The sequence below is a fragment of the Ceratotherium simum genome, chromosome 33, assembly GCF_057802395.1.
Source record: "Ceratotherium simum simum isolate JZ-2026a chromosome 33, ASM5780239v1, whole genome shotgun sequence".
NCBI lineage: Eukaryota > Metazoa > Chordata > Mammalia > Perissodactyla > Rhinocerotidae > Ceratotherium > Ceratotherium simum.
The window spans coordinates 25,712,836-25,857,014 of NC_141932.1; the positions used below are offsets into that span (position 1 = coordinate 25,712,836).

General features: G+C 39.1%; 1 protein-coding gene, 1 long non-coding RNA gene and 3 pseudogenes across 2 annotated transcripts; 2 read left to right on the forward strand and 3 right to left on the reverse strand.

Annotated features, from left to right (window-relative positions):
- Positions 1 to 16,052: 16,052 nt before the first annotated feature.
- Positions 16,053 to 17,141, reverse strand: LOC101389746 (histo-blood group ABO system transferase pseudogene; annotated as a pseudogene).
- Positions 17,142 to 38,912: 21,771 nt separating this feature from the next.
- On the forward strand, positions 38,913 to 114,369 carry LOC147912907 (uncharacterized). The gene is made up of 4 exons (XR_015549606.1): positions 38,913 to 38,985; positions 40,974 to 41,012; positions 106,309 to 106,347; positions 114,253 to 114,369. It is a non-coding gene; the product is annotated as an uncharacterized LOC147912907 (long non-coding RNA).
- On the reverse strand, positions 65,575 to 66,642 carry LOC101390015 (histo-blood group ABO system transferase pseudogene; annotated as a pseudogene).
- LOC101388446 (kallikrein-10) lies at positions 89,690 to 90,569 on the reverse strand. The gene has a single exon (XM_087422229.1). The coding sequence runs from the start codon at positions 90,528 to 90,530 to the stop codon at positions 89,694 to 89,696; it is 837 nt and encodes a 278-aa protein (XP_087278355.1). The 5' UTR covers positions 90,531 to 90,569; the 3' UTR covers positions 89,690 to 89,693.
- Positions 114,370 to 123,138: 8,769 nt separating the features above from the next.
- On the forward strand, positions 123,139 to 125,441 carry LOC101390276 (histo-blood group ABO system transferase pseudogene; annotated as a pseudogene).
- Positions 125,442 to 144,179: the final 18,738 nt, after the last annotated feature.

Sequence of the window (144,179 nt, forward strand, 5' to 3'; positions counted from 1 at the left end):
ATTACATATACATAATGTAAAATTTACCCTTTTAACAATTTTTAAGTGTCATTAAGTACATTCACATTGTTGTACAACCATCACCACTATATGTCTTCAGAACTTTTTCATCATCCCAAACTGAAACTCTGTACCCATTAAACAATAACTCCCCATTACCCACTCCACCTAGCCCATGGTAACCATTCTACTTTCTGTCTCTATGGATTTGCCTATTCTAGGTACCTCATATAAGTGGAATCATACAGTATTTGTCCTTTTCTGTCTGGCTTATTTCAGTTGGCATAATGTTTTCAAGGTTTATTTATGATGTAACATGTATCAGAGTTTCTTTCTTTTGAAGGCAGAATAATATTCCATTGTATGTATATATCACATTTTGTTTACCCATCCATCTGTTGATGGACACTTGGGTTGCTTCCACTCTTTGGCTATTGTGGATAACGCCACTGTGAACATGGGTGTCAAATATCTGTTTGAGTCCCTGCTTTCAATTATTTTGAGTATATACCTAGGAATGGAATTGCTGAATCATAAGGTAATTCTATGTTTAAATTTTTGAGAAACTGCCATAATGTTTTCCAGCTGCAGCATTTTTCACTCCCACAAGCAACGCACAAGCATTCCAATTTCTCCACATCCTTGCCAACATTTGTTATTTTCTCTTTCATTGGTAACAGTCACCCTAATGGATATGAAATGGTATCTCGTTTAGGTTTTGGTTTGAATTTCCCTAATGGTAAGTGATGTTGAACATACTTTCCTGTGTTTATTTGTAATTTGTATATTATCTTTGGAGAAATGTCTATTCAAGTGCTTTGCCCATTTTTCAGTTGGGTTATTTTTTTTTTTTTATGGTTGAATTGTAAGCGTCCTTTATATATTTTGGATATTAATCTATTATCAGATATATGATTTGCAAATATTTTCTCCCACTCTAGAGTTGCCTTTTCATTCTCTTGGTAGTATATGTACAAAGGTTTTTAATTTTGATGTGAAGTCTAGTTTATCTATGTTTTTTCCTTTTGTTATTTGTACGTTTGGTGTCATATCCAATAAGCTATTCCCAAATCCAGCATCAGAGAGCTTTTCCCACATGTTCTTCTAAGAGCTTTATATTTTTAGCTTTTATGTTTAGGTTGTCGATGTATTTTGGGTTAATTTTTGTATATGGTATAAGAGTCCAACTTTATTTTTTGCAGGTGGGTATCTAGTTTTATCAGCACTATTTGTTGAAAAGGCCTTTTCCCCATTGAATGGTCTTGGCACTGTTGTCAGAGTTCACTTGACCATACAAGTCTGGGTTTATGTCTGGGCTCTCTCTTCTATTCCACTGGTCTGTCTGTCTGTCTTTATGCTGGTACCACACTGTTTTGATTAATTTCTCTTTGTAGTAAGTTTTGAAATCAGGAAGTATGACTCTCAAACTTTCTTCTTCTTTTTCAGGATTGTTTTGGCTCTTCAGGGTCCCTTGAGATTCCATATGAATTTTAGGATGGGTTTTTCTACTTCTGCAAAAATGTCATTGGGAATGTGTGAATGTGGTAGAATGCCTGGCCTAAGTCTAATTTAAAGAAAAAGATACAAAAGAGATATTCAAACATTTATAAAAGACTAAAATTGTCTTTGTGCACAGCAGGGATGATCTGGCCTACAGTGAGGTCAGACGGTGTGGGGGGAAGCACAGGGCAGAAGCAGGGGTGAGTCACCCTGTCTCTCCCTCCTGGGCCACCATCCCTTACACTCGAGACACACAGACCTCAGAAGTCAGGACGTAAAGTTGTGAAGTGTGGCTACTTACATATCCTATTTGCTGAGTCCTGAAAAACTTTGAAAAGTTAAGTCTGGCTCAACGTTTTGCCACTCATACAAGTCAGTTCTTCCATAGATCAGGGGATGAATTAACATGAAGAAGGCTTTATATATTTAATCTGGAAAAGAAAGTGAAAGGACCATGAAGACAAATGGGTAAGGGGAAAGGGGGCAGTTGTAGGCAGCAGGGGGAGGGGAGGTCCTACCAGTCCCAACACTAGAGGAAAACTGGCCCAGAGCTTGGGTCTTCCAGGCCAGTAGCCAAAACTAGAGCATGGCGTGGTTAATACTTACAGATCTCTCTCTTCTCTCCACAGTGGAACTTCTCAAGCCAGTGCATTGGCCTCTGACCAGCCTCATCTTAACCCGTATCCTATGGCATATACCAAAGGACCTTGAGGTGTCGGGCGTCCAGCTTATGATGGGAGGAACAAGAGGTTAAGTTTGCTTGACACAACTGGAATGGGCCAAGCCTCTTCCCAGCAGAGTGAGGTTCACTCATGGGAGACAGTGGCCATCTGCCACCATTTCCAGAGGGAGCTTTTGCCTCCTGGCTGTTGAGTTCCTGATTCTTTCACTAGAAGACAATGAATGGGTTGGTGATTCACCGCTTCCATCTGGGCAGGTGAGGAGAGTGCCTCAAAGACAAGGCTGCTGTTTGCTGTGCCCACCACAGGGGCACATTTACTCTAACCATAGGCAGGAACAAACGTGCCTGAATCACAGGTATTTTCTCGGTGGAGTTGGCTCCTACAAAGTCAGAAGGGGGTACTCTGGCTGGGTAGGCCCCAACTGTTCTGACTGAAGGCTAGAATAGAAGTATCTTCCTAAATGTGTATGGCATTCCCTCTGGCTGCCACAGAAGTGCTCTGGCTGTGAACACCCCAGGTGCTCTGAATGATGGTGGGAACAGAGGTATCCCCAAAGGCAGGTATGGTGCTGTCTCCTCCCACTGCACCTGGCGGTGCACTAGTGCCCTGGACTGGAAGGTCCCTCGTGCTCTGACTGGATTCACAGCTGTGGTGCCAGCCCCTCTGACAGTTGTAGCTGTGATCACCTAGGTGTCTGAGAGAAGGCTGCAATGGAAGTGTTTATTGGCTAAATGGGCCCCAAGTGCTCTATCCATATGCAGGAAGAGAACTAGGTGCCCCAGACATGGAATGGGTTTGGGGACAGACATAATGACTTCAAAGCTGCCACTACCCAAAGGGGCCTCGGTGCTGATGGTGCACTCCCGCTGCTGTGGGGGCCCCTTCCCTGAGAGTCCTGCCTTTGACCACTGTTTGATCATCCTCCATCACCATTATGGTGCTGTCCCTTCTCACTACATGTGTGCTTCGAACAAGTAGAACCCAGGTGCTCTGACTGTAGGTGGGAACAAGCACAGGTGTGGTGTTGGAACGTTCAATGCTGTAGACGCCCTCTGGTCAGGTGTGTCCCAGGTAGTCTCACTGTAGGCCGGAACAGAAGTATCTCCAGCACAGTTACGGGCTGGTTCCTCCCCCTGCAACTGATGGGCTGCAGCAGCAGGGCACCCATAGGATCTAAAAAGAAGTGCCTCCCAGCACATGTTTATTCTCAGTCATGCTCTCTCCTTCAATAGGAACAGATGTGCTTTGGCTGGGTGGGCCTCAGGTGCTCTGACTGTAGGCAGGAAGGAAAGGTCTCCTGGGACAGATTTCCACGCCATACAACTGGTCTCTCTAATTGTGACATGGGTACTGTAGGCCAACAGGACTCTGGTGCTCAGAGGGTCAAAGCCTCCCCAAACGTGACCTGTGGTGCTGGGTGTTCTCCTTAGCCTTTCTCCAAAGCTGGGTGCCCCAGACATGGAACTGGGGTTTAGGACAGACACAATGACCCCAAAGCTGCGCTACCCAAAGACGCCTAGATGCTGATGGTGCACTCCCACTGCTATGGGGGCCCCTGCTCTGAGATCCCTACCTTTGATCACTGTTTGATCCTCCTCCTTCTATACTATCCCTTTTCCTAGGGCCATCATCTCAATCTCCTTTAAGCAAGGATCTGGGAAGAGATTGGATGGCCCAGGCCTCTTATAGGCGACCATGTGCTCAGGGAGCAAAGGGAGGAGAGTCACTTTGACCCGGGAGAAGGGATGTTTGCTGTTCCTGAGTGACTGCACATCTTTGAGGTGCAAGTATGAGCATCACCATTCTGAGAGTCCTAGCAGGTCACGGAGGGAAGGACCTCAGGGCTGAGCACTAGGCCTGTCAGAATGGATAAAGCTCTTAGGAGTGATATAAAATTGAGGAGGGTAAAGGCTCTGGGTCTGGGTAGAGCCTTCTGGGGACAGGGTGGAGGAGAGACGCAGGCGCTGTCAGAAGGGGGAACACAGCAGGCACAGTGAACAGGGAGGGCGATGGCTGGGGCTGGCATGGGGGCCAGGCAGAGGAGACACTTGCTAAGGAAGTTGCCCATGAAGGGTGGTTTGTGCACTGTTGTGTCCTGGGAGTGTAGTACGCAATTTGGAGAGCTCTCCTACCTACCTGCTCCTCCAAGGTAAACCAGGCACACTGTTCAGCCTGATGCTTGTGACACAGCATGGGAACGCATGACAGAGAAAGGGGGCATGCCTGCAAACGGGAAGGAAAAATGCATGAAAGGGCAAAGGACAAAGCTGAGCTGCCCAGCCCCAGCAGAATTTTCTAGTGCTTAGAGACAGCCCTTTGCAATTGTTTGGCACCAGATGTGCCCCACCATATGGGGGACTATTCAGGGCTGCAGATTCCGGGAACCTGCATAACTGTCACCCCCCGGGTCGCCAGGTCTGCAGGTTCCTCAGAACCTGACCCAGGGACGGCAACCAGTGCCTATGAGTCCCCCAGCCATTTTCCCCGGGGTCATGGGAAGACAGAGGCTGCTCAAAGCCAGAGGCCAAAGTGCTAGAGCAACCTAGATCCTGCCAGCTGGGGGCTTGCTCGGGGGAGTCAGGGTAAGAGAGATGGGGCTTGGGGCAAGAGGAGTCAACTCTGTTTGTGCCATTACTAGTGTGCTCAGATGTCCTGGCATGGCTACAGGAGGACATGTGCTAAGGCAGGGAGGAGGGACAGAGCAGTGTGGGTGCGACTTACTCCAGACCCTTCCCTTAGGGCAGCCACCACAGATGGCATCAGTTTACCCCCATTTGCTCCCCCTCTCATGCTATTAGCTCAGGGCTGCCAGACACCACCTCCTCCAGGGACCTCTCTATCATAGCTCCAAGTCCAGGAGCAGGCGTGCCCTCTCCATGGACTCCCTGGAGAGGTGCAAGTCCCCAGTGTCACCAGAGTTTTCTGAGGTGGAGCTTTGGTGCCCTGACCTGCCCAGATGCTGCACCCTACAATATCCTTTCCAGGAAAGCAGTTTCCCTTCACTTCTTTTTACAAGTTTTACAAATTACAAACAGCATTTAACCCTTAGAACCTTCCTCAGGTCGCCCACATGGTGGTGGAGAGCCCAGGATTTGAACCCAGTCTGTCTAATTCCAGAGCTTATGCATTAACCACCTGACTCTGGAGCCCCATCATCATGCAGGCATCATGAATGACCATTTTAACGTTCCTTGGGGTACTTAGCACCATGGCACACCTACAATGAGCAGATGCACTGCCTACTAGGAGGTCTGGATTGGTTCAACTCATAAGGCACCCACAGGCCACACTGGGCTCCAGTATCCTCAGAATCTTCTGGGAGCTCCAGAAAGTAGGACAGAGAGCACCAATTGTCAACATTACCCCTTCAGGCATTTTTCTACTAAGTGAACCATGCAGCAAACCACACAGCTGTCTGTGAGCTGTCTTTTCCCAGGTACAGGACAGGAGATCACTTAGGTGCAGGATACACCCTGGCTGAAAAGGCTTATGCCCCAAGGACTCCAGCATATCTTGTAATAATTCCATGGACCGACTTTAAGAATCCTGATCGAAATTAACAACTTACCAATATTAAATTTTCCATTCCACCAAAATGGTACATATTTCTGTTACCATTGAACTCTCCCCAACTAGGGAGAGACTCAAGGAGGGCCTCTTGCCCTTCCTCTTGGGGTTCTTCCTCTATTCAGTGTCGCAACTTTGAGAGGAGACTGAAGCTGAGCGTTCAACAGCACAAGCTTTTATTCAATGGCCAAAGAATGGAGAAGTGGAAACTATGTTCACAAATCAACTTCTCCGCTCTTGGGGTGATTAAGCAGCTGTTAGAAGGGGTCAACGTAATGAAGGGGTGGAATATTCATAGTTATTCGGGGAACTGGGCAGGCTTTTCCAAGGAACAAGGGTGCCACCTCTTTTCTTACCTTATTTGGTTATATCCTGCTGTTGCCATGGCAGTAGTAAACTGTCATGGCACTGGTGGGTGTGTTATGTATCATGGTAATGTATTACAATGAGTGTATAATGAGCTATGGGGTCTATGTCAGGTCAAGTCAGACTGCCATGTTGCCTTCAACCAGTTTTAACCGGTTTTGACTCTATGTCTCAGCCGTCTCCTCTTTCCTCTCTTTGTGGTTTCCTGTAAGCTAAAGAGAATGTGTTAGGCTTGTTCCGAGCAGGGCTGCAGTTAATGTCTTATGGGATTGGGGGGCTAGGTAACATTTCCTTATATTTAGGACTTTTACATTTTCTCTCAGAAAATATTTTGTAGCAGGGGTTGACAAATTACAGCCCGTGGACCAAGATGGTTCCACAGCCTGTCTTTGTAATGCCGATGAGCTGAGAATGGTGGGTTAACAGTTTTTAAAGTCTGTTAAAAAAATGAAAAAAAGAAAAGGAAAAAGAAAGGAAGAAAAAGACAGACAGAGAAGAAAACGCAACAAGATCAGATGTAACCTGCAAAGCCTGACATATCTACTATCTGGCCTTTACAGAAGAATTTGCCACCACCTCTTTTGTAGTTTTGTAGTTGTAGTGGTCTTATACAACATTTGCTAATTTATTCCTAAGTATTTTATAAGTTTTTTGTATGCTATCATAAATGGTATCTTTTATTTTTTCATTTTTTTTTAATAAATTTTTTGTTTATTGCAGTAACATTGGTTTATAACATTGTAAAAATTTCAGGTGTACATCATTGTACTTCAATTTCTGCATGGACCACATCATGTTCACCACCAAAATACTAATTACAACCCATCACCACACATGTACCAAATTATCCCTTTCACCCTCCTCCCTCCCCCCTTCCCCTCTGGTAACCACCAATCCAATCTCTGTCCCTATGTGTTTGTTTATTGTTGTTATTATCTACTACTTAATGAAGGAAATCATACGGTATTTGACCTTCTCCCTCTGACTTATTTCACTTTACATTATACCCTCAATGTCCATCCATGTTGTCACAAATGGCTGGATTTCGTCGTTTCTTATGGCTGAGTAGTATTCCATTGTGTATATATACCACATCTTCTTTATCCATTCGTCCCTTGATGGGCACTTAGGTTGCTTCCAAGTCTTGGCTATTGTGAATAAGGCTGCAATGAACACAGGGGTGCATGTACCTTTGCAAATTGGTGTTTTCAAGTTCTTTGGATAAATACCCAACAGTGGAATAGCTGGATCATATGGTAGTTCTATCCTTGATTTTTTCAGGAATCTCCATACTGTTTTCCATAGTGGCTGCACCAGTTTGCACTCCCACCAGCACTGTATGAGAGTTCCCTTCTCTCAACATCCTCTCCAACACATATTGTTTCCTGTCTTGTTAATTATAGCCATTCTGACGGGCGTGAGGTGATATCTCATTGTAGTTTTGATTTGCATTTCCCTGATAGCTAGTGATTCTGAACATCTTTTCATGTGTCTGTTGGCCATCTGTATATCTTCTTTGGAGAAATGTCTGTTCAGGTCTTTTGCCCATTTTTTAATTGGGTTGTTAGTTTTTTTGTTGTTGAGATGCATGAGTTCTTTATATATTTTGGAGATTAAGCCCTTATCAGATGTATGGTTTGCAAATATCTTCTCCCAATTGTTAGGTTGTCTTTTCGTTTTGTTGATGGTTTCCTTTGCTGTGCAGAAGCTTTTTAGTTTGATGTAGTCCCATTTGTTTATTTTTTCTATTGTTTCTCTTGCCCGGTCAGACATGGTGCTTGAAAATATGTTGCTAAGACCGATGTCGAAGAGCGTACTGCCTATGTTTTCTTCTAGAAGTTTCATAGTTTCAGGTCTTACATTCAAGTCTTTAATCCATTTGGAGTTAATTTTTGTGTATGGTGTAAGGTAAGGGTCTACTTTCATTTTTTTGCATGTGGCTTTCCAGTTTTCCCAACACCATTTGTTGAAGAGACTTTCTTTTCCCCATTGTATGTTCTTGGCTCCTTTGTCAAAGATTAGCTGTCCATAGATGTGTGGGTTTATTTCTGGGCTTTCGATTCTATTCCATTGATCTGTGTGTCTGTTTTTGTGCCAGTACCATGCTGTTTTGGTTACTATAGCTTTGTAGTATATTTTGAAATCAGGGAGTGTGATACCTCCAGCTTTGTTCTTTTTTCTCAGGATTCCTTTAGCTATTCGGGGTCTTTTGTTGTTCCATATAAATTTTAGTATTCTTTGTTCTATTTCTGTGAAAAATGTTGTTGGAACTTTGATAGGGATTGCATTGAATCTATAGATGGCTTTAGGAAGTATGGACATCTTAACTATGTTAATTCTTCCAATCCAAGAGCACAGAATATCTTTCCATTTCTTTGTGTCTTCTTCAATTTCTTTCAGCAATGTTTTATAGTTTTCGGTGTACAGATCTTTCACCTCTTTGGTTAAGTTTATTCCTAGGTATTTTATTCTTTTTGTTGCAATTGTAAATGGGATGGTATTCTTAATTTCTCTTTCTGCTATTTCGTTGTTAGTGTACAGAAATGCAACTGATTTTTGTATGTTGATTTTGTATCCTGCAACTTTACCATATTCGTTTATTACTTCTAAAAGTTTTCTGGTGGATTCTTTAGGGTTTTCTATATATAAAATCATGTCATCTGCAAATAGTGAGAGTTTCACTTCTTCCTTTCCAATTTGGATCCCTTTTATTTCTTTCTCTTGCCTGATTGCTCTGGCTAGGACTTCCAGTACTATGTTAAATAGGAGTGGTGAGAGTGGGCATCCTTGTCTGGTTCCTGTTCTTAGAGGGATAGCTTTCAGTTTTTCACCATTGACGATGATATTAGCTGTGGGTTTCTCATATATGGTCTTTATTATGTTGAGGTACTTTCCTTCTATACCCATTTTATTCAGAGTTTTGATCATAAATGGATGCTGTATCTTGTCAAATGCTTTCTCTGCATCTATTGAGATGATCATGTGATTTTTGTTCTTCATTTTATTAATGTGGTGTATTATGTTGATTGATTTGCGAATGTTAAACCATCCCTGCATACCTGGAATAAATCCCAATTGATCATGGTGTATAATCTTTTTAACGTATTGTTGTATGCGATTTGCTAGTATTTTGTTGAGGATTTTCGCATCGATGTTCATCAGTGATATTGGCCTGTAGTTTTCTTTTTTTGTGTTGTCCTTTTCTGGTTTTGGTATCAGGGTAATGTCAGCTTCGTAGAATGAGTTAGAGAGCTTCCCCCCCTCTTCAATTTTCTGGAAGAGTTTGAGAAGGATAGGTATTAAGTCTTCTTTGAATGTTTGGTAGAATTCACCAGGGAAGCCGTCTGGTCCTGGACTTTTATTTTTGGGGATGTTTTTGATTACTGTTTCGATCTCCTTACTGGTGATTGGTCTATTCAAATTCTCTACCTCTTCTCGATCCAGTTTTGGAAGGTTGTCTGATTCTAAGAATTTATCCATTTCTTCCAGATTGTCGAATTGGTTGGCACATAGCTTTTCATAGTATTCTCTTATAATCTTTTGTGTTTCTGAGGTGTCTGTTGTAACCTCTCCTCTTTCATTTCTGATTTTACTTATTTGTGCCTTCTCTCTTTTTTTCTTGGTGAGTCTAGCTAAAGGTTTGTCTATTTTGTTGATCTTTTCAAAGAACCAGCTCTTGATTTTATTAATTTTTTCTATTGTTTTTTTGGTCTCTATTTCATTTATTTCTGCTCTGATTTTTATTATTTCCCTTCTTCTACTGATTTTGGGCTTTGTTTGTTCTTCTTTTTCCAGTTCCTTTAGGTGCATTGTTAGATTGTTTATTTGAGATTTTTCTTGTTTGTTGAGATAGGCCTGTATCGCTATAAACTTCCCTCTTAGAACCACTTTTGCTGTATCCCATAAATTCTGGCATGTCGTATTTTCATTTTCATTTGTCTCCAGGTATTTTTTGATTTCTTCTTTGATTTCTTCGTTGACCCCGTCGTTGTTCAGCAACATTTTGTTTAATCTCCATGTATTTGTGGCTTTTCTGATTTTCTTCCTATAGTTGATTTCTAGTTTCATACCGTTGTGGTCAGAAAAGATGCTTGGTATAATTTCAATCTTCTTAAATTTATGGAGACTTGTTTTGTGGCCTAATATGTGTTCAATCCCAGAGAATGTTCCATGTGCATTTGAAAAGAACATGTATTCTTTGGTTTTTGGATGGAATGCTCTGTGTATATCTACAAGGTCCATCTGTTTTAGTGTATCATTTAAGGCCAATGTTTCCTTATTGATCTTCTGTTTGGATGATCTACCCGTTGGTGTAAGGGGAGAGTTAAAGTCCCCTACTATTATTCTGTTACTGTCTATTTCTGTTTTCATGTCTGTTAATAATTGCTTTATATATTTAGGTGCACCTACATTGGGTGTGTAGATATTTACAAGTGTTATATCCTCTTGTTGGATTGTTCCCTTGATCATTATGTAATGCCCTTCTTTGTCTCTTTTTACAGTTTTTCTTTTAAAGTCTATTTTGTCTGATATGAGTACTGCTACCCCAGCTTTCTTTTCATTGCCATTTGCATGGAGTATCTTTTTCCATTCCTTCACTTTCAGTTTGTGAGTGTCTTTAGGATTGAAGTGTGTCTCTTGTATGCAGCATATATATGGGTCTTGTTTTTTTTCATCCAATCAGCCACCCTATGCCTTTTTGTTTGTTTGTTTGTTTTGTTTTTTTGTTTTTTTGTGAGGAGATCAGCCCTGTGCTAACATCCGCCAATCCTCCTCTTTTTTTGCTGAGGAAGACGGCCCTGGGCTAACATCTGTGCCCATCTTTCTCCACTTTATATGGGACGCCGCCACAGCATGGCTTGCCAAGCAGTGCGTCAGTGCGCGCCCGGGATCCGAACCAGCGAACCCCGGGCCGCCGCAGCGGAGCGCGCGCACTTAACCGCTTGCGCCACGGGGCCGGCCCCCACCCTATGCCTTTTAATTGGAGCATTTAGTCCATTGACGGTTAAAGTAGCTATTGATAAGTGTGTACTTACTGCCATTTTGAAACTTTTTTTTTTCAGTGTTTTATTAGTCCTTCTCTGTTCCTTCCTTCTTCTATACAGAATTGATGGTCTCTTTAGTTTGACCTCTGTCTGAAAGCTCTACTCTTTAACTCCCCTCCTCCCTTCTTTTATGTTTTTGATATCATATCTAACCTCTTTTTTGTGCATTTGTATCCATTACCCTCTTATCATGGAAATAGAAAATTTTTCCTATTTGTGGTCTTCTCTTTTCCCCTTAAATCAGTCCCTTTAACATTTCTTGTAGCACTGGTTTCTTGGTGACAAACTCCTTTAATTTTTGCTTGTCTGGGAGATTTTTGATCTCTCCTTCCATTTTGAATGATAACCTTGCTGGGTAGAGTATTCTTGGCTGTAAGTTTTTTCCTTTTAGCACTTTAAATATATCATGCAATTCTCTTCTAGCCTGTAAGGTTTCTGCTGAGACATCAGCTGATAGCCTCATGGGGTTTCCTTTGTATGTAACTTGACTTTCTCTTGCGGCTTGTAGGATTCTCTCTTTATCTTTAATTCTGGACATTTTGATTATGACGTGTCTTGGTGTGAGCCTCTTTGGGTTTATCTTGTTTGGTGCTCTCTGTGCTTCCTGTACCTGGATGTCTGTTTCCTTCCTTAGGTTAGGGAAGTTTTCATCTATTATTTCTTGAAATAGATTCTCTGCCACTTTGTCTCACTCTTCTCCTTCCGGGACACCTATAACATGGATGTTAGTGTGCTTGATGTTGTCCCAGAGGTCCCTTAGACTGTCCTCACTCTTTTTAACTCTTTTCTCTTTTACCTGTTTCGCTTGGGTAATTTCATCTAGTCTTTCATCCAGCTCGTAGATCCATTCTTCTGTATCCTCTACTCTGCTTTTGAGTCTCTCTAGTGAATTTTTCATTTCCAGTATTGTATTCTTCATTTCTGATTGGTTCCGTCTGGTCTTGTTCTGACTACCTCCCTTTCTGACCCACACAATCTTTTACTTCTTCCCAATGTAAATTACAGACATTATATTTTTTTAGCTGATTTTGAGCATTTCTTCTTTTGAATGAACTTAGATTGATCTTCATAGGAATAAAGATTACTTTAGATTAATTTTGGAATAGTTGACATTCCTACAATGTCCATTCTCCTCAAGACCATGATTCAGTCCTTCATCTGTTCAAATTTTATTTTCTACTCTCAATAAAATTTTATAAAGGTTAGTATGACTGTGCATTTAATGTTACATCTAGCAGAGGGACCAGCACTTGGTAGTTGTACAATCAAAGTTTAGGACGAACAAACAGGTGAAGTAAAATGCTCGATGGCCCAGAAGTTCAGAGAAGGACGAGGACTCAAACCCCAGGCCTCTGAGCTCCGAGCCTCAAGTCCAGCTCTCCGTATGTGACCTTACTATGCCAGCCTGGGAGAGAAAAATCAATGTTACTGGCTTCTCTACTTTTTTTGTGGGCTGTGCTCACTGGAGCCTGGCGCTGCTCTTGTTTCTAGGAAAGGGAGGTAAAATCCAGTTGTTCTATTTTAGCTAAAACTAGCGTAACCCAGTCACTGCCTTTTAGCCTCACAAATTGTCTAATCTGATCTGTACATTTAGCTGCATATCCTACTAGTAGACACAGTTATCCTGTTTGAAGCTTTTGGAAGTATGCTCAGAGGCTCAGGTAGCTTGCCCCAAGCAGCACACCCTGCCAGCAAGAATTCAGGGCCTGAGCTCTTTCCATGACACCAACATCCCTCAGGTGCACTTCGTCCACTCTATGCACTTCCTCCTTTCCTCCTGGGCCAGGACTGCATGGGGTATGGGGGGCCCCACGCCCAGTGGCAGAACCCAAGAGCAGCAGTGGTACTGAGCTTCCCTGTAGAAAGGTCAGCCTCCTAGGGAAATGGCGGAAAATGGCAAATACCACTGGCCGACTGAGAGAGCTTGTGATCTGCTGCCTAGGTCATCTCCAGAGCCCATCTCAATCGCTGGAGTGGCCTTTTGGAGGACGGAGACCCTGCAACTCTGATAAAGATCAGGACAGAGAAAGGCTGTCTGTGCTGATGACGCACTTTTTAACCTCCTGGGTTGGTGAAGATGGGGCTGATGTGTATGTTATTTAATTTAATCCTCAAAAAACTCCATTTTCCAGATGAGGAAACAGCCTCAGAAAGATGAAACAGCTTGCTTATGATTATACAGCTAGTCAGTGACAGGGCCTCAGTTTGTCCTGGTTCTATCTGACTCCCGTCCCCATTCTCTCAGTGACCACACACGTCCTTTCTCCTCACCTTGTCCCAAAATCCCCTGCCAGGTTGCCTGCCACACTCCCCCCACAGCACACAGACCTCGGACACACGGAGCTGAGCTGCTGTTTGATTACAATCAGTCTTTTACGACTAAATCAGGTGCAGTCAGGAGTCTGGATTCCAGCTTTAGGCAGGGAAAAGAAGGAAGATAGAGCTCAGGTCAGAAGCAAGGACATCAGAGGCAAAGATTCATCTCCACAAAGGGTTTAGCTTCCAAAGTACCTTTTGTTAACATGCAGCTTCAAAATACGCATTACTATGAAGGTGCTTTCCTTGCTGGTGGTGATGGTGTCCTGGAAGAGAGTAAGATGAGGAGGTCTGGAGGTGTCTCATGGATTGGTCCTGGGCCCACATCAGGGCCTCCCAATCCCCTCAGAGGAGCAACCATAACCTCTTGGCCGACCCCCTACTCTCCTGTTTCTGAAATTTTAATATGACTTTGGCATAATGAGACAACGGCATTGTACACAGAACGTTAGACCTGCTTTCTTCAAAAATTATAACATCTCCATGAGAAACATAGTGAAGGCAGATCGTTCCAGAGAGAGTCCACATCTGAAACAGCAAATGAGGATTTTCACACTCCATAATAACCACAGAAATGTCATGTTTAAAACCCAACACGAGAAACCAGAAACGACAGAGACAGCAGCCAAGTTCTTTTGCAGCCGAGTTGAGGGGTCAGAGATGGGCTGGGGGCCTCCTGCAGGAGACAGGGCTGAAAAGTTTGAGATGCCAGCTCTGGGACTCCCCAGAGTCTGGGACTGAGGCAATCAGCTAGGGAGTGGGGGAAAGAGCAGCGGGAACCTGCTTTGCTCCCACTGGACAGATGACAATGCTTTGGGATGAAGAAGCCAAGTGCCAGGACAGGGGACCTTGACTTGGCATCATGTTCTTGTCCTCCTGCCCTTTAGGTCCCACTAAAGGGACCTCTCAACTTGTTTTCCATTTCTGAAAAAGGAAGTAATTTGGCTTAAAGTTGAAGACTTTTACCTACTGATAGGGAAAAAATATTTGCAAATTATATATCTGATAAGAGGTTAATATCCAAAATATATAAAGAACTCATACAACTCAATAGCAAAAAAACCCAAGAAATCCAATTAAAAAATGGGCACAGGACCTGAGTAGACATTTTTCCAAAGAAGACACACAGATGGCCAACATAAAAAGACGCTCAACATCGCTAATCATCAGGGAAATGCAAATCAAAACCACAACAAGATATCACCTCACACCTGTTAGGATGGCTACTATCAAAAAGACAAGAAATAACAAGAGTTGGTGAGGCTGTGGAGAAAGGGAACACTTGTGCACTGTTGGTGGGAGTGTAAATTGGTGCAGTCAGTATGGAAATTTCTCAAAAAATTAAAAACAGAACTACCATATGACCCATCAATTCCACTCTGGGTATTTATCTGAAGAAAATGAAAACATGAATTCAAAAAGTTATATGCACCCCCATATTCATTGCAGAATTATTTACAGTAGCCAAGATATGGAAACAACCTAAGAGTCCATCAGTGGATGAATGGATAAAGAATTACAGTGAAATATTGTTTAGCCATAAAAAAAGAATGAAATCTTGCCGTTTGCAGCAACATGGACGGATCTTGAGGGCATTATGCTAAGTGAAATAAGTCAGAAAGAGAAAGACAAATACCATATGATATCTCTTATATGTGGAATCTAAAAAACAAACAAACGACAACCAAAAAAAAAAACCAAATTCCTATATACAGGGAGCAGATTGATGGTTGCTTGGGGTGGGGGAGGGGTGAGGGGGATGCGGAAGTGGGCAAACGGGTGAAGAGGGTCAAAAGTGCAAACTTCCAGCTATACAATATGTAAGTCCTGGGGATGTAATGTACAGCATGGTGACTATAGTTAATAATACTATATTGCATATTTGGAAGTTGATAAGAGAGTAGATCTTAAAAGTCCTCATCATAAGAAAAGAAAAATTCTGTTAATTACGTATAGTGAGGGATGTTAACTAGACTTATTGTGGTGATCAATGTCCCAATGTATACAAGTATCGAATCATTGTGTTATACACCAGAAACTAATATAATGTTACTTGTCAATTATACCTCAATAAAAATATACCAAAAAAATTAAAAAAGCTGAAGACTTTGGGCATCTGCTTGGCCAAGGACTGAGGCAGGCCCTTGGGTGCCTGTGTCACAGGAGGCAGGAGAATGTGTGTCCTGAGGCCTCCTTCCTTGTTCTGGAAAAGATCTTACCTCTGATCCCTTGTTTGTCAGGACAGGCTGAGACGGCCCGCCTTCTCCATCCTGAAGGGTGTTAGGAGCACACAGTGAGAAGCTAAAGGTGGTGGAAACTCTGGGAACTTGTGCCAGAACCCAGGAATCAGGCCAGCCTAAATGTGTGTGTGTTTGGTGTTGGCAGGAGGATGGGGGAGGGGAGGGTGCTAGGCCTGACTGAGTTTGGGGAGGCAGTGAGAGGGCTCAGCCAGACAGGAAAAGGAAGCAGTTATACTCTTTCTGCTAGAAATGGTTTTAATGAAGGCTGCATGCCAGGAGGAAGACTCAGCTAGCTGAGCATCGCCCTCTCTAAGCCCTTCCCGGAAGGTTTCTCATCAGTATCGCACTTGGTAAAGCTTCTCTAAGACCTTCAATCTAATCTGTTTTATGGTTTTGGACATGTTAATCCCGTGGTGTTCCCACATATAGTAGAGTAGCAGCTTATCCCACATGTACTCAGGAGAGAGGACCTTGGAGGGTTTGTGGTAGAGGAGATATTTGTTCAGGTGGCTCTCGTCATGCCTCACTGCCTCAATGTGATTGTGTTGGTCGACCATCATTGCCTCATGGCAGGCCTTGGCGAGCCTGTAAACCTCTGCCACTGAGCCCCCAAATAAGGCTCCTATATAATAAAAGTCCCCCTCATCTTCAGGAACACAGGCTTGTGACCGAGGCCGGTGTTCATAGGGGAAGTAGTGCCGACTGAGCCCATAGAAGCCAGGATGGAGGGTGCCGAACAAGGAGGAGAGGATCTCCACGCCCACGTGGTTGCTGAATATCACGTCCACATCTGCACACACAAGGTAATCCACCTCCTGGTGGAAGCGCTGCTCAGAAAAATTGCTGATCATCTCCATGCGGTGCATGGAGATGTCCTGCCAGTGGGAATAGCTCCGGACCTTGAGGATGACGATTTGCCTTCCTTTTTGGAGGCAAATGAGAGGAACGTGCTCTGGGCAGTCAGTGAAGACATAGTAGTTCACCTTGTGTCCCACCATGAAGTGCATCTCTGCGGTTTCCAGGAACCGCTTCAGGTAGACAATGTATTTTTCTACGGCAAACACGGTTAATCCAATGGTGGCATTCTGGAGCCGGAACTGCTCATTCAGGATGTGGATATTGAAAGTCTTGTCCCAGATGATGGGAGCCAGCCAAGGGGTCATGAGAAGAACATCTTCTCTAGAGAGTGTTAGCACATGTGGCTGGGGATACACCATCCTTGATAATTTTACATCTTGCAGGCCGTGGCGTTCTCTAACAGCCACACTTGCCCCAGCCCGGGTACCTTCCAGCTTCTGGCTTCTCGGATTCAGGTAACAATAGCCAAAGAAGGCCAAGGCAAGAGCTATTAGGAGAAGACAGGTCACTCGATGAAGTGAGCAACATCTTTGTGTCCCAGCCAATCTTTGCAGTAGCTGGGCCATGCCCGCACGACAGAAGGATGCCACCTCTTGTCTCCTCCGCAGAATGAGGGTACTCGTCTCTCCTGACTCCACCCTCACTGGTCTCCTCGAGGCAGGGTGAGGTTGAACCTCTGACCCTAAAGCATCCACGCTCCCACTCCCTGCTCACTACTCCAGCAGCCCAGGCTCCCCTGAGGCCTGACCCCAGTACAAGGGGGCACCTGGGCATGGGGGCATTCTGGGGTGCCCTGAAGAGAAAGACAGGATCCACGCAGACCTCGAGAAATTCAGCTTCTGTTTGACATGCTGTCAGAGTAACCAGGTGGCCGGACTTAGTCAACAGACAGCTAGAACTCAAGGGCCAGCGTGCAGGAGAGAAGTCAGGCCTCCTGAAACAGGCCCAGGGGACTGGCTCAAGGGAGGCCCCTGAGCAGTCAAGGACAGAGATTGTGATGAAAGCAGGCAGGGCAGCAGCCACCAGGGAGCCTGACCAGGGGGTCAGGGCTTGTGCTCTGGTCTTCCCTCGACACGTACTAGCTGTGAGCTAAGCACCTGGTTTCCTGAAAAATCCATGAAGTCAAGATCAGAATGTCTTCAAGATCACGTCCATACCAGCCAACAGGAGCCATCTTTCAGGAGACCTGATTTGGGAGCCAGGGTGGAGGGGACAGAAGGTCTACAGATCAATGTTTGTTTCCCTTATTTTCCTAACAATCACTTAAAATCAACTGAGCATTTACTTTGCAGGTACCAGGGCTGGTAAACTTTATGTGTGTTATATTGCTGACTCCTCACCACAAGACTGGGGAGTGGATTCTACATGATCTTCATGGTCTAGATGGGTAAACAAGCTCAGAGAGGTGGGCGACTGGCCCAGGACCACATGGCTAGCTGGTAAGTGCTGAAGCCAGCTAAGTAGTTTGCCCAGTTATGCATAAGGATGTTAGCATAGTACTGACAGGCCCCTGATCAATTTGCAAATGTAGTGGTAAATATCAGGAGTGGGCTCTTGGCCACCCTGTATCCTACCCTCTGCCTCACTTACGTATTCTTTGGGATTTCCTTTTCCTAGTCCCTTTCCCAATCAGCTACCTTCGATTCTCTCCCTTATGCTTCCCATGTCAGCGACCCTCAGACAAAGCCCTCCAGACAAGCAGGGAGGCTGAGCCAGTGCCCTTTGTCGACTTGAGGACTTCTGATCTTGCCAACACATATACGTCTTCTCTCTGCAGCCCCAGGTAATTCTAAACTCTGGAGGTGCCTCCTGGAAAAGGAGGCCTGAGTCACAGACCCTTCCTACCCCATTGTGGGACTGACAGCAGTTATAAAAAGGCCCCAGAGTGGGCAGGGAGCACTTACCACCTGCTCCATGCAGCAGGCTGGTGGTCCTGTGCTGCTCTGTGATGCTTTGTTCCTGCCCCCAGCATAAGTGGATGGGTCTCTGAGGGTTCTGAAATGTTCCCAGGTTCGGAGAATGTGGGCACGGGGAAGGGATAAGTGCATTTTGATGAGTGTCATTTAAGGGAGTGTCACCTTACCTTTATGGTCCAGATTGTGACATTTGCCCAGTTATGCACAAGGATGTTAGCATATTACTGACAGGTACTCCTTATTACTTTACAAATAGAGTTGTATAATACCAAGACAAACTTGCTATATTGCCATAGCCAGAAAACAGAAAAACTTTGTTAATGAGAAAATGACACCAGAAGATGAGGAGCATGCACTCAACTTCCTTGTGAGTATAACTGTGTGTGTCTATGCCTCTGGTACATGTCAGGGGAGCATGGGGCTGTCCATTCATCCCAGGGCAGTGGTGGCAGGGAGCTCATTGCTGTGCTCCCCATGGCCCTTGCCTGGAAATCCGGCAGGAAAAGGTATTCACACAATGAAGTGGTAGAGAGAATGGGGCAGACACCATTGATGTGGGGAAGGACCAGGCAGGAAGACTCAGTGAAGCCCTCAAGCTCTTGGGCTGGCCCTCACTGCTCAGCTTTGCTGGGACATCAGCCTGGGAACCTCCAGGCTCTCCTATCTCCACGGCATCACCTGTTCTCTGTGTCAGGCTCTCATATATGGCCTCCTTGACCCTAGCCTCTCAGCACATGAGACTGGATCTTCTTCAAGCCATCTGCATAGGGTCTTTCCATTGTCCAAATATTCTTTTTTTTTTTTTTTGTGAGGAAGATCAGCCCTGAGCTAACATCCATGCCAATCCTCCTCTTTTTGCTGAGGAACACTGGCCCTGGGCTAACATCCATGCCCTTCTTCCTCTAATTTATATGGGACGCCGCCACATCATGGCCTGACAAGCAGTGCATCCGTGTGTGCCTGGGATCCGAACCCGGGCTGCCAGCAGCGGAGCACATGCACTTAACCGCTACGCCACAGGGCCGGCCCCCAAATGTTCACTTTTTAATCCTAACACCCAAATCCTCCATACCATGCCTCCCCCAAACCCTGCTTTCTCCTCTTTCCCTGGAACTCAAGGGGCCGTTCTGTGACTCACATTCCAGGAGAGGAGGCAGGGTTCTCCAACCTCCCTAGACCTGGGAAGTCCCAAGATGATATTCAGAGTAAACCCTCTCTTGACTGCCTTCATAGCTGATGGAGACAATCCCTCACTTCATCTACAATTGTCTAAGGGGGAAGAAGTGGGAATCAGACTGGGAATAATTCATTCCTGCTGGCTCCTCACCCTTCCCTCGGCACCCACAGACACATCAGGAGCACTGGCAAGGCCTCCTCAGCAGTCTTGTTTTGTTCTTTCCCAGACTGTTCTCCACCCCAATCCCACCAGGATGACCTCTCCTCCACCTTTGCTCATTTGGAGGAAGCTTTCCAAGAAAGCTTCTTAGGCACAACTTGGGATACTCTCGTAATGCATGATTGTGATGGTTAATTTTATACATCCACTTGGCTAGGCCATGGTACCCATTTTTTTGTTAAACACCAGTCTGGATGTTGCTGTGAAGGTATATTTTAGATGCTATTAATATTTAAATCTGTAGACTTTGAGTAAAGCAGATTACCTTCCATAATGTGGGTGGGCTTCAGCCATCAGTTGAAAGCCTTAAGAGAAAAGAGTAATGTCCTCCAAAGAAGAGGAAATTATACCTCCAGACTGTCTTCAAACTTGAGACTTCAATGTCAACTTTTTCCTGGGTCTCCAGTATGCTGGTCTGCCTTGCAGATTTCGGACTTGCCAACCCCTACAATTACATGAGCCATTTCCTTAAACTCTCCCTCTCTCTCTATATATATATATACACATACACGTACACACACACACACACACACACATGCACACATATCCTACTGGTTCTGTTTCTCTGGAGAACCATGAATAATACAGATTTTGGTACAGAGAATGGTTCTAGAGGAACAGAATCTTAAGAATGAGTTTTCTGAATTGGTTCTGGGGTTTCTGGAATTGGTTTTTATTTGATTAGATTTAAAGGCACTAATGACTATTTCTAGTAGCAAAAAGAGCATTGATAGTTCTTGGTGTGATGTGGCAATAGAGATATACAAAACATCACCATTGGATACCCCTAATAAAGTACTTATCGGAGGCAAGGTTCTGGGTGGCCATATATTAGTTAACTTAAAACATTTCTGTCAAACTAACAAGTATGGACATTGGCTGCTTGCTCCTAAATGCACTGGACAAGGTGGGGAAAGAAAGGGATGAGTTTAAGGATTAAAATTTCCAGATCAAGAACCACATGAATAACATGAAAGTTCTATGTCTGCTCTGAAAGAAATCTTCATCTCCTGGAGCTGCAGAGCTGAGATTGCTGAAAATCAAACCCAGAGCCTCATCCTGCAAGTGGCTGGATCACAACACGAATTGAATTCCCGACCTCACAGGGTGTCTGGTGTTAAAATGAAGGTGTTCATTGGGAAGAAATGGGATCCTAAAAGTTGGAATGAGGACATATGAAAATATCCAGATGAAGCTGGGGACATTGAACCCCTAAAGTTTGATGAGTCTTTTTTGCCAGTAGAAGCAGTTGCTCTACACCTGTGTGAGGAGATTAACTTTACTTTGCCTAAGGAAACTGTAATGGCCTCCTCTGAAGTAGTTGCACTGCAAGATGTTGCTGATTCTCTTTAAGACCCATCCCTACCACCACTCTTTGCTTCTAGACCTATAACTAGACTCAAGTCCCAGCAGAACGTGAGAGCTGAGGTACAAAGTGTGATGCATAAGGAGGTGTAATACACTCAAAAAGAACTACATGATTTTTCCAATTAATACAGACAGAAATAAAGAGAATATGTGTGGTGATGGATAATAAGGGTGTGGGAATACGATGGAAGGAACACAAATTTGGATCAAGCTAAATTTATAGATATTGATCCACTAATCAGAAATTCTAGATTTAATGTTGCAGCTCAGGGGGTTAGAAAGAGTTCTAACAGTTTGTTTGGTTGGCGGAAACATGCACCAAAAGGTGGCTTACACTAAACGAAGTTGAAATGCCAGAATTGCCTTGGTATATTATAGTGGAAGGAATCCAAAGGCTAGGGAGGTCAGAATATTGGCGTGTATTTATCATCTGAGATCTGCTCACCATCGTGGGAGGGACCAGAGGACACATTTTTCACTATTGCTGTGAGAAACAAACTTGTAAGGGCAGCTCCCAGCATCCTTGAGGAGCTCTGTGATCACTCTTCTTTGTAGGTCAGAAATTACGGTGGGAATTGCTGCCACTGAATTGGAAAACCTAAATGCAATAGGAATAATTGGATCCTGGATTGGCAGGGGCCTAGTGGCAGCATTTAATTGTCAAAGGCAAAGTGAGCATGGTTACCATAATGGACAGCAGAGTTAAAGCAGCAATGAGAATAATATAACTCCTAGAGACCTATGGCATTGGCTAGTTGATCATGGTTTCTTACAGATGAAATAGATAGGAAGTATATTACATTCTTACTTGATCTGTATATGCAGGAGAGATCTAGTCATGTGAAAAAAAGTCTAACTTGAATCATAAAAACAGAGAGTTGCAGCCCATCAATCAATTCCTAGACATGAGCCAGTTTACAGACAAAGACTACCTTGAATGAAGGGGAGGCTGTGTCCTCTTGAGGAAGGACCTCACTACACTGCCAGAAATGTATACTATTAATCTTTATCCCAACCTTCCCCAAAGGGACCTATGGCCTCTTACTAGGATGACCATGCTTTGGGGAAAAGAAAATAAGCAGATTTTTCAGGGATTACCAGACACTGGCTCTGAATTTGTAGGAATTCCAGGAGAACCCAAACATCACTGTGGTCCACCAGTCAGAGTAGGGGTATATGGAGGTCAAATGAGCAATGGAGTTTTACCTCAGATCCATCTCACAGTGGGTCCAGTGGGTTTCTGAAATCATCCTGGAGTTATTTCCCCAGTTGTAAAATGCATAATTGGAATAGACATAGCAGCTGGCAGAATCCTTTCATTGGTTCCCTTACCTGTGGAGTGAGGGATATTATGGTGGGAAAGGCCAAGTGGAAGCCCCTAGAACTGCTTCTATCTAAGAAAACAGTAAACTGAAAGCAAAACCACATTCTTGGAGGGATTGTAGAGATTAGTGTCACCATGAAGGGCTTGAAGGACGCAGGGATGGAGATTCCCACAACATCCTCATTCAACTTGCCTATTTGACCTGTGCAGAAAACATATGGATCTTGGAGAATGACAGTGGATTGTAGTAAGCTTATCTAAATGGTGACTCAAATTGCAGCTGCTGTTCCAGATGGAGTTTCATTGCTTGAGCAAGTTAGCACTTCTTGTGGTACCTAATATATAGCTATTGATCTGGCAAATGTTTTCCTCTCTACCTGTTAGTAAGGACCACCAGAAATAGCTTGCTTTCAGCTGGCCAGTCCAGCAATACACCTTCACTGTCCTACCTCAGGGGTATATCGGCTTTCCAACAGGAATAATAATGTCCTAATTTAGTTTGCAGGGGTCTTGATCACCTTTCCAGTCCACAAGCTATCACAGTAGTCCATTACATTTATGACATTATGCTTATTGGACCTAGTGAGCAAGAAGTATCAACTACTCTAGAATTATCGGTAAGACATTTGATGTCAGAGAATGGGAAATAAACCTGACAAAAATTCAGGGGCCCTCTATCTTGGTGAAATTTCTGCGGGTCCAGTGGTGTGGAGCATGCTGAGATATCTCTTCTAAGGTGAAGAGTAAGTTGCTGCATTTCGCCCCTCCTACAACCAACACCTTGTGGACCTCTTTGGATTTTGGAGAAAACACATTCCTCATCAGGATGTGCTACTTTGGCCCATTTACTGAGTAACCTGAAAAGCTGCTATTTTGTGTGGGGCCCAGAACAAGAGAAGACACTGTAACAGGTGCAGGCTGCCACGTAAGCTGCTATGCCACTTGGGCCATGTGATCCAGCAGATCCAATGATGCTGGTAGGCCCCTAAAAGTGAAACACAGTGCATTCCTTAGTGGTTTGGAGAAAAGCTTTGCCCTGCCCTGTGGATAACTACACTCCTCTTGAGAAACTTGACTTGGCCTGAGCAGCCCATCATAAATGGTGTTGTCTCACTCACCAAGTGAGAAAATTAGGAGTGCACAGCAACACTCTATCTCAAATGGAAGTGGTATAGACAAGATCAGGCTTGAGCAAGCCCTGAAGGCACAAGTAAGTTACATGGAGAAGTGGCCCAAATGCCACTGTCAAGTTAAAAATCAAATTCATCTGTTATTTTACCCTCAAAATGAGTTTATTCAGAAATAGCCAAAAGAATTGCAATTCAAGGCATGCATACTACGGCAAACCATAGGCAAATCCAGAAAACAGAGGAGGAGAGCTCCTTTTATAGAGGAAAAGGGGAATAAGGAGGTGCTGTTCTAAACTAAAGTCCATTGGGCGAAAGTAACAGTTCAGGGCTGCAATGGCTTCTCATTGGCTGAGCTGTTGTGTTTCTAATTGGCTGGGTTGTTGCTGGGTAGGGAGTGAAGTCTTTATTCCTGTCAGAGATGGGATCTTTGGTGTAAATGACAATGTATGATATGGCAAGAGAGCTCCCCCTTCAGGCCTTCCTAACTCCAATTTAGTTAAGGTTTCTTTTATTAATTTCCACAGTCTCCACTCCTGCCACACTACTTTCTGTCTCCCAACTCATGAGGAGTTCCCTACAATCAGTTGACAGAGGAAGAGAAAACTTGGGCCTGGTTTACACATGGTTCTGTGTGATAAGCAGGCACCACCTAAAAATGAACAGCTGAAGGCACCGCAGCCCCTTTCTGAGACATCCCTGAAGGGCAGTGGTGCAAAATACTTGAGCAAAAATTTCTCCAAGGAAGACACACAAACAGCCAACAGGTATATGAAATGATGCTCAGCATTATTAATTATCAGGGAAGAGGAGATCAAAATTACAATGAGATAACACCTGATACCTGTTAGGATGGCTATTATTAAAAAAACAAAAGATAAAGAGTTTAGCAAGATTGTGGAGAAATTGGAACCCTTGTACATTGTTGGTGGGGATGTAAAATGGTGCAACACCTATAAAAAACAATGTAGAGATTCTTAAAAAAATTAAAAATAGAGAGGAGAGAAGTCAAGATGGCGGAGTAAGCAGACTCTAAACTCACCTCCTCCCGCGGACACAGCCAATTTACAACTACTCGTGGAAAAATTACCCCTGAGAGAGAACTGAAAACTGGATAAGAGGAACTCCTGCAACAAACGACAATCCTAATTGAGGTGGAAGAGGCAGAAATTCCCTTCTGGAGAGAAAAAGCGCCACCTTCACAAGCCGCAGTGCTTCACGGCCGCCCGGGAGCAGCCGAAAGGTACGCAGCCCTCCCTGGAGGAGCAGGGCCTGAGCTGGGGAGCACTCCCCCTGTGGGCATTTTGTGGACCCAGCACAGTCGAGACAAGTGGCATAATATCTGACTTTGCCTGGTACTAAAACATTGGGGAGCACCCCCAGAAAAGCTGGTTCACAAAGAAATTAAAACCAGCTCTTAAAGGGCTCACGCGCAAACTCACCAGTTTCAGAAAGCAACCTAAAATTACCAGAAAGAAAGGTGCACAGCCCTTTGGTGAAAAGAGATTCACCTGATAGGCTCTGAGAGCATTGCAGTGAGAGGTCAGACCTCTCCAGGGACTGGGACATTGGTGGTGGCCATTGTTGTGGCCTGATGTGGGCGTGCTGACACAGACATCATTGGAGTTCTCCCTGGGGCCTGCTAGCCCAGAGTCTGCCCCACCCACTAGAGCACCGATTTAATCCAGCTCAGCCAGGGCAGGCAGCCCACCCTAGAGACTGGCCCCACCCAACAACAAGCCCTCAGGTAACTTATGGGCTTGCATAGATTGGTGACTGGATTCTCTGCAGCCTGGCAACTGACACCCCTTCAGTGGGGCAGGGCATGCACAAGGAGCAGGTGGAGAGTGTGGGGTGGTGGTGCAGTGTGTGGGGCTCCCCCGTGGAGAGACTGGGTCCACTTCAGGAGGTGGGGGCGTGCACATGGGGCAGGACAGTGTTGACTGTGTGTGTGGAACTGTGGGCGGCAGGGCTTGTCAGCTGCAGAAGACTTGTGCTTCTCAAAGACCCACATAGGGGGTTTGCCCCACCTTTCAAAGCCTGAAACAATTAGGTGCTCCCGTGCCTGAGGCCAGCCCCACCCAGCTGCAATCCTCAGAGAGCTGACAAGAGACCTAAAGGATGGAGGCTTATAGCACTTGTAAGCCCCTGAGCCTAACAACCTGCCACGCTGCGGGCCTACTCACTTAAAAGAAATACTGAAACACAAACGTGGTATTAGAACTTGCACCCAACTGTGCTGGGGCTCCCCACACCCCATAAAGAGACTGAAGGGCCCACAACAACTACAAGCAGCTGAGCATTACAACAGCTGGCCAGGAGCATAACTCAGCCTCCCTGGGCGCCTAAGGGAGAGCAAACATGCCACAACAGAAGGACACACGTAGCCCAGATAGGGGTCAGCCCTGGAACATTGAGAACTGAGGCAAGCACACTGGAGGCCTCCTAAGGCATCATGTATATAAGGACACCTATCCAACAGCAGGAGACGTAGCTGACCTACCTAATACATAGACACAAGCACAGGGAAAGAGGCAAAATGAGGAGGCAAAGGAATACATTCCAAGTAAGGGAACAGGACAAAACCCCAGAAAAGGAACTAAGTGAAACAGAAATGAGCAACCTACCCAACAGAGAGTTCAAACAAAGAGTGTTAAGGATGCTCACTGATCTGGGGAGAAGAATAGATGAACTCAGTGAGAATGTCAACAAAGAAATGGAAGATATAAAAAACAACCAATCAGAAATGAAGAATACAATACTGGAAAAGAAAAATTCACTAGAGGGACTCAAAAGCAGAGTAGAGGATACAGAAGGATGGATCTGCGAGCTGGATGAAAGACTAGAAGAAATTACCCAAGCTGAGCAGGTAAAAGAAAAAGGAATTAAAAAGAGTGAGGACAGTCTAAGGGACCTCTGGGACAACATCAAGTGCACTAACATCCATGTTATAGATGTCCTGGAAGGAGAAGAGTGAGACAAAGAGGCAGAGAATTTATTTGAAGAAATAATAGATGAAAACTTCCCTAACCTAAGGAAGGAAACAGACATCCAGGTACAGGAAGCACAGAGAGCACCAAACAAGATAAACCCAAAGAGGCCTACACCAAGACACGTCATAATCAAAATGTCCAGAATTAAAGATAAAGAGAGAATCCTAAAAACCGCAGAGAAAGACAAGTTACGTACAAAGGAAACCCCATAAGGCTATCAGCTGACTTCTCAGCAGAAACCTTACAGGCTAGAAGAGAGTGGCACGATATATTTAAAGTACTAAAAGGAAAAAACTTACAGCCAAGAATACTCTACCCAGCAAGGTTATTATTCAAAATGGAAGGAGAGATCAAAAGTTTCCCAGACAAGCAAAAATTAAAGGAGTTTGTCACCAAGAAACCAATGCTACAAGACATGTTAAAGGGACTGATTTAAGGGGAAAAGAGAAGACCACAAATAGGAAAAATCATCTATTTCCATGATAAGAGGGTAATGGATACAAATGTACAAAAAAGAGGTTAGATATGATATCAAAAACATAAAATGAGGGAGGAGGGGAGTTAAAGAATAGAGCTTTCAGACAGAGGTCAAACTAAAGAGACCATCAATTCTGTATAGAAGAAGAAAGGAACAGAGAAGGACTACTAAAAGAGTGAGGAAAAAAAAGTTTAAAAATTGCAGTAAGTACATACTTATCAATAGCTGCTTTAGTGTCAATGGACTAAATGCTCCAATTAAAAGGCATAGGGTGGCTTGTTGGATAAAACAACAAGACCCATATATATGCTGCATACAAGAGACACACTTCAGACCTAAAGACACTCACAAGCTGAAAGTGAAGAGATGGAAAAAGATACTCCATGCAAATGGCAATGAAAAGAAAGCTAGGGTAAGCAATACTTATATCAGACAAAATAGACTTTAAAACAAAAACTGTAAAAAGAGACAAAGAAGGGCATTACATAATGATCAAGGGAACAATCCAACAAGAGGATATAACACTTGTAAATATCTACGCACCCATGTAGGAGCACCTAAATATATGAAGCAATTATTTACAGACATAAAAAGAGAAATAGACAGTAACACAATAGCAGTAGGGGACTTTAACACTCCACTTACACCAACGGATAGATCATCCAAACAGAAGATCAATAAGGAAACATTGGCCTTAAACGACACACTAGAACAGAGGGACCTAGTAGACATATACAGAGCATTCCATCCAAAAACTGAAGAATACACGTTTTTTTCAAATGCACATGGAACATTCTCTAGGATTGATCACATATTAGGCCACAAAATAAGTCTCCATAAATTTAAGAAGATTGAAATAATACCAACCATCTTTTCTGACCACAATGGTATGAAACTGGAAATCAACTATAGGAAGAAAATCAGAAAAGCCACAAATACATGGAGATTAAACAAAATGCCACTGAACAACGATTGGGTCAACAAAGAAATCAAAGGAGAAATCAAAAAATACCTGGAGACAAATGAAAATGAAAATATGACATACAGAATTTATGGGATACAGCAAAAGTGGTTCTAAGAGGGAAGTTTATAGCAATACAGGCCTATCTCAACAAACAACAAAAATCTCAAATAAACAATCTAACAATGTACCTAAAGGAACTGGAAAAAGAAGAATAAACAAAGCCCAAAATCAGTAGAAGAAGGGAAATAATAAAAATCAGAGCAGAAATAAATGAAATAGAGACTAAAAAAAAAAAAAATGGAAAAAATTAATAAAACCAAGAGGTGGTTCTTTGAAAAGATAAACAAAATTAACAAACCTTTAGCTAGACTCACCAAGAAAAAAAGAGAGAAGGCTCAAATAAGTAAAATCAGAAATGAAAGAGGAGAAATTACAACAGACACCTTGGAAATACAAAAGATGATAAGAGAATACTATGAAAAGCTATATGCCAACAAATTTGACAATCTGGAAGAAATGGATAAATTCTTAGAATCATACAATCTTCCAAAATTGGATCAAGAAGAAATAGAGAAGGGCCGGCTCCGTGGCTTAGCGGTTAAGTGCGCGTGCTCCACTACTGGCAGCCCGGGTTCGGATCCCGGGTGCGCACTGACGCACCACTTGTCCGGCCATGCTGAGGCCACGTCCCACATACAGCAACTAGAAGGATGTGCAACTATGACATACAACTATCTACTGGGTCTTTGGGGGGGAAAAAAAAAGGAGGAGGATTGGCAATAGATGTTAGCTCAGAGCCAGACTTCCTCAGCAAAAAAACAAATAAGAGAGAGAGGGGGATTTGCATGGATGTTAGCTCAGGGCTGATCTTCCTCACAAAAACAACAAAAAACAAAAAACACAAAACAAAACAAAAAAAAGACAAACAAAAGAAGAAATAGAGAATTTGAATAGACCAATCACCAGTAAGGAGATTGAAACAGTGATCAAAAACCTCCCCCAAAATAAAAGTCCAGGACCAGACGGCTTCCCTGGTGAATTCTACCAAACATTCAAAGAAGACTTAATACCTATCCTTCTCAAACTCTTCCAAAAAATTGAGGAGCGGGGGAAGCTCCCTAACTCATTCTACGAAGCCGACATTACCCTGATACCAAAACCAGACAAGGACAACACAAAAAAAGAAAATTATAGGCCAATATCACTGATGAACATCGATGCAAAAATCCTCAACAAAATACTAGCATATCGCATACAACAATACATTAAAAAGATTATACACCATGATCAAGTGGGATTTATTCCAGGGATGCAGGGATGGTTCAACATTCGCAAATCAATCAATGTAATACACCACATTAATAAAATGAAGCATAAGAATCACATGATCATCTCAATAGATGCAGAGAAAACATTTGACAAGATACAGCATCCATTTATGATAAAAACTCTGAATAAAATGGGTATAGAAGGAAAGTACCTCAACATAATAAAGGCCATATATGACAGACCCACAGCTAATATCTTCCTCAATGGTGAAAAACTGAAAGCTATCCCTCTAAGAACAGGAACCAGACAAGGATGCCCACTCTCACCACTCCTATTTAACATAGTACTGGAAGTCCTAGCCAGAGCAATCAGGCAAGAAAAAGAAATAAAAGGGATCCAAATTGGAAAGGAAGAAGTGAAACTGTCACTATTTGCAGATGACATGATTTTATATATAGAAAATCCTAAAGAGTCCACCAAAAAACTTTTAGAAGTAATAAACGAATACGGTAAAGTTGCAGGATACACAATCAACACACAAAAATCAGTTGCATTTCTATACACTAACAAGGAAGTAGCAGAAAGAGCAATTAAGAATACAATCTCATTTACAATTGCAACAAAAAGAATAAAATACCTAGGAATAAACTTAACCAAAGAGATGAAAGATCTGTACACCGAAAACAATAAAACATTGCTGAAAGAAATTGAAGAAGACACAAAGAAATGGAAAGATATTCTGTGCTCCCGGATTGGAAGAATTAACATAGTTAAGATGTCCATACTTCCTAAAGCAATCTATAGATTCAGTGCAATCCCTATCAAAGTTCCAACAACATTTTTCACAGAAATAGAACAAAGAATCCTAAAACTTATATGGAACAACAAAAGATCTCAAATAGCTAAAGGAATCCTGAGAAAAAAGAACAAAGCTGGAGGTATGACACTCCCTGATTTCAAGATATACTACAGCACTATAGTAACCAAAACAGCATGGTACTGGCACAAAAACAGACACACAGATCAATGGAACAGAATTGAGAGCCAAGAAATAAAACCACACATCTATGGACAGCTAATCGTTGACAAAGGAGCCAAGAACATACAGTGGAGAAAAGAAAGTCTCTTCAACAAATGGTGTTGGGAAATTTGGACAGCCACATCCAAAAAAATGAAAGTTGACCCTTACATTACACCATACACAAAAATTAACTCCAAATGGATTAAATACTTGAATGTAAGACCTGAAACTATGACACTTCTAGAAGAAAACATAGGCAGTACGCTCTTCGACATCGGTCTTAGCAACATATTTTCAAGCACCATGTCTGACTGGGCAAGAGAAACAATAGAAAAAATAAACAAATGGGACTACATCAAACTAAAAAGCTTCTGCACAGCTAAGAAAAGCATCAACAAAATGAAAAGACAACCTAACAATTGGGGGAAGATATTTGCAAACCATACATCTGATAAGGGGTTAATCTCCAAAATATATAAAGAACTCATGCATCTCAACAACAAAAAACTAACAACCCAATTAAAAAATGGGCAAAAGACCTGAACAGACATTTCTCCAAAGAAGATATACAGATGGTCAACAGGCACATGAAAAGATGTTCAAAATCATTAACTATCAGGGAAATGCAAATCAAAACTACAATGAGATATCACCTCACGCCCGTCAGAATGGCTATAATTAACAAGACAGGAAACAACATGTGTTGGAGAGAATGTGGAGAGAAGGGAACTCTCATACACTGGTGGTGGGAGTGCAAACTGGTGCAGCCACTATGGAAAACAGTATGGAGATTCCCCAAAAAATCAAGGCTAGATCTACCATATGATCCAGCTATTCCACTGTTGGGTATTTATCCAAAGAACTTGAAAACACCACTGCATAAAGATACATGCACCCCTGTGTTCATTGCAGCGCTATTCACAATACCCAAGACTTGGAAGCAACCTAAGTGCCCATCAAGGGACGAATGGATAAAGAAGACATGGTATGTATACACAATGGAATACTACTCAGCCATAAGAAATGGTGAAATCCAGCAATTTGTGACAACATGGATGGACATTGAGGGTATTATGCAAAGTGAAATAAGTCAGAGGGAGAAGGTCAAATAGCGTGTGATCTCTCTCATTAAGTAGTAGGTAATAACAACAACAAACAAACACATAGAGACAGAGATTGGATTGGTGGTTACCAGAGGGGAAGTGGGGAGGGAGCAGGGCGAAAGGGATAATTCGGCACATGTGTGTGGTGATGGGTTGTAATTAGTATTTGGGTGGTGAGCATGATGTAATCTATGCAGAAATAGAAGTATAATGATGTCCACCTGAAATTTATACAATGTTATAAACCAGTGTTACTACAATAAACAAAAAATTAAAAAAAAATTAAAAATAGAGCCATGATATAACTTAGTAATCTCACTTCTGGGTATAATAATTTTATATGCAAATTTATAATAATTTTATATGTAAAATTATTAAAATCAAGATCCTGAGGAGATACTGCACTCCCATGTTTGTTGTAGCATTCTTGGCAATAGTCATGATATGGAAACAACCCAAGTGTCCATTGATAGACAAATGAATAAAGAAAATGTGGTGTATACACACAATGGATTATTATTCAGCCTTTAAAAGGAAGGAAATCTTGCCATTTGCAATGACTTGGATTAACTCAGGACGTTATGCTAAGTGAAATAAGTCAGTCACAGAAGGACCAATACTACATGATTCCACTTATACAAGGTATCTGAAATAGTCAAACTCATAGAAGCAGATAATACAATAGTGGTTGCTAGGGGCTGGCGAAAGGGGTAAATGGGGAGTTGTTATTCAGTGGGTATAAAGTTTCAGTTATGCTACATAAAAAAATTCTAGATATGTTTTACAACACAGTGCTCATAGTAACAATATGGTATTTTGCATTTCAAAATTTGTTAAGAGGCTAAATCTCACATTAAGTGTTCTTATCACAAAAACGAACAAACAAAAACCACAAAGGGACACAGGAAACTCTGGGAGGTGTTGGATATGTCTGTCATGTTGATGGTATCACGGGTGTTCACATATGTCCAAACTCATCCAATTGTACACACTAAATATGTGCAGTTCTTTTATAGCAATTATACATCAATAAATCTGTTAAAAAAAGTAACACAAATTCTCAAGACAATTTCATTATTAATAAAATTAGCCATTTTTAATAAAAAGACAAATACCAAAACAATCTACACCTAGGTGTATAATATTCATGGTACAAAAAATAAAACAGAAAGAAAATCTTGAATAAAGGTAATAAAGGTAGAGGAAAAAACCCACTTTACCTACAGAGAATCAATAATAAGAATTACATTTGATTCTCTTCAGAAACCATGTAAGCAAGAGAGAGTAGAGAGAAATATTTAAATTTTTGAAAGAAAGAACTCCACTGACCTAGAATTCAGTATTAAGCAAAATTACCCCTCAAAAGTGAAGGAGCAGCAGAGCTAGAGGGAAGATTGCGGACTAGGAAGTGCCAGGATTCCATGTCCCCACCCAGACAACAATTGCTCCGGCAGAATCTGTCTGATGTAACTATTTTGGAACTCTGGAACCTATTGAAGGTTTGCAACTTTCTTGGGAAGGCTTGGACTAATAAATTGAAGTTACTTTCAGTCAGGTTAAGCGATTTGTGTGGTAGCAGCCAACCATCTCCCACCCCCAGCCCTGTGACAAGCAGCCGTGCATGTGTTCCTAGAGCTGCCTGCATGCAACTTGTGGAGCCAGGTGGTCAATAAAGACTCTGTCCTCCAAATATAGGTGATCTGTGCTCTGATTGCTGATTGCTACCTCTGATCTTGGAGGTGCAGACACAGGGGCAGGCAACCGTTGTTGCAAGCCGCTCTCTCTCTGGCTGCAGAAACTTCCAGAGGATTTTAAAAGGCAGCACATTTTCCCCCCACTTTATTTTTTCTCTCTTCCCACTTTTGGGAGCCAGGCATTTAAAGACTAGCACATTCAAAAGCAGTCACATATGTGGGGGAATTTAGAAAGTCACTGTGCATACACAGGAAAGGTGCAGGTGCAGAAAATACCTGAGACCTTGAGTTTATACCTCAGGCTGATCCCTGGCACAGAGGCACCATAAAAATGAAATGAAATGAAATAAACAGCAAACCATGGGGGAGAGGGAGATTTAGATCTCCAGATTTACCATATTATGAGACTTACATGTCCAGTTTTCAACAAAAAAGTCACAAATCATAGAAAGATATAGGAATGCATGACCCATTGAAAGGAAAAAAAAATGAAATCAACAGAAATTGTCCCTGAGAAAGACCAGATGGTGGAATTATTAGACAAAGAATTTAAAACAACTATCTTAAAGATGCTCAAAGTCAAGAAAATTATGTATGGACAAAATGGAAATAGCAATAAAGAAATAGAAAACAAAAAAGAACCAAAAAGAAATTCTGAAGCTAAAAAGTACAATAGCTGAAATGAAAAATTTACTAAAGGGATTCAAAATTGGATTTAAACAGGCAGAAGAAAGAATTAGCAAACTTAGAGTAGGACAATTGAAATTATTGAGTCTGAGGAACAGAAAGAAAAAAGAGGTAAGAAAAGTGAACAGAATCTAAGGGAGCTGTGGGAAATCATCAGGAGGACCAATATACACATTGTGGGAATGCCAGAAGGTGAAGAAAGAGAGAGAGGGATAAAGAGATTATTTGAAGAAATAATGGCCAAAAACTTCTCACATTTGATAAAAGACAAGAATATAAACATCCAAGAAGCTACAGATTCAATGCAATCCCTGTCAAAATTTTTTCCAAAAATAGAAAAATCTATCCTAAAATTCGTATGAAAATGGCCCAAACAATCTTGAAAAAGAAAAACAAGCTGGAGGCCTCACATTTCCCGACTTCAAAACATTTTACAAAGCTACAGTAATCCAAACCGGGTGGTACCGGCATAAAGACAGACATATAGACCAATGGAATAGAATAGCCCAGAAATAAACTCTCACTTTTATTGTTAAATCATTTTTGACAAGGTCTCAAGACCATTCAAGGGTGAAAGGTCTGTCCTTTCAGCAAAAATTCTGGTAAAATTGGATGTCCACATGCAAAAGAATGAAGTTGGATACTTACCTTGCCCTGTATGTAAAAATTAACTCAAAATAACTCAAAGAACTAAATATAAGAGCTACAACTATAAAATTCTTAGAAGAAAATAAAGGATAAAAGCCTCATGACATTGGATTTGGCAATAATTTCTTGGATATGATGACAAAAGCACAGACAACAAAAGAAAAAATAGACAAATTGGACTTCATGGATGTTTTAAAATTTTGTGCATTAAAAGACACTATCAACAGATTAAAAAGGTAACCTACAGAATGGGAGAAAATATTTGAAAATCACACATCTGATCAGGGATTAATATTCAGAATATGTATAGAACTCCTACAACAACAAAAAAACCCTGATTTTTTAAATAATCAAAGCACTTGAATAGACATGACATACAAATGACCAAGAAGCATATGAAAAGATGCTTTACATCCCTAATAATTAGGGAAATGCAAATCAAAACAATGAAATACCACTTTACACCCATGTGTGAAGACACCTCATGTCTTCAATTCTTTTGCTTTCAGTTCTTTTAGGTATATACACAGAAGTAGAATTGCTGGATTATATGATAATTCTATTTTTAATTTTTTTTAACAACTGCATACTGTTTTCCATAGTGGTTGTGTAACTTTACATTCCCACCAACAGCGCACAAGGGTTCCAATTTTTCCACATCTTTGCCAACAGTTGTTACTACTATAGTCAAAGCTGACTAAGATTGAATGGGTTTATTTATAGGCTTAAAAAAATGAACTCAATAGTGTACTGATACAAAACTAGAGTTTGGTTTTCTCTCTTAAAACAACAAAGTTTTCTTAGATTATTGGTCTGCTCTTAATAAGAGATTGTAAAAGATCTTTCTTTACCTTTTAAATAATCCATCTAGGAAACAAAAAATTTGTGTCTTATCAGAATAATATCCTGGGCTTTTTTGTGTTAACCTTTATCACGTCCTTAACTATTTAAGAGAATCAAGTCTTCTCACTCCTTAAAAAAGCCAAGGTGTTTTATATTTTTGACAATTTTGCCTTCCCAAAATCAAATCCTAAATGAAATCTTCTTGTAGAACTGATCTTCAGATTTCCCAGAGGGAAAGTTTCAAAGAATTTGTTCTTTAACCTTGTAAAAAGAGAGATGTTAAAAGTAATTAGGTTTATTTGATATGCTAAATTGCATGAGAAGCATTGTCAAATGAGAAGTGATGCTTAAACTTCTTTAGGTTATATTCATATGGGTAAATATTATTACTATAAATACTTCAGAAATTGTTGAGGTTCATAGATTTGTCAATACCCTTGCAGACATGATATGTCCTGGTATAACGTTATCAGCCATAAATCCAGTTATTATTTTAAAATATTGTATGTCAAAGAAATAACCAAATTTCCTTGTCAAGTGAACTCTTGTCAGATCTTCAACCATGGCCATTTCAAGTCTTTTGTCATCCATAGATAGTTTTTATTTTACTCTGATTCTTCTTTAAAAGCACTTACAATCAGCTACCAACCAAAATGATTTGTCTTCAACAGAAAGGACTATCTCAGAAACCCACAGGAAGAACTTTGACAGGTACTCTGGAGTACAGGCTTTTAATGGCATTGTTTAAATAACTTTGAGACCATACCATTGGACTAAGTAAGAATTTCCAGAACACTAGTGGAGAAGATGATGAATTCATGAAACTGCTCACTCAAGATAACTGGAACCAGAATTCATTACATGGGATGAAATGAACTGACGAAGGCTGATTTTTGTTTGGAACATTGAAGGTTTTCATTTGGAATATTGCTAGTTCTTTAATGTTCCATTCTGGATATAAGGAACACTTTTCCTTTACTCTTAAGCTATCTATAACTCACAGCCATTTAGTAGATTCTACTTTTGTAAATAAGATGAAATATTTCTCTTTTCTCTCTGCCTGATACCTCCAAAATTCAGAAACTCTTATGAGTGTTCTTATTTTTACGGCACTATAGTTAACTGCATAAGTTCAAAAAGAATCAGTCCTCTTTGTAACAAGACATAATTGGAAACACTGGCTATATTACAAAGGCTTCCACTGGAATGTCATATTTGAGAAAGATGCCTAAAATAAAATATGATGAGATAGTTTTAAGGAACTAAGGTTGACTTTGGAGCCAACGATTACAAAGCTGTCTTAGAAAAACTCGCCTGGTATCTGACTTACAGTGTTCCCAGCCATACAGGTGAGAAAGGAAGGTCATTAGGATATTTTGGGGATCTTGAGAAGAAAAGAATTTGCCCAAATCTATATGTACTGAAGGCAAAATCTGGTGGTGAATTCTTGGTTTGTCTTCCTGGCTTTGAGAGTCTTCTAAAATTCTGATCTGAGATTCCTTCTAAAAAGTTACAGCAAAGCAATATTAAAAAGGTCTGTGTGGTAAATTACCATTCTTGCTGCACTTATGGAAACAAGGCCAAATATAACTATATATAACAAATATAATCAGACTTATTTTTTAAACAAGAATCCAAAGGGGGATGACTGTAAAGAGAAATTTTACGTGCGCCCTTGTGGGCTATTAGATTATAATCCTGTTCATTGTCTTTGAGCTACTTTTCACCTCTTGGTAAACTCCGTTTTACATTCTACTTTGATATCCACCTGTAAACTGGACTGGATCCTGCCTCCTGCACATCTTGTCAGTAATTAACATTTCAAATTTTTCTCTCATCCTCATGACTTGGCATCACCGAGAACTAAAATTGTCCTTTTGCCAAATCCCTGCAAGGTGCAGCTGGACGGTTTAATATAAACTTCAGATAAATTAGCACAACAGATCACGTACGGGCAACTTTTGTGCCTGCTATTGTGTGGGCCACTCTAAAAGTTCACCAGAACACCCAATGCCATGACCAAAGACATTCAAACCACAAAAGATGCTTTGGCCCAACATCTAGAAATCTTGACTGGCTGCCCTCTAGACTTAGAAACTAAGTTTATAGTCTGCTCCAATCATTAATCTTTGCTTTTCTTTTATTTTCTTAGAAACTACCTTTAGTAAATACCTGACTGCTTGCACCATCCAGCAAATATCTTTTACTACTAAGTCTCAACAAACGGCTTAGCTGGTCCTTAAGGAACAAAAGTGACTGAACAAGAAATGGACTTAGATTGTACAGAGGAGAGGAGAATGCATCCTCTTTCCTTGAACTAGAGGGGGCAATGACAAAGACTCTTCTGAATTAAACTTTAGTCAGGCTTCTCCAAGCCCTCTAGGCCCTGACTTTGGCATCCTTCTGTGTCTGGCCTGCATTTGCCAGCTGCAGCAAAAATCACAATGTCAGTTTAGCCAGAATCCCCTACACTTGGTATCTGATCAAATTCCTCATCACCCACAATCCTCCAGGTGGTATCTGATCATGCTGGCCTACCTTCAGCAAGAATCCTCCTAGGTCTGTTTAACCAAAATTCCCCCTACTCCTGATGTTTCCTCTCAGTAATTTTCCATCCACTGACCCCCACCCTGCTCCTTGGCTATAAATCCTCACTTTTACTTGTTGTATTCAGAATTGAGCCCAGGTCATACTGAGGTCTAGTGCCCCTACTGCAATAGTTCCTGAATAAAATGTTTTTACAACTTTAACTACTGTGTGGTTCTGTTTGTTTTTGTTTTTTTTTAACATAAGTAAGCACACGAATTAAGAAATATTATCATGATGAAACAGTGCTGCTCCTGGATTGGAAACAATGACTGGCTACACAGACCGGGAAATTTTCTGTTTGAACCAGTGGCACACCCACCACTATCCACTTGACATCCCTCCCTCCATCAGTCCCCTCATGGTGGTGTCTGGAGTTTTTTCTCTAATGTATTGACCAAATAAACTAGGGCACACAAAATTGAACTCTGAAATTTCAGTCCACACATGTTTGAAGAGAAACAAGATAATATTTATTAGTTCTCAGCTTATAGGGGACACACTTGGTATCAAACTGACATTGTGGTATTGTGTGTCTATTTGATTTTGCAGCTTTGCAGAATATCTGAAAGAAGGTCTCTAAACGTTTCTGTGATCAGTTACATACTACATACCATGGAAATCCATTACTACATTCCATTCCATGGAAATTCCGTGTACATCCCTTTAAGAGGAGCGAAATCCCCTCCAGCTCTCAGAGCTTCGCGCGAGCACTTCCCAGCGCCCTGCCCTTCCCTTGGCCAGTGCCCTGCAGTGTGCAGCAGCCGCGCTTCGTGAAGGCCGGCGGCCCGGTAGGAACTACATTACCCAGATGCCCCTGCGCCGTGCGTCTGCGGCGCTGGACCAATGGAGGCCCTGGAGAGACGCCTTTCCGTGTGGGCGAAACCCGTCTAGGTAGGACTTCCGGTGTTTTCCTGGCGGCGGTTGTTTCGGTCGCCTTTCAGTCTGTCCGCCTGCTCTGGTTGTTGAGTGGTTGGTGGAGCCCAAGATAAAGTGAGTGGGAGGTGAAAGTAGAAGTTGTCTCCACTGACAGAGGCGGTTCTGAGGGTTGGCGAGAGCGCCGCTTGGGGTGACTCGTGGCTGAGCCAGGCCGGGGTGGCGGTTTGGCTGAGCCCGCAGCACCCTGGCCCGTTGCCCGCCCCTCCCGGCCCCGCTCCCCCTACGGGCTTTGACAGTGGCGTTTGCCCTGTTGGACCCAGCACAACCTGGTGCTGCGTCCCCCAAACCCTCACTCGTGGGAGCTCCCACCTCTCAATCCTGAAGACCGGAGTGAGTGGTGCCTGTTCGTTTCACTTACCGTCAGGTCCTTTGTTCAGGACTGTGGCGCATTTCTAGGTGGGGTCCCCATTTCTGACACAGAAGTAGTGTTCAAGGCAGAGGGACTATCCCGTGCAAAGGCTTGGAAGTGCGATTGAGTGGAGTATTTGGGAAACCTGGGGGCAGTCTCCTATCTACAGGAACAGATTGGGAGTGACCTGGCAGCCTGAGCAGTTAGGCTTCATTCTCAGGGTGTGGTAGCCATGGGGGGATTTGAACTAAGAGACTTGGTCTGAGACAGGATTTTGAAAGGTTCCCGAAGGCAGCTCAGGGTAGAATGGACTAGGGGGAGGCGTGATGAAAGTAAAAGTGGGAGACCTTGAGAAAGCTACTGCAACAGAATCCAGGAGAGTACTATGAGGGCTGGACCAGAGCAGTAGCAATAGAGGGGTTTCAAAGTAAAAAGTGCACTGGACAAGGTTAAAACAGCCAAGGAAGACTTTCTTCAAGAGTACTGCAATAGAGGAGAGAGACTGCACTCAACTCCATTGAAACCAAAGGCGGGAGGGTTTTTAAGTGCTGGAGTGAGCCAGTGGAAAAGTACTGGAGGACATTAGATAGGGAGGTGGATCCGTGGGATCTGTTGAGCACATTGAGTTATTCCTGAGTTTGCAAATCTTTTCCTCTGTGGTTAAGACATATGTGTTTTCTAATTGGTACCTATTGAAGTTAGACTCCTACTCTCCCACAGAGACTGTGAGATAAGGGTGCTGTCTCCTTCAATGTTTATATTTCAAAAAGGTTGTTCCCAAGTCCTTGAGAAAGACATCTCCTGGGTTGTAAAACTGGCAAGAGGCTGAGAGAAGATTTACATACATTTTAAGGGACAGAGAAAGAATTTACAATTGCAAGTTTCCTAAAGTAAATGCTCGGAGAAAAGGGAGGTTAGGGACCTACAGTAAGGAAGAAACTTGTCTAAAGTTGAGTCAAGCTGAGGGAATGTTAAGGCTGTCCTGGTCAGGGAGGAGAAGTGATACAATACAAGGTAGACTTTAAGGACAGAGGACTGTTTTAAGGATAGAGGACTCACATCCACCTACAGGCCAAGGCCTATCTCCCCCACCCCCCCATCTTTAACTTGTAAACCAGAATCACCATTTATTTCAAAATTAAACAATCTCTATATCTCTAAATGAGTAATATAGGTAGTCAATTAAAATTGAAAATGTGTGGCTTTAACAAGTTAAATTTATGAAAGCACTTAATATTTGGTTCATTTCTTAATATGTACTTAAGCAGTATACTAACATACTAAAATCAAGAGTCTTAAATCACATATTCTCTTAAATGCTTAAAGGTAGCTGAAACACACATTCAAAATTTCAAAATCAAGCACTTTTTGCATTTAGAACAGTGACAAAAGCCTTAATTCTGTGGATAGTGCTAGCATATGCTCAGCACTTCATATGTACTGTATTTGATTCCAACACCAGCCCTATGAGATGGGTTCCCTTACTATCCTCATTTTACAGAAGACAGTGGGGCACAGAGAGGTTGAGTTGTCCAAGATCACCCAGCTGATAAGAGGCTACACCAATGACTGAGTCTCATAAGTTAGACATTCAAGTGGAGGTCACCTTGCTCCAGGGCAGGGATGAGGGGTGGAAGAGCCCTTGAAACCCCACCACGGATGCCCATTGCTCACAGTCTTGTTCTTATCACAGGGACTCACGGCTGCAGAAGAGCTTATAGACCATGCACAGGTGAGTAGAGGGTATCTTAGGCCCTCACGCAACCCACCTCCCAGCCATATAGTCTCTGGAATGTGGTGTCCTGGAACTCTGCACCTGCCACCCCCCTGGCCATTGGGACTAGGGTCCCTGGGTTCCCTGAGACTCAGTGTTCTGAACCCACACCAGGGGTTATATGAGGGGGTTTCCATTTCTGACAACCAATAGAATTCTGTGGAGCAAGTTTTATAGGCACAGAGATCAGCATTTGCAGATACTTGTAGGTGAAACCAAGTTGGGAGGATTCAGGGAACTGCAGGTCTCCCTGTGTCTCTTGGGACCAGAGAGCAGGGATGCAGTCTTCATGCATAGAATGGCAGTCTAGGGAACTGCACCTCTCATCTGAGGGTGTTAGGAATCTTGGAACATTTGTAGTAGAGGAGGGAGGTGATCTGAATCAGGTCTTAACAGACTTCCTCTGGCTGCAGACTGGAGAATAGAAAGTAGTAATGAGGGAAGGGGGTACTGAATAGTCCAGATGAGTATTGGTAATGACTGGATCAGGGTGTTGGCTGTGGCGGTGGGAGAAACCTGTGGCTTCTGGATTTGTTTTTAAAGTAGGTCTGACTATACTTTCTGATATGGAGGGTAAGAGGAAAGAGAGGAGTCAGGGCTCACTCCAGGGTTTTTGGCCTTTGCAGCTGGGAGGAAGGAGATGCCATGCACTGAAATGAGGAAGTCAGTTTTAGAAGTAATTTTCAGAAGGAATATCAGCAGTTAGGTTTGGACATGTTGAGTCTGAGACGTTTCAGAGACTTCCGAGTGGAGGCATTGCGTGGACGGTAAGATGCACACGTCTGGATTTTAGTGTAGGAGTTCAGGTTGGAGACACGACGAGGTGGTGGCCTGTGTGTGGAGCAGGATAGAGCTGTGGGTCACATTTAGGAGGGGAAATCTTCAGGTCATGGTGGCAGTGGTACTAGGGGGCAAGGAATGGGAGGACAGGACTAGAGGACTGGGCCTCTTTCTTGCACACCTGAATAGAGTTGGTGAGCATCACAAAGACAGATGAGGGAGAGTAGTGGCCATGGGAGGGGGTGGGTGTGGGGAGAGGTGGATCCAGCAGGTGGCCAAGGCTTCCAACGGGGAATGGACATGGGATAGACGTGGAAGCATAGCAGTACTGGAGGTATGGTAATGGTGAGGCCAAGGGCCTGTGCTTACTCTTTCCTCTGAAGGCTCAACCGGTTTTTGTGGTGACCCTTGTGGGGCGTGGAGAGTTTCACACAGGCTGGTGGATAAACTCAGGAGCAAATAGGAGAGTGAACAAAGGCTGGGAACCAGTGAGGGTGGACGTTGGATGAGGCTTTGATGGAAAGAGGAAGGCTAAAACCGGTGAGGGGACAGTGTGTACAACAAAACAATAGAAGAGGGCTTAAGGTATCTGATCCTTGTACATGGTTCTGGGTTGTGGAGACTGAAGTAAGGAACAGGGCATGGTGGAGAGACCTTTGAAGCAGGACTAGGGGCTTCCCTTGCCAGTGTGGGCCATCAGGGGTCTGGGCAGAATGGAATCCTGCTTGTGTTTACTGAGCACTCTCTGGATCCCGTGTGCAGAGTGGCCTGTGAGGAGGCCAGGGAGATGCCAATTGTGTGGGCCAGGGGTTTGGTGGTGGCAGCGGGAGATCAGAAATGTGAGGGATGTAATTGACATACCACATTGCATAAGGTTAAGGTGTACAAACGTGTTGATTTGATACATTATATCTCAATAAAAATTTTTTTTTAAATGTGAAGGAGTTATGGTCCACAGAGTGATGTGCTCCAGGGAGAGAGCATGAATGGATGGTCCCAGGGACTTAGTCCTAAGAGCTTAATGGAGGAAGCTGAGCCTGTGTTTGACTGTACCAGGAGGCATGATATGGGGACCCCAGGGGAATTTGCTGAGAGAAGGGATGTGGCCCTTCATTCCAGGCCCAGAGCTTAGATGACATTTATTTGTCAATATGCCTATAGTTGGTGAGAGCTGACACAGTGATCAATAAGACCAGCAGGAGAGAGGGGCACCAGTGGCATCTGGCTTCCTATCTCCTAAGAGTTGAGCTGGGGGGGAAGGGTGGGCAGGGAGTGGATATTTTGGGGGGCAAGGATAGACTGAGGGTCCTGGTAAGAGAGGCTGTTCAGGATACCACTCTCCCCACCATGATAGGGTGGGATGCCCTTTGAGGATGTGGCTATTACTATTCCCAGGAGGAGTAGAATCTTCTTGATGAGACTCAGAGAATTCTGTACCGAGATATGATTCTGGAGAATTTTGCACTTGTGGCCTCACTGGGTAAGTCCCTCACACTCTCCCCAGTGTCCTTGACTGGGCTGTTTCCTTCTCCCTATCACCAGGGCCCACTCTTTCCTTCCCACGGCCAAACTGGAGACATTGCTCCCTTCCTAGGTTTTCTTGCATAGGTGCTGTAGGTCCCAGGGCTGAGCTGAGTGCACTCCCTCATCCTCTTCCCAAGCAGCCCCAATACCTGTAGCCCAGAAGCCTTGCAGGGAAGGATATGAGGATCAGGAGACTTGCAGTGAAACAGTGGATCCCACGAGCCTAGGCCTCACCCTGGCAGAGTGACTATCCAGATTCATTGCACCTCTCTGCCCCAGATTCTGCTCCCTTCCCTGTAGCTGGCATTTCCTTGTGCTTGACTGTGCCAGAAACTGCAGGCACCAGATGGGCACTACTTGTGGGGACCACTTGGCTATTCCTGTAAGACACTCCTCCAAGGTTCTTTTTGTAATAGTATTAGTATTAGTCTGGTTTGCTCTGCACCAGTGCTGTCCACTCACTTGTCTTTCCCTTAGGACTTGCATCTCCCAGATACACATAGTTGTCCAACTAGAGCTGGGGAGAGAGACATGAGTGCCTGACAGGGCAGACATGACTCCAGCCACAGCAAGAGGGCCCTGGGGTGGGGACTGGACCTGGTAAGTGGAAAGTGGGGGATGGCTTTATGTCAGGGCTGGGTTCAGATCATACCAGCAACCTCTCCAGGGACCATCATAGTTTTCATACCAAGGACTGACCACAACTCATTTCTTTTAGTCCCGTTCTTGACATTTTTGTCCCCTTGTCACTTATACCTTGACTTCTGGCCAGGGCTAATCCACACCTATCTGGTCTTCAAGTCTCCTGTGTTCCTCTCCACTGCTCTCTCTGAAGTGCTGTCCAACACTGAGCCACACATAACATGTTAGGAGATGTATACATATCCTCAGGGGTCCTTGAACACCAGCTACTTGGTCGCAGTTGTTTTCCCTTTTGTTCAGTGGTTGCATCATCAGCAGAGAAGCCCCTGCTGAAAGGCATTTGTGGAGAAGTGGATTGGAGCCCCAGCCTCTCCTTGTGCTACGTCCCATCGCTGTGTCCTTTCCCCACAGTAGTCTCCCCATTGTAAGATCTTCCAGGCTCTGTACTGCACAGCAGACCCTTTCTCACCCTAACTTCAGCCCCCTTGTCCTCCCAGCAGTCCTGTGTACTCTTTCCTGAGGTTGTAGGATGCACGTTTGTGACGGGGCTGCCCCCTCCCCCTGAAGTACATGTGCTTCACCAATGTGTCTCTGCTTTCAGGTGGTTGGTTTCCAATGGAGGATGAGGAGGCACTTTCTCAAGGGGTGTCACAACTCAGGGCTCCCACCGCAGGCCCAATCACCCAGAAAGCCTACCCTTGTGAGAGTTGTGGCCCAGTCTTGAAAGACATTTTACTCCTGACTGAGCCCCAGGGACTATCCCCCAGGCAGAAACTGTACACATGCGTGGCATGTGGGAGACAACTCTGGTTCATTACAAGTATCCCCCAGCACTGGAAGCAGCATAGTAGAGAGAAACACCTCAGAAGGGATAACTGCAGGACTTTGTTTGTTAAGAGCTCCTGAGTTCACCTGGCAGTGAATCCCTTTACATGTGTGGACGGTGGAAAGGACCCCCTGGCCAGCTTGAGCCGTCTCTAGCACCAGGCTACATGTAGCAATGGAATTCCACACGGGAGCACCATGTGCAGGGAGGCCTCTCACACTATAGTAAGATCTTGTGAATGCAGAGAAATGTGGGAAGTTCTTTAGTCACCAAATCACACCTGTTCAGCACCAGAGAATCCACACTAGCGAAAGGACTTGATGTGGGAAGTTCTTTAGACAAAACTCCTACCTTATTGCATATTAGAGATTTTACACTGGTGAAGGGCCATGTAAGTGCATGTAATGTGGGATGTTCTTTTTTTAAAACTAATTAATTAACTTTATTGCAGTAACATTGGTTTATAACATTATATAAATTTTGGGTGTACATCATTATATTTTGATTTCTGTGTAGATTACATCATGTTCACCACCCAAAGACTAGTTATAGTCCATCACCATACACATGTGCCAAATCACCCTTTTCGCCCTCCTCCCTCCTGCCTGGTAACCACCACTCCAGTCTCTGTCTCTATGTGCTTGTTGTTGTTTTTATCTTCTATTTATGAGTGAGATCATACTGTACTTGACTTTCGCCCTCTGACTTATTTCACTTTGCATAATACCCTCAGTGTCCATCCATGTTGTCACAAATGGCTGGATTTCATCGTTTCTTATGGCTGAGTAGTATTCCATTGTGTATATATACCACATCTTCTTTATCCATTTGTCCCTTGATGGGCACCTAGATTGCTTCCACGTCTTGGCTACTGTGAATAATGCTGCAGTGAACATAGGGGTGCATATATCTTTACGCATTTCTTTTCATGTTCTTTGGATAAATACCCAGCAGTGGAATAGCTGGATCATATGGTAGTTCTATTCTTAATTTTTTGAGGACTCTCCATGCTGTTTTCCATAGTGGCTGCACCAGTTTGCACTTTAATGTGGGAAGTTCTTTAGCCAAAGCTCCAGCCTCATTCCACACCAGAGAGTTCACTCTAGGGCAAACCTTTATGAATGTAGCAAATGTGGGAAAGCCTGGTGCCACAAAGACACACTTGTTTAGTGCCAGAGAATTCACACTGGAGAAAGGTCTTATGAGTGCAGCAAATGTGGGAAATTTAGCCAAAGCTCCAGCCTCAGTTTACGACAGAGAGCTCAATCAGAGCAAGGCCTTATGGGTGCAGCTTTCTGCCTAAAATCCATAGTTGTTCAGCACCAGAGAATCCATAGTGGAGAAAGGCCTTATGAGTTCAGTAAATATGAGGACTTCTTTAGCCATAAGCCTGGCTTCATTAAACACTGGAGAAAAGCAATGCAGTGACTAAGAAAGAAATCAATCAATGGCCTTTGCTCACTCACCGCTGGAAAGTTCACACTGGAGAAAGGCCTTAGGAGTACAGGAAATGTGCTGTCTCCTTATTCAACCTAATGGTTGACGTCAGAGGGAAGCTCTGAGAGTGGGCTCTCTGAGTTACCTTCAGCCAGAAGTTGAGTTGCACACACCAAATGTCCATACTGGAGAGATGCTATATGTGGGTCAAGTATGTGGGAAACTTTAGGAGCTGTGTTGCACTTCCTCATCAGCCCAAGGCCCTTGCCTGAGTTTGAGCATTGCCAGTACCTGTGGAAGATGCTGTGTCACTCCACCAATTGGCAAGTGTGTATCAGGTGCTCTGTGAGCACAGACCTCTGCACTCTTTACCCCATTCCCTGGAGGGAAATCATAGTGGTATAAGCATAGTTGTAATTGGTACATGAACACTGGATACAAATGATAGAGAGTTGGGAGTGCCTGTAGCATGCTAGAGGGTATATGCCACATCTAAAGGTTTTTTCAAATATACTGGTCTGGTCACTATAACTCTGAGGGATGAGAGTGTATAGATTTTCTTAAGACCTCTAGACTTAACCTCTAGATCCTCAGAACTGGCAGAGCAAATAACCTGGAGGTGCTATGGATTCTTATAGCCTGCCTGGGCTGTTCACTTGAAGGCCTCTGCTGCATAGGCAGGAAAATGGAGACCAAGAGGAAATATTTTAATGCAGTCCAGAAATAAGGCTTTTGTGACTCATGTAGAAACATCCTTCATTGCCTGCTAGCCTTTGCTTCCACTGCAGCAGGGCTGCCCATCCCTAGCAGTGAGGAGAGGTATCGTGGAATCAATACAGGTTTGCCAAATCGGGTTTTTCAAGAGGAGTGGGAGATTCAGATTTTTACATGGAACCATTTTTAAAAAGCATTATTGAGATATAATTAATGTAAACTGTACATACTTAAAGAATAAAATGTAGTGTTTTTCCCCCAACTTTAATGAGGTGTAATTGACAAATAAAATAGTGTATATTTAAGGTCTACAACATGATGATTTGATATACATATACATTGTAGAATGATTACCACAATCATGTTATGTAACACGTCCATCACCTCACATAGTTACCTTTTTTATTTTTTGGTGAAAATGCTTAAGATTTACTCTAAGCAAATTTCAAGTATACAATATGGTATTATTAACTATAGTCACCATGCTGTACATTAGATCCTCAGAACTTATTCGTTTTTTAACTGAAAGTTTGTATGCTTTGATTAACATTTCCCCGTTTCCCACACTGCCCAGCCCCTGGCAGCAAGCATTCTACTCTGTTTCTATGAGTTCAACATTTTTAGATTTCACATATAAGTGAGAGAATACAGTATTTGTCTTTCTCTGTCTGACATTTCAAGTAGCATAATGCTCTCCAGGTTCATCTATGTTGTCACAAATCACAGGATTTCCTTTTTTATGGCCGAGTAATGTTCCATTGTGTGTATATATACACCACATCTTTTTCCATTCATCCATTGAGGGATGCTTAGGTTGTTTCCATATCTTGCTGTTAATAATCCTGTGATAAACATGGGAGTTCAGATATCTCTGTGAGATACTGATTTTGTTTCCTTTGGATATACCCAGAAGTGGATTGCTGGATCATATAGTAGTTCTATTTTTAATTTTTTGAAGAACCTCCATATTGATTTCCATAGTGGCTCTACCAATTTACATTTCCACCAACAGTGTACAAAGGTTCCTTTTTCTCCACATCCTTTCCAGCACTTGTTATTTCTTGTCTTGTTAGTGTGAGGTGATAACTTCATTGTGGTTTTGATTTGCATTTCCCTAATGATTAATGATGTGGAGCACTTTTTCATATACTCCTTGGCCATTTGCATATCTTCTTTGAAAAAAATGCCTGTTCAAGTCCTTTGCCCAATTTTAAATCTCATTAGGGTTTTTTTTTTTTGTTATTTAGTTGTATGATTTGTTATATATTTTAGGTATTAACCCCTTATCAATATATGGTTTGCAAATATTTTCTCCCATTCTGTAGGTTGCCTTTTCATTTTGTTGATTGTTTTATTTACTATGCAGAATCTTTTTAGTTTGAGGCAATCCCACTTGTTTATTTTTGCTTTTGTTTCTTGTGCTTTTGTTGTCATATCCAAAAAATCATTGCCAAGACCAATGTCAAGAAGATTTTTCCCTATGTTTTCTTGTATGAGTTTTACAGTTTCAAGTCTTAGATTTAAATCTTTAATCCATTTCAAGTTAATTTTTATTAGTGGTGCAAGATAGGGGTCCATTTTTGTTCTTTTGTCTATGGATATCCAATTTTCCCAACACTGTTTATTGAAAGACTATCTTTTCCCCATTGTGTGATCCAGGCACCCTTATGAATGATTAGTTTACTGTACATGTGTGGATTTATTTTTGTGCTCTCTATTCTGTTCCATTGCTCTATGTGTCTGTTTTTATGTCAGTACCATGTTGTTTGGATTACAATGAATTTGTAATATAGTTTGAAATCAGTGTGTGATGCCTCTTGCTTGTTCTTTGTCAAGATTCCTTTGGCTATTCAGGATCCCTTTGGCTTTTAGGGTTCCACATGAATTCAGGGCTATTCAGGGTTCCTTTGGCTTTTAGGGTTCCACATGAATTTTAGGATTGTTTTTTCTCTCTCTGAAAAATGCCACTGGAATTCTTAAAGGGATTACATTGAATCGGTAGATAGCTTTGGATAGTACAGACATTTTGAAAATATGAATTCTTCCAATCCAAAAACACAATGTATCTTTCCATTTATTTGTGTCTTTTTATTTTTATTTTATTTATTTATTTATTTTTTTGTGAGAAAGATCGGCCCTGAGCTAACATCTGCCAATCCTCCTCTTTTTTTGCTGAGGAAGACTGGCCCTGGGCTAACATCCATGCCCATCTTCCTCTACTTTATATGGGACGCCACCACAGCATGGCTTGATAAGCAGTGCGTTGGTGCATGCCCGGGATCTGAACCGGTGAACCCCGGGCCGCCGCAGCGGAGCGTGTGCACTTAACCACTTGCGCCACCGCGCTGGCCCCTATTTGTGTGTTTTTAAATTTCTTTCATCAATGTCTTATAGTTTTCAGTGTACAGGTCTTTCATCTCCTTGATTAAATTTATTCCTAAGCATTTTAATGCTATGGTAAATGGGGTGCTTTCTTACTTTCTCTTTCAGATAGTTCATTGTTAGTGTATAGAAACACAACTCAATTTTGTACGTTGATTTTGTATCCTAAAAATTTATTGAATTCATTTATTAGTTCTAACAGTCTCTTTAATGGAATATTTTGAGTTTTTCATATATAAGGTAATGTATCTGCAGACAGAGCCAACTTTATTTCTTCCTTTCCATTTGGATTCCTTTTATTTCTTGTTCTTGCCTTATTGCTCTGGCTAGAACTTCCAGTATTATTTTAATAGGAGTGGTGAGAGTAGGCACCCTTGTCCTGTTCCTGATCTTAAAGGAAAGGCTTTTCATGTTTCATCATTGAATGTGATGTTTAGTTGTGGGCTTGTCGTACATGGCTTTTGTTATGTTGAGGTACATTCCTTCTATACCTAATTTGTTAAGAGTTTTTATCGTGAAAGGATGTTGAATTTTGTTAAACATTTTCTGTTCATCTATTGAAATGATCATATGATTTTTATCCTTCAGTCTGTTAATGTGTTGTATCACATTTCTTGATTTGCATATGTTGAACTATCTTTGCAGACCTGGAATAAATCCCACTTGATCATTGTGTGTGATCCTTTTAATGTTTGGGTTTGGGTTGCTAGTATTCTGTTGAGGATTTTTGCATCTATGTTCATCAGGGATTGATCTGTAATTTTTTTTTTCTTGTAGGGTACTTGTCTGGCTTTGGTATCAGAATATTACTGGCCTCATAAAATAGCTTTGGAACTATTCTTTCTTCCTTTCAGAAGAGTTTGGTAAGGATCGGTATTAATTCTTCTTTTAATGTTTGGTAGAATTCACCCATGAAAGCATATGTTCATGAGTTTTATTTGTTGGGAGAATATTAATTACTGATTCAATCTCTTTACTAGATACAGATTTCTTCAGATTTTCCATTTCTTCATGATTCAATCTTGGTTGTTTGTATGTTTCTAGGAATTTATCCATTTCTTCTAGGTTTTCAAATGTGTTGGCACGTGATTGTTCATAGTATTCTCTTATGATCCTTTATAGGTCTGCAGTATCAGTTGTAATGTCTCCTCTTTCATTGCTGATATTATTTATTTGAGTCTTCTTTTATTCTTAAGTCTAGCTAAAGGCTTCTCAGTTTTGTTTATATTTTCAAAAAGCCAGCTCTTAATTTTGTTGATCTTCTCTATTGCATCTTTAGTCTCTATTTCAGTTATTTCTGTTCTAATCTTTGTTATTTCCTTCCTTCTGCTAACTTTGGGTTTAATTTGGTTGCTTACTTGAGATTTTTCTTTTTTCTTAATGTAGGCCTTTATCACTCTAAACTTCCCTCTTACAATTGCTTTTGCTGAATCCCATAAGTTTTGGTATGTGTGTTTGCATCTTTGTTTGTCTCAGTATATTTTTTGATTTCCCTTTTGCTTTCTTCTTTGACTCTGTTCAGGAGAGTTTTAATTTCCACATAGTTGTGAATTTTCCAGTTTTCCTCCTGTTATTGACTTTTAGTACCATTGTGGTCAGAAAAGATGCTTGATATGATTTCAGTCTTAAATTTATTAAGACTTGTTTTGTGGCCTAAAATATGATCTATCCTGGAGAATGTTCTATGTGCACTTGAGAAGAATGTGTATTTCCGCTGCTGTTGGATGGAATGTTCTGTATACGTCTATTAGGTCCATTTGGTCTAAAGATAGTTCAAGTCTAATATTTCTTTATTGATTTTCTGTCTGGATGTTGCGGAAAGTGGGGTATTGAAATCTTCTAGTATTATTACATTACTGTCTATTTCTGCCTTCAGATCTGTTAATATTGCTTAATATATTTAGGTGCTCTGATGTTTGGTGCATATATATTTACAGTTGTTATATCCTCTTGATGAATTGATCCCTTTATCATTACATAATGACCTTCTTAGTCTATTCTCACTTTTTTTTACTTAAATTCTATTTTGTCTAATGTAGATATATCTACCCATGATCTCCTTTGGTGTACATTTATATGGAATTTTTTTCTATCCCTTCACTTTCAGGCTATATATGTCCTTAATGCTGAAGTGAGTCTCTTAAGGCGGCATATAGTTGGGTCTTTATTTTTATCCTTTCAGTCACTCTATGTCTTTTGATTGGGTAATTTAATCCATTTACATTTAAAGTAATTATTGATAAGTAAGGACTTACTATTGCCATCATATTCAGTGTTGTTTTATGTCTCTTTTGTAAACCCCTTGTTCCTTTCTTCCTCTCTTGCTGTCTAACTTTGTGATTTGATGATTTTCTGTAGTGGTATGCTTTGATTGCTTTCTCTTTCTCTTTTGTGGATCTACTATAGGTTTTTGTTGTGGTTTCCATTAGGCCTACATAAAACATCTTATAGTTCTAATAGTTATTTTACATTGACAATAACTTCATTCTCATAGAAAAACTCTATCTTTTAACTCTCCTTCCCCAACATTTTGTTTATGATGGCATGATTTGCATCTTTAATATCATTTATCCATTAACCAATTGTTATAGCTATAGTTATTTTTAATACTTTTTTCTTTTAACCTTTAGAGTTAAGTGATTCATACACCACTATTACAGTATTAGAGTATTCTGAATTTGATTATATGCTTACCTTTACCAGTGAGTTTTATAGTTTCATATGTTTTCATGTTACTAATTAGTTACTACTATCAACCCGAAGAACTCCTCTTAGTATTTCTTATAAGGAAGGGCTAGTGGTAATGAACTTACTCACCTTTTGTTGGTCTGGAGAAATCTTTATCTCTCTTTCATTTCTGAAAGACAGGTTGCTGAGTAAAGTATTCTTGGTTGGCAGTTTTTTTCTTTCAGCACTTTGAATATATCATCCTACTCTTGCCTGGAAAGTTTCTATTGAGAAATCTGCATATAGCTTTATGTGGGTTCCTTTGTATGAGATGATTAATTTTTCTTGCTGCTTTCAAAATTCTCTCTTTGTCTTTGATTTTTGACAATTTTATTATAATACGTCTTGGTGAAATCTTGTTTGGGTTGAATCTCTGTGGCAATCTATGAGGTTGATGTACCTGAATGTCCATATCTTCTCCCATATATGAGAAGTTTTCAGCCATTATGTCTTAAACAAGCTTTTTGCCACATTTTTTCTCTTTCTCCTTCTTCTGTGACTCCCATGATGCAAATATTCTTTCATTTATTGATGTTCCATCATTTACATAGGGCTTCATTACTCTTTCTCATTCGTTTTTCTTTTTTCTACTGTGAAAGGATAATTTCAAATGACTTGTTTTTCAGTTCACAAATTCTTCCTTCTGCTTGATCAAGTCTGCTGTTGATGCTGTCTATTGCTGTTTTTGTTTCGTTCATTGTATTCTTCAGCTCTAAGATTTCTGTTTGGTTCTTTTTTATTATTTCTATCTCTATTGAACTTTTAATATTGTTCGTGTATTGTTTTCCTGATTTCATTGAATTTTCTATCTGTGTTCTCTTATAGCTTGCTGAGCTTCCTTAAAATTATTATTTGATTTCTTTGTCCACAAATTGATAGATCTCCATTTCTTTGTTGTCAGTTACTGGAAATTATTGTGTTTCTTTGGTGGTGTCATGTTTCCTTGATATTTCATGTTTCTTGTAGCCTGCATTTATATCTGCATATTTGATGGATCAAGAACCTCTTCCAGACTTTATGGACTGGTTTGCATGGGGAAAGACCTTCACCTGTGAGTGGGTGCAAGGGAACCAGCTGGGTGGGGTGTGGTTGTTTCAGCTCTGGGGAAGGTTCAGCAGCATAGCCTCCATGCAGCTCCATCAGCTGAGGTCAGTGGCAGTGAAGATTGAAGAGGTCCTCAACAGCCAGTATCGTAGGTGTCTACAGTGGTAGCAAGCGCTGTTTGGTGGCATAAGTGCTGGGGAACCTTCTGATCTCTTTTTCTCCTATGGGGTATGTTGTGGCCAAGAGGATCTCTCTTGGTGCCAGGTCTGGCTGTAGGTACCCTCGCAGTGGTGGTGGTATTGCTGTCTGATGCATGTGTGCACATGGAGCAGCCATGGAGCTGGGATCTTGAGCGTGGATATTCACAGAGGCTCTGGGGTCTGGAGCACTGGCTAGCCTGCAGCAGCAGTAGCTCTGGTGCCTGAGATGTGGGCACACATGGAGAAGCTGCATATCTGGGATCTGAAGTGCAGGCATACACAGAGCAACCAGGGCTCTGGGATACAGGGCATGCACAGAAATGGGGGGAGCAGGCAGTCCTGGTCCCAGGTTGGCATAACAGCAGCTCCTTCTGAGGGGGACATGCAGCAGCATCTCCCTCCCTGAGGGCTCCAGGTTGGCCAGGGCTGTGGTTACCCCAGTGGCAACAGCTGCTAGTGTTCTCTGTGGAACAGACTGCTGAGGTCTGTGCTGACAAACGGTACAGGGTCTTCTGCTGTGAAAGCTGTGGGGAGTCTGTGGCTGTTTGGGGGTTGATTAGGTATTGAGAGGCAAAGGCTGCCAGGTGACTCTGTAGAGCAGGCCATGGAGGACTATGATGGCACCCACCATGTGGCTGACCCTGATAGCCCCTGCCTTTCTTCTTTGTTCTTAGCCATCTCCAGATGTCTCAAGTAAGCCAATCTCCCCAGCGATTAATTCTGTGAGATTATTTTTCATTTTTTGCTCTACTGTGTTGCTATATGTTCTTAATTGGACTCTTGAGCCCTTCCAAAGTTATTTTCATTTGTGGATAGCTGACTGTTTTTTTGTGGGAGGATGAAAGCTGGTATCCCCTACTGTGCCATCTTGCTGACATCATTCTTCCCAAAGTCTCACAATGCAACAGTGCATGGACCACTTGCTACTGGTGCCTGCATGAGCCTGGACCTAAAATGTGATGTTTTAACGTGTGTATACCCATGAAACCACCATAATCATGATAATGAATATATAGATCACTCCCAAAGTTACCTTATGACATTTCATAATCTCTGTCTCCTTCCTTAGCTCCTTATTTCCATGATCAGAGATTTTCTATCTTTCATTCTAGACTCGTTTTCCTTTTCTGGAATTTTATATAAAAAGAATCATAAAAATGTACTCTTTTTTTTCCTTTTTTTCCATTTTGCATAATTATTTGGAGATTCATCCATGTTGTGTGTTTGAGTACTTCATTTTTTTTTTATTACTGAGTAGTATTTTCTTCTGTGAATATACCATAATTTCTTATTCTGTTCATCTGTTAATGGACCTTTGGATTGATTCCAGTTTGGGGTTATTACAAATAAAGCTGTTATGAACATTCATGAACTGGTCTTTCTTTTGGGTTAATAATTAGCTGTATAATGTCTGGGTCAAAGGGTAAGTAAATGTTTATCATTCCAGGAACTGACAAACTGTTCCAAAGTGGTTGTACCATTTTACATTCCCATCAGCAGTTTATGAGAATTCTAGTTTCTCTGTATCCTCATCAACACTTGGCATATCAATCTTTTTAATTGTAGCCATTCTCATGTGTGTAGTGCTATTTCACTGTGATTTTAATTTGTATTCCGTTAGTGACTAATGTGTTTAGAATTTTTACATATGATTATTGCCATCACTTTATTTTCTTTGGTGAATTGTTCAAATCCTTTGCTCATTTTTAACCATTTCCTTTGTTATTTTATTGAATTTTGTGAATTCTTAGTAAATTCTAGATACAGGCCATTCATTAGATATGTGATTTGCCTATATACTCTTCCAGTCTGTGGCTTGTCTTTTTATCTCTTAACAGTGTCTTTCCTAGGATAGAAATTTTTGATGTTAATGAAGCCAAATTTGTCTTTTTGTGTGTGTGTGTGAGGAAGCTTGGCCCTCAGCTAACATCTGTTGCTAATCTTCCTCTTTTTGCGGAGGAAGGTTGGCCCTGGGCTAATATCCGTGCCCATCTTCCTGTATTTTTTTGTATGTGGAATGCCACCACAGCATGGCTTGATGAGTGGTATGTCAGTCCACGCCCAGGATTTGAACCCACGAACCCTGGGCCACTGAAGCAGAACACGCGAACTTAACCACTATGCCACCGGGCTGGCCCCCTGTCTTTTTTTTTTATTGAACCTTTTTTTCCTGTTGTATAGAAGAAATCTTTGTCTAACTCAAGGCCAAAAAAAAAAAAACAAAACAAAACTCTTATGTAATGTAATGGAGGCTTTATCGTTTTCTGTTTTATATTTAGGTTTATAATCCATTTTCAATTACTTCTTGTATATTGTGTGAGGTGTGGGGTAAATGGTTTTTTTTTTTTCTTTAAAGGACATCCAGTTGCTTCAGCTAAATTAGTTTTAAAAGAATATCTTTTCTCCTGAATTGGCTTTGCACTTTTCTTAAAAATCAGTTGCTTTTATGTGTGTTTATTTCTGGACTTTGTATTCTGTTTGATTCATCTCTTCATCTATACTCTTGCCAGTATCTTAAAGTCTTAATATAATTTTATAATATGTCTTGAAATCAGGTAATGTCCTCCAACTCTGTTCTTCTTTTTCAAAGTTGTTTTGAGTATTCTAACTCCTTTGCATTTCCATATGAATTTTAGAATGCCCTTGTCAGTTTCTAATAAAAGCATATTGAGATTTTGATTGGGATTGTATTAGATCAGTTTGAAGATAATCAACACATTAATGATGTTGAGCATTTCAATTCGTAGAACAGTATCTCTCTCGCTTTATTTAGGTATTTAATTTTTCTCAGCAATGTTTCATAGTTTTCTGTTTATATATCTTGCACATTTTATTTATCTCCAAATATTTCATATGTTTGAGGCTCTTCTAAAAAGCATATTTTTAGTGTCAATTTCCAGTTGTTTGTTGCTAGTATATAGAAGTAAAATTGCTTTTTGTATGTTGATTTTCTATCCTAGAAACTAGTAGTTTTTGTTGTTTTGTTTTGTTTTGTTTGTAGAGTCCATGTGATTTTCTCCACAGACTCTCACATTGTCTGTGAATAAAGTTTTAGTTTTTCCTTTCCAAACTGGCAATTATGAAATTTATTGGCGTATATTGTTCATCATATATTGTTCATTATAATACCTTATATCTTTTTAATATCTGTAGAGTCTGTAGTGATGTCAGCTCATTTGTACTTAACATTAGTAATTTGCATCTTCTTTCATTTGTCTTTATTAGTCTGGCTAGAGGTGGATGTCTTATTGATCTCAAAGAATCAACTTGTGATTTCATTGATTTTTATCTACTGTTACTTTTTGTTTAAATTTCATTAATTTCTCTCTGAATGTTATTCTTTCCATCTGTTTATTTGGGGTTTAATTTATCCTTTTTCTAGTTTCTTAAGGTTGAATCTCATAGATTTGAGACATTTATTTTCTAATAGAGGAATTTAGTCTATGAATTTTCCTTTAATGAATGCCTTAGTAGCTTACAATTTTTAAAAATATGTTGAATTGTCATTTTGTGTAGAATAGAGTTAATTTATGGTGGCTTGGAATAGCTCCAGTCTAATCTCTGGAGATGTCTGGATATCTGGAGTCAACTCTTAGAATTTATGATAAGCTGTTTAATGTCTGAAACACTCTTAGTGATCCCCAAGGCTGGTGTTTTTACATGGCTTCAGCCTGGCATAAACGGTTTGACAACCTGGTTCTGGTTATATAGCCAGAGGGCATAAAAGGCCCTGCTAGGAACTTCTGTCTTGAGCTCTTCCAAAGCCAGGATTCTTCACACAGACCTTGGTGGTTTGATCCAGAAAAGAAGCATGACTGTATGTGAATAGGGATCTTGTGCCTGGGTAATTTAAGCATCAAAGTAAATATTAATAGTAATTGATTATAACCTATTTAAATAATACAAATGAATGAGCCTGATTTCTGCCTCAGGTCTTGATACAATGAAGAGACAGTATTTTTCTCTTGCCTTTAACAACTCGAAAGCCAGGCAAAATATATGACCACCACCCCCACAACCCAGTTTCCAGACATTGGACAATAGGCAGTGCAGACTAGAATCTCAGAGAGGAGAGATGCAAAGGAAGCAAGCCCTGTGATTGCACCTACCTGTAGCCTAAGAGACAAGATAAGAATACATTGAGGCCAACATGACTAGAATCTACATGGCAGAGTATAGGAGAAGAGAGAGGCGAAGATTTGCAAAAACATCCTCTTAAATCTTTGATTGAGTCTTGATGTGCACAAGTACGAGCAGATACTACTTGAGAGTTTGAAAGGAAACACTAGAAAGCAGTATACTAAATGACTCCTTGAGCTCACTCAGGGCTGGGAATGGTTTATGTTCCCACCTTCTATAATAGAAAACTCTGTAAGTACCTAAGAAAACAAGTAGAGTTCTCAGAATACTCTTACCTAAGTAGTGGGTCTAAACAGCCGTAGACTAAAGGCTGCTCTGGCCTTACCCTGTAAGGTTTAAAAACAATTCTTGAATGGAAAAACTGCTGCCAAGTAACTGAATGCCATATTAAAGTCCAGCAGTAAAGGGATACAAGCAAATGCAACATACAACAATGTAAAATTCACAATGTATGACAAACAATAAATAATCACTATGCATGCAAATAAACAGGAATATAAAACACATTAGTAGCAGGAAAAAAGAATAGAAACAAGTACAAAATTGGCAAACATGATAAAATTAGCAGACAATTATACTAAATAGCTTTTATAACTATCCAACATTTGTTCGCAGAGGTATGGAAGAAAAAGAATTTAATGAAGAGATAGTAGATATAAAAATAGACCTATATGGAACTTAACAGAGAAGAAAAAATACATACTTAAAACATAAAATATTACATGGCATGAATAGTAGATGAAATAATTTGAAATAAGTTGTCAGTGAACTTGAAGATGTAATTGTAGAAATTATGCAAAATGAACCAGAAAGAAAAAATGAACCCACCCTCCAGACTTGAATGATTTGTAGAAAAATATCCATGTACCTGGAATACCAGGAGGGGTGTACTAAAAAATTGAATACATAATTGTTGAAATATTTCCCAATTTGTTGAAAAATAAAAACCAGATAAATCCAAAAGGTCATAGAACCCCAACCCGATAAAAGTTAAGAATTCACATCATAGCATTTCATAATCAAATTGCTGAAAACTCATGATAAAGAGAAAAGCTTAAAAGCAGCCAGAGGAAAAAGGTTCATTCTGATTAGAGGAATACAGATATGTATGACAGCAGACTTCCCTAGTAAACAATGAAGCCTGAACAAAATGCAAGATTTTTTAAGTCCTGGGAGGAAAAAAAAAGCCCCTAGAATCTTTACCCAGGAAAACTATATTCCAAAACAAAGTCTATTTCAGATAACAACATTGTCAGAAGATCTAAGAGATATCAAAGGAAGTTCACGGGCAGAAAGAAAATTATATTAGGTGGAAATTTGAATTACAAAGGAGTAAAGTGGGAAAGAAATAGAAAATATGCAAGTAAAAATAAAAGACTTTTTCATTTTAATTTCTTTAGAATGTAATTGATTATTTAAAGCAAAAATATTAACAATGAATCTTGTATTTGAAGAAGTAAATTGTAAGACAACAGTGGCAAAAGAATGGGAGGTAGAAATGGAAGTGTGCTGTTTTTAGTTTCTTATGGTATCTGTGAAGTTTTAATATTATTTCATGATAGACCATGATAAAGGTGTATGTTTTAAACCTTAGAGCATGGTTCCTTGACCTTGGCACCACTGACATTTTGGACCAGATAATTCTTTTTTGTGGATCACTGTCTTATACATCCTAGAATGCTTAGCAGCATCCCTGGCCTCTATCCAGTAGATGTCCATAGTGCCCATCCCCACTTCCTGTTGGGGCAATAAAAATGTCTCCAGACATTGCCAAATATCACCCCTAATTGAGGACTACTTTACTAGAGTAATCACTATTAAAAAATTTGTATATGTAAGAAGCCAATATATTTGATAAAAACGAACATTTAAAAACTCAACTGATATAAAAGAATGCAGGAAAAGACAAAAAAGAAAGAATAGATGGAACAAACAAAAGCAAGGCATGTGGCTAGCTTTTAACTCAACCATAGTGATAACTGCTTTAGATGTAAATGGTCTAAATACTCTAAAATGCAGTCATTTCCATACTGGGTAGAAATGCAAATACAACTATATACTATCTACTAGAAAATTTAAAACATAAACAGAGTTAAAAGTTAAAGGATGAATAAAGATATTCCTATGCCCTGGGCACTTGCCCCTGGCTGCCAGCCTCATAGAAGTCTGCAGTGAGCGCTGTGGTCAAACTCAACCCCGTGTCAGTAGCACTTGAAGCTCCAGAGGAAGGATATAAAAGTAGTTGCCAGACAGTACCCAACAACCACCTCCATTGGGACTGTGATGGAGTAGAATCCCAGGCCATAGAAAGAGCACCATTGCCCTTCCAGCCATCTGGCCTCCTCCTGGTCCCCCTTGAACCACATTTCTTGGCCTGCCAAGGTTAGAGGACAGCGTAACTGGTGAAGGTGTGGAGAAAATGGATCACTGATACATTGCTGGTCAGAATAAAATGGTACAGTCACTCTAGAGAAAAGTAAGCAGCATCTTACAAAACTAAACACGTGCTTACCATATGATCTAACAATTGCACTCTTGACTGTTTACCCCAGATCATGCATACTTATGTTCATGCGAAAATTTGGACACAAATGTTCATGGCAACTTTATTAATAATATCCCCAAACTGGAAACAACTCTAATGTCCTTTAATGGGTGAATGGTTAAACAAACTGTGGTCTATCCATACTATTTGGCAATAAAAAGTACCAAACTGTTGATACACGCTACAACTTGAATGGTTCTCAAGGGAATTATGTTAAATGAAAAGAGCCAATTTTAATAGGTCATATACTGTATGGTTCAATTTATATAACATTTTTTTTTAAAGATTTGCCCTGAGCTAACATCTGTTGCCAATCTTCCTCCTTTTTTCTCCTCCCCAAAGCCCCAGTACATAGTTCTATATGCTAGTTGTAAGTCGTTCTAGTTCTTCTATGTGAGCTGCCACCACAGCATGGCAACTGACAGACAGGTGGTATGGTTCCATGACTGAGAAGTGAACCTGGGCTGCTGAAGTGGTGAGCACTAAACTTTAACCACTAGGCCATTAGGGCTGACTCTATATTACATTTTTTTCTTTTTCTTTTTTGGTGAGGAGGACTAACCCTGAGCTAACATCTGATGCCAGTCCTCCCCTTTTTTTCTCGAGGAAGATTGGCCCTGGGCTAACATCCATGCCCATCGTCCTCTACTTTATATGGGACGCCGCCTCAGCATGGCTTAACAAGCAGTGTATCAGTGCACTCCTGGGATCTGAACCTGCGAACCCCAGGCCGCTGAAGCAGAGCGCACGCACTTAACCACTGCACCACCAGGCTGGCCCCTATATAACATTTTTTAAATCACAAATTTATAGAGATAAGCAAGTTAGTGGTTGCCAGGGAGGGACTAGGGAGGGAAGGAGGGAGGAAGGTGCCTATAGCTATAAAAGGGATCGTTGTGATGGAATAGTTCTGTATCTTCACTATGGTCGTGGTCACATGAATCTACATGTGACAAAATTGCATAGATATAAACACATACACACACACAAAGTGAGTATATATAAAACTGTTGAAATATAAGTGAGCTTGGTGAACTATCATTTCAATTTCCTGGTTTTAATGTTGTACTATAGTTATGCAAGATGATGCCAAGGGGGAAACATATGGATTATCTCTTGATTGTTTCTTACAACTGCATGTGAATCTACAGTGATCTCAAAATCAAAGTTAAGTGAAAGTAAGGGAATGGAAGAAGGTATGCCATGCTAACAGTAATCCAAACAAAGGCGATATAGCTATAGTAAAATCATACAAAGTAGTTTATCTGCAAGAAATATTATATATATCAACATATATATATATATCAGCAAGATAAAATAGGCATATATAATAATGATAAAGAGACCTTTTCTCAAGAGATTATGATGATCATAAATATGTATACACTTAATAAATAAATTTAAATTATTTAAATCAATGAGTAAGAAGCTAAAGGAAAACAGACTAATCCAAAATTATAATTAAAGATTTTAACAATCATCTCAGTAATTGATTGAACAATTGAGTGAAAAATTGGTATGGATATAGAACACTTGAAGAAAACAGTCAGCTAACTAGAACTAATTCACATTTATAGAATGCTCCATCTAGCTACAGCAGAATACATTTTCTTTTCAAGCATCCAAAAGACATTCACCAAGATATTCTAGGCAATAATATATCAACAAATTTAAAATGATTACAATTATGAATATATTTCTCTGATTACATGGGAATTATACTAGAAATCACTGAAGCACATGATCTGGAAAAATCCCTAAACATTTGGAAATTACAGAACATATTAATGAAGGTTCAAACATGAAATAATAAGGGAAATTAGGAAATATTTTTAACTGAATGAAAATGAAAACCCAATACAAAATTGATATACCTGCAAGTAGCAATAGATGAATCTATTATTATAGTTGGAGAATTCAAAACCCCTCTTTAAAAAATGGACAGATCTAGTTGGCAGAAAATCAGTAAGGATATAGTTGAACTTAAGAGTACCATCAGTCAGCTAGGTATAATTGACTTCTACAGAATACTTCATCCAAGAACAGTAGAATACACATTCTTCTTAAGCTCACGTGGAGTATTCAGCAAATAGACCACATTCTGAGCCATAAAGCACAGCTTAACAAATTTAAAAGAATGGAAATCATATAACATATGTTCTCAGATGACCATGGAATTAAACTAGAAATCAGTAACAGAAAGATAGCTGGAAAATCTCAAAATCTATGGAGATTAAACAACACACTTCTAAATAACACAGGAGTCAAAGAAGAAATCTCAAGATAAATTTTAAAATATTTTGAAATAAATGAAAATGAAGATACAATCTATTAAAATTTTGTGGCTGCAGCAAAAGTAGTGCTAAGAGGGAAATTCATAGCATTGAATGTATATATTAGAAAAGAAGAGAAATCTAAAATCAATAATCTAAGCCTGAAACTTCAGCAAATATAAAAAGAAGCAAATTAAATCCAAAGTAAGCAAAAAAAAAAAAAGAAATAATAAGAATTAGAGCAGAAAACAGTAAAACCGAAAACAGAAAATCAGTGGGTAAAATCAACAAAACCCAAAGCTGGTTCTTTGAAAAATCAATAAGCTTCTAGCCAGGCTAACTAAGTTAAAAAATGAGAAGACACAAATGACCAATATCAGAAACAAAAGAGGTGACATCACGACAGAGTCCATGAATGTTAAAAGGATAATAAGAGAATATTAAGAACAGCTCCATACCCACAACTTTAATAACCTGGATGAAATTGACCAATTCCTTAAAAGACACAGTCTGGAAAAACTCATACAAGAAGAAACAGACAAACTGAATAGGCCTATATCTATTAAAGAGATTGAATAAATAATTAATAACCTTCCCAAAGAGAAAGTACTGGCCCCAAATGGGTTCATTGGTGAATTCTGGAAATATTTAAGGAATAAATTATACCAGTTCTGTACAATCTCTTTCAGAGAGAGAAGCACAGGGATACTTCCTAACTCAGCATTACCCTAATACCAGTATCAAAGATGTTACAAGAAAAGAAGAACACGGACCAATGTCTTTCATGAAAATATCTGCAAAAATCATCAACAAAATATTAGCAATCAAATCTAACAATATATAAAAATAATTATACACCACAGCCAAGTGTGTGTGGTTTATTTATTCCAGGTATGCAAGTCTGATTCAACCCTGGAAAATCAATTAATGTAATCCATCACATCAAAAGGCTAAAGAAGAAAAATCATGCAATCGTGTTGGTAGACGCATAAAGAGCATTTCACGAAATCTAGCACCCATTCATGATTTTTAAAAATCTCAGCAAAGTAGGAATAGAAGGGAATATCCTTAACTTTGTAAAGAACATCTTCAAAAAAGCTACAAATAACATCATAGTTAATGGTGAGAAGCTAGAAGCTCTCCTGATAAGATCAGGAACAAGGTAAGAATATGCCCCCTCGCCATTCCTTTTCAGCATAGTAATGGACGTCCTAATTCAGGCAATAAGACAAGAAAAGGAAATAAAAGTATTCACGTTGAGAAGGAAGAAATAAAAATGTCTTTGTTTTTAGATGACTAGATTGTTTATATAGAAAATCCCAAAGAATCAAGAAAAAATTAAATAAAATTAAATTTAATAAAATTAAAAACACAATACCATTTACAATAGCTCCCCCCAAAATGGAATACTTGAGTATAAATCTAATGATATATATAATATATATATAATATGATGTTTATGAGTAAGGCTACAAAACTCTGATGAGCAAAATCAAAGAAGAACTAAACAAATGGAGAGCTATCCGATGTTTCTGGATAGGAAGACTCAGTATTGTAAAGATGTCAGTTCTTCCCAACTTGGTCTATAGATTGAACACAATCACAATCTAAATCCCAGCAAGTCATTGTATGGATATTGACAAACTGATTTTTAAGTTTATATAAAGAGGCAAAAGATCTGGAATAGCTGACGTAATATCGAAGGAGAAGAACAAAGGATGGACACTACTTGACTTCAAGATGCAGTATAAAGCTACAGGAATCAAGACAGTGTGCTATTGGTGAAAGAACAGACAGATAGATCAGTGGAACAGAATAGAGTCCAGAAATAGACCCACGTAAATATAGTCAACTGATCTTTGACCAGGGAGCAAAGGCAACTCAATGGGAAAAGGATAGTCCTTTTTACAAATGGTGCTGGACAATTTGACATCCACATCTAAAAAAATGAATCTAGACACAGACTTTACACCTTTCTCAAAAATTAACTCAAAATGAGCACAGACCTAAATGTAAAAAACAAGCAAATCAAACGAAATAAAGAACGCTAAAAACTAGGAAGAGCCAGGAAATACCCATGAGGCCTCTGGCTGGACAGAGGGCTGAAAGGATTGAAAGGCCCTCGCTGGGGCACCCTTTAACCCTGGAGCATGGCTGCGGGGTAGAGAGTGGACTAAGAAAGGAAGACCTGGACTACAGGACCTGCTCTGCAGCCACAGCTGCCAATCAGGCATCTGTGACCCCATGAGAATACTTTCATTTTGCGGTGGGGAGAAAATATTTTTCCTGAATTATTCTTGTGTAAAAATAGTTGATCAGCATTGACACAGAAAAACATACAACTTGGAATCAGAGCCTGTAACATTTGGAAAGGGCCCTGAAATTAGTAAGATTTACTGACCACTGAAGAGAAATAAAGGTTGCTACTGTGCAACTTCCCTCTCTTGCATATGAGGGGGAAACAAACAGGACCAAGACCATGCCAGTTTTCAGGACACATAAGGGGTGCCAATATCATTTTTAAGAAAAACAACAGGTTTTCGTGACAATTATGAACTTCCTATTATCATCTACAAATAAATTTTTTTCAGCTGATAGGAAACTAGCAAATCACTAATAAATTGAAATGGACACAGAGGCAATCATCAGGAGAGGGGAGGGTGGAGAGACCCTTCTGTTCTCAGTGAACACCTGGCAATGTTTGGGGATAGACCAGAGGCCAAGCACTGGGAAAGAATGTCTTTTTTGGCGTCATGTTCTTCTTCCTGCACACTAAAGGGAACTTTAACAAGGAAAGTGAAAAGAGCACTCGTGTTCATCTGCTTAGCCAAGGACCAAAGCAGGGCTGTGTGTACTTACAAAAGGCAAGAGACTATGTGTCCAGGAGCCGCTTTCCTTGTTGTGGAAAAGATCTCATCTCTGATTCCTGGTTTGTCTGGACAGGCTGAGACCACTCACCTTCTCCATCCTGAAGGGTGTTCGGAGCACACAATGAGAAGCTAAAGGTGGTAGTAACTCAGAAATTGTGCTTGAACCCAGGAATCAGGCCAGCCTAAGTGTGTGAGCTTGGTGTATGGCGGGGGGAGAGGATGGTACTAGGCTTGCCTAAATTTGGGGAGATGGTGGGAGGCATCAGCAATTTTTCTCAACCAGACAGGAAAAGAAAGTGGAGTTATACCCTTTAAACTGATTTTAGTTTAATGCCGGGAGGAACACTAGGGCTGCCTGGAAATCACCTCTCTCTGAGTCCTTTCTGGAAGGTTGATGAGTCCTGATTCTCTGTTGATTATTTCACAGTCACAAATCTAATCCGCTTTATGTTGGAAGGCAAGCCTACCAGCTGCTGATTCCCGATATTCTCCTGTATCCGCTTATCCCACGTGTACTCAGGGGAGAGGACCTTGGAGGGTTTGTGGTAGAGCAGATATTTGTTCAAGTAGCTCTCCTCATGCCTCACGGCCTCGATGTGATTGTGTTGGTCGACCATCATTGCCTCGTGGCAGGCCTTGGTGAGCCTGTAAACCTCTGGCACTGAGCCCCCAAATAAGGCCCCTATGTAATAAAAGTCCCCCTCATCTTCAGGAATATGTGCTTGTGATCGAGGCCGACGTTCATAGGGGAGGTGGTTCCGACTGAGCCCATAGAAGGCAGGATGGAGGGTGCCGAACAAGGAGGAGAGGATCTCCACGCCCATGTGGTCGCTGAACTTCATGTTCACATCTGCACACACAAGGTAATCCACCTCCTGGTGGAAGCGCTGCTCAGAAAAATTGCTGATCATCTCCATGCGGTGCAGGGAGGTGTTCTGGCTGTGTGCATAGCCCCAGACCTTGAGGATGACAATCTTCCTTCCTTTTTGGAGGCGGATGTGAGGAACATAGGCTGGGCGGTCAGTGAAGATATAGTAGTTCACCTTGTATCCCACCATGAAGTGCATCTCTGCGGTTTCCAGGAACAGCTGCAGGTAGATAATGTATTTGTTTATGGCAAACACGGTTAATCCAATGGTGGCTTTCTGGAGCCGGAACTGCTCATTCAGGATGTTGATATTGAAAGTCTTGTCCCAGATGATGGGAGCCAGCCAAGGGGTCATGACTTGGACATCTTTCCTAGAGGGTCTTAGCACGTTTGGCTGAGGATACACCGTCCTTGGTAATTTTACACCTTGCAGGTGGTGGATTTTTCTAACAATCTTGCCTGCCCCGGCCTGGATGCTTTCCAGCTTCTGGCTTCTCGGGTTCAGGTAACAAGAGCCAAAGAAGGTCAAGGCAAGAGCTATTAAAAGAAGAAAGATGACTCGATGAAGCAAGTAACATTTTGGGTTCTCTGACAATGTCCTTACCAGCTGGGCCATGGCTCCACTTCCGACTGTTGCAGCCTGGATCTCCTAGATGCTGTAAGAACGTGCCCCTCCTTGGCCTTCCGCTCACAGTGGCCTCTTCTGGGCAAAGTGAGGCAGAATGTGTGGATTACAAGGTGCTCACGCCCCCTGCTCCTCCTGAGACCCTACCTCCGTGCAAGGAGCATCTGGGAGCTGGGTGTTCTGGGCCACTGAGTTAATAAGTAAGACTCTTGGACCAGCAGAACCTTGACAAATTCAGTTGTGATTTGAGGTCATGTCAAAGTAACCAGGTGGCAGGACTCAGTCAACTGGCCACTAGAACTTCTGGGCTCCTGAAACAGGCTCAGGGGACTAGCTCAAGGGAGGCCACTGAGCGGATCAAGGATTGTGATGAAAGCAGGGCAGGGCAGCAGCCACCAGAGAGCCTGACCAGAAGGTCAGAGGGCTTGTGCTCTGGCCTTCCCTTAACATTTACTAGCTGTGAGACCTTTAGCCAAGCACTGAGTTTCCTAAAAATCCATAAAGTTGAGAGCAGACTGTTCAGGGTCACATCCAGACAAGCTGATGTGGGCCGTCCTTCAGGAGGCCTGATTTGGGAGCCACGGTGGAAGAGAAGGAAGATCTACAAATCAATGTTTGTTTTGCCTTATTCTCCTAATAATCACTTAAAATCTACTGAGCATTTACCAGGTACATTTGCAGGTACCAGGCCTTACGATACTTATAAACTTTATGTGTGTTATATTGCTGACCCTCACAACAAGGCTGGGGGATGGATGCTACATAATGGTCATGGTCTAGATGGGGAAGCAAGCTCAGAGAGGTGGGTGACTGGCCCGTGACCACATGGCTAGCTGGTAAGTGCTGAAGCCAGCTAAGCAGCCAGACTCCAGGACTGGGCTCTTGGCTACCCTGTATCCTGACCCTCTGCCTCACTTGGGTATTCGTTGTGGTTTCCTGTCTCTGGGCTCTTTTCCCAGTCGGCTTTCTTTGGTTCTCTCCCTTAAGCTTCCCATGTCAGTTGACCCTAGGCAGAGCCCTCAGGATGGGGATGGGAGCCTGATCCAGTGCCATTTTTGACCCAGGGCATATCATATTGCCAGCACATATGCCTCCCTCTGCAGTCCTAGGCAGTTCCAACCGTATGTCTCCCGGAAAATAAAGCCTCTGGCACAGACTCCTTCTGGTCCGCTGTGGGACCAACGGTGGATATAAATGAGTCCCATGGTGGGTAGGGAGCACCTGCTATGTGCAACCTGAAGCTGGGTGGTGCTCTTGTGCTGCTCTGTGACACCTTGTTTCTGCCCTCCCACAGAAGTAGGTGGCTGGAGACATGGTTTTTCCAGGCTTTCTGAGACTTTCTCAGGGTAGTTCTGAGCATGTTAGGAGGAAGAGATGAGTGAGTTCTGATGAGTGTCTTTTAAGGGACTGACACCTTGCTTTTATGGTCCAGATAGTGACATTTGCCCAGTTGTGCATAAGAATGTTAGCATATTGGGCACCTGTGGTCAGTAATGCTAATATAGTGGCAAAAGATCAAGACAACTCTGTGATATTGCAAATGCCAGAAAACTGAGGAGATACTTTGATGAGAAAATGACACCAGAGGATAAGGAGCATATGCTTGATGTGCTTGTGGGTCTAGCTGTGTGTGTGTGTGACTTGGTGCCTCTCTGGGGAATCTGCTCAACCCAGGGCAGTAGAGGAGGGAACCCATTGCTTTGCTCACCGTGGCACTTCCCTGGGAATCTTGAAGGTTAAAGAACCTTACAGAATGAAGAGGTAGAAAGGATGGGGCAGACACCGGTGGTGTGGGGAAGGACCAGAAAGAGAGACTCCATGTAGCCTTTAATCACTTGGGCAGGCCCTGACTGTTCAGATGTGCCAGGCCAGTAGTCTGAGAACCTCCAGGCTCTCCTGTCTCCATGGCACCGCCTGGCCTGTGCATCAGGCCCCGGGCTCTGGCCTCCCTGATGGCCAGTATCTCCAACACAGGTTCTTAGATCCTTTTCAAACCATTACCACTGGTCACTTCCATTGTACAAACACCTGTTCCTTTATCCTAGCACCCTAAATCCTTTACTCCATGCCTCCCTAAAACTCGCATTTTTCCTCTTTCTTTAGAATCCAGGAGATTATTCTATGAGTTACATGGCAGGAGAGGAGGCATGTTCCAAAAGGGTCCCCTGCTGTAGGTAGAGAGGTTTTCTTTTATCTTTTATTTATCCAGGGACCATGCACTGTAGATGCCCAAACTGCCAATGTGTTTTTGTGGCACCCTCCTAACCTCAACCCATGGAAATCCTTGGGATTCTAGGCAAAAGGATGCACTAGGCAATTGCTCAGGGCCTGGAAGCCAAGCAAAGAGAGGACATGTAAACAAACTCTGGATGCTTCCCATTATAGAGGCAACAGGATTGAGATATGTCCCTCCTAGATCCAGTACACAGCTATATACAGTACTCATGCCAATTCTTGTGATGCAGGTTTTCATTGGCAAATACAGTACTCAGATGTGGTCTTGTCTTGGCTGGAAGATTCTCTTCAATACCTCTTTTTTTTCAGGGTAGAAAAGAAGGATAAACTTATATTCAACAGAATTCCTCTTGAGGTCATTTGAGAGATGCCCAAAAATCCTCCATCCTTACTCAAAAATAGTTCCCCAATTACTCCCTGATGCATAAAAAGCAAAGTTTATGTCTTCACTTTTGGTCATGTGGATAAGTTTTCTGTTATTGTGCAAACATTCAGATATGGGAGACACTTGAGGCCTCAGTCATCATTTTACTTATTGTAATAAAATATTCATAACATAAAATTTACATTTTAACCATTTTTAAGAGAAAATTCATTGCCATTAAGTGCATTAACATTGTTGTGCAACCATCACCACCTTCCATCTCCAGAACTTTTTTCATCTTCCTCTGTCCCCAGCCTCTGACAATCCCCATTCTACTCTCTGTCTTTATGAATTGACTACTCTAGGTACCTCATATAAGTGGAATAATGCAGTGTTTGTCCTTTTATGACAACGTTTCATGTAGCATAATGTCTTCAAGTTTCATCCACGTTGAAATGTGTCAAAATTTTCTTCCATTTTAAGGCTGAATAATATTGCATTGTATGTAAATACCACATTTTGTTTATCTATTCATCCTTTGATGTACACTTGGGTTGCTTGCACCTTTTGGCTATTGTGAATAATGCTACTATGAACATGGATGTACAAATAACTGTTCAAGTCCCTGCCTTCACTTCTTTTGGGTAAATACCCAGAAGTGGAATTGCTGGATCATATAGTAATTATATTTATTAGTTTTTGAGGAGCTGCCACACTGTTTTCCGTAGTGGCTACACCATTTTACATTCCCACCAGCAATGTGCAAGAATGTTAGTTCTCCACATCCTTGCCAAAATTTTTTATTTTCTAATCTTTGATAACAGCTGTCCTAATGGGAGTGGAGTGGTATTTCATTGTGCTTTTGATTGCAATTCCCTGATGAATAGTGATGTTGAGCATCTTTTCATGTGCTTATTGGCCACTTGTATATCTTCTTTGGAGGAATGTCTATTTAGGTCCTTTGCCTATTTTTTAATCAGATTTTTTTGTTGTTGTTGAGTTATAAGAGTTCTTTATATAGTTTGGATATTAACCCTTTAACAGATAAATGATTGTAAATATTTTCACCCATTCCTTGGGTTGCCTTTCAGTCTGTTGATAGTGTTCTTTGATGCACCAAAATTTTTAATTTTGATGAAGTCCAATTAATCTATTTTTTTCTTGCTTGTGCTTTGGGTCTCATTCCCAAGAAATCATTGACAAATCTATGTTCAATGTTGTGAAGCTTTTCCCTCATGTTTTCTTCTAGGAGTTAAATAGTTTTAGCTTTGATGTTTAGTTCTTTGAGTCATTTTGAGTTAATTTTAGTATATGGTGAAAGGTAAGGTTCAATTTGATTCTTTTGCATGTGGATATCCAGTTTCCCAGAACCATTTGCTAAAAAGAGTATTATTTCCCCCGTTGAATGGTCTTGATACCCTAGTCAAAAATCATTTGTCCATACATGCAAGGATTTATTTCTGGGTTCTCTATTCTACTCCATTAGTCTATATGTTTGTCTTTACATGAGTACCACAGTGTTTGGATCACTGTAGCTTTGTAGTAAGTTTTGCAGTAGGGAAATGGAAGATCTCTAACTTGCTTCTTTGTCTCAAGGTTGTTTTGACTATTTGGGGTCTGTTGAGAGTCCGTATGAATTTTAGGATAAATTTTTCTATTTCTGCAAAAAGAAATGTTGGAATTTTGATGTGTATTGCATTGAATATGCACATTGCTTTGTGTACTATTAATAACCTAACAGTGTTGTCTTCCAATCCATCAACAAGGGGTGTTTTTCCATTTATTTGTGTTTTCTTTAATTTCTTTCAGCAATGCTTTGTACTTTTCAGTCTACAAGTCTTTCGCATCCTTCATTATCTATTGCTAATATTGTATTCTTTTGATGATATTGTAAATATAATTATTTTCTTAATGACTTTTTTCAGTTTGTACATTTTTAGTGTATAGAAACAACCTACTATTTTATGTCAATTTTGTATCTTGCAACATTGCTGAATTTGTTTACTAGTTCTAACAGAATTTTTAAAATTGAATTAACATTAGATAGTAGTTCTTTCCCACCCACCCCCAGTTATTTTTTACACCTTTTTTAAGATCAGTTTTAAGTTCACAGCAAAATTGAGAGGAAGGTGGAAATTTCCCACATATCCCCTACCCCACATATACATAGCCTCCTCCATTGTCAACATCCCACACCAGAGTGGTATTTTGTAACAATTAATGAACCTACGTTGACACATCATAATCAACCAAAGTCCATAATTAATTTACTTCGGGGTTCACTCTTGGTGTTGGACATTCTGTGAGTTTGGACAAATAAGTAAGACATGTATACATCATTATATTATCATACAGAGTATTTAACTGTTCTAAAAGTCCTCTGTGCTCTGCCTATTCATCTCTGCCCACAACCCCTGGAAACCACCTATCATTTTACTGTCTCCATAGTTTTGCCTTTTCCTGAATATCGTAAAGTTGGAACCATACAGTATGCAGCCTTTTCTTTTTTTTTATTGTGAAAACTTATGTTTCTTTTTCTTCTCTTTTTTTCCAACTTTATTGAGATATAATTGACATATAACACTGTGTAAGTTTAAGGTGTGCAACCTGTTGATTTGATACACTTATATAATGCAAAATGATTACCACCATAGCGTTAGCTAAAACGTCCAACTCATCACATAAATTACCATTTCTTTTTTTTGAGGTGAGAACATTTAAGATCTATCCTAGCAACTTTCAAGTATATAATACAGTATATAATTAACTATAATCACCATGCTTTACATTAGATCCCCAGAACTTAGTTATCTTATAAGTGAAAGTTTATACTCTTTGACCAACATCTCCCCATTTCCCCCCCTCCCAAACCCCTGGAAAACCACCCTTCTAGTCTCTGTTTCCGTGAGTTTGGCTCTTTTAAATTCTACATATAGGTGATATCATATAGCATTTGTCTTTCTCTGTCTAACTTATTAGCATAATGCCCTCAGGGCCCATCCATGTTGCCACAAGTGGCAGGATTTCTTATTTCTCATGGCTTAGTAACATTCCTTTGTGTATATATATACACAACATCTTCTTTATCCATTCATCTGTTGATGGACACTTAGGTTGTTTCCATATCTTGGGTATTGTGAATAATGCTGCAGTGCCCTTGAGAGTAGAGATATCTCTTTGAGATCCTATTTTTGTTTCCTTTGAATATATACCCAGAAGTGGTATTGCTGGATCATATGGTAGTTCTATTTAGTTTTTTGAGAAATCTCCATACTGCTTTCCACAGTGGCTACACCAATTTAAATACCCACCAACAGTGCACAAGGTTTCCGTTTTCTCCGCATCCTCACCAACGCTTGTTATTTCTTGTCTTTTTGATGATAGCCATTCTAACAGGTGTGAGGTGATATATTATTGTGGTTTTGATTTGAATTTTCCTGATTATTAGTGATGTTGAGCACCTTTTCATGTAGCTGTTGACCATTTTTATGTCTTTGGAAAAATGTCTGTTCAGATCTTCTACCCATTTTTAAATCAGATTGCTTGTTTTTTTTGCTATTGAGTTGTATGAATTCTTTATATATTTTGGATATTAACCCCTTGTCAGATATATGGTTTGTAAATATTTTCTCCCATTTGGTAGGTTGACTTTTAGTTTTGTTGATGGTTTCTTTTGCTGTACAGAAACTTTGTAGTTTGAGGTAGTCCCACTTGTTTATTTTTTGCTTTTGTTGCCTTTGCTGTTGGTGTCAAATACAAAAATCATTGCCAAAACTGATGTCAAGGAGTTTACACTCTATGTTTTCTTCTAGAATTTTTATGGTTTCAGGTTTTATATTCAAGTCTTTAATCCATTTGAGTTGATTTTTGTGTGTGGTGTAACATAGGGGTTCAGTTTCATTCTTTTGTATGTGGTTTTTCGCTTTTCCCAGTACCATTTATTAAGGAGACTATCCTTTCTCCATTATATAATCTTGGCTCCTTTGTTGTAAATTAATTGACCAGATACATGTGGATTTATTTCTGGGGTCTCTGTTCCGTTCCGTTGGTCTGTGTGTCTGCTTTTATGCCAATACCATACTGTTTTAATTACTGTAGCTTTGTAGTATAATTTGAAATGAGGAAGTGTGATGCCTCCAGCTTTGTTCTTCTTTCTCAAGATTGTTTTGGCTATTTGGGGTCTTTTGTGATTTCATACAGATTTTAGGATTGTTTATGCTATTTCTGTGAAAAATGCCACTGGAATTTTGATTGGAATTGTATTGAACTAGTAGATCGCTTTGGATGATATGGACATTTTTACAATATTAATTCTTTGAGTCCATGAACATGGAATAGCTTTCCATTTATTTGTGTCTTCTTCAATTCTTTCATCAATGTCTTATAGTTTTCAGTATATACACCTTTCACCTCCTTTATTTATTTATTCCTAAGTATTTAATTCTTTTTGATGCTATTATAAATGGGATTGTTTTTTTAATTTCCCTCTTTGGATAGTTTGTTGTTAGTATATAGAAGTGCAACTGATTTTTATATATTTATTTTGTATCCTGAAACTTTACTGAATTCATTTATTAGTTCTAACAGTTTTTTTGGTGGAGTTTTTAGGGTTTTCTATGTATAACATCATGTCATCTGCAAATAGAGACAATTTTGCTTCTTTATTTGTGATTTGGATGCCTTTTATTTCTATTTCTTGTCTAATTACTCTAGCTAGGACTTCCAGTACTACCTTGAATAAAGTAGAGAGAATGGGCATCCTTGTCTTGTTCCTGATCTTACAGGAGAAGCTTTCAGTTCCATTAGGTGCATTGTTATATACACAATGGAATACTACTCAGCCATAAGAAACGATGAAATCCAGCCATTTGTGACAACATGGATGGACATTTAGGGTATTATGCAAAGTGAAATAAGTCAGAGGGAGAAGGTCAAATACCGTATGATCTCACTCATTAAGTAGTAGATAATAACAACAACAAACAAACACATAGAGACAGAGATTGGATTGGTGGTTACCAGAGGGGAAGAGGGGAGGGAGGAGGGCGAAAGGGCTAATTCGGCACATGTGTGTGGTGATGGGTTGTAATTAGTATTTGGGTGGTGAACATGATGTAATCTATGCAGAAATGGAAGTATAATGATGTACACCTGAAATTTATACACTGTTATAAACCAATGTTACTGCAATAAACAAAAAAATAAAATAAAATAAAAAAGTTTTCAGCTTTTCACTCTTCAATGTAATGTTAGTTGTGGGCTTGTTATATATAGCCTTTATTATGCTGAGGTACGGTACCTCTATACCCAGTTTGTTGAGAATTTTTTTTAATGAATGGATGTTGAATTTTATCAAATGCTTTTTCTACTATTGAAAATGATCAAATCTATTGAAATGATCATATGATTTTCATCCTTTATTTTGTTAGTGTGGTGTATCACATTGATTGATTTGTGATGTTGAACCATTCTTGCATCCCTGGAATAAATCCTACTTGATCATGGTGTATGATCCTTTTAATGTACTGTTGAATTTGGTTTCCTAATATTTTGTTGAGGGTTTTTGAATCATGTTCATCAGGGATATTGACCTGTAATTTTCTTTTCTTATAGTGTCCTCATCTGGTTTTGGGATCAGGGTAATGCTGGCCTTGTGAAATAAATTTGGAAGTATCCTCTCCTCTCCTGCTTTATGGAAGAGTTTGAGAAGGACTGGTATTAATTCTTCTTTAAACATTTGGTAGAATTCACCAGTAGATCCATCTGTTCCTGGAGTGTTGTTTGTTGGGAGGTTTTTTATTACTGATTCCAGCTCCTTACTCATGATTGGTCTGTTCAGATTTTCTCTTTCTTCCTGATTCATTCTTGGTAGGTTTTATGTTTCTAGGAGTTTATCAATTTTTCTAGGTTGTCCAGTTTGTTGGTGTATCCTCTTTCGTTTCTGATTTTATTTGTTTGAGCCCTGTCTTTTTTTTTCTTGGTGAGTCTAGCTAAAGGTTTGTCTATTTTGTTTATCTTTTCAAAAAACCAGCTCTTAGTTTCACTGATCTTTTCTATTATCTATTTAGTGTCTATCTCATTTATTTCTGCTCTGATCTTTGTTATTTCCTTCCTTCTCTTAACTTTGGGCATAGTTCTTTTTCTAATTTCTTGAGGTGTAAAATGAGGTTGTTGATTTGAGATCTTTCTTTTTTCTTAATTTAGGCATTTATCACTGTAAACTTTTCTCTTAGAACTGCTTTTGCTGCATCATATAAGTTTTGGTATGTTGTATTTCCATTTCCATTTTTTCTCAAGATGTTTTTTGATTTCTCTTTTGATTTCTTCTTTGACCCATTGGTTGTTCAAGAGCATGTTATTTAATCTCCACATATTTGGGAATTTTCCGGTTTTATTCTTGTAATTTATTTCTAATTTTATACATTATGGTCAGAAAAGATGCTCGATATGATTTCAGTCTTCTTAAATTTATTAAAATTTATTTTGTGGCCTAATGCATGATCTGTCCTGGAGAATGTTCCATGCACACTTGAGAAGAGTGTGTATTCTGTTGCTTTTGCATGGAATGTCTTGTAAATGTCTCTTAAGTCCATCTGTTCTAACATATAGTTTAAGTTCAATGTTTTACTCTTGATTTTCTGTCTGGATGATCTCAGTATGCAGCTTTTTCAACTTGGCTTATTTCATATAGTAATATGCATTTAAGGTTCCTCTGTGTTATTTCTTGCCTTGATGACTCATTTCCCTTTAGTGCTGAATAATATTCCATTGTCCCGATTTATAACAGTTTATTTATCCATTCACTTACTAAGGGCATCTTAGTTGCTTCCAGGTTTTGGCAATTATGAAAAAAGCTTCTGTAAACATCCATGTGCAGATTTTGGTGTGGACATGAGTATTCAGCTCCTTTCAGTAAGTACTAAGGAGTGCGATTGCTGGATTGTCTGGTAAGAGTATGTTTAGTTTTGTAAGAAACCATCAAACTGTCTTCCAAAGTGGCTGTACCATTTTGCATTCCCACCAGCAATAAACAAGAGTTCTGGTTGCTCCACATCCTTGCCAACATTTGGTCTTGTCAGAGTTTTGGAGTTTTATAGTTTTGCATTTTATATTTGGGTCAATGATCACTTTTGAGTTAATTTTTTGAAGGGTGTAAGGTCTGTGTCAAGATTCACTTTTTTGCATGTGTATGTCCAGTTGTCCCAACAGCAATTGTAGAAAAGACTATCTTTTCTCCATTGAGTTGCCTTTGTTCCTTTGTCAAAGGTCGGATGACTATATTTATGTGGGTCTATTTCTGGGCTCTCTATTCTGTTTCTCTGGTCTATTTTTCTGTTCTTTCACCAATACCACACTGTCTTGATTGCATAGCTTAATAGTACATCTTGAAGTCAGGTGGTGTCAGTCCTTCAACTTTGTACTTCTTCAATATTATGTTAGCTACTCTGGGTTTTTTGCCTCTCCATATAAACTTTAGAATCAGTTTGTCAATATCCACAAAATAACTTACTGGGATTTTGATTGCAATTGCATTGAATCTATAGATTAAGTTGAGAAGAACTGACATGTTGACAATATTGAGTCTTCCTATGCATAAACATGGACTATTTATCCATTTATGTAGTCTTTCTTTGATTTCATTCATCTGAGTTTTATAGTTTTCCTCATATAGATTTCTACGTGTTTTGTAAGGTTTATACCTAAGTATTTCATTTTTTTGGTGCCAATATAAATAGTATTATGTTTTTAATTTCAAATTCCACTTGTTCATTTCTGTTATATAGGAAATCTATTGACTCTTGTATATTAACCTTGTATCCTGCAACCTTATCACAATTGCTTATTACTTCCAGGAGTTTTTTGATGATTCTTGCAGAGTTTCTATATAGATTATCATGTCATCTGTGAACAAAGACAGTTTTATATCTTCCTAATCTGTGTATCTTTTATTTCCTTTTGTTGTGTTCTGGCATTAACTAGTACTTTCAGTGTGATACTGAAAAGGAGTGGTGAGAATGGACATCCTTGCCTTGTTCCTGATCTTAGTGGGAGAGCTTCAATTTTCTCACCATTAAGTATGGTGTTAGCTGTAGGCTTTTTGTAGATATTCTTTATCAAGTTGAGGAGGTTTTCCTCTATTCCTAGTTTACTGAGAGTTTTTATTATGAATGGGTGTTGGAGTTTTTCAAATGTTTTTCTTCATCTATTGACATAATCATGTGATTTTTCTTTCAGAGCCTGTTGATATGATGAATTCTATTAATTTTTAAGACTGTAGTATTTTTTAGAAGTTTTAGGTTTACAACAGAATTGAGATGGAGAGACAGAGATAGCCCTTAACTCCCCTGTCCCCACACATGCATAGCCTCCCCCATTATCAACATCAGTCACCAGAATGGTACTTTTTTTTTTTTTTTACCAAGGTTGAACCTATATTGACACATCATAATCAACCAAAGTCCATAGTTTACCTTAGGGTTTACTCTTAGTGTTGTATATTCTATGAGTTTGGACAAATGCATAATGACATATATACATCATTATAATATCATACAGAGTATTTTCACTGCCCTAAAAATCTTCTGTGCTCTTCCTATTTCTCTCTTTGCCCCATTGGAAACCACCGATCTTTTTAATGTCTTCATAATTTTTCCTACATTAATTGATTTTTGCATGTTGTACCAGCCTTCCAGCCTAGGATAAATTCCACTTGGCCATGGTTATAAATTTTTTATTATATTGTTAGATTCAATTTGCTGTTATTTTGTTGGTGATTTTTGCATCTATGTTCATGAGAGATATTGGTTTGTAGTTTTCTTTTCTTGTAATGTCTTTGTCTAATATTAGTATTAGGGTAATGCTGTTCTCATAAAATGAGTTAGCAAGTATTCCCTCTGCTTCTATCCTCTGAAAGAGATTGTAGAGAATCGGTATAATTTCTTCCTTAAATATTTGGTAGAATTCACCAGTAAATACATTTGGGCTGGTGCTTTCTGTTTTGGAAGGTTATTAATTATTGATTCAATGTTTTAATGGATATAGGTCTATTCAGATTGTCTATTTCTTCTTGTGTAAGTTTTGGCAAGTTGTGTCTTTCAAGGAATTGGTCTGTTTTATCTAGCTTATCAGTTCGTGAGCATAGAGTTATTCATATTATTATTTTATTATTTTAATTACCATAAGATCTTAATGATGTCTCCTCTTTCATTTCTGATATTAGTAACTTGTGACCTCTCTCTTTTTTTCTTAGCTTGGCTAGAGGCTTATCAATTTTGTGATCTTTCCAGAAAACCAGCTTTTGGTTTTGTTGATTTTCTATATTGATTTCCTGTTTCCAATTTCATAGATTTATGTTCTAATTTTTATTATTTTTCTTTCGCTTACTTTGATTTTAATTTGCTCTTATCTTACTGGTTCCTAAGGTGGAAACTTAGATTTTATATTTTAGATCTTTCTTCTTTTCTAGTAAATGCATTCATGCTATAAATTTCCCTCTGAGCATTGCTTTCACTGCATCCCAGAAATTTTGATAAGTTGTGTTTTTATTTTCATTCAGTTTAAAATATTTTTTTATTTTTATTGAGATTTTCTCTTTGACTTATGTTATTTCAAAGTGTTTGTGTAATCTCCATGTATTTGGAGATTTTCCAATTATCATTCTGTTACTGATTCCTAGTTTAATTCCACTGTGGTCTGAGAGAAGACATACAATTTCTGTTCTTTTACATTTGTAAGGTGTGTTTTATGGCCCAGATGGTCTATTGTGAATGTTCCATGTGAGCTTGAGAAGAATGTGCATTCTGCTGCTGTTGGATGAAGTAGTCTATAGATGTTGATTATATCCAGTTGACTGATGGTATTGTTAAGTTCAACTATGTCCTTATGGATTTTCTGCTTGCTGGATCTGTCCATTTCTGATAGAGGGATGTTGAAGTCTCCAGCTGTGACAGTGGGCTCATCTATTTCTCCTCACAGTTTTATTAGTTTTTGCCTCACATATTTTGACATGCTGTTGTTAGGTGTATACACGTTAAAGATTGTTATGTCTTCTTGGAAAATTGACTCCTTTACCCTTATATAATGCTTTCTTTTATCCCTGATAACTTTCCTTGTTTTGAAGTCTGCTGTGTCTGAAATTAATATAGCTACTCCTGATTTATTTTGATTAGTGTTAGCATGGTATATTTTCTCCATCCATTTACTTTTAATCTAAATGTGTCTATATATTTTAAGTGGGTTTCTTGTAGAGGACATATGCTTGGGTCTTGGTTTTAGTTCTACTTTGACAATCTCTTTTTTTAATTGAGGTATAATTGACATGTGACATTGTGTCAGTTTCAGGTGTACAATGTAATGATTTGATATTTGTATATATTGCAAAATGATCACCACAATAAGTTTAGTTAACATCCATCAACATACATAGTTACCAAAAAAATTGTTTTCAAGCCAGCCCAGATGGCCTAGTGGTTAAACTTCAGTGCTCACTGCTTTGGCAGCCCAGATTTGCATCCCAGTTGCGGAACCACACCACCTGTCAGTTGCCATGCTGTGGTGGCGGCTCACATAGAAGAACTAGGATGATCTACACCTAGCATATACAACTATGTACTGGGGCTTTGGGGAGGAAAGAAAAAGAGAAAGATTGGCAACAGATGTTATCTCAGGGTGAATCCCTGCAAAAAAAAGAGGCTCAATGCAAGGTCTCTGGAATTCTATATCTCACTACCAATAAAAGTGAGCATTCTTCCACAGCAGTCCTTCACTCTTAAAAAATTCTTTTTCCTTGTGATGAAGACTTTTAAGATATACTCTTTTAGCAACTTTCAAATATACAATACACTATTATTAAGTGTAGTCACTATACTGTACATTACATCCCCATGACTTATTTATTTTATAACTGGAAGTTTGTATTTTTGACTCCCTTTATCCATGCCCCACCTCTTGCCTCTGGCAATCACCAATCTGTTATCAATATATATGAGCTTTTTTTTTTCTTTAATTCCACATATAAGTGAGAACATATGGTATTTGTCTTTCTCTGTCTGACTTATTTCATTTAGCCTAATGCCCTCAGGGTCCATCCATGTTATCACAAATGGCAAGATTTCATTCTTTTTTGTAAATGAATAGTATTCCACTGTGTATATATACGCCACATTTTCTTTATCCATTCATCCACCAATAGACGCTTAGTTTGTTTCTATATCTTGGCTATTGTAAATAATACTGCAATGAATATAGGATGCATATATCTTTTAAAATTAGTCTTTTCATTTTCATCAGATAAATAACACCCAGAAATGGAATTGCTAGATCATATAGTAGTTCTATTTTTAGTTTTCTGAAGAACCTCCATAGTGTTTTCCATAGTGGCTGCACCAATTTACATTCCCACCAACAGTGCACAGGGGTTCTCTTAATTCTCCACATTCTCTCCAACCCTTGTGACAATCTCTTTTTTAAATTGGTGCATTTAGATCATTTACATTCAAAGTGATTATTGAGTCTGGTGATGTCAGCATTATGGCAGCATGAGTCCTTCCCTTTATCTCTCCCCTTCAATTTACAACCAGTAGGACATCCATAACCCAAGAAAGGTTTCTCTGCACAGTGCGCCAGAATGCTAGGGAGATCCATACATCTGTACATTGAAAGGTGAGTGGATTGGACCTTGTGGAGGTGGTGGAACTGGGGGAGGAGTGGCAGAACTGAGGGAGCAGTGATGGTGGTGCCCACCACCCCAGTGGTTCCAGGAGCAGCGGCAGGGCATCCATGATTCCAGCCTCCCCTGGCAGAGACAGTGTTGCTGCCTCTGACCACAGTCACCCTAACAGTATCAGCAGTGCTTGTGGCACTTGTGACCCCTGCAACCCAGTGGTAGCAGCAGTGCCCACAACCCCAGCAGTTCCAGGAGTGGCAGCGGTGGTGCCTGTGACCCCAGCCCTGTGACAGTGTAGGCACCTGTTACCCCAGGCACCCAGTGGCAGTGGTGGCACCTGTGACAGGGAAACCCCGGTAGTAGCAGCAGTACCTAAAACCCTGACAGCAGCAGAAGTGGTATCTATGATTCTAGTGACTCTGGCAGTGATGCCAATGCTGGCAAACCCAGCAGCAGCAGTGGAATCAGTGACCCCTGTGGTACATGTAATGATGAGGGTGCCGGTGACCCTTTTGGCAGAGGAGGTGGAGGATGGAACGTGCATACTCCCAAATATAGCCACGAGGAAGCTCAGGTAAGAGATACCAAAATTTGGCACTATAGCATCATCTACTGAAAAAAGAAAGGCCACTAATTTCCAACCAGTTGAAAAGTTTGAATCAAAACGAACCTATACCTGAATAAGAAAAGTGTTTGCTGAAACAAATGTGCCAGTAGAGGACTAACTGAGCAACCAGCATGAAAAGCCACAGTAACACAGCATCACAAAAAGAAAATAATAATTTTCCAGAAACCAAACATAAAATCATGGAAGATTGTGATCTAACTGATATAGAATTCAAAATAGCTGTCATGAAGAAAGGCAACAAGCTGCAAGAAAACTCAGAAAGGCAGTTTGGTGAACTCAGGAATAAAATCAATGAACAGAAGGAATACTTTACCAAAGAGGTTGAAAATCTAAAAAAGAACCAACAGAAATTCTGAAGGTGATGAACTCAATAAATGAGATAAAGAATCCATTAGAAAGCATTGGAAACAGAGGAGACTGGAAGAGATAATTAGTGAACTGGAAGATAGAAACCTAGAAATGATTCAGATTAAATGGGAGAGAGAACTAACATTTTTTAAAAAGGTAGAAATTCCATGAGACTTATCAGACTCCATTGCAAAGGACAACATAAAGATAATGGGTATCCCAGAAGGAGAAGAGAGAGAGAAGGGAGCAGAGAGCCTATGTAAGAAATGATAGCTGAGAACTTCCCAAACTTGGGGAAGGAACTGGCTACACAATCCACAAAGCTAATAGAACACCCAATTATCTCAAGACAAAAAGACCTTCTCCAAGACACATGATAATAAAACTGTCAAAAGTCAATGAAAAAGACTATTAAAGGCAGTCAGGCAGTGGGGGGTGAGGAGTGGGGGGAGGGAACACAGTAACCTACAAGGGAACCCCCATTAGGCTATCAGCAGATTTCTCACCAGAAACTCTACAGGCTAGGAGAGAGTGGAATGATACATTCAAAATATTGAAAGACAAAAACTGTCAGCTAAGAACACTCTATCCAACAAAGTCATCTTTCAGATATAGAGAAGAAATAAAGGCTTTGCTAGACAATCAAAAGCTGAGGGAGTTCATTGCCACTTGACCTGCCTTACAAGAAATTTTGAAAGGAGCTCTCCTACCTGAAATGAAAAGGCAAAGGTATAGAAAGCTTTGAGCAAGGTGATAAATTCAGAAAATTGCAACTCTGTTGCAATAGAGTTGCATATGGATGTCCTACTGGTTGTAAATAGAACAGTAAAAACTTAATTATAACATAAAGGTTAAAGGGAAAGGAGGCATTAAAAATAACTATAACCGTTCAATTTGGGAACAAACTCACAATACAAAAAGGGATAATTTGTGATGACAAAAACAAACATAGAATGAGAAGAGGATAAGGATGGAACCAGCATAGACAAATGAAGATAAGACGCTATCAGCAGAAAAGGACTATCTTATCTATTAGACCTTTAATACAAACCTCATGGTAACCACAAAACAAAACTCGGAGCAGACACGCAAAACATAAAAAAAACGGAAACCGAGAAAAACACCACAGAAAACTACTAAACTGAAATGGCAAATAAACACAAAGAAAAAGAAACACTGGAAATGTAAAGCAACCAGAAAACAAAAGATAAAATGGCAGTAGTAGGTTCTCAAATATCAATCACCCTAAATGTAAATGGATTGAATTCATCAATCAAAAGACACAGAGTGAGGCCACCCAGTGGTGCATGTGGTGAAATGCACATGCTCTGCTTCAGCAGCCCGGGGTTCGCAGGTTCGGATCCGGGCGCGCACCAATGCACCACTTGTCAGGCCATGCTGTGGCGGCATCCCATATGAAGTAGAGGAAGATGGGCACAGATGTTAGCTCAGGGCCAGTCTTCCTCAGAAAAAAAAAAAAAAGGATTGGCATCAGATTTTAGCTCAGGGCTGATCTTCCTCATTTAAAAAAAGGAAAAAAAAAGACACAGAGTGGCTGGCTGGATTAAAAAACAAGACTGAACAATATGCTGCCTCCAGGAGACACTTCTCAGCTCTAAAGACAAACATAGGCTCAGAGTGAAGGGATGAAAGATGATATTCCAATCAAATGGCAGCCCAAAGAAAGTAGGTGTAGCTATACTTATATCAGACAAAATAGACTTCAAGCCAAAAAAGATAACAAGAGACAAAGATGGACATTATATAAGATCAAAGGGACATTCTACCAAGAAGACATAACACTTACTAATATGTATGCACCTACTATAGGAGCATCAAAGTATATAAGCAACTATTAACAGATCTAAAGGGAGAAATCAACAGCAACACAATAGTAGGGGACCTCAACACCCCACTTACATCAATGGATCATTCAGACAGAAAGTCAACAAGGAAACATTGTCCTTCAACAAAACACTACACCAGATGGACTTAATAGATATATATAGAACATTCCATACAAAAGCAGCAGAATACATATTCTTCTTAAATGCGCATGGAACATTCTCAAGGATAGACCATATGATGGGAAACAAGGCAAGCCTCAATAAATTTAAGAAGACTGAAATCGTATCAAGCATCTTTTTCAACCACAACGGTATGAAACTAGAAATCAACTACAAGAAAAAAGCTGGAAAATTCACAAATATGTGAAGACTAAACAACATGCTACTGAACAACCTCTGGATCAAGGAAGAAGTCAGGAAAAATAAAAAGAAATCCTGGAGACAAATGAAAATGAAAACACAACATACCAAACTCTGTGGGATGCAGCAAAAGTAGTACAAAGAGGAAAGTTTATAGCAATACAGGCCTACCTTAAAAAACAAGAAAAATCTCAAATAAGCAATCTAATGTTACACCTAAAGGAACAAGGAAAAGGAGAACCAAGGAAGCCAAAAATCAATAGAAGGAAGGAAATAATAAAAATCAGAGCAGAAATAAATGAAATAGAAACTAAAGAGACAATAGAAAATATTAATGAAACTAAGCTGTTTCTTTGAAAAGACAAGCAAGATTGACAAACCTTTAGCTAGACTCACTATGAAGAAAAGAGAGAAGGCTCATATAAATAAAATCAGAAATAAAAGAGGAGAAATTCCAATGGATACCAGAGAAATACAGAGGATTATAGGAGAACATTATGAAAAGCTATATGCTAACAAATTGGATAACCTGGAACTAACGGATAAATTCCTAGAATCATACAACCTTCCAAAACTGAATCAGGAAGAAATAGAGAATCTGAATAGACCTATCACTAGCAAGGAGATGGAAACAGTAATCAAAAGCCTCCCCAAAAACAAAGTCCAGGACCAGACAGCCTCTCTGATGAATTCTACCAAACATTCAAAATAGATTTAGTATGTACCTTCTCAAACTCTTCCAAAAATTGAAGAGAAGGGGATGCTTTCTGACTCATTTTATGAGGCCAACATTACCCTGATACCAAATCAGACAAGGACAACATAAAAAAGAAATTTATAGGCCAATATTGCTGATGATTATAGATGCAAAAATTATCAACAAAATATTAGTAAATCAAATACAATACATTTCATACTCATGGATTGGAAGAATTAACATAGTTAAGATATCCATATTACATAAAGCAATCTACAGATTCAATGCATTCCCAATCAGAATCTCAATGACATTTTTCACAGATATAGAACAAAGAATCCTAAAATTTATATGGAACAAAAAAACCCCAAATAGTCAAAGCATTCCTGAGAAAAAGAACAAAGCTGGAGGTATCACACTCTCTGATTTCAAAGTATACTACGAATCTGTAGTTACCCAAACAGAATGGTACTGGCAGAAAAATGGACGCAGATCAATCAAACAGAATCAAGAGCCCAGAAATAAACCCACACAACTCTGGACAGCTAATTTTTGACAAAGGAGCCAAGAACATACAATGGAGAAAAGAAAGTCTCTCCAATAAATAGTGTTGGGAAAAGTGGACAGTCACATGCAGAATATGAAAGTAGACCATTATCTTACACCATACACAAAAATTATCTCAAAATGGATTAAAGACTTGAATGAAAGACCTGAAACCAAAAAACTCCTAGAAGAAAACATGAGCAGTATGCTGCTCTTTGACACTGGTCTTAGAAATATCTTTTCAAATATGTCTCCTCAGGCAAGAGAAACAAAAAACAAAAAAATGGGACTAAATTAAACTAAAAAAATTCTGCATGGCAAAAAGACAATGTACCAAATAGGAGAAGATATTTGCAAATCATATATTTGATAAGAGGTTAATATCCAAAATATATAACGAACTCATACAACTCAACAGCAAAAAAAAAAAAAAAAAACAACCCCACAACAACCCAATTAAAAACTGGACAGAGGATCTGAATAGACATTTTTCCAAACAAGATATACAGGTGGCTGACAGGCACATGAAAAGATGTTCAACATCACTAAGTATTAGGGAAATGCAAATCAAAACCATAATGAGATATCACGTCACACATGTCAGAAAGGCTATTATTAAAAAGACAGGAAATAACAAGTGTTGGATGGGATGTGGAGAAAACGGAACCTTCGTACACTGCTGGTGGGGATTTAAATTGGTACAGCCACTCTGGAAAATGGTATGGAGATTCCTCAAAAAATTGAAAATAAAACTACTATATGATACAGCTATTCCACTTCAAAGTATTTATCCAAAGAAGACAAAGATACTAATATGAAAAGATATATGCACCACTATGTTCATTGTAGCATTTACAATAGCCAAGACTTGGAATTGACCTAAGTGCCCACTGATGGATGAATAGATAAAGAAGATGTGGTATACATATGCAATGAAATATTACTCAGCTATGAAAAAGGATGAAATCTTGCCATTTGTGACAATATAGATGGACCTCGAGAGTATTATGCTAAGCAAAATGTCAGATAGATAAAAAAAAAATACCATATGATTTCACTCATATGTAGAAGATAAAAAACAACAACAACAACACATAGACACAGAAAACAGATTGGTGGTTACCAGAGGGAAGAGGGGTGGGGGTAGGGCAAAAGGAGTAAAGGGGGACATTCATATGGTGATGGATGGAAACTGGACTTTTGGTGTGAACATGATATAATGTTTACATAAGTGAAAATGTAATGATGTACACCTAAAATTTATATAATGTTATAAGCCAATGTTACCTCAATAAAAAAAGAAAGAAAGAATAGCTGAGAACTTCCCAAACCTGGGGAAAAATCTAGACATACCAGTGCACGAAGCTGATAGATCTTACTATCTCAATGCAAAAGACCCTCTTCAAGACACATTGTAATGAAGCTATCAAAAGTCAACGATAATGAAAAATCTTAAAGGCAACCAGGGGAAAAAAAGAAAGTAACCTATAAAAGAACCAGCATTAGACCATCAGCAGATTTCTCAGCATAAAGTCTATAGGCCAGGAGAGAGTAGAATGACATATTCAAAATATTGAAAGATATCAATTGCCAGCCAAGAATACTCTATCCAGCAAAGTTATCCTTCAGATACAAAAGAGAAATAAAGGCTTTCTCTGAAAAACAAATGCTGAGGGAGTTCACCACCACTAGACCTGCCTTACAAAAAAAGTTGAAAGGAGCTCTTTTACCTGACACAAAAAGACAAAAGTACAAAAAACTTTGAATATGGTGATAAATAGAATCAGAAAACTGTAACTCTATTTTAGAATAGAGTGTTAAACACTTATAGCATAAAGGTTAAAGGAAAAAAGCATTAAAAATAACTATAGCTACTATAATTTGGTAACAAACTCACAGCATAAAAAGAGATACTTTGTGGCAACAAAAATATAAAAGAGGAGGAGGAAAATGATGGAACTTGCATAGGCAAATGGAGATAAGTTGCTATCAGCAGAAGAAGGACTATTTTATCTATGAGACATTTTATACAAACCTCATGGTAACCACAAAACAAAAATCTAGAGGGGCCAGTCCCAGTGGTTTATTGGTTAAGTTCAGCATGCTCTGCTTCAGCGGCCTGGATTCAGTTCCCAGTCACAGAGCATTCATTGGTGGCCATGCTGTTGTGGTGACCCACATAGAAAATAGAGGAATATTGGCAACAGATGTTAGAGCGAATCTTCCTCAGGGGAAAAAAATCTAGATAAAAGACACAAAACATAAAAAAGAGAAAATTGAGCCAATCATCATAGAAAACCACTAACCCAGAAAGGTAAACAGAAACACAGAGAAAAAGAAACAATGGAGATACAAAACAACCAGAAAACAAAAGACAAAATGGCAGTAGTAAGTCCTCATGCATCAATAAACACCCTAAATGTAAATGTATTAAACTCACTAGTCAAAAGGCACAGAGTGGCTGAATGGATTAGAAAACAAGACCCAACTGTTTGCTGCCTTCAGGAGACTCATCTCCAAAGACAAAGAGAGACTCAAAGTGAAGGGGTGGAAGATGAAACTCCAAGCAAATGGTAACCAATAGAGGGTAGCCATACTTATATCAGACAAAACAGACTTCAAGCCAAAAATGGTAACAAGAGACAAAGGTCATTATATAATGGTAAAGGTGTTGCTACCTTAAGAAGATACAGCAATCATATATATATATATGCTCCCAACATCTGAGCAGTGAAATATATTAAGCAAATACTAACAGATCTTAAGGGAGAAATAGTCAACAATACAATAATAGTAGGGGACTTCAATACCCCACTGTCAGCAATGGATAGATCGTTCAGACAGAAAATCAACCAAGAAATGTTGGAATTTAACCACATTTTAGAACAACTGGACTTAATAGACATAGATAGAATTTTCCATCCAACAGCAGCAGAATACACATTCTACTCAAGTGCACTTGGAACATTCTCCAGGATTGATCATAAGATAGGCCACATAACTAATCTTAGCAAATTTAAGAAGATTGAAATCATACCAACTTCTTTTCAAACCACAATAGCATGAAATTAGAAATCAACAAGAGGAAAGTGAGTAGATCTTCAAATATTTGGAAGTTAACACTTCTAAACAATGAAAACGCAAAGAAGAAATCAAAAGGGAAATAAAAAATTATCTCAAAACAAATGAAAATGAAATGGAGCTAGTTATAATTATGTTGTATCCATATGTATGTTGTAACATATCAGATTTTGTGGGATGCAGCAAAAGCAGTTCTGAGAGGAAAGTTTATAGCAATAAATGCACGTATTAAGAATTAGAAAGATCTCAAATAAACAACCTAACTTTATACCTCAAGGAACTAGAAAAAGAGGAACAAATTAAGCCCCACGTTAGCAGAAGGAAGGACATAATAAAAATCAAAGTGGAACTAAATGATATAGAGACCAGAAAAACAATAGAAAGGATCAATGGAATTAAAAGCTGGTTCTTTGAAAAGATAAACAAAATTGACCACTTTAAGCTAGACTTACTAAGAAAAAAATGACAAGATTCAAGTAAATAAAATTAAATGAAAGGGGAGACATCACAACTGATACTATAGAAATACAGAGAATTGTAAGAGACTACTGTGAACAATTATATTACAACAAATTACATAACCTAAAAGAAATGGATACATTTCTAGAAGCACACAACATACCAAGACTGAATCAGGAAGAAATAGAAAATCTAAACAGACTAATAATGGGTCAAGAGATTGAGTCAGTAATCAAAAAACTCCCCAAACAGGAAATTCCAGGGCCAGATGGCTTAACTGGTGAATTCTATTGAACATTTTTTTTTTTGTTCACAGATCGTGGCAACAGGTAACGTTTAGTGAGAGCTCACCACCCACTGTGTTAACACTTTACGATAATTACCGCCATGATCTGCACACACATGTGATATCATAGTCTCCTCACAACACGTCTGTGAGGTAGGCACTTCGTTATCTCCATTTTCCAGGTGAGGAAACCCAGGCCCAGAGAGGGTATTTGGTTTGCCCAAAGTCACACAGCAGGGACTGGTAGAGGAAGCCAGGTTGGATGACTGACAAATTCTCTCAGAGACTAAGTGACTGCAGGCTTCCTCGTTTCTCTGGAACAAAACGTTGCCAACACTTTCTGCCCTGCAGCTTCAACGCTGGCAGCGAACAGCAGCGGGCAGGGTGGGGGATGGGGAAGCAGAGAGATGTCAGCAGGTGCGGATGGACGGCAGAGATCTGAGCGGAGCAGGGGCAGAGTCCAGCCAACTGCATAGGAAGGAGGAAGGAAAGGAGCAGATGGCGAAGGAGTTGCAAAGCGTCTGGGTCAGTTGGAGCGTATGGTTTTCTCTATCCACGAGGCATATTTGCAGATCTGAGTGTAGACAGCTGGCTGCTGAGCAGAGCCGCAGGGGTAAACGCCCCAGGAAAGGATGCCCTGCAGGGTCTCGTCGCAGACCAGAGGACCACCCGAGTCACTCTGGCAGGGGTCCTGGCCCCGCTCCAGTCCTGCACATATCATGTTGCTGGTGACCACGCCAGGGTAGAAGACCTCACACTCTTTAGGGCTCAGGATAGTGACTCTGGAGCAGCTCAGGCCCTTGTTGTACTTCACTCTTCGGGCGGCCGTGGTGCCCCAGCCAGCAGCCTGGCACTGGTCTCCAGGCTGGGCACAGCGGTAGGGCAGGCGTAGGGTCTGGATGCGAGACCCCAGCACAGCAGGCCTGGCCAGCTTCAGCAGCATGAGGTCGTGCTCGTCCGTCCGCCTTGGCAGGAGGGGGCCCGAGCCCTGGTGGTACTTGGGGTGGATGATGGAGCGAGTGGTCCGGCGGAGCTGCTCGCCCTGGAGAAGCAGCAAGTGGTCATCTCCCACTCGAGCCCACAGCGGCTTGTCGTTCCCGCAGTGCGCGGCCGTGAGCACCCAACTCTTGTCCACCAGGACGCCCGCGCAGTGGAACGAGAGGCCATTGAAGAGGGAGACCTGCCAGGGCTGCGAGCCGCGCGCGCAAGGGGCGCCGGAGGCCACGGGGTCCGAGCCCGTGTCGTTTACGGGGAGCAGCAATGCCTCCGCGGCCCAGAGTTGTGCCGTCAGCAGCGGCAGCAGCAGCTTCGCCAGGGCCCGGGCACCCGAGGTGGCGGAGAGGTGGAGGTGCGGGGATCTCATGGCCTAGGCTGGGAGTCGCCGAGGGGAAGAAAGCAGGAGACCCAGAAGTACCTCTGCCCTGCCGCGTGGGCCGCCGGAATCCTCTGCCCTCTATTGAACATTTAAAGAAGAATTAACACCAGTTCTCTTCAAACTCTTTCAAAATATTGAGGAAGTGGAAACACATCCAAACTCATTCTACAAAGCCAGCATTACATTAATACCAAAACCAGATCAGAATACCACAAGGAAAGAAAACTATAGACCAATATCTCTGATGAATATAGATACAAAAATTCTCAAAAAAATATCAGCAAACTGAATTCAAGAACACATTAAAAGGATTATACACCATGACCAAGTGGGATTTATCCCTGGAATGTAAGGATGGTTCAACACATGCAAATCAATAAATGTAATTCATTACATCAATAAAAACAAAAGATAAAAGTCAGATGATCATCTCAATAGATGTAGAAAAAGCATTCGACGAAAATATCCTTTCATGATAAAAACCCTTAACAGGTTGAGTATAGAAAGGACATACCTTAACATAATAAATGGATTAAACTCACAGCCAGCATTATACTCAATGGAGAAAAATTGAAAGAGTTTCCTCTGAGACCAGGAACAAGACAAGGTTGCCTACTCTCACCATTCCTATTCAATATAGACTGGACATTGTAGCTAGAACAATTAGGCAAGACAAAGAAATGAAAACCATCCAAATTGGGAAGGAAGAAGTAAAATTGTCACTATTTGTTGACTATATGATCTTATATATAGAAAATCTCAGAGTCAATCAAGAAACGTTGGAATTAATCAATGATTTTAGTAAAGTGGCAGGTTACAAAATTAACTTACAGAAATCAATGGCATTCCTTTACACTAATCAAGCGTTGGAAAAAGAAAGAAAGAAAACTATCCCAATCTCAATAGCATCAAAAACAATAAAATACTAAGGACTAAATTTAACCAAGGAAGTGAAAGATCTGTACAATGAAGACTACAAGACTTTGCTGAAGAAATTGAAGAAGTCACAAATGAGAAGACACCCCATGTTCACAGGTTGGAAGAATAAATATTGTTAAAATGACCATACTACCCAAAGCCACCTACAAATTCAATGCAATCACCATCAAAATACCAAAGGCACTGTTCACAGAAATAGAAGAAACACTCTTAAAATTTCTGTGGAACCACAAAAGACCCTGAATAGCCAAAGCAATCCTAAGAAAAAAGAACAAAGCCAGAGGTATCACACTTCCTGAATTCAAACTATAGTACAAAGCCATAGTAATAAAAACAGTATGATACTGGCACAAAAATAGACACATAGACCAATGGAACAGAATAGGGAGTCCAAAATTAAATCCCAGCATATACGGTCAAATAATATTGGACAAGGGAGCCAAGAACACCTGATGGGGGAAGGTTCTGGGAAAATGGTGCTGGGAAAACTGGAGAAACACATGCATAACAATGAAATTGGACCCCTAACTCACACCACCCCCAAAACTAACTCCAAGTGGATCAAAGACTTAAACGTAAGACCTAATACATAAAACTCCTAGAAGAAAACATAGGGAAGAAGCTTATTAATATTAGTCTTGGAAATGATTTTTGGACCTGATGCCAAAAGCACAAACAACAAAAGCAAAAATCAACAAATGGGGCTACATCAAACTCAAAAGCTTCACAATAGAAGAAACAATTAACAAAATGAAATGGCAGGCTACAGAATGGGAAAAAATTTTTGCAAACTGTATATTGGATAGGGGATTAATAACTAAATTATATAAAAAACTAACACAACTTAATACCAAAAAAACAAACAACCCAATAAAAAATAGGCAGAAGAACTAAATAGACATTTTTCCAAAGATGACATCAAAATTGCCAACAGGAACATGAAAAGATGCTCAACATCACTAATCATCATGGAAATGCAAATAAAAACCACAGTGAGATATTACCCCACATCTGTTAGAATGGCTGTCATCAAGAAGAAAGGAGACAAATGCTGATGAGGATGTGGTGGAAAGGGAACACTTATACACTGTTGGTGGGAATATAAATTAGTCCAGCCACTATGGAAGACAATTTGGAGGTTCCTCAAAATATTAAAAATAGAACTACCATATGATCCAGCAATTCCATTCCTGGGCATATACCCAAAGGAAATGACAACAAGATTTTGATGAGATATATGCACACCCGTGTTTATCGCAGCACTACTTACAATAGCCAAGATATGGAGACAACACAAATGCCCATCAATAGATGAATAGATTAAAAAATGTGGTATATATACACAATGGAATATTATTCATCCATGAGAAAGGAGGATTTTCTGCCGTTTGTGACAACATGGATGGACCTTGAGCATGTTATGCTGTGAGATGAGTCAGACAGAAAGACAACTACTGTATGATATCACTTATATGTGGAATTAAAAAAAGTAAAACCTGTAGGGGCTGGCCCCTTGGTGTAGTGGTTAAAGTTCGGCATACTTTACTTCGGTGGCCTGGGTTCGCAGGTTTGGATCCCGGGCAGGGACCTACATCACTCGCCCACATACAGAATAGAGGAAGATTGGCAGAGGTGTGAGCTCAGGGCTAATATTCCTCAAGCAGAAAAAAAAATTTTTAATTAAAAAAAAGTAAAACCTGTAAAAAAAACACAACAGAGTAAAATGGTAGTTACTAGGGGATGGGGAGTGGGGGAATAAGATTGATGGTGTTTATGGGTACAAACTTGTAACGAGTAGTAAATAAGCCATAGAGATCTAATGCACAGTATAATGAATATAGACAATAATATTGTACTATAATGATGTGATAAATATTGCTTCAATGGCAATCATATTACAATATATATGTATCAAAGTAACAGTGTACACTATAAATTTACAAAATGCAACATGTCAAATTTATCAAATAAGAAAAGTGATTATTGATATAGTTGGATTAATGTCTACCATATTGTTACTGTTTTCTATTTGTTGCTTTTGTTTTTTGTTCCTATTTTGTCTTCCACTCTTTTTCTACCTATTGCAGTTTTATTTAAGCATTTTATATGATTCCCTAACACACTTTTTTTTTGGTGTGTGGAATCCTTAGGGTTTTCTACATATAAGATCATTTTATCTATGAATTGATAATTTACTTTTTTCCACTTTGGAGAATTTTGTTCTTTTTCTTGCCTAATTGCTATGGCTAGATCTTCCAACACTATGCTAAATAGAAGCGTTGAGTGGGCATCCTTGCCTGGTTCCTGATCTTAGAGGAAAAGCTTTCAGTCTTTCACTGTTGAGTATGTTAGCTTTGGGCTTTTCATATATGACAATTATGTTTAGGTATTTTCCTTCTATTCTTAGTTTGTTGAGCGTTTTTTTTTTTTTTTTTTTTTTAATCTTGAAAGGATGTTGAGTTTGGTCAAATGGTTTTTCTGCATCAATTGAGATAATCATATGCCTTTTGTCCCTCCATTCTCTTAATGTGGCATATCACATTGATTGATTTTCATATGTTGAAACATCTTTGCATTCCAGAAATAAATCCCACTTGGTCATGGTTTATAATCCTTTTATGTGCTGTTGAATTCACTTTGCTAGTATTTTCTTGAGGATTTTTGCCTCAATATTCATAAATGATCTTGGTAGTTTTCTTGTCTTGTAGTGTCTTTGATATCTGGGTAATACTGGCCTCATGGAATGAGTTTTGGAAGTGTTCCTTCCTCTTCCATTTTTTGAAAGAGTTTCAGAAGGATTAATGTTAATTCTTCTTTACATTTTTGGTAAAATTCACCAGTGAAGCTATCTGCACCTGGGCTGTTCTTTTTAGAGTTTTTTGATTTCTGATTAAATCGTCTTACTAGTTATAAGTCTCTTCAGATTTTCACTGTCTTCATGACTCAGTCCTGGTAGGTTTTGTGTTTCTACAAATTTGTCCATTTCATCTATATTATCCAATTTCATGGGCATATAATTGTTCATAGTACTGTTTTATACTCCTTTTTTATTTTTGTAAAACTGGCAGTAATGTCCCCTCTTTCATTTTTGATTTTAGCTGTTTGAGTTTTCCTTTTTCTTAGTCAATATATTTAAAAGTTTGTCAATTTCATTCATCTTTCAAAGATCCAACTCTTGGTGTCCTTGATTTTTCTGTATTGTTTTGCTATTTTCTATTTCATTTATCTTTGCTGTAACATTTCATTTATTATTTTCCTTCTACTTTTTGGTTTAATTTGCCCTTATTTTTATGTTCTCTTTGGCGTAAAATTACATTGGTAGAGACCTTTTTATTAATGTAAACTTTTACAGCATGAATTTTCCTCTTAGCACTGCTTTTGCTGCATTCCATAAATTTTGGTATTTTGTGTTTGTATTTTAATTTGTCTCAAGGTATTTTCTAATTTCCCTTGTGATTTCTTCTTTCAGCTTTTTTGAGGTATAATGGACAGATAGGAATTGTATATATTTAAGGTGTACAACTTGATATTTTATATACATTGTGAAATGATCACCACAGTCAAGCTAATTAACATGTCAGTTGCCTCAGAGAGTTATTAATTTTGTGTGTAAATGTGTGTGGTGAGAAAACATAACATCTACCCTCTTAGCAAATTTCAAGTGTACAATTACAGTATTGTTAACTATAATTCCCATGCTGTACATTAAATCTCCAAAACTTATTCATCTTGCATAACTGAAACTTTGTCCTTTGACCAACATCTCCCCCATTTTCCCCTCCCTCTATCCTTGGCAACCAGTGTTCTGCTCTCTGCTTCTGAGTTCAACTTTTTTAGATTCTACATGTAAGTGAGATCATGCAATGTTTGCCTTTCTCTGTCTAGCTCTTTTCATTTAATGCCTTCCAGTTTCATCCATGTTATCACAAATGGCAGGGTTTCCTTCTTTTTTAAAGCTGAATAATATTCCTCTGTGTGTGTGTGTGTGTGTGTGTGTGTGTATCACATTTTCTTTATCGAGTCTTCCATCAACAGGCATTTTGGTTGTTTCCCTACTTTGGCTATTGTCAATAATGCTGCAGTGAACTTAGTGCAGATATCTCTTTGAGATCCAGGTTTCATTTCCTTTGGATATATACTAAAGTATATGCATCATATGGTAGTTCTATTTTTAATTGTTTGAGGAATCTCCATACTGTTTTCCATAGTGGCTGCATCAATTAAAATTCTCACCAAAACTGTACAAAGGTTCTATTTTTTCCACATCCTCACCACCATTTGTTATGTTTTTCTCTTTTTTATGATAGCCATCCTAACAAGTGCAAGGTATTTCTCATTGTGGTTTTTATTTGCATTTTTCTGATGATTAGTGATGTTGAGCACTTTTTCATATGTTGGTCATTAGTGTGTCTTCTTTTGCGAAAGGCCAGTTAAGGTCCTTTGCCGATTTTTTAATTGGGTTGTTTTGTTCCTATTGAGTTGTATGATTTCTTTATATATTTTGGACATTAACCCTTTATCAGTTATATGACTTGCAAATATTTTCTCCCATTCCATAGGTTACCTGTTCAACTCTGTTGATTGTTTTCTTTGCTGTGCAGAAGACCTTTAGTTTGATACTATCCCACTTGTCTATTTTAGCTTCTGTTGCCTGTGGTTTTGATGTCATAGCCAAAAAATCATTGCCCAGACCAATGTCAGGAATCATGTTTATCACAGCATTATTCATGATAGCCAAGATATATAGACAATCCAAAAAGTTCATCAATGGATGAATGGATAAAAAGGATGTGGTACTTATACACAATGGAATATTATTTAGCCATGAGAAAGGAGGATATTCTGCCATTTGCAACAACATAGATGGACCTTGAGCAAATTATGCTAAGCAAGGTAAGTCAGACAGAGAAAGACAAGTACTGTGTGATATCACTTATATGTAGAATCTAAAAAAGTTAAATCTGTAAAAAACAGTAAAATGTTAGTTACTGGAGGATGGGGGGGAGATAAGATTGATGGTCTTTAAGGGCACAAGCTTGTAACATGCAGTAAATAAGCCATAGATGTCTAATGCACAGTATAATGAATATAGACAATAATATTGTACTATAATTATGTACGTGATAAATATATTGCTACATCAGGGGCCGGCCTGGTGGCGTAGTGGTTAAGTTCGCGTGCACCTCTTTGGTGGCTGGGGGTTTGCAGGTTCGGATCCCGGGCATGGACCAACGCACCGCTTGTCAAACCATGCTGTGGTGGCATCCCATATAAAGTAGAGGAAGATGGGCGTGGATGTTAGCCCAGGGCCCATCTTCCTCAGCAAAAAGAGGAGGATTGGCAACAGATGTTAGCTCAGGGCTAATCTTCCTCACATGCACGCAAAAATATCACTATATCAGCAGTCATGCTATAATATGTAAATGTATCAAAGTAACACACTGTACACCTTAAACTTACGCAATGTTACATGTCAAATTTCTTAAATAAAAAGCTTTTTTCTTATGTTTTCTTCTAGTAGTTTTACAGTTTCAGGTCTTATATTTAAGCCTAATCCATTTTGAGTTGATTTTTGTATATGGTATGAGACAAGGGTCCAGTTTCATTCTTCTGCATGTGGATATATAGTTTTCCTAACACTATTTATTGAAGGGACTATCCTTTTTTGATTGCATGTTTTGGCACCTTTGTCAAAGATCAGTTGACCATAAATACGTAAATTTGTTTCTGGGCTCTTTATTCTGATCCACTGGTCTATATGTCTGTTTTTATGCCAGTACAACACTGTTTTGATTACTCTAGCTTTGTAATATATTTTGAGATCAGGAAGTGTGATTCCTCTAGTTTTGGTCTTCTTTCTCAAGATTACTTTGGCTATTCGGAGTCTTTTGTGATTGCACACAAATTTTAGGATATTTTAATATTTTTGTAAAGAATGCTATTGAGATTTTGATAGGCATTGCATTGAATTTGTAGATCACTTTAGGTAATATCGACATTTGATCAATATTAATTCTTGAAATCCATGAACGTGTAATGTCTTTCCATTTGTTTGTCTTTAATTTCCTTCATCAATGTTTTATAGTTTTCAGGGTACAAATCCTTCACCTCTTTAGTTAAGTTTGTTTCTAAGCATTTTATTATTTTTGTTGCTATTGTAAATGGGATTTTTTTTGTTAATTTCCTTTTCTGATAGTTCATTGTTATTAGAAACACCACTGATTTTTGTGTGTTGATTTTGTATCCTGCAACTTTACTGAAATTAACATTTTTCGTTGTTGTTGAATCTTTAGGATTTTCTACATATATGACCATGTTATCTACAAATAGAGATAATTTTACTTCTTGCTTTCTGATTTGGAAGATTTTTATTTCTTTTTCTGGCCTATATATTCCAGCTAGGACTTCTACTATTTGTTATACAGAAGTGGCAAGAGTGGGCATCCTTGCCTTGTGCCAGATCTAGGAGTTCAGTTTTCCCTATTGCTTATGATGTTATCTGTGGTCTTTTTATGTATGGTTTTTACTGTGTTGAGCAAAGTTCCCTCTGTATCCATTTTGTGGATTTTTTTTTTTATCATGAACAGTTGTTGCATTTTGTCAAATGATTTTTCTGAATCAATTGAGGTAAACATATGATTTTTGTCTTTCATTCTTTTCATGTGGTGTACAGCATTAACTGACTTGTGTATATTGAACCATCCTTTCATCCCAAGGATATCCCACTTGCTCATAGTGTATAATCCTTTGAATGTGCTGTTGAATTTACTTTGCTAGTATTTTATTGAGGGTTTTTGTATCTATATTCATCAAGGAGATTGGTCTGTAGTTTTCTTTTCCCGTATTATCTTTGGGTGGCTGTGGTATCAGGGTTATGCTGGCCTCATAGAATGAGTTTGGAAATTTTCACTCCTCTTCAATGTTTTGGAAGAGTTTAAGAGGGATAGGTATTAATTCTTCTTTTTATGTTTGGTAGAATTCACTAGTGAAGCTCTCTGGTCCTGGGCTTTTCATTGTTGGGGGTTTTTTGATTACTAATTCAATCTCCTTATTTGTTATTGGTCTGTTTAGGCTTTATATTTCTTCTTGATTTAGTCTTTGTAGGTTGTATGTTTCTAGAGATTTACCCATTTCTTCTTGGTTATCCAATTTATTGGCATATAATCATACATAATAGTTCCTAATGATCCTTTTTATTTCTGACATCCATTATAATGTCTCTTCTTTCATTTCTGATATTATTTGAGTCTTCTCTTTTTTTCTTAGCGACTCTAGTGGAAGGTTTGTCGATTTTGTTTATCTTTTCAAAAAGCCAGCTCTTAGTTTTGTTGCTCTTTTCTATTGTTTTTCTGGTCTCTATTTCGCTTATTTCTGCCATGATCTTTGTTATTTCCTTCCTTATGCTAACTTTGGGCTTAGTTTGTTCTTCTTTTTCTAGATCTTGAGGTGTAAAGTTAGGTTGTTTGTTTGAGATCGTTCTTCGTTTATAATGTAGATGTTTATCACTGTAAAAATCCCTCAGTATGACTTTTGCTGCATCCCATATATTTTGGTATGGGTTGTTCTGTTTTTGTTTTCATTGGTCTTGAGATTTTTTTAAAGTTCCTTTTTGATTTCCTCTTTGACCCAATGGTTGTTCAAGAGGGTGCTTTTTAGTTTCCACGTATTTGTGAATTTCCTCTTTTTCTTACTGTTATTGATTTCCAGTTTCATTCCATTGTGGTTGAAAAAGATAATTGATATGATTTCAATTGTCTTAAATTTGTTAAAACTTATTTTTTGACCTACCATGTGATATCATGGAGAATGTTCCCTTTGTACTTGAGAAAAGCATGTATTCTTCTGCTGTTGAATATAAAGTTCTGTATATGTCTGTTAGGTCTGTTTGGCCTACAGTGTTGTTCAAGTCTGCTGTTTCCTTTTTGAGTTTTGTCTGGATGTTCTATCTGTTATTGAATGTCGATTATGTGAAGCTTCCTACTGTTATTGTATTGCTGTCAATTTCTCCTTTCAGATTTGTCAATATTTGCTTTATATATTTAGGTTCTCTGATGTTGGGTGCATATATAATTATTATATCTCTCTTTTGAATGGATTCTTTTATCATCATGTGATGACCTTCCTTGCCTCTAGAGACAGTTTTTGAGTTAAAGCCTATTTCTTCTGATATAACAATCCCCTGCTTTCATTTGGTTACCATTTCCATGGAATATCTTTTTCCAGTCCTTCACTTTTAGCCTCTATGTGTCTATAAGTGAATTTCTTTAGGCAGTGTAAAGTTGGATCTTGCTTTTTTGAAATCCATTCAGCCATTCTCTGGCTTTTGATTGAGAGAGTTTCATCCGTTTACATCTAAAGTAATTATTGGTAGGGAAGGATTTACTCTTGCCATTTTGTTAGCTGTTTTCTGTTTGTCTTGTAATTCTTTTCTCCTTTTTTTTCTCTCTTGCTGTCTTCCTTTGTGTTTTGTTGCTTTTTTATATAGATAGGCTTTGATTCTTTTTCTTTTGTATAACTTCTATAGGTATTTTCTGTGTGACTACCATGGAGATTACATAAAATTTCCTATAGTTATCTTTGTATTTCAAGCTGATAACAATTAAATTCATTTGCATACAAAAACTCTATACTTTTACCTCCCTCCACATTATATGTTATTGATGTCACAATTTATATCCATTTATATTGTGTATCCTTTAACATAATTTGTGATGGTTATTTTTAATACTTTTGCCTTTTAACTTTTATAATATAACTAAAAGTGATTTACCCACCACTGTTACAGTAACACAATATTCTGTCTTTACACAGGCATACTTCATTTTACTGCACTTTGATTTATTGCACTTTGCAGATATTGTGTTTTTTATAAGACCCTCCAGCAGCAAAAAGATTATGACTCGTTGAAGGCTCAGATACTGGTTAGAATTTTTTAGTAATAAAGTATTTTTATTTATTTATTTATTTATTTATTGTTTTTATTTTTTGCTTATTGCAGTAACATTGGTTTATAACACTAAATTTCAGGTGTATGTCATTATACTTCTATTTCTGCATGGGTTACATCATGTTCTCATGTTCACCACCCAAATGCTAATTACAATCCATCACCACACACATGTGCCTAATTATCCCTTTTGCCCTCCTCCTGCCCCCTTCCCCTCCGGTAGCCACCAATCCAATCTCTGTCTCTATGTGTTTGTTTGCTGTTGTTATTATCTACTACTTAGTGAGATCATATGATATTTGACCTTCTCCCTCTGACTTATTTCACTTTGCATAATACCCTTAATGTCCATCCATGTTGTCACAAATGGCTGGATTTCATCGTTTCTTATGGCTGAGTAGTATTCCATTGTGTATATATACCACATCTTCTTTATCCATTTGTCCCTTGATGCACATGAAAAGATGTTCAACATCATTAGCTATCAGGGGAATGCAAATCAAAACTACAATGAGATATCACCTCATGCCCGTCAGAATGGCTATAATTAACAAGACAGGAAACAACAAGTGTTGGAGAGGATGTGGAGAGAAGGGAACTCTCATACATTGCTGGTGGGAGTGCAAACTGGTGCAGCCCCTATGGGAAACAATATGGAGATTCCTCAAAAAATTAAGGATAGAACTACCATATGGTCCAGCTATTCCACTGCTGAGTATTTATCGAAATAAAGTATTTTTAAATTAAGGTAGGTACATTGTTTTTTAGAAATAATGCTATTGCACACTTAATAGACTACAGTATAGTGTAAACATAACTTTTATATGCACTGGGAAACCATAAAATTCGTGACTCACTTTCTTGTGATGTTCACTTTATTGTAGTAGTCTGGAACCAAACCTGCAATATCTCCAAGGTATGCCGGTATTTACCTTTACCAACAAGCTTTATACTTTCTTATGCTATTGTGTTGCTGTTAACATCCTTTTGTTTTAGCTTGAAGAGCTCCTTTTAGCATTTCTTATAAGGCAGGTCTAGTGGTGATGAACTCCTGTTGGTCTGAGAAAGTCTTTATCTCCCTTCATTTTTGAAGGACAGTTTTGCCAGGTATAGTACTCTTTATTGGCAGTTTTTTTCTGTCATCACTTTGAATATATTTTCCTACTCCATTTTGGCCTGCAAAGTTTCTGCTGTAGTATCTGCTGATAGTCTTATAGGGGTTCCCTTGAAGGTGAAAAGTGGCTTTTCTTTTGTTGCTTTCAAAATTCTCTCTTTTTGACTTTTGACAATTAGAGTATGCAACTCAATATGGATTTCTTTAGGTTAATCTTATTTGAAGTTTTTTGGGCTTTCTGGACCTCAACGTCTATTTACTTCCCCAAATTTGGAAAGTTCTTAGCCATTATTTCTTTGAATGAGCTTTCTGGCCCTTTCTCTCTCTTTCTCTCCTCCTTCTGGGACTCCCATAATGCATATATTGGTCCCTTGGATGGTGTGCCACAAGTCCCTTAAGTTATCTTCACTATTTTTTATTCTTTTTCAAGTTTGCTCCTCTGACTAGGTGATTCTCAGTGACCTACCTTCAAGTTTGCTGATCCTTTCTTATACTTGATCTAGTCTGTTGTTGAACCACTCTATTGGATTTTTCAGTTCCGTTATTGTATTCTTCAGCTCTATGATTTCTGTTTAATGCTTTTTAATATGTTCTATCTCTTTGTTGAAATTCTCATTTTGGTCATGCATTGCTCTCCTGACCATGGTGAGCATCTTTATGACCACTATTTTGAATTCTCTGTTGGGTAAGTCATATCTCTCCATTTCATTATAGTTGGTTTCTGGAGATTTATCTTGTTACTTTTTAAAAACATGTTTCCAATTTATTTAATTTCCTTGACTCTCTATGCTGATATCTGTGCATTAGATAAAATGGCAACTGTGATTTCTTCTTTCATCTGTTGTTTGATAGTGTCATTTAACTTCACATCTATGTGTATTTTACAGTTTTTCTTCTGCTGTTAATTTCTAGTTTTATTCTATTGTGATTGGAAAAGATACTTTGTATGATTTCAGTCTTTTAAAATTTAGTAAGCCTTGTTTTGTTGCCTAACATATGGTCTGTTCTGGAGAGTGTTTCCTGTGCATTTAAGAAAAATGTGTATTCTGCTGTTGTTGGGTAGAGAGTTGTGTATTTGTCTGTTGGTCTATGGTGTTCAAGTTCTCTGTTTCCTTACTTATCTTTAGTCTGGTTGCTCTGTTTACTTGTGAACATGTAGGATATTGAAATTTTCTACTATTATTGTACAGTTGTCTCTTTGTTCAATTTTGTCAATGTTTGTGTCATATGTTTTGGAGCTCTGAAGTTTGGTACATGTATATTTATAATTGTTATATCTTCCTGATGAATTGATCCTTTATTATTATATAGAGTCCTTCTTTGTATCTTTTTGACAGTTTTTTACTTAAAATCTATTTTGTCTGATATTAGTATGGCCCTCCCTGTTCTCCTTTGGTTATTATTTGCATGGAATACCTTTTTCTATCCTTTCACTTTCAACCTGTGCATGTCCTTAGATCTAAAGTGAGTTTCTTCTAGAAGCATACATTTGCATTCTGCTTTTTTAAAAAAAATCCATTCTAGGAATCTATATCTTTTGCTTAGGGAGTTTAATCATTTACATTTAAAGTAATTACTGATAGGGAAGGACTTAGTATTACCATTTTTTCTGTATGCCTTAAAGGTTTCTTCCACGTTTCCTCCATTTCTGCCTTCCTTTGTGTTATTTTTTTGTAATAACATGGTGAGGTTTCCTTCTCATTTCCATCTGTGTATAATCTGCACATGTTTTCTTTGTGGTTACTATGGGAATTACATATAACATCCTAAAGTTAAATAAATTCTTTTAAAACTGTTACCAACTTAAACTTCAATCAAATACAAAAACTCCCTTGCTTTACATCTTCACCTCCCTTATGTTATATTTATGTCACAAATTACATCTTTATGTATTATGTACCATATATATCTAATTTTTTAGCTTTTGCCTTTTAAATACTGTAGCATAATAAAAGGTGAGTTATAAGCCAAAATTTCAATAATGCTAGTTTTTATATTTGTCCATGTTTTTATCTTTACAGGAGAACTTTATATTTTCATGTCTGCTAGTTACTGTCTTGCATCCTTTCATTTAAGCTTGAAGGACTCCCTTTAGTATTTCTCATATGGCAGGTCTAGTGGTAAGGAACTCTCTCAGTATCTTGGAATGTGTTAATTTCTCCTCATTTTTGAACCACGGTTTTGCTGGATGTATAATTCTTGGTTGATAGTTTGTTTTCTTTTAGCACTATACATATATATATATGTAGTCTCACAGCCTTTTGGTCTCTAAGATTTCTGCTGAGAAATTAGCTTATAATATTATTAAGGATCCCTTGTACATGACAAGTTGCTTTTGTCTTGCTGCTTTCAAAATTCTCTCTGTCTTTGTCTTTTGACAATTTGATTATAATGTGTCCCAATGTGCTTCTCTTTGTGTTTATCATACTTGGAATATGTTGAGCCTCCTGAATTTGTAGATTAGATCTTTCATCAAATTTGGGGAGTTTTCAGTCATTATTTCTTCAAATAATTCCTCTACCCCTTTCTCCCTTTTTCCTTCTGGGACTCCCATAATGTGCATATTGTTCCATTTGACAGTGTCCCATATATCGCTTAGCCTCTGTTCACTTTTTTCATTTTTTATTTCTTGTTGCTATGCAGACTCATTAATTCTAAATGGTATGTCCTTAAGTTCACTGATTCTTTCTTCTCTTGTTGAAGTCTGCTATTGAACACCCCTAGTGAATTTTTTAATGCAGTTAGTATATTTTTCAGCTCCAGAATTACTTTTTGGGTATTTATAATGACTTTTATCTGTTTGTTGATATTCTTTTTTTGTTTATGTATCATTTTCCTGATTTACTTTTGTTCTTTGTGTCTTCCTTTATCTCTTTGATTATATTTAAAGCAGTTGTTTTAAAGTCTTTTTCTATGAAGTCTGATGAGTGTGTGTTTCTTCAGGGACTGTTTCTGAAGATTTGTATTGTTCCTTTGAATGGGCCTTATTTTCTAGTTTCTATAAATGCCTTGTGATCTTTTTTTGAAAAATACGCATTTGAAAAAACAGTCACCTCTTCTAGTCTTGGAAATTCAGTAGGTGCTGGGGAAGACCTCCCCCAACCAGTCTGATATGAAAACTTAAGGTTTTCTCAGACTTTTTCTGGGCATGCATCCTCTCTGTGCCTGTATGTTTGCATTTTTTCTGATTTCCCCATATACATGGCTACTTTTAAATGTCTCCATTTTCCTAGGGTTCTCACTCCTGCTTCTTCTTGAATCCTTATCTGTTCTATTGTATTCATCAATTAGTAATCTCTTGCCCCAAGTGTTTGCACATCTGTAGTCCCCTTGGGGTTTTCATAAGCCATACCCACTGATTCCCTCTGCTTCCCATAGCCTTAGATCTTAGCTATGACATTTTTGGCTGTCTGAGATCTGAGTTGGGTGACACAGAAACCAGTCCCTCAGGCAATCCCCAGATAGGTAATAATGTTGCAAATGTAGTCCACTGTGCTCACTCTGAGTCACAGAAGGTAACTGAGGGATAACCACCACTTCCCTCAAAGTACACTGTAATGCACTGGGGAGGGGGTGGACAAGGGTAAGAAGAAAATGGTGCAAAATTTCCTACCATTTCAAAGGTGTTTTTTTCTTGTTAGTGCATTTACTTGGTTGCTCTAGATCTTTGACTGATATCCAGAGCTCCAATGAAATCATTTTAGCCAGTCTCTAGCTGTTGACTTAATGCTTCCGTGGGGGAACAGGAGCCTGGAGTTCCTAGTCCATCATTTTGCTATTGTCAGGCCTGTTCCTTTTTTTAGTAATTAAGAGGAAGTTTTAAATTGTGTTTAAAAAAACACATGACATAAAATTTACCATATTTACCATTTTTAAGTTTACATTTCAATTAAGCATATTCACATTGTTATGTAACAGACTTCCAGAACATTTTCAACTTCCAAACTGAACTCTATCCCCATTTGACAACTCCTCATTTCCCACTCCACCTAGTCCCTGTAAACCACCATTTTACTCTGTTTCTATGTTTGACTACTTTAGATATCTCATATAAGTGGATTCATACAGTACTTGTCTTTTTGAAACTAGCTTATTTCGCTTAGCATAATGTCCTCAAGGTTTATTCATATTGTAGCATGTGACAAGATTTCCATCATTTTTAAAGCTGAATAATATTTTATTATGTGTTTATATGTTGTTTATCCATTCACCAGTTGAAAGACATTTGGGTTGCTTCCACCTTTTGGCTATTGTGAATATTGCTGCAATTAACATGGGTATGCAAACATCTCTTTGAGATCCTGCTTTCAGTAATTTTGGATATATACTCAGACGTGGGATTGCTGCGTTATATGGTAGTTCTATTTTTAATTTTTTGATGAACCTTCATACTACTTTCCATAGCGGGGGCACCATTTTACATTCCCACCAGCAGCGCACAAGAGTTCTAGTTTCTCTAAATCCTTGCCAACACTTATTTTCCATTTTTTAATATAGTGGCCATTCTAATGGATGTGAGGTGATAATACCTCATTGTGGTTTTGATTTGCGTATCTCTAATGATTAGTGATGTTGAGCATCTTTTCATATGATAGTTGGCCATTTGTATATCTTCTTTAGAGAAATGTCTATTCAAATACTTTGCTACTTTTTAAAGCAGGTTATTTGTTTTTTGTTGTTGTTGAGTTGTTGTAGCACTTTGTATATTCTGGATATTAATCCCTTATCAGACATGTAATTTGCTAATGTTTTCTCTTATTTCATAGGTTGCCTTTTTAATCTGCTGATTGTGTCCTTTAATGCATGTAAGTTTTTTCAATTGATGTAGTCCCATTTGTCTATCTTTGCTTTTGTTGCTTTTGTGCTTTTTGTGTCATAACCCAGAAGTCATTGCCAAATCCATGGTCATGAAGCTTTTTCCCCTTTGTTTTCTACTCGGACTTTTTTTTTTTAAATATAGTTTTATGTATAACATCCAGTTCTTTTATCCATTTTGTGTTAATTTTTGTTTATACTGTAAAGTTAGGGTCCAACTTCATTCTTTTGCATCTGAGTATTCAGTTTTCCCAACACAGTTTGTTGAAGACTTTGTCCTTTCCCCATTGAATGATCTTGGCATCCTTGTTGAAATCATTTAACCATATACACAAGGGTTTATTTTTGGGATCTCTTTTCTGTTCCTTTGGTCTTTGCCAGTACCACCCTGTTTTGATTACTATAGCTTTGTAATATCTTTGAAATCAGGAAGGGTGTGGCTTTCAACTTGTTCTTCATTGTCAAGATTGTTTTGGCTATTTGGGGTCTCTTGAGATTCTATATGCATTTTAGGATTTTTTTCTATATTTGCAAAAAATTTCATTGGCATTTTGATAGGGATTGCATTGAATCTATAGATCACTTTTGGTAGTATTGACAACTTCAGAATATTAAATCTTCCAATCCACAAGCACAGAATGTCTTTCCAATTATTTCTGTCTTGTTTCATTTCTTTCAGCAATGTTTTGTAGTTTTCTGTGTGCAAGTCTTTTGACTGTTTGGTTAAGTTTATTCCTCAGCATTTTATTCTTTTTAATGCTATTGTAAATTGGATAATTTTCATTTTGAGTTGTTTCATTCTATACAACTGAATTGTATAGAAATGCAGCTGATTTTGCATGTGGTTTCTATCCTGCAACTTTGCTGAATTCGTTAATGTAATCTTTAGGGTTTTCTACTTATGAGATCATGTCATCTGTGAAAAGATACAATTTTACTTCTTCCTTTCCAATTTGGTTGCCTTTATTTCATTTTCTTGCTGAATTGCTCTGCCTAGGACTTCCAGTACTATGTTGAATACGAGTGGCAAGATTGGGCATCCTTGCTGTGTTCCTGATCTTAGAAGAAAAGCTTTCATTTTTTAATTATTGATTCTGATGTTAGCCGTGGGCTTTTCATATATGGTCTTGTTAAAGTAGTTAAACAAGGAGGTCATTAGATTGAGGTGGCTCTAATACCTTGATAGCCTGCATAAGCAAACCAAAACCTAAGCCAGAGTCAATACACTTAAATCCAAGAAAGTGAAACTTAAAAACAACCGATCACAAACAGCCAACTAGACTTTCCAAATAAGGCAACCACTTAAGCTATAGTCAATCAAATAATTTCTTTGCTTTGCTTAAGCGTCTCCTTTGTAAAAACCTTGCCCTAGCTCCTATCAGTGGAGTGCTCCTAACCACCTTTGGTTTGGCACTGCCCAATTCAAATCAACATATGCTCGTGTAAATTCTTGAAAATTTAATATACTTCAGTTTAGCTTTTAACAGTCTTTAACAGTCTTTAGTATGTTGAGGCAGTTTACTTCTATTCCTAGTTGGTTGGGTGTTTTTATCATGAAAAGGTGTTGAATTTTGTCAAATGCTTTTCCTGCCTCAATTGAGATGACGTGGTTTTTTGTCCTTCTTCCTGTCAATGTGCATATTACCTTGATTGAATTTCATATGTGAACCATCCTTGCATTCTAAGGATAAATAATTCTTAGATTATTTGTGCTGTTGAATTCACTGTGGTAGTATTTTTTGAGGATTTTTGTTATTTATAGTCATCGAAGAGATTGGTCTGAGATTTTCTTTTCCTGTAGTATCTTTCTCTGTCTTTGGTATCAGGGTAATGCTGGCCTCCTGGAATGAATTTGGAAGTGTTTCCTCCTCTTCTATTTTTCGGAAGAGTTTGAGGAGGATTGGTGTTAATTCTTCTTTAAATATTTGGTAGAATTATTCAGTAAATCATCTGGTCCTGGGCTTTTCTTTGTAGGAAGGTTTTTGATAGCTGATTCAAAATGCTTACTAGTTACAGGTCTGTTAAAATTTTTAAGTTTTTCATGATTCAGTTTTGTTAGGTTGTCTGTTTCTAGGGATTTATCAATTTCTTCTAGGTTATCCAATTTGTAGGTATATAAGTGTTCATAGTATTCTCTTATAATTCTTTCATTTCCGCAGCATCAGTGTAATGTCCCCCTGTTCAGGTCTTATTTTAGTTATTTGAGTCTTCTCTCTTTTTTCACAGCTAATCTAGCTAAGAGTTTAACAATTTTGTTCTTCTCAAAAAAGCAACTCTTAGTTTAGTTGATTTTTCTTTTTTTTTTTATTCTCTGTTTTATCTCTGCTCTAATCTTTATTATTTTCTTCCATCTATTAAATTTTGGTTTAGTTTGTTCTTTTTCCTTCCTCGAGGTGTAAAATTAGGTAGCTGCTCTGAGATCATTCTGTTTTTTGTAATAGTTTACTGCTGTAAACTCCCTTCTTAGTACTGTTTTCACTTCATCCCATAACTTTGGATATGTTGTGTTTATGTTTTCGTTGGTCTCAAAATATTTTCTAGTTTCTCTTGCTGTTTCTTCTTGATCAATTGAATGTTTGAGTTGTTTAATTTCCACATATTTGTGGATTTTCTATTTTCTACCTGACATTTATATCTAGATTCATTCCAGTGTTGTTGGAAAAAGATACTTTGTAGGATTTCACTCTTCTTAAATTTGTTAAGACTTGTTTTGTGGCCTAATGTGTAGTCTGTCCTGGAGAATGTTCCATGTGTGCTTCAGAAGAATGTGTATTCTGCTGTTGTTGGGTGGAGTGTTCTATATATATCTGTTAGGTCCAACTGGCCTGTAGTGTTGTTCAAGTCTTCGGTTTTATTAATTGAACTTCTGTCTGGTTTTCCATCTATTATTGAAAATGCGGTATTGAAATCTCCTACTATTAGTGTGTTGCTGTCTATTTCTCCCTTGAATTCTGTCAATGTTTGTTTTATGTTTGGGAGCTCTGATGTTAGGTACATATATATTTATAATTGCTATATCTTCCTGGTGAATTGATCTTTTAATCATTCTACAGTGTTCTTTTTTGTCTCTCATGACAGTTTTTTACTTAAAATCTATTTTGTGTTGTATGGTATGGCCACTCTGCTCTCTTTTGGTTACAATTTGCATGGAATATCTTTTTCCATTCTTTCACTTTCAGCCTGTGTGTTTCCTTACATCTACAGTGAGTCATGAAGGCAGCATATAATTGTATCACATCTTTTTAAATCCATTTAGCCAATATATGTCTTTTGATTGGGGAGTTAAATATATTTACACTTAAAGTAATTACTCATACAGAAGGACTTACTATTACCATTTTGTTAATCATTTTCTGTATTTATTGCAGCTATTTTGTCCCTGTTTTCGTCTTTTACTGTCTTCCTTTGTGTTTCAGTGATTCATTTCTTGTAGTGACATGCTTTGATTTCTTCCTCATTTCCTTTTTTGTATCTTCTATAGGTATTTTCTTTGTGGCTACCATGGGGATAAGATAAAATGTCTTAAAGTTATAACAATCTATTTTAAACTGATAACAACTTCAATCATGTACAGAAACTCTACTCTTTTACATCTTCACCTCCCAAACTTAGTTACATCTTTTTATATTTGTGTATATTAACAGAGACTTATAGTTATTTTTATGATTTTGTCTTTCAAATTGCATACCAGAATTAAAAGTGATTTACACACCATTACAATACTACAGGATTCTATATTTGTCTGCATATTTGCCTTTACCAAGAGCTTTATATATTTATATGGTTTTGTGTTGTTGTCTAGTGACCTTTCTGTTCAACTTGAAGGACTCCATTTTGCTTTTCTTATAGGGCAGATCTAGTATGATCAGCTCTCTTAACTTCTGTTTATCTATGACACCTTAATTTCTCCTTTAATTTTGAAGGACAGTTTTTTCCAGATGTAATATTTGTATTTGGCAGGTTTTTTTTTCCCTCTTTCAGCACTTTGAATATATTATCCCACTTCCTTCTAACCTGAAAAGTTTCTGCCAAGGAATCCACTAATAATCTTATGGGAGCTCCTGTGTACATAAGTCACTTTTTTCTGGCTGCTTTCAAGATTCTCTGTGTGACTTTTGACAGTTTGATTATAATGTGTGTTGGAGTGTGTCTTTTTGAGTTAATTCTGGTTAGAATTTGTTGAGTTTTTGAATTTGTTTTTCTATTCTCTTCCTCAGATTTGGGAAATTTTCAGCTATTATTTCTTCAAATAGGCTCTCTGCCCTTCTTTCTCTCTTCTCCTTGTAGGATTCTCATAATGCATATATTGTTCCACTTGATGGTATCCTTTAAGTCCCTTAGGCTTTTCTAACTTTTCTTTGTTGTTTTTTCTTTTTGCTCCTCTGACTCAATAATTTTGAAGAAGTTGTCTTCACATTCACATATTTTTTCTTCTGCTTTACTTAGTTTGTAGTTGAACCTCACTAGTGAAATTTTTATTTCAGCTATTGTATTTTTCATCTCCAGAATTTGATTGGTTCTTTTTTATAGTTTCTATCTCTTTGTTGATACTCTAATTTTTTTCATGCGTGGTTTTCCTGATTTCATTTAGTTTTCTGTATTTATTTTTTGGATGAAAGGCAATATTCATTTCTATAACCTCTACATTTTCAGAACTTTTGCGGTGTTCTCTTTTAGTTCATTGAGCACCTTTAAGATGGTTACTTTGAATTTTTTGTCAGGTAATTTATAGATCTGTACTTTCTTTGTGTGCTTTGTGACCTTTTATTGTGGTTTGGGCATTGAAAAAACAGTCACCTCTCCCAGTCTTTATGGACTTACTAGTCAAACTTATAGAAACAGAATATAGAATGGTGACTTCCAGGGGCTGGAGGGAGGGGGAAATGGGGCATTGTTGTTCAGTGGGGATAAAGTTTTGGTTTTGTAAGATGAAAATGTTATAGAGACCTGTTGCACAATAATGTGAATATACTCAGCACTACTGAACTGTACACTTAAACATGGCTAATGTGGTAAATTTTATATTATGTGTTTTTACCACAATTAAAAATTAGTTCATTTAAAAACTATATCAGACATCATGCTTGATGGTAAAATGTTTGAAGTCCTTTTAAAATCAGAAACAAAGTAAGATGCTGGCATCACTGTTTCTAGTCAATGTCATGGTAGATTACTAACAACTCAGTAAGATAAGAAAAAATAAAATGACTCTGAAAAGAAAGCTATTATAGTCACAAGATATACTTATCTACAGTGAAAACATGAGTGTTGAATTCTGAATTTGGATTTCAGCATTATGATGATCTGGTTACCTTGAATATTGTTCCCACTGAAAACTATTACATTAGTAGTTTAAATTCTCCTTATTTTAAGTGAATCAATGAATTTGCAAGCAAGACATATAGGAAGGAGGCCAAAATCTAAATGAAAGCAGGAACTCACAGAGATAAGATGACTTTTACCATGAAGGAATTTGTTAAGCTTCAGGGAAATTGACCCTTAGTTTGCATGAACTAGTGGGGTATGGGCAGCACCAGACATCTCAGGACGCCATGAAAGTAGGGAATTTAATAAGAGACCATCTAATGAAGTTCTAATCCCAACATGCAATATCCTTAATGTAAGAACAGACTGGAAAAAATAAGAGACAAAAAACCCAAGATTATCTGTTTCATAAGTAATGTTAAGTTTAGGGGAAAACATTTCCCTGAAAATTCATAACTATCAGTAGGACTTCAAATGAATTTGCAATCTGAATATAGGTTCACTGAAAGGAACAAAAAACTTCAAGCTAAGAATTCAGTTTAAAGTGGTGCTGGTTTTGTAGTATCCTTAGGCACCTGACGGAAGCATATGTATAAAGTCTGGAGAAAATCTGTCTTAATCCAGCCTCAAGAAAAATCCCCAAGAAAGACCAAGGAATTCTCTGATGACAGGAGCTCAAAAAACTTTTAAAGCACAAAACACCCAATGAAGTAAGATACCATGAACAGGAGTCAGCAGAAAAAAATCAGGTTCCTAAATACTTCGGATATTGGCATTATCATGTGAAATGGTTATGTTTAATATGCATGGGATGTATTGTCCCCATTCTTTAGATAAGATTCAGAGACATGAAAAAGGACTATAATATGTACACACCCACAAGGTGAGTTAGCCAAGCCTGTCTCTCTAGCAGTGGGCAGTGGGAGCAGATTCTGCTGACTAGCATCTGTATGACTTTGACATACACTTTACCTCACTGAAACTCAATTTTCTCATCTATAACAGTAGGATGATTTCTCCTACTCTCAAGGTTGCTAGGAGGCTAAAATATGGTAGATAATGCATGTGACTTGTGGATCCTGGTCTGCAGAAGTGCTCAGACACTCTAGCTGCTGTGTTGTTTTACTTCTCCCAACCCCGCCAAAACACTACCTAGTTCAGTGTAGGACCAGCATCCTGAGGGCATTCAAATCAAGTCCCAGTCAAAAGTCACAGGTTTGGGTGGGAATACATCAAACTAAAAAGCTTCTGCACAACAAATGAAACCACTAAACAAATTAAAAGTCAACCTACTAAATGGGAGAAAATATTTTTGAATCATGTATTTGATAAGGGATTAATATACAAAATATGTAAAAAACTCATACAACTCAATAGCAAAAATACAATTTGATTAAAAAAATGGGCAGAGGACCTGAATAGACATTTTTTCCAAAGAAGGCATACTAATGGCCAACAGGTACATGAAAAGATGCTCAAATCACTGATCATCAGAGAAATGCAAATCAAAGCCGCAATGAGGTGATATCACCTCACATCTTTTAGAATGACTGTTATCAAAAAGACGAGATAAATCCTGGCAAGGTTGTGGAGAAAAGGGAACCCTTGTGCAGTGTTGGTGGGAATATAAATTGGGGCAGCCACTATGGAAAATAGTATGGAGGTTCCTTAAAAAGTAACTACCATATGATCCAGCAATTCCACTTCTGGGTATTTATCTGAAGAAAACAAAAACAATAATTCAAAAAGGTATATGCACACCCAGGTTCATTGTAGCATTATTTACAATAGCAAGATATGGAAACAACCTAAGTGTACATTGACAGGTGAATGGATAAAGAAAATGGTGTATGTATATACAATGGAATATTATTCAGCCACAAAAAAGAATACAATCTTGCCATTTGTGGCAACATGGATGAACCTTGAGGGGATTATGCTAAGTGAAATAAGTTGGACAGAGAGAGACAAATACCATATGAAATCTAAAAACAAAACGAAATAAAACAAAACCAAGCTCATATATACAGAGAACAGATTGATTGTTGACAGAGGCAGGGGGTGGGGGGTAGACAAAATGGGTGAAGGGAGTCAAAAGGTACAAACTTCCAGTTATAAAATAAATAAGTCATGGGGATGTACTGTACAGTATGGCGACTATAGTTATACTGTATTGCATATTTGAAAGTTGCTAAGAGAGTAAGTCTTAAAAGTTCTCATCATGAGAAAAAAACTTCTGTAACTATGTATGGTGACAGATGTTAACTAGACTTACTGTGGTGATCGTTTTGCAATATATACTAATGTCAATTGTATACTATGTTGTATATCTGAAACTAATATAATGTATGTCAATTATAACTTAATTTAAAAAAATAACAAAAAAAGTCACAGGCACAGTCCCCACTGTACCCCACCCTCCTCCAGAATACTCAATCTCCCATCCAAGGAGTAAGCACTCTTCTGTGAATTGTAAGGCTTTTATTGCTAGAATCATCTAGTCAGACACTTGGACAAGGCAGGTTTCTGAAACTACCTAGTGATCAGTCAAGTGGCTTCCTTGGGACTCCTGGCAAGGATGGCTCCATTAACACAAAGGACTTGAGTGCATTTTATTCTTTCAAAAGGAGGTTAGGAAACCTGGTGAAGCCTTGAGGGATAAAAGGAACATCAAGCCACACTGCACCCTCATTGGAACTTCCTGACGAGAGGCCTCCAGTCTTGTTTGGAGGGTGGCTTCTGGATCTGAGCAGGTAAATGTAGATCCCTCCCAATCTGCACCACAAGAGTATCCAAGGTATGTTTGAGAAGCTCTTATAAAGTTCCCTTTTATGGGACAAAAAGAGGAAGAGGTGTCACTCTTGTGGGATGAGGGGGCAGTCTGGAGCAGAATAGAATGAAGCTGCTGAGGAGGTCTTACCAGTGCTCTGGATGAATTTGTGGGCACCTGAACATGCAGGAATTAATTTTTCAAATTTGGCTCCCTACCTCTGTCCTTTCTGGCACTTGTAGATGAAGCAGGGTCTTGTCCTCACCATCTATGAGGGCAGTTGAGAAAGGATTCTTTCTGATTCTCATCTTGGGCATTCCAGACCTGGGGAGGACTGGGGGCCTTTGTGGAGGCTGCCTTCTCTCCTGGCAGGTGAGTCACAGAATGGTTCCAGGGAAAGAAGCAAAATGAGTTTTAGGGAGGCATGGTGTAAAGGGTTTGGGTGCTAGGATAAAGGAATAGGTGTTTGGACAATGGAAGTGGCCACTGGTAATGGTTTGAAAAGGATCCAAGAACTTGTGTTGGAGACACTAGTGTCAGGGAGACCACAGCCCAGGGCGTGACGCATAGGCCAGGTGGTGCCATGGAGACAGGAGAGCCTGGAGGTTCTCAGACCACTGGCCTGGCACATCTGAACAGTCAGGGCCTGCCCAAGTGATTAAAGGCTACACTGAGTCTGTCTTTCTGGTCCTTCCCTACACCACTGGTGTCTGCCTCATCCTTTCTACCTGTTCATTCTGTAAGGTTCTGTAAACTCCAAGATTCCCAGGGGAGTGCCATGGTAAGCAAGGCAATGGGTTCCCTCCTCTACTGCCCTGGGTTGAGCAGATTCCGCAGAGAGGCACCAAGTCACGCACACACACAGCTAGACCCACAAGCACATCAAGCATATGCTCCTTATCCTCTGGTGCCATTTTCTCATCAAAGTAGCTCTTCAGTTTTCTGGCATTTGCAATATCACAGAGTTGTCTTGATATTTTGCCACTATATTAGCATTATTGATCAGAGGTGACAATCAGGAATATGCTAACATCTTTATGCACAACTAGGCAAATGTCATAATCCAGACCACAAAGGGAAGATGACTCCATTAAAAGATACTCATCAGGAGGAGTGACATCAGCATCATGGCAGAGTGAGTTGTTCCCTTTGTCTCTTCTCTCTAAGTTACAACTAAACAGACATCATTAACTAAAAGAGGATTCCACAGCACAACAGGATGCCTGAGAGATCCATGTAGCTATACAGCTGAAGGTGGGTTGACTGGACCCTGGGGAAGCAGTGGAACTAGGGGAGTGGCCCCCCAACCTCCCCCGCAGCAGCAATCCACAACTGGATCCTCACACAGTGGCCAGCACGACTGTGAGTGCAGGCAGGGGCAGACTGCCCCACACACAAATGCTTGTGGAGCAGCACTGGCCCACCTGGGTGAATGCTCCCTGCTGAATGGTGGTGGCTCAGCTTGCACGAAGGTGTCCTGCCAGGCCCCACCCACATGAGCATGACCCACCCACCAAGCACAGTGGCCAGGCTGCACAAACGCGTAGCAGCTGACTAGCATAACTATGAACAGACAGAGCAAGAACAGAAAAAACAGCCCCTGCCCACCCCTCCAACAGTGGCAGGGGGAGATCTGCAACCAGAAGCAACAGGAACCACAGCAGAACTGGTGACCCAGCCCCTAGTGGTAGCAACCCTGACACTAGCTCCACCAGCAGTGGGGTTCTGTATACAAGTCCCTGGGTCTCCAGGCCTCTGGCAGCAAGTGACACTCGTGAACCCAGCACCCATGCCAGCAGTGCAACCAGCACCCCAAGACAACCTGGGAACAGCAGTGCAAGTGGTGCCCAGGACAACAGCATCCAAGCCCATGGAGAACCAGGGCAGGAACATTAGACCCAGGCTACCAGGACCAAAGTAACCAAAGCTGCAACTAAATAAGAAAAGGTGATTACTACCACAAATGCACTGGCAGAGGATCAGTTCATAAAACACAATGAAGAACTATGGTAACACTGATGAACTTAAGGAAAGTGACGACTTTTCAGAAAACCAGACCTGAAGTCATAGAAGATTACAATATGACCGAGAATTCAAAATAGCTATCATAAAGAAACTCAAGGAGTTACAAGAAAACTCAGAAAGACAGATCAATGATCTCAGGAATAAAATTAATAAACAGAAGGAATACTTCACCAAAGAGATTGAAGCTCTAAAAGAAAACCCAAACAAATTCTGGATATGAAGAACACAATTAATGAGATAAAACATAATCTAGAAAGCATAAAAAATAGAGCAGACCTCATGGAGCAGAGAATTAGTGATCTCAAAGATAGAAACCTAAAAATCCTTCAGGTGGAGTAGGAGAGAGAATTAAGACTTAAAAAAAAAATGAAGAAATTCTTTGAGAAATATCCTATTCAGTTAGGAAAAGTAACATAAAAACTATAGGTATCTCAGAGGAAGAAGTGAGGGAGAAAGCTGCAGAGTTCTTGTTCAAAGAGATAATAGCTGAGAACGTCCCAAACCTAGGGAAGGAACTGGACATGCAAGTATATGAAGCCAGTAGAACTCCTAATTACAGCAATACAAAAAGACCTCCTCCCAGGCATGTAATATTAAAACTATCAAAAGTTAATGACAAATAAAAAAAAAATATTAAGGGCTTCAAGAGAGAATAACATAACCTATAAAGGACTCCCCATCAGGCTTTTCAGGGGATTTCTCAGAAGAAACCTTACAGGCTAGGAGAGAATGGATGAAATATTGAAAATACAGAAAGATAAAAACTATCAGCCAAGACTACTCTATCCAGCGAAATTATTCTTCAAATATGATGGGAAATAAAAGCTTTCCCAGATAAAGAAAAGCTAAGAGGAGTTCATTGCCACTAGACTTGCCTTACAAGAAATGATGAAGGGAGCCCTCCTATCTGAAACAAAAAGGCAAAGTTTACAAAGCTTTGAGCAAGGTGATAAATAGACAAAATCAGAAAATTGCAGCTCTATATTGGAATAGGGTAGCAAAGACTTAATTATAACATAAAAGATAAAGGAAAGGAAAGCATCAAAAATAACTCTAAACACTTCAATTTAGTCACAAACTCACAACACAAAAACAAAAACATAGAACGGGAAGAGGAAAAGGATGGAACCTGCTTAGGCTAATGGGGATAAGAGGCTATCAGAAAATGGACTATCTCATCTATGAGATCTATTCTACAAACCTCATGGTAACCACAATACAAAAAACCAGAGCAGAGTCACAAATCATAACTAAAGAGGAATTAAGAAAACTATCACAGAAAACCATCAAAGTGAAATGGCAGTCAGAAATACAAGGGCAAAGAAACATGGAAATATAGAACAACCAGAAAACAGGAGATAAAATGGCAGTATTAAGCCCTCATATATCAATAAACACTCTAAATGTAAATGGATTGAATTCACCAATCAAAAGATACAGAGCAGCTGGATGGATTAAAAAACAAGACCCACAATATGCTGCCTCCAGGAAAGACATCTCAGCTCTAAAGAGAAACATGGGCTCAGAGTGAAGGGCTGGAAGATGATACTCCATGCTGATGGCAAGCAAAAAAAGTGGGTGTAGCCATACTTATATAAGACAAAGCAGACTTCAAAATAAAAAGATAATGAGAGACAAAGAGCGACATTATATTGTGATAAAGGGGTATTCCACCAAGAAAACATAATACATATTAATGCACCTAACAAAGGAGCACAAAAGTATGCAAAGCAACTCTTAACAGACCTAAAGAGAGAAACTGACAGTAACACAATAATAGTAGAGGACCTCAACACCCCACTTACATCAATGGATCATCCAGACAGAAAGTCAACAAGGAAACAGTGGCCTTAAATGAAGCACTAGACCAGATGCACTTAATAGATATCTATATAGAACATTCCATCCCTAAACAGCAGAATACACATTCTTCTCAAGTGCACATGGAACATTCTCAAAGATAGACCATATGTTGGGAAACAAAGCAAGCCTCAACAAATTTAAGAAGATTGAAATCATATCAAGCATCCTTTCCAACCACAATACTATGAAACTAGAAATCAACTACAAGAAAACAGAAGGGAAAGTCACAAATATGTGGAGACTAAACAATATGCTAATGAACAGCCATTGGATCAATGAAGAAATGAAAGGAGAAATCAAAAAAATACCTGGAGACAAATGAAAATGAAAACACAACATACCAACTCTTATGGGATGCAGCAAAAGCAGTATTAAGAGGTAAATTTATAGCAATACAGGCCTACCTCAAGAAACAAGAAGAATCTCGAATAAGTAATCTTAAGCTACACTTAAAAGAACTAGATAAAGAAGAACAAACAAATCCCAAAGTCAACAGATAGAGGGAAATAATAAAAATCAGAGCATAAATAAATGAAATAGAGACTAAAAAGACAATAGAAAAGATCAGAGAAATTAAGAGCTGCTTCTTTGAGAAGAAAAACAAAATTTACAAACCCTTAGCCAGACTCACTAAGAAATAAGAGAGACGACTCAAATAAATAAAATTAGAAATGAAAGAGGAGAAATTACAACAGATACCACAGGAATACAAAGGATTGTAAGAAAATGCCATATGCCAACAAATTGGATAACCTAGAGAAATGGATAAGTTCTTAGAATCATGCAACTGCCCAAAACTGAATCAAGAGGAAATAGAGAATCTGAATAGACCAATCACTAGTAAAGAGATTCAAACAGTAATCAAAAGCAAAAGTCCAGGACTAGATGGCTTCTCCGGAGAATTCTACCAAACATTCCAAGATTTAATACCTATCCTTCTGAAACTATTCTGAAATATTGAAGAGAATGGGATGCTTCCTAACTCATTTTACAAGGCCAACATTAGCGTGATACAAAAACAAGACAAGGACAACACAAAAAAGGAAAATTACAGGCCAATATCACTGATGAACATAGATGCAAAAATCCTCAAAACAATATTAGCAAATTGAATACAATAATACATTAAAAGGATCATACACCATGATCAAGTGGGATTTATTCCAGTGATGCAGGGATGGTTAAACATCCACAAATCAATCAATGTGATACACCACATTAACAAAATGAGGAATAGAAATCACATTATCATCTCAATGGATGCCGAGAAAGCATTTGGCAAGAGCCAACATCCATTTATAATAAAAACTCTCAATAAAATGGGTAGAAGGAAAGTACCTCAACATTTGAAAGGTCTTGTATGACAAACCCATAGCCAACATCATATTTAATGGTGAACAACTGAAAGCCATTCCTCTGAGAACAGGAACAAGACAAGGCTTCCCACTCTTACTACTCTTATTCGACATAGTACTGGAAGTTTTGGCCAGAGCAATTAGGCAAGAAAAAGAAATAAAAGGGATCCAAATGGGAAAGGAAGAAGTAAAACTCTCACTGTTTGTGGATGACATGATTCTATATATAGAAAACCCTAGAGAATCTCCCAGAAAACTATTAGAAATAATGAACAACTACAGCAAAGTTTCAGGGTACAAAATCAACATACAAAATGCATTGCATTTCTATACACTAATAATGAACTAGCAGAAAGAGAAATCAAGAATACAATCCCATTTACAATTGCAACAAAAAGAATAAAATACCTAAGAATAAATTTAACCAAGGAGATAAAAGACCTATACACTGAAAACTAGGACATTATTGAAAGAAGTCAAAGAAGATATAAAGAAGTGGAAAGATATTCCACTCATGGATTGGAAGAATAAACATAGTTTATTCTTAAACTATAGTTAAAATGTCCATATTACCTAAAGCAATCTACAGATTCATTGCAATCCCAATCAGAATTCCAATGACATTCGTCATGGAAATAGAACAAAGAATCCTAAAATTTACATGGCACAACAAAAGACCTTGAATAGCCAAAGCAATCCTGAGAAAAAAGAACAAAGCTGGGAATATCACAATCCCTGACTTCAAAATATACTACAAAGCTATAGTAATCAAAACAGCATGGTACGGGCCAGCCCCATGGCTTAGTGGTTAAGTGCGTGCGCTCCGCTGCTGGTGGCCCAGGTTTGGATCCCGGGCGCGCACGGATGCACCACTTCTCTGGCCATGCTGAGGCCGTGTCCCACGTACAGCAGCTAGAAGGATGTGCAGCTATGACATACAACTATCTACTGGGGCTTTGGGGGGGAAAATAAATAAAATCTAAAAAACAAAAAACAAAAACACAACAAAACTTAAAAAAAAAAAACAGCATGGTATTGGCAGAAAAACAGACACACAGATCAATGGAACAGAATTGAAAGCCCAGAAATAAAACCACACATCTATGGACAGCTAATCTTTGACAAAGGAGGCAAGAAAATACAATGGAGAAAGGAAAGTCTCTTCAATAAATGGTGCTGGGAAAACTGGACAGCCACGTGCAAAAGAATGAAAGTAAACCATTATCTTACACCATATACAAAAATTCAATCAAATAGATTAAAGATCTGAATGTAAGATCTGAAACCATAAAACTCCTAGAAGTAAATATAGACAGTATGCTTTTTGACATCAGTCTTAACAGTATCTTTTCAAATATCATGTCTACTCAGGCAAGCAGAACAGAAGAAAAAATAAACACATGGGACTACGTCAGACTAAAAAGCTTCTGCACAGCAAAGGAAACCATGAACAAAATGAAAAGACAACCCACCAACTGGGAGAAAATATGTACAAATCATATATCCAACAAGGGGTTCATTTCCAAAATATATAAAGAACTCATACAACAAAAATATAAACAACCTGATCAAAAAATGGGCAGAGGATATGAACAGACATTTTTCCCAATAAGATGTACAGATGGCCAACAGACACATGAAAAGATGTTCAACATCACTAATTATTAGGGAAATGTAAATCAAAACTACAACGAGATATCACCTCATACCCATCAGAATCGGTATAATCAACAAGACAAGAAATAATAAATGTTGGAGAGGATATGGAGAAAAGGGAACCCTTACACACTGCTGGTGGGAATGCAAACTGTGCAGCCACTATGGAAAACAGTATGGAGATTTCTCAAAAAAATTAAAAATAGCAATAACGTATGATCCAGCTATCCCACTACTGGGTATTTACCCAAAAAACATGAAAACAACAGTTCAAAGAGATTTATGCATCCCTGTGTTCATTGCAGCATTATTCATAGTATCCAAGACATGGAAGCAACCCAAGTGCCCATCAACGGATGAATGGATAAAGAATATGTGATATACGTATATATATATGTATATTGACACACAATGGAATACTACTCAGCCATAAAAAAGACAAAATTGTGCCATTTGTGACAACATGGATGGACCTTAAGGGTATTATGCTAAGTGAAATAAGCCAGACAGAGAAAGACAAGCACCGTATGATTTCGCTCATATGTGGAAGATAAACAAACACATCAATGAGGAGAACAGATTAGTGGTTACCGGAATGGAAGGGAGTAGGGGGAGGGTGAAAGGGGTAAAGGGGCACATGTGTGTGGTGACAGATAAAAACTAGATTACTGGTAGTGAAGATGATGCATTCTATACAGAAATTGATATATAATAATGTACGCCTGAAATTTACACAATGCTATAAGCCAATATGACCTCAATGAAATAATTTTTTTAAAAAAATTATGACACAATTGGGAATTTGAACAAAGACTGAAAACTTAATGATACAAAGGAATGATTCATTTTTGTTAGGTGTAACCATGCTAATTGTAGTTATGTTTTTTAAAAGCTCATTGATTATGTTTGATAGAAATATTTACATATGACATGACATGATATCTATGATTGATTCAAAATAATACAGGCAGGAGAGTGGGAAGAGGTGGTAGTGTAGGTGGGGTAGAATTGGCCATAGATTAATAATTATTGGGACTGGGTGATAAGTACATGGAAGTTCGTTATACTGTTTTGTCTACTTTTGTGCATGTTAGAAATTCTCCATTAAAAAAATAAAATAAAGGCAGAAAAAAGATATTAAAGAAAAGACACTTATCAGAACACTCTTCTCTCCCCCCTCCCAACATGCTCAGAACTGTCCTGAGAAGACTGTGTAATTCCTGGACAACCCACATCGCCAGCCACCCACTCTGCATGAAGGCAGGAGCAAGACATCACAGAGCAGCATGAGAGCACCAGCCCACTTCATGGTGCAGGTAGAAGGTGCTCCTTATCTGCTATGGGATTCTTTTTTGCCTGCCGTTGGTCCCACAGTGTGGCAAGAGGGGTCTGTGTCTGAGGCTTCATTTTCCAGGAAGTCATGTTTGGAATTTCCTAGGACATCAGAGGGAGGAGGGGTACGGAATGGCAACATGATAAGCCCTGAGTCAGCAAAGGGCACTGGCTCAACCTCTTCACTATGCCGAGGCCTCTGTCCCAGGGACAGCTGACCTGTGAAGCCTAAGGGGGAAAACCAAAAGAATCTGACTCTAAAAAGAACTCATTAAAGGAAACCTCAAAGAAGGCACAAGTGAGAGGGGGGGTCAGAATACAGGATATTCTGGAGTCTTGCTGTTTAGTTGGCTTCAGCACTTACAGCTAGCCATGTGGTCATGGGCCAGTCACTCACCTCTCTGAGCCTGTTTCTCCATCTGTACAATGAGGATCAAGTAGCATTTATCCCCTAGGCTTGTTGTAAGGATTGAACAAGATAATGCATGTTAAGCTTAGCAGCCTAATCCTAACAACAGCATAAGGCCTGGTTTCTGCTAAATTAATGCTCATTGGATTTTTAAGTGATTATTAAGGGAATGAAGGAAAACAATCCTTGATCTGTAGATCTTCTGTCCCCTCCACCCTGGCTCCCAAATCAGGTCTCCTGAAAGATGGCTCCTGTTGGCCTGTATGGATGTGATCTTGAAGACATTCTGATCTTGACTTCATGGATTTTTCAGGAAACCAGGTGCTTAGCTCACAGCTAGTACGTGTCGAGGGAAGGCCAGAGCACAAGCCCTGACCCCCTGGTCAGGCTCCCTGGTGGCTGCTGCCCTGCCTGCTTTCATCACAATCTCTGTCCTTGACTGCTCAGGGGCCTCCCTTGAGCCAGTCCCCTGAGCCTGTTTCAGGAGGCCTGACTTCTCTCCTGCACGCTGGTCCTTACGTTCTAGCTGTCTGTTGACTAAGTCCTGCCACCTGGTTACTCTGACAGCACGTCAAACAGAAGCTGAATTTCTCGAGGTCTGCGTGGATCCTGTCTTTCTCTTCAGGGCACCCCAGAAAGCCCCCATGCCCAGGTGCCCCCTTGCACTGGGGTCAGGCCTCAGGGGAGCCTGGGCTGCTGGAGTAGTGAGCAGGGAGTGGGGGCGTGGACGCTTTAGGGTCGGAGGTTCAACCTCACCCTGCCTCGAGGAGACCAGTGAGGGTGGAGTCAGGAGAGACGAGTACCCTCATTCTGTGGAGGAGACAAGAGGTGGCATCCTTCTGTCGTGGGGGCATGGCCCAGCTACTGCAAAGATTGGCTGGGACACAAAGATGCTGCGCACTTCATCGAGTGACCTTTCTTCTCCTAATAGCTCTTGCCTTGGCCTTCTTTGGCTATTGTTACCTGAAGCCGAGAAGCCAGAAGCTGGAAGGTACCTGGGCTGGGGCAAGCGTGGCTGTTAGAGAACGCTACGGCCTGCAAGATATAAAATTATCAAGGATGGTGTATCCCCAGCCACATGTGCTAACACTCTCTAGGGAAGATGTTCTTCTCATGACCCCTTGGCTGGCTCCCATCATCTGGGACAAGACTTTCAATATCGACATCCTGAATGAGCAGTTCCGGCTCCAGAATGCCACCATTGGATTAACCGTGTTTGCAATAGAAAAATACATTGTCTACCTGAAGCAGTTCCTGGAAACCGCAGAGATGCACTTCATGGTGGGACACAAGGTGAACTACTATGTCTTCACTGACCGCCCAGAGCATGTTCCTCTCATTCGCCTCCAAAAAGGAAGGCAGATCGTCATCCTCAAGGTCCGGAGCTATTCCCACTGGCAGGACATCTCCATGCACCGCATGGAGATGATCAGCAGTTTTTCTGAGCAGCGCTTCCACCAGGAGGTGGATTACCTTGTGTGTGCAGATGTGGATGTGATATTCAGCAACCACGTGGGCGTGGAGATCCTCTCCTCCTTGTTCGGCACTCTCCATCCTGGCTTCTATGGGCTCAGTCGGCATGACTTCAACTATGAACACAGGCCTCGGTCACAAGCCTGTATTCCTGAAGATGAGGGGGACTTTTATTACATAGGATCCTTATTTGGGGGCTCAGTGGCAGAGGTTTACAGGCTCGCCAAGGCCTGCCACGAGGCAATGATGGTCGACCAACACAATCACATCGAGGCAGTGTGGCATGACGAGAGCCACCTGAACAAATATCTGCTCTACCACAAACCCTCCAAGGTCCTCTCTCCTGAGTACATGTGGAATAACCAGCTACTGCCTTATTTGGATGGACAACATGTGCGGAGGTTGTTCAACACGGTAACCCGGGTTAGAGTGAAGGTCTTGCCGAAGCTTTACCAATTGCGATACTGATGAGAAAGCTGGGAAGGGCTCAGAGAGGGCGATGCTCAGCTAGCTGAGTCTTCCTCCTGGCATGCAGCCTTCATTAAAACCATTTCTAGCAGAAAGAGTATAACTGCTTCCTTTTCCTGTCTGGCTGAGCCCTCTCACTGTCTCCCCAAACTCAGTCAGGCCTAGCACTCTCCCCTCCCTCATCCCCCTGCCACCACCAAACACACACTCATTTAGGCTGGCCTGATTCCTGGGTTCCAGCACATGTTCTCAGAGTTGCCACCAGCTTTAGCTTCTCACTGTGTGCTCCTAACACCCTTCAGGATGGAGGAGGTGGGCCGTCTCAGCCTATCCTGACAAACAAGGGATCAGAGGTAAGATCTTTTCCAGAACAAGGAAGGAGGCCTCAGGACACAGAGTCTCCTGCCTCCTGTGACACAGGTACACAAGAGCCTGCCTCAGCCCTTGGCCAAGCAGATGCCCAAAGTCTTCAGCTTTTTTTTTTTTTTTTTTTGGTAATTTTTTATTGAGGTATAATTGACATGTGACATTATATTAGTTTCTGGTATACAACACGGTGATTCGATATTTGTATACATTGGGCCATGATCACCACAATAATTCTAGTTAACATCCGTCACCATACATAGTTAACAGAAATTTCTTTTTCTTATGATGAAGACTTTTAAGATCTACTCTGTTGTCGACTTTCAAATATGCAATATAGTATTATTAACTATAATCATCATGCTGTACATTACATCCCCAGGACTTATGTATTTTATAGCTGGAAGTTTGTACCTTTTTTTTTTTTTTTTGTTAGGAGGATTGGCCTTGAGCTAACACCTGTGCCCATCTTCCTCTATTTTGCGTGTGAGTTGCCACCACAGCATGGCTCGATGAGTTTGTATGTCTGTGCCTGGGATCCGAGCGGTGAACCCGGGCTGCCAAAGTGGAACACAGTGATCTCAACCATTATGCCACTGGGCTGGCCCCTGGAAGTTGGTACCTTTTGACCATCTTTGACCCATTTTTCCCACTCCCCCATCCCACCCAACCTACCCTCCACCCTGGCAATCACCAGGCTATTCTTTGTATCTATGAGCTTGTTTTGTTGTTGTTGTTCTTTATTTGTTTTTTAAGATTCCACATATGAGGGAGATTATACGGTATTTGTCGGTCTCTATCTGACTTCTTTCACTTAGTATAATGCCCTCAAGGTCATCCATGTTGCCACAAATAACAAGATTTCATTCTTCTTTTTGGTTGACTAATACTCTATTTTGTGTGTGTGTGTGTGTGTGTGTATACACACAATACATTTTCTTTATCCTTTCATCTGTCAATGGACATTTAGGTTGTTTCCATATCTTAGCTACTGTAAATAATGCTGCAATGAACATGGGGTGCATATATCTTTTTGAATTAGTGTTTTTGTTTTCTTCAAATAAATACCCAGAAGTAGAATTGCTGGATCATATGGTAATTCTGTTTTTAATTTTTTGAGAAATTTCCATACTGACTGCACCAATTTACACTCCCACCAACAGTGCACAAGGGTTCCCTTTCTCCACAGCCTCACCAACTCTTGTTATTTCTTGTCTTTTTGATAGTAGCCATCCTAACAGATGTGAGGTGATATCTTGTTGTGGTTTTGATTTGCATTTCCCTGATGATTAGCGATGTTGAGCATCTTTTTATGTTGGCCATCTGTGTGTCTTCTTTGGAAAAATGTCTGCTCAGGTCCTGTGCCCATTTTTTAATTGGATTTCTTGGGTTTTTTTGCTATTGACTTGTATAAGTTCTTTATATATTTTGGATATTAACCTGATATTAATCAGGTATATAATTTGCAAATATTTTTTTCCCTATCAGTGGGTAAATGTCTTCAGCTTTAAACCAAATTACTTCCTCTTTCAGAAATTGAAAACAAGTTGGGAGGTCCCTTTAGTGGGACCTAAAAGGTAGGCAGGAGAAGAACATGATGCCAAGTCAAGGTCCCCTGTCCTGGCACTTGGCTTCTTCATCCCAAAGCATTGTCATCTGTCCAGTGGGAGCAAAGCAGGTTCCCACTGCTCTTTCCCCCACTCCCTAGCTGATTGCCTCAGTCCCACATTCAGTTTATCAATTTACTAACTTACAAGGACTTGCCAGTTCCCTCTAAACTGAAAAGAAAAATTTCTAGATGATAATAGGAAGTTCCTAATTGTCATGAAACTCTGTCTCTTTTACTTAGAAATGATTTTGCTGCCTTTCAGCGAGAGCCTGAAATCCTGCATTTTCTTGCCCCTGCTTTTTTTCTCTCTCACACACAGGAGAGAGAGAGAGAAGTCACCCATTATTGATCTTTATTTCTCTTCTGTGGTTGTAAATTTTCATAATTTTAGGGGCCTTTTCAAGCTTTTAGTCTCCAATTTTATGTTGTATGTTTTTTCTGTGTCACTGCTGAGTAACCGTTTTTATATAAGAACAATTTAGGCAAGTATTTTCTCCCTAATGCAAAATTAAAATATCCTTGTGGGTCTAGCAGAGGCCTAACTACCAGCTGAGGCAGGAGAACAGGTCCTGCAGTCCAGATCTTCCTGTCCCAGTCCACGCTCTCCCCCACAGCCGTGTCTTCAGGGTTAAGGGGAGTCCCAAAGCTGGCCTCTCAAACTTTCAGTCCTGTCTCCTGCCAGAGGCCTCCAGCCCATCTCTGACCTTAACTCGGCTGCAAAGGAACACGGCTACTGTCTCTGTCCGTTTCTGTTTTCTCATGTTGGATTTTAAATGTAAATAAACATTTCTTTGGTTGTTTTGTTAAGTGTGGCTTACTTAGCTCTCTAGATATCAGATATCTCCAGATAAGCATCCCATTGAGAATCTGCATGTATTGACTGGTGTGTTTAGACATGTAGACTCAGTCTGGAAGGATTTGCATTTACTATGTTTCTCATGGGGCTGTTTTGATATTTTAAGAAAGTGGGTGCAACTTTCTGTGTACATTTGTCATTGCTCTGTGATGCCAAAGTCATGTTAAAATCTCAGGAACAGTTGAGTAGGGAGTGGGTGAAGGAGTTTTGGTTGTTTAGCATTGATAAAATTCTTTTGGGGGAATGAGTTGGTGCCTCATCCTCTGCTCTTTTTTTATCAGGGACAGTTCTGACAGGAATGTTAGATGATGAATCCCAGGGGTTTCACTCATAATATCATAGCAAAGTGTTCATTGAATGCCTACTGTGTGCTCAGACACCTGGCTAGAGGCAGAGCAATAACAAGGTGAGAAAAATATACATGATCGCTGTTCATGGGAGCTCTCCTGGGACATGGTGATGCCCTCTTCCTACTTGATTCACTTTTTGCACCAAGGGAGTCATACTGTCTCCTGTATAACTGACTTCATCTTCTAAGTCTCCTTCGCTATCTCCTTATCTGTTCCCCTATTAACCACGAGGGGCCCCAGGGCACAATTGTTGCGCTCTAGTCTGTCTACACCCACTCTCTAGTTGATCCCATCTAGTCTCCCAGCTTTGAAGACCAAATATATAGCTCTGATCCCATCTCTCCATTCCAGACACACACATCTAGATGCCACAGGCATCACAAGCTTCACAAGTCCATAGCAAGCTCCCCATCTCCCCTTCTTCTCACCCAGCTCTCTGGATTCCAGCCCCAGTGCCCTTCTTAGGGTGCCACATGACTATCTGAGACATCTCCATATGGGTTTCGTGAGGTCAGAGGAAATTGCTGGACAAAGTCAGTGGAGGAGTTGCAGTATACAGCCCTTTCCTACTGCAAGTTTTTTTTTAAATAAATTTTTATTTGGGGATAATTTCATATTTGCAGAAAAGTTATCAAGATGATACGTCTGTGAAAACTAATAAACCAACATTGCTATATTACTATTAAGTATTTACAGTTTACTAATTCCTCTGTTAATTTCCTCTTTGTGTTCCAGAATACAATCTACACCCTAAACATGCTGTATTAATTGTCATGTCTCCCAGTCTTCTCTGGTCTGTGATAGTTTTCCAGTCTTTCCTTGTTTTTCATGGCCTTGGCTATCTTGAGGACTGGCCAGGGATTCTGTTGAATGTCCCTCAGTTTGAGTTTATCTGGTGTTTTTCTCATGATTAGACTGGGTTTTTGGGTTTTTAGAAAGACACCACAGAAGTGAAGTACCTTTATTGTCACATCACATCAGGGTGTGCATGATATCAATATGTCTTATCTCTGATGATGTTAAACTTGATCACTTGAATAATGTAGTGTTTTCCAGTTTTCTCCACTGTAAAGTTGCTGTTTTTCCCTTTCCTTACTGTATTCTTCGGAAGTGGGTCACTAAGTCAGCCCACCCTTAAGGAGGAGGGGTATTAGGCTCTACCTTCTGGAGGGAGGGGAGTATCTATATCTATTATTGGGAATTCATCTGTAAGGAAGATTTGTCTCTTCTCCATTTATTTATACATTTACTTATATTGTTATGGGCTCATGTGTCTTATTTTAAAGTTTGGGTTATAATCCAATTCCATGTTCTTTATTTTGGTGCATGTATTGTTCTGGCTTTGGCCATTGGGAGTTCTTTCAGGTTTCTTTCTGTCTAAGTTTTGATGAACATCTTGTTTGTGCCATCAAACTGTTTTTCTAGAGTAGAAAGTTAACTTTGACTCTTGGGAGAGTTTACATAGAGTGCCACCTCTGGTTAATCCAAGTTTCTGTTCTAGGACTATAAGTCCTATAGAGACCTATAAGCATAAAAGGCAGAGGAGGACAGCTAATCCCAGCAGACTTCAGAGTCTCTGATGTAGGAGATGAATCAAACACCCCTTCCACTGCTTACAGATATTTCTGGATTGGCTATGAAGCTCTAGCCAATCTTGGTGTCATGTTCACTGATAGAGAAAGGTGAGACTACCAGAAGAAAGGATGAAACTGGACCCTGGGAGTCAAGAAGGACCCCAAGAATTTGTTTCCTTAAGAGTGAAAGGGAAGTTGTTGGCATAATCCAGTTGGTGGGTAGAAGAGGAATATTATTAGCCTCGGAGTAAACCCATACAACCTCAAGTCCTGCAACTTCCCTGGCAGTGAGATTCAGAGCCCAAAGTATGGTGTCCACCAGTCTTGGGGCCTGATTTAGAAAATGTAGGCAGTTCAGATGGTCACAGGGCCTTAACCAGGTCCAGATCTCTCTACTTTCCTCTAGGACTTAAACTAAGGTAAAACTCTGTTTTCTGGATGACTTTCTGGCCTATCTGCAATGGCACACGCCCCTGTCCTTGCCTCCTCCCATGGTTTTCAGCTCCACATTTTGAGTGAGTACTATATTTGGAGCCAGTATGGGTTGGAGGAGGATGTGACCAGGCTGCAAAAGTGATAGTTGGGGCTTGGAAAACATAACAATTTTAATGTTTCTAAAATAGAGCTGACAGAAAATTTACAAGAAGAGGAGGTTTCACATAAACCCAAACTCGGATGCCCCAGGGCCAGTACCCACCATGACCTCAAGTACCTTCTCATCCTTCCTGCCCCAGCTTAGACAGGTGTTCAGACTCCGGTTATTGGGCAATTAGGGAGATATCCTCATCCTTGTCTGTCTGATATTAGCCCTTCTCCACTCTGTGGGCCAGGAGTTCTCACTGAAGATTGAATTGAATGATCAAGGAGAACATTTCATCCTTACAGATAAGAAGTTAGGTGATCCTGGGGTATGGGAAACTGCTCTAGGCCCAGGACTTGTGCATGAGCTTCCTCTGGCCTCCTAATCGTACTGTCTGATGCAGTCTTTATTAGGCTGATTCTAATAAAATAGCTGCAGTTCAGCTCTGTGTGTCCAGGGTCTATGTGCAGTGTGTGGGGGGTGAAGTGAGGCCTGGCAGAATTTCATGAGAGCAGGTGAGAAGAGACACATGATCACTGAGAGCATACAGACTGGAGTCAGAACTGAAATAGATGTAAGCTCTGCCACTGACTAGTTATATGGTCATGGGCAAGCCATTTTATCTTTCTAAGGCTGTTTACTTATCTGTAAAATGAAAGTTGTTTGGGGATTAAATTAAATACCATATATGTCACCCCAGGTTTCACCAGCCTGAGAGGTTAAAAATGATGTCAGCAGCCACTGACAGCCTTTCTATGGCTCTGCTTTTATCAGAGTGGTTTCTAGCCTCTGGAAGGCCACTCCATTGATTGAAAGGTGACTCTGGAGACAACCTGGGTGAGCTCATCACAAGCTCTCTCCATCTGCTGGTGGCATTTGCCATTTTCTGCCATTTTCCCAAGGAGGCTGAGATTTCTGCAAGGATTTTGTGCATGAACATTGAGTACAGAGGCTTGGGCTGCTCTTGGGTTCTGCCACTGGGACCAGGATTCCCATCCTGTCTTGGTCCAGGATGAAGGGAGAAAAGGAGTGGATGGAAGAAGCTAATTCTGAGAGAATGCTGGTGTCATGGAAAGAGCTGAAACTCTGAAATCTTACTTTAAGCAGGATGTGCCACATGGGACAAGTTACATACAACTGGGCTTACTTCCAAATGCATCAAATGAGGTAATTTATCTACTAATGGGTTAGTTGTGAGGCTAAAACACAGAGACTATGTTAGGTTAGCTGTCTGACTGAAGGACAGGGGCTAGGTTTTACCTCCGCTTTCCTAGAGACTAGAGCAGTGCTGGCCTCCAGTGTGTATGGCCCCCACACACAAAAAAAGCAAAAATAAGTGACATCTCTCTATTTTTCTGGGTCTGGTTGGCACAATAAGGTCACATACAGAGTCACGAACTTGCGACGTGGGGCCAAGAGGCCCCGGCTTGAGTCCTGACCCTTCTCTGACCTGCTGGGTGAACTTAGGCATTTTACTTTATTGTTTGTTCATTTTAAACCTTGATTTTACAGGTACTGGGCATTCTGCTAGACTTAACATTAAATGTATACATCATACCGAAAAGTACAACATTTTATTGAGAAGTACAAAATAAAATTTGAACAGATGAAGAGTTAAATCATGCTCTTGTATAGGGTGAATTAACATTGTAGGGATATTAACTCTTCCTAAATTAATCTTTATTCCAATGAAAATCAATCTAAAGCTCATCCAAAAGAATAAATGCTTGAAATCAGCCAGGATAATTTAGTGTCTTGGATTTACATCAAGAAGAAGTGGAAGGCTCTGTGGGTTAGAAAGGGAGATAGAATCATGAGGAGGTCAGGAATGGATAAAAAAATATATTTGGCAACCCTAATAATAGTTATAATAAATATTAAAGAAACAAGTGACACAATTTTCACCTGTCAAATGGGAGAAAAGTAAAAAAATATATTCTGAGTACATAATTTCATAAACAAGAGTACATATAATCCCACACTCTCATATACTCTTGTGGGGATGAAAAGCAGTATCATACTTTACAGAAATATTCCCAAGACTTTAAGAAAGTTTTTAACCTATGACCAAGTAATTCTTTCATAAATAAGTAGTTTCAAAAATTATTTCATAAGTAAATCCTAAGAAAATTATCAAACAGCAAAATTAAAAGGAACCCAGTTAAAAGTAAAATAATGAGAATGGTGGAATGTATTTGTAGTAATTGAGAATAATGCTTTTAATGACATTTAAAAGTATTAAATATGCTTATATAAAATATAAAAAAGATATGAAACTTAAAATATTATAATTAAAAAATTAGAATATATATGTGTCAACTTGGAGTTTACTCATTTTCATTACTGTGTAATATTTTGCATATTCACAATTTATTCATTGCACTGTTTTCAACTTTTTTGATATAAACAGAGCTGCTTGCTAGACACACCCAATTTATCCCGGGTGTAGACTTATAGTAGTTAAATTACCTTCTTGTACAATATGTGCATATTCAACCTTATTAGGCAAGATACATGGTTTTATTATCCAACTTTAACATTTTTGCCAACTGGTAGATATGAATTAACAGTTCATTATGGTTTTAATTTGCTTGTTTGGATTAAAAATAAGGCTAGACGTCTTTTTATGTTTATTGGCTGTTTGAGTTTCTCTTTCTGTGATTTTCCCATATTTCTATTGAGCTATTACATCCTTTCCTTACTGATTCATTAATGTTCTCTACATAAATCATTTTCATTTATATATGATGCACACATCTTCTTCCAGTTGGAGTATATCTTGTCACTCTCTTTATGACATTGTCGATGAACAGAGTCCTTGAATTTAATTTCTCTGTGTTTTCGTTTATGGTTCGTGCTTATTGTGTTGTATTTAAAAAAATCCTTCCTTACTTTGAGATCAAAAAATATTTTTCTATATTTTCTAATTGAATTTTGAGTATAACCTGAAATAGGTATTTATTTTCATTTTTTCCATATCATAACCAATTATTCAAGAATACTTTATTAATTCAGCCATTTTTTTCTAAGCTAATCTGCGTTGCCTCCTGTGTCATGTATCAGATTCCCATACACGCACATATTATCATTCCCTCATCTTTCAACTAGTTCTTTCTGGAACTCTGAACTTCTTGATCTATCCTTTGTGTTTCTTAAACGTGATCTCTTACTTCCAAACTCTTAACCATTGTAAAGCAATTTATTTTGTATTATGTCCAATAATTCATGCATTTTCAGTCTTAGCTGGTCAGATTGTGTGTATGGGGTGTGTGTGTGTGTGTGATTGTATGTCCATTTTCTACTGTAGCTCAATCATGATAGCTTATTTCCTCATGTCTTTAGTAATTTTTTTTTATTGTGAGATCATGATGCTCAGAATTTTGTCTGTGGGAATTATTTGAAGCTTTAGTTTAAAGTGGATTCTGCCAGAAAATAATCAACTTTGCATTTGGCAGGGACATGTCCATGCCTGTTTCTAACATTTGTAATGACCAGGGCAAGAGTACTACTGGAGGGCTACATACTATATGTCTAAATTTTCAAAGTAATAAGTTAAGCTAAAACACTGTTCATTGAAATGTATTCTATGCTCCTACCTTGATAAATATACATTTATAATAACAAAATAGAAACACATTTGAAAACCTATAGATTTTCTAGGACTAGAAGTTGTCAAGAAATAAAAAATAAAGGAATTTTATTATTGTTATACGTGTATATGTGTTCTCTTGATGGCCTCATACAATTCAGTTTAGTTATAAAATACTCATTTTATTAGTCTATATTTACTCTATAAAATTTTTTTCTTGCCTTCATTTCAATGAAATCAGTAAATGTGTTATAATCAGGATTTTCCACGTAACCTGTTTGATTAACAGTAACAAGCTAAAACATTAAAATAAAATGTAATTAGGAATGACATCAGCAAAATGGTGGAGTAGGCAGCTCCAAGCTCCCATCCCTCTACAAAAACATCAGAAAATAATGAAACTGTCAGAACCAACTTTGCTAGAATTCTGGAAAAACAGTCAAAGGTTTATAGCAACCAAGCAACTTAAAAGTGGTAGGAAAGCTTTGTGGCCTTTTTACTTGCCCTTGCCCTATCCCTCCCTAGCTCAATGGCAGTCCTGAAGACTTAAGACTGCATTCCCAAAGTAGGACTCTAGTCCCTGGTTCCAGAGGGAGCAGATCAGACCTTGTTCATAAATTATTGTGTATGCCTAGGCTAACTTGTCTAGGGGATGCCTAAAGGACTGATGCAGGGTGCTCATCTCAAGTTCATCTAATTTCAAAATCACCCAGGCTACAAAATTGGCAGACATTGCTCAAAAACATTGTTAGGCAGATGAAAAACCTGCAGCCACTTGGGGCAAAAGATTGTGGTTGATACATGCAGTAGATCACCAAAGCCAAGGAGGAAAATTCTGAGCGTGTTACTCTGGGAAATTAGGACATTCAAGAGTGCCTCTGCATATGGTAGAAATTTAGAAAGTCATGTGCATGCTCTATGCAGACACATGTTCAGAAAAGACTTTAGAAGACCCTAAGCTTTTTCACCTTGGACTGATCCCAGGCTCAGTAATAGCCATGCTAAGTGTAGAGGAGGGCCATAGCACAAAGCCAGTCTTCAAATACTGGAAGAGATATTTCTTCTTCTTTTCTCTTCCTTTCTTTTTGCCCTTTTCTTCTCTCTCTATTTTTTTCTTTTTGGCCCCTGGCATTCAAGAAATACTCTGTCACTAGCTGAACACAAGCTAAGAAACAGAGACATCAGTTGTAATACACAACAAAGAAAGCAGTCTCTGTGAAAATAGTTGGGAAAAGCTACTAAACAATTAGACTACCCCAGTCTTCAACAATTAAAAAAACTAAAAAGGCAAAAAATTTTGGGTAAGATGAGAATCTGATTTCCGGAGTTACCATGAAATAATTTTCAAATGGTCCATTCAAAAGATCAAAATAAATGGACAGAAACCATCCCTCAGGAAGCTCAGATACTGGACTTGCTAGACAGAGACTTTAAAACAACTGTCCTAAATATGATAAAAGAGCTAAAGAAATGTGGACAAAGAATTAAGGAAATCAGAAGAACAATGTTTGAATAAGTAGGGAATATCAATAGAGATAGAAATTATAAAAAGGAATCAAACAAATTCTGGACCTGAAAATTACAATAACTGAAGTGAAAAATTTACTAGAGGGGCTCAATGTTAGATTTAGGCAGACAGAAGACAGACTCAGTGAACCTGAACACAGGACAATTGAAATTATCCAGTCTGAGTAGCAGAAAGAAAAAAATGAACAATAGTGAAAAGAGCATAAAGGGTCTGTGGGACACCATCAAGCACACTAACATATGCATTAAGGGTGTCCTAGAAGGAGAAGAGCAGGAAAGGGGAAGAAGTAATATTTGAAGAAAGAATGGCAAAAAACTCCCCAAATTTGATGAAATACATGAACCTATGCATGTAGGATGATCAATGATCACATTGAAACACATTATGATCAGATTGTTCAAAGACAAGAAAAAACTCTTAAAAGCAACAAGAGAGAAGCAACCTGTCATGTACAAGGGATCCTCAATAACATTAACAGCAAATTCCTCATTAGAAACCATGGAGGCCAGAAGACATTGAGTGCACATATGAGTGCACATAGTCAATCAAGAATTCTATAGCCGGCAAGATTTTCCTTCAAAAATGAGGTATAAATTAAGACATTCCCAGATAAACAAAAGCTGAGGAAGTTTGTTATCAGTGGACCTGCCTTACAGGAGATTCCAAAACAAGTCAAGTTGAAATGAAAGAACATTAGACAGTAACTCCAAGGCATAGGAAGGGACAAAGATCTCTGGTAATGGTTACTACACAGGCAATATAAAGGCCAGTGTTATTGTATTTTTGGTTTGTAAGTCCACTTTTTATTTTCTACATAATTTAAAAGACAAACTTATGAAAAATAACTATAAATCAATATTACTGGGTACACAATGTACAAAGATGTAATTGGTAACAACAAAATAAAAGGGGGAGGAACAGTATGGGAGTAGATATTTTATATGCCACTAAAATTGATTTGGAATAAATTCAAACTACATTGTTATAAATTTAGGATGTTAAATGTAATTCCCATGAAAATCACAAGTAAATATCTAAAAATCATACACAAGATAGTGAGAAGGGAATCAAAATGGTTCACTATAAAAACATCAATTAAACACCAGAAAAGGCAGTAATGGAGGGGAAAGGGGGGGAAAAGATATAAGACATAAGGAAAACAAATAGCAAAATGGCAGAAGTCCTTCTTTATCCGTAATTATTTGAAATGTGAATGGATTAAACTCTCCAATCAAAAGGCAGAAATTGGATTAAAAAAAAAGATCCAAATATATTCTGTCTGAAAGAGACTGATTTTAGATCCAAAGAGAAATAGGTTGAAAGTGAAAGGATGGAAAACGATTTTTTATGGAAATAGTAACCAAATGAGAGCTGTGCTGCCTGTACTAATATTACACGAGTAAACTTGAAGTCAAAAACTATTGCAAGAGAAAAATAAAGACATTATATACTCATAAAAGGGTCAGTTTATCAAGAAGATATAACAATTATAAACATATATGCACTAGACAACAGAGCCCCAAAATATATGAAGCAAACATTGACAGAATTAAAGGAACAAATAGTTCTACAAGAACAGTTGGAGATTTCAGTACATCACTTTCGATGATGGTTGAACTTCTCGACAGAAGATCAGTAAGGAAATAGAGAACTTGAACAACATGGTAAATGTACTAGACATAATACACATATATAGAACACTCCACCCAACAACATTGGCATGTACATTCTTCTCAAGGCCTAATGGAACATTCTCAAGGACAGACCATATGTTAGGCCACAAAGAAAAGTCTCAATAAATTTTGAGATTGAAATCATACAAAATACCTTCTCTGACCACAATAAAATGAAGCTAGGAATCAACAACAGAAAGAAAACTGGAGAATTCAAAAATATATGGAAATTGAACAAAATACTCTAAAAAAATGAGTGAGTCAAACAGGAAATCACAAGGGAAATCAGAAAATACTTACAGATGAGTGAAATGAAAATGCACATATCCAAACTAATGGAATGCACAAAAGGTAATGCTCAGAGGGAAATTTATAGCAGTGAATATCAACATTAAAAAAACAAAGATCTCAAATCAGTAATCTAACTGTACACCTGAAGTAAAGTGAAAGAGAATAGCAAATTAAACCCAAAGCTAGCAGAAGGAAGGAAATAATAAATATTAGAGTGAAGATAAACAAAATAAAGAATAGAAGAACAATAGAGAATCAAACCAAAATATTGTTATTTGAAAAGATCAAAATTGACAAGCTTTTAGCTAGAATGACAAGACAAAAAAGAAAAAATTCAACTGAAATCATAAATGAAACTAGGGACCTTACTACAGACCCTAAAGAAATAAAAAGAATTATAAGAGAATATTATGAACAATTGTGCATATAAATAAGATAACCAATAAATTCCAATAATTTGATAACCTAGATGAAGTGGATAAATTGATAGAAGCAAATCACCTAAAATGACTCAAGAAGAAATAGAAAATCTTAACAGACCTATAACAAGTAAGGAATTTGAATCAGTAACTTAAAAGTTCCCAACCAACCAAACAAAAGAAGTCCAGGAACAAATTGCTTCACTGGTAATTCTGCAAAATCATTTAAAGAAGAATTAACACCAATCTTTCTCAGCTCCTTAAAAAAATAAAAGAGGAGGAAACACATCCTAACTAATGCATTCTGTGAGGCCAGAATTACACTATTACCAAAGCCAGAAAAAGACATCACAAGAAAACAATATTACAGACAAATATCTCTTATGAAAATCGATGCTAAAATCTTCAACAAAATATTAGCAAAACAAATCCTATAGGATATTTAAAAGATTATTCACCATGACCAAGTGGGATTTATCCCACTAATGCAAACATGGTTCAACATAAGAAAATTAATCAGTGGGTGACACCACATTAATAGAATGAGGGAACATAATCATCTCAATTGATGCAGAAAAAGCAACAAATACTCATTCATGGTAAAAGAAAAATAAAACACTCATAAAATTAGAAATATAAGGAAACTTCCTCAACATAAGGAGCATTTACAAAAGTCCACAACTAACATCATACTGAAAGGTGAAAGACTGAAAGCATTCCCTATAAGATCAGGAACAAGATAAAGATGACCACTTTTACTACTGCTATTCAATATTGACTGCAAATTCCAAAGAAATTAGACAAGAAAAAGAAATAAAAGCATCCAAATTGTAAAGGAAGAAAAAAACTCTCTCTATTTTTAGGTGGCATGTTCCTATGTATAGAAAATCCCAAAGAATTTAAAAGAAACCTATTAGAGCTAATAAACAAATTCAGCAAAGTTGTAGGGTACAAGATCAACATACAAAAATCATTTGTGTTTCTCTACACCAGTAATGAACAATCCCAAAAGGAAATTGAGAAGGCAATTCTATTTACAATAGCAGTTAAAAGATTAAAATACCTAGGAATTAATTTAACAAGGAGATGAAAGACTTGTACACTGGAAACCACAACCAACGATATTGTTGGAAGAAATTAAGAAGACCTAAATAAATGGAAAGACATATTGTATTAATGGATTTGAAGTCTTCCTATTGTTAAGATTTAATACAATCCAAACTACAGATTCAATGCAATCCTTATCAAAATTCCAACAGTTTTTTTTTTTTTCCAGAAATGGAAAAGCCTATCCTCAAATTCATATGGAATTGAAATGGGCCTGGAGTAGCCAAAATAATCTTGAAAAATAAGAACAAAATTAGAGGACACACACCCTGATTTCAAAACTTACCACAAAGTTACCATAATCAAAACAGTGTGGTACTGGCATAAGAGTAGACATATAGAACAATGGAATATACTTGAGAGTCCAGAAATAAACCCATACCTCTATGGCCAGTTGATTTTTGGCAAGGGTGCCAAGTCCATTCAATCGAGAAAGAATAGTTTCTTCAACAATGTGTTGGGACAACTGGACTTCCACATGCAAAAGAATGTAGGTTGACCCCTACTTCATACCATAGCAAAAATTAATTCAAAATGGATGAACAATCTATAACCTAAAACCATAAAACCCTTGAGAGAAAACATAGGAGTAAATATACATGACCTTGGTTTGGCAATGGATTCTTAGATATGACATCAAAATTACTAGCATAAAAAGAAAAATAATACATCAAAATAAAATGTGGGGTGAGGCTAGGAAGATGGCAGCATAGGAGGACTTGGAGCTCACCTCCTCCCACAGACTCAACAAATTTACAACTACTCTTGGAACAATTACCCCTGAGAGGGAACTGAAAACTGGATGAAAAGAACCCCCACAACAAGGGACAGTGCTTACTGAGGTAGAAGAGGCAGAAATTCCTTTCTGGAGAGAAAAAAGCCACATTTTAGCCATGGCATTTCAGCCAGGAGCAATCTTAAGGTATGAAGCTCTTCCTGTAGGAGTAGGGGATCTGAGCGGGAAAGCCTTGCCACAATAAGCAGCTTTTGGACTTAGCACAACCAGGATGAGTGTCATAATATCTGTCTTTGCTGGATGTTAACAACAATGAGGAATACCCCCAGAAAAGCTATCAGACATAACGGAAAGAAATGCCTGCTCTTAAAGGGCCCAAATTCAGGCACAAATTCACCTGTTTCAGAAAGAAGCATAAGATCACAGTCCTTGAGTGAAAAAAGACTCAACTGATAGGCTCTGGGTGCATCTTGGTGAGAGGTGAGACCTCCCCAGGGACTGAGACATTGGTCGTGGCCATTATTGTGACCTACAGGTGTGCTGACACAAACGCTGGCAGGCGGCATTGGAGTTCTTCCCCTGGCCTGTTAGCGCAAGGGTCTCCCGCACCCACTAGAGCACCAATTTAATCCAGCTCAATCAGGGCAGGCAGCCCACCGTAGGGATTGGCCCCACCCAACAGGAAGCCCTCAGGCAACTTGTGGGCCTGCATAGGTGGGGCGCCTGAATCCTGTGCAGCCAGGTGAGTGGGTCCACCTCTGCAGGGCAGGGCATGCGCAAGGGATGGGCCTGTGTTGGTGGAATGTGTGGGGCCTCTGTAGTGGGGCGAGTGGGTCCACTTCAGTGGGTTAAGTCATGTGCATGGGGCAGGACTGTGTTCTCAGAGTGTGTGGGCCTATTGGCAGTGGGGCTTGTCAAGTGCAGCAGACTTGTGCTTCTCAAACAGCCACATAGGGGATCGGCCCCACCTTCCAACGCCTGAAACAATTGTGTGCTGCCATGCCTGGGGCCAGCTCCACCCAGCTGCACTCCTGAAAGAGCTGACAGCGGCTTTGCAGGCCAGAGCCCTACAGCAGTTGTAAGCCCCTGAGCCTAACAAGCAGCCATGCTGGGGGCCTACTCACTTAACAGAAAAACTGCAGCCGGAATGTGCTATTAGACCTTGCAGCCAACTGTGCTGGGGCTCCCCACACCTGATAAAGTGACTGAAGGGACCATAGCAGCCACACAGCTGAGCATTACAACCACCCAGCCAGGGGGACAGCCTAGCCTCCCTATGCACCTGCAGCAAGACCACCCCTGCCACAACAGAACAACACACAGAGCCCACAGAGGGGACACTCCTGGAACATTTGGAACTGGTGACAAGAGGGAAGCACACTGCTGGGCCTCATAAGGCGTATCTTATATAGGGCCATCTCTCCAAGATCCAGAGATGTAGCTGATCTACCTAATATGTAGATATAAGCAAAGTGAGGAGACAAAGGAATATATTCCAAGTAAAGGAACAGGATAAATCCTCTGAAAAAGAACTAAACAGAGATAAAACAATCTACTTGACAAAGAGTACAGGCTAACAGTCATAAGGATGCTCACTGATCTTGGGAAAAGAATGGATGAAATCAGTAAGAACTTCAACAAAGAATTGGAAAATATAAAAAAGGACCAACCAGAAATGAAGACTACAATAATGGAAATAAAAAGTTCACTAGAGGGACTCAATAGCAGAGTAGATGATACAGAAGGACAGATCAGTGAGCTGGACAAAAGACTAGAGGAAAACACCCAAGCTGAACAGATAAAAGGAAAGAGAATTAAAAGAAGAAGGACAGGCTAAGGGACCTCTAGGACAACATCAGACACACGAACATTCGTATTATAGGTGTCCCAGAAAAAGAAGAGAGAGACAAGGGGCAGATAATCTATTTGAAGAAATAATAGCTGAAAACCTTCCTAACCTAAGGAAGGAAACAGACATCCAGGTATAGGAAGCACAGAGAGCACCAACAAGATAAACCCAAAGAGGCCTACACCAAGACACATCATAATTAAAATATCAAGAGTTAAAAATAGAGAATCTTAAGAGCTGCAAGAAAAGGACAACAAGTTACATACAAAGGAAACCCAATAAAGCTATTGGCTGACTTCTCAGCAGAAACCTTGCAGGCTATAAGGGAGTGGCACAATATATTTAAAGTGCTGAAAGGAAAAAACCTACAGCCAAGAGTACTCAACCCAGCAAGCTTATCATTCGGAATGGATGGAGAGATAAAAGAGTTTTCCAGACAAGCAAAAATTAAAGGAGTTTATCACCAAGAAACAAGCCTTACAAGAAATGCTAAAGGGACTTATTTAAGTGGAAAAGACAAGGCCACAAATAGAAATAAGAAAATTATATTAAAAAAAACCCACAATATGATCACTGGTAAAGGCAAATATACAGTAAAGGCAGCAGATCAACCACCTATGAAGATAACATGAAGGTCAAAAGATAAAAATACTAAAATTATCTACTTCCATGACAAGATGGTAACAGATGCACATGCACAAAAAAGAGGTTAAAAATGATATAAAAAACATAAAATGCGGAAGGAGGGGAGCAAAGGAGTAGAGCTTTTAGCAAGAGGTCAGACAGACCATCAACTTAATATAGATTGCTATATATGTAGGTTATTATATATGAATCTCATGATAATCAGAAACCAGAGACCTATAATAAATACACAAAAAATTAAGAGAAAGGAACCCAAACAATACTAAAGAAAGCCATCAAACCACAAGGGAAGAGAGCAAAAGAAGAAGAAGGGAACAGAGAAGAACTACTAAAATACCCAGAAAAAAAGTAACAAGATGGCAACAAGTACATACTTATCAATAGCTACTTGAAGTGTCAATGGACTAAATGCTTCAGTCAAAAGACAAGGGTGGCTGATTGGATAAAAAAAACAAGACCCATATATATGCTACATACAAGAGACACACTTCAGACCTAAAGACACTCACAAACTGAAAGTGAAGGGATGGAAAAAGATATACTCCATGCAAATGGCAATGAAAAGAAAGCTAGGGTAGCAATACTTATATCAGACAAAGTAGACTTTAAAACAAAAACTGTTAACAAGAGACAAAGAAGGGCACTACATAATGATAAAGGGAACAATTCAACAAGAGGATATAACACTTGTAAATAGCTATGCACCTGACATAGGAGCACCTAAATATATAAAGCAATTATTAACATACATAAAAGGTAAAATAGACAGTAACACAATAATATTAGGGGACTTTAACACTCCACTTACACCAATGGATAGATCATCCAAACAGAAGATCAACAGGGAAACCTTGGCCTTAAATAACACATTAGACCAGATGGACTTAGTAGATATATACAGAACATTCCATCCAAAAACCACAGAAAATACATTCTTTTCAAATGCACATGGAACATTCTCCAGGATAGATCACATAGTAGGCCACAAAACAAGTCTTAATAAATTTAAAAAGATTGAAATAATTGCAAGCATCTTTTCTGACTACAACAGTATGAAAGTAGAAATCAACTACAGGAAGAAAACTGGAAAAGTCACAAATATGGGGAGATTAAACAACATGCTACTGAACAATGATTGCATCAATGAAGAAATCAAAGGATAAATTAAAAAATACCTGGAGAAAAATGAAAATATGACATGCCAAAATTTATGGGATACAGCAAAAGTGGTTCTAAGGGGGAAGTTGATAGCAATATAGGCCTACCTCAACAAACAAGAAAAATCTCAAATAAACAATCTAACAGTGCACCTAAAAGAGCTAGAAAAAGAACAAAGCCCCAAATGAATAGAACAATGGAAATAATAAAAATCAGAGCAGAAAAAAGTGAAATAGAGACTAAAAATACAACAGAAAAAATCAATGAAACCAAGAGCTCATTCTTTGAGAAGATAAACAAAATTGACAAACCTTTAGTTAGACTCACCAAGAAAAAGAGAGAGAAGGCTCAAATAAATAAAATCAGAATTGAAGAGAGAAATTACAATGGACACCTCAGAAATACAGAAGATTATAAAAGAATACTATGAAAAGCTATATGCCAAAAAATTGGATAATCTAGAAGAAATGGATAAATTCTTGGCATTATACAACCTTCCAAAATGGAGTCGAGAGGAAATAGAAAATTTGAATAGACCAATTACCAGTAAGGAGATCGAAACTGTAATCAAAAACCTCCCCAAAAATAAAAGGGCAAGACCAGACAGCTTCCCTGGTGAATTCTACCAAACATTCAAAGAAGACTTAATACCTATCTTTCTTAAACTCTTCCAAAAAATTGAAGAGGAGGGGAAGCTTCCTAACTCATTCTATGAGGCCAACATTACCCTGATACCAAAACCAGACAAGGACAACACACAAAGAGAAAATTAGGGGCCAATATCGCTGATGAACATCGATGCAAAAATCCTCAACAAAATAGTAGCAAATCGAATACAACAGTACATTAAAAACATTATACACTATCATCAAGTGG

Excerpts from the sequence above, each read along its gene's own strand:
- LOC101388446 (XM_087422229.1), bottom strand. The coding sequence starts at position 90,530 with ATGAGATCCCCGCACCTCCACCTCTCCGCCACCTCGGGTGCCCGGGCC.